The 144,179-nt window shown below is 37.2% G+C and overlaps 7 protein-coding genes and 1 long non-coding RNA gene across 10 annotated transcripts in view; 5 read left to right on the top strand and 3 right to left on the bottom strand.

The window, feature by feature from the left end:
* Positions 1-24,627, bottom strand: part of ninl (ninein-like) — a 27,704-nt gene extending 3,077 nt beyond the window's left edge. The window contains exons 1-22 of one of the 3 annotated variants that reach the window (XM_026224400.1): positions 24,247-24,627; positions 22,624-22,817; positions 22,448-22,544; positions 20,678-20,865; positions 11,863-11,929; positions 11,439-11,629; positions 11,125-11,280; positions 9,067-9,234; positions 8,770-8,906; positions 7,762-7,902; positions 7,501-7,675; positions 6,964-7,074; positions 6,782-6,871; positions 5,597-5,744; positions 5,397-5,465; positions 5,189-5,310; positions 4,571-4,929; positions 2,067-3,689; positions 1,488-1,592; positions 1,332-1,401; positions 172-456; positions 1-91 (exon numbers count right to left, since the gene is read on the bottom strand). The exon at positions 1-91 is cut by the window's left edge and continues 23 nt beyond it. In XM_026224400.1, the coding sequence (XP_026080185.1) occupies positions 1-91; positions 172-456; positions 1,332-1,401; positions 1,488-1,592; positions 2,067-3,689; positions 4,571-4,929; positions 5,189-5,310; positions 5,397-5,465; positions 5,597-5,744; positions 6,782-6,871; positions 6,964-7,074; positions 7,501-7,675; positions 7,762-7,902; positions 8,770-8,906; positions 9,067-9,234; positions 11,125-11,280; positions 11,439-11,629; positions 11,863-11,929; positions 20,678-20,865; positions 22,448-22,544; positions 22,624-22,806 (4,576 nt within the window). In that variant the 5' untranslated portion in view covers positions 22,807-22,817; positions 24,247-24,627. Of the gene's footprint in view, positions 92-171; positions 457-1,331; positions 1,402-1,487; positions 1,593-2,066; positions 3,690-4,570; positions 4,930-5,188; positions 5,311-5,396; positions 5,466-5,596; positions 5,745-6,781; positions 6,872-6,963; positions 7,075-7,500; positions 7,676-7,761; positions 7,903-8,769; positions 8,907-9,066; positions 9,235-11,124; positions 11,281-11,438; positions 11,630-11,862; positions 11,930-20,677; positions 20,866-22,447; positions 22,545-22,623; positions 22,836-24,246 lie in introns of all 3 variants that reach the window. The other 2 variants (XM_026224401.1, XM_026224403.1) reach the window with 2 other exon arrangements.
* Positions 9,927-34,828, top strand: aifm2 (AIF family member 2). Its single transcript, XM_026224404.1, has 10 exons — positions 9,927-10,038; positions 26,531-26,789; positions 30,104-30,290; positions 30,374-30,489; positions 30,575-30,694; positions 30,817-30,909; positions 30,992-31,100; positions 31,770-31,922; positions 32,606-32,806; positions 32,936-34,828. Exons 3-10 carry the CDS (start codon positions 30,116-30,118, stop codon positions 33,088-33,090), a joined length of 1,122 nt encoding a protein of 373 aa, XP_026080189.1. The 5' UTR covers positions 9,927-10,038; positions 26,531-26,789; positions 30,104-30,115; the 3' UTR covers positions 33,091-34,828.
* Positions 34,829-42,318: 7,490 nt separating this feature from the next.
* Positions 42,319-64,818, top strand: LOC113057207 (protein AHNAK2). Its single transcript, XM_026224399.1, has 7 exons — positions 42,319-43,022; positions 52,353-52,402; positions 52,517-52,615; positions 52,742-52,852; positions 52,948-53,098; positions 53,218-53,384; positions 53,477-64,818. The coding sequence occupies exons 1-7, from the start codon at positions 42,971-42,973 to the stop codon at positions 64,148-64,150; spliced, it is 11,304 nt and encodes a 3,767-aa protein (XP_026080184.1). The 5' UTR covers positions 42,319-42,970; the 3' UTR covers positions 64,151-64,818.
* Positions 64,819-66,246: 1,428 nt separating this feature from the next.
* Positions 66,247-71,238, top strand: LOC113057206 (protein LBH). The gene is made up of 4 exons (XM_026224398.1): positions 66,247-66,460; positions 70,042-70,102; positions 70,547-70,718; positions 70,882-71,238. Exons 2-4 carry the CDS (start codon positions 70,043-70,045, stop codon positions 70,932-70,934), a joined length of 285 nt encoding a protein of 94 aa, XP_026080183.1. The 5' UTR covers positions 66,247-66,460; position 70,042; the 3' UTR covers positions 70,935-71,238.
* A 23,353-nt stretch (positions 71,239-94,591) lies between these two features.
* On the bottom strand, positions 94,592-100,822 carry LOC113057205 (exocyst complex component 3-like protein 4). The gene is made up of 14 exons (XM_026224397.1): positions 100,189-100,822; positions 99,587-99,639; positions 99,004-99,174; positions 98,314-98,902; positions 98,137-98,218; positions 97,902-98,027; positions 97,601-97,701; positions 97,406-97,519; positions 96,433-96,556; positions 95,976-96,098; positions 95,741-95,893; positions 95,519-95,640; positions 95,265-95,406; positions 94,592-95,023 (listed from the first exon to the last, which is right to left on the bottom strand). Exons 2-14 carry the CDS (start codon positions 99,609-99,611, stop codon positions 95,021-95,023), a joined length of 1,875 nt encoding a protein of 624 aa, XP_026080182.1. The 5' UTR covers positions 99,612-99,639; positions 100,189-100,822; the 3' UTR covers positions 94,592-95,020.
* A 378-nt stretch (positions 100,823-101,200) lies between these two features.
* On the top strand, positions 101,201-124,304 carry exoc3l4 (exocyst complex component 3-like 4). The gene is made up of 13 exons (XM_026224396.1): positions 101,201-101,500; positions 103,557-103,841; positions 106,366-106,578; positions 108,635-109,253; positions 110,310-110,427; positions 110,532-110,657; positions 113,642-113,742; positions 119,025-119,123; positions 122,098-122,221; positions 123,045-123,167; positions 123,279-123,431; positions 123,516-123,634; positions 123,734-124,304. Exons 2-13 carry the CDS (start codon positions 103,571-103,573, stop codon positions 123,948-123,950), a joined length of 2,283 nt encoding a protein of 760 aa, XP_026080181.1. The 5' UTR covers positions 101,201-101,500; positions 103,557-103,570; the 3' UTR covers positions 123,951-124,304.
* LOC113057204 (uncharacterized) lies at positions 103,502-137,362 on the bottom strand. Its single transcript, XR_003277784.1, has 3 exons — positions 137,035-137,362; positions 103,686-103,760; positions 103,502-103,592 (listed from the first exon to the last, which is right to left on the bottom strand). It is a non-coding gene; the product is annotated as an uncharacterized LOC113057204 (long non-coding RNA).
* A 5,361-nt stretch (positions 137,363-142,723) lies between these two features.
* The window catches only part of tnfaip2b (tumor necrosis factor, alpha-induced protein 2b), a 4,682-nt gene continuing 3,226 nt past the window's right edge, over positions 142,724-144,179 (top strand). The window contains exons 1-2 of the mRNA XM_026224393.1: positions 142,724-142,898; positions 143,285-143,945. Coding sequence (XP_026080178.1) covers positions 142,838-142,898; positions 143,285-143,945 — 722 coding nt within the window. The 5' untranslated portion in view covers positions 142,724-142,837. The remainder of the gene's footprint in view (positions 142,899-143,284; positions 143,946-144,179) is intronic.

Below are 144,179 nucleotides of genomic sequence, written 5' to 3'. Positions count from 1 at the left end.
CCTTCAGCAAACGCTCCTTGTCTTGCTCTAGTGCTTGGTTTTTCAGAGTCTGACTACTCAATGCAGACTCGACTGCCGTCAAATGCTGGAGCTGAAGAAAAACAGCAATTTCAGCATTTCCTGCCAACTTTGAAATAATTTGTTAAAATATCCTACACAACAAATCCATACCGTCTCCTTGGTGGTTTTAAGCTCCCTCTCTAGAAGCTCCTTCTCTTTCCGCCACTGCTCCCGCAGCTTTAGTGCATCGCTCTTCTGCTGTTGAAGGGTTTCCTGCAGCTGTTTGTAGGCCGCAGCTGCCTCATCGTTCTCCTGACACACCTGTGCGAGCCTGTCAGTCAGCGTCTGCACTGCTCTCTGATCAGTAGACAGCCGGGAACTCAGTTCAGCGTTCTCATTGCTAAGTTGCAGGTTTCTCGCACTGAAGTCAAGCACCTCCTCGCGAAATTTGGAATTCTATGTTGAAGAAATAAAACAACTGTTAGGAGCAGGAACTAGTGCTTTGCAACCATTTCATTTTCATAAAACGACATTTAACGGACAATTTGACGACAACAAATTAATGAATTGGAATGCAAACAGTGGTTTCTTTATGACGAGTGGCTGGAGTGATTGAAAAAGGAATTCGATACTTTTTATAAATAAAAAGGGGGTTCGATTCCTCGGGAACACATGATATGTAAAAATTGATAGCCTGAATGCACTGAAAGTCGCTTTGGATAAAAGCATCTGCTAAATGCATCCATTTAAAAAGAAGGGGGCTTGGTGAGGTCATTGTTAATGAAAACTTGTTTTGGAGGCAGATCAAGTTAAATGGAAAAATAATGACTTTTTTTCCATGTTATTCTTTGATGCACGTTCAGAATAGTACCAGGACGCATGCTTCACCTAGTTTACAAGCAGAGGAATGGAAGAAGTTTATGAATAAGGTCATTATTTAGTTTTCTTTGCGTCAAACCGTATGCTTGTAGTTTCATAAAATTATGGTTGAACCACTTATGTCACATGGACTATTTTAACAATGTCGTAACTAACTTTCTGGTTCTTGAATGTTTCAATACCCTTGCTGTCTATGGAGGGTCAGAAAACTCTCGGATTTCATCAAAATATCTTCATTTGTCTTCCGAAGATGAATGAAGGTCTTACAGGTTTGGGACAACACCAGGGCGAATGTTTCGTTGAACTATCCCCACTTTAAGTATTTTGACGAAATTCCAAGAACACAAACTTTTCTTTGCTATAATGTGGACTGCTGAATATTTATGAATAAGACCAGAAATTAATATAAAGAAATTAAGGTCCATGCTATCAATATTTTTCAAGCACTTTACCTCTTTCCTTAGCCTCTCCTCCTCATCCCGATTCTTCATATATTCTCTCTCCATCTCTTCAAGTTTCCTCCTAAATGTAATGAAGCAAAATTAGTTTTTGCTAAATAAAATGGCAAAATAAAGCATGGGTAGTTGACAAGTCAATGATTTCTTTACCTCTTTTTGTTGAGCTCCTCCTCCAGTGACTTGACATCCTGCTGCAAGACAGCAAGCCTGTCTTTAAGTGCACTGTTTTCAGAGGTGACCTCATCAGATTGAGCCCTAGAATTGGAAACCAAAATATAGAGATCAGCTCTTCATAACAATCTTTACCACCTCTGCACTTTTAGGCAGCTTAGTACTGAAAACAATACAATTTTAAGAACATGTGCTATTATTTTAGAGCTAGATTTTCAAAAACGTACAAAAAGTTAGGGCGGCAAAACAAAAATGTAATACTATTAATACAATTAAAAGGATGCATGGACACACTTTCAAATCAGAATACATACAGTAGCTATTATTAATAGTGAGATTGCATGCATGTCAGTGTCATCAACGTCATTCAGTTAGTGAGATGCAGAATGAGGCTCAATCAAAGCGCATGTCTACGGTTAATGAAATCTCATTGTGCGAAACATTCTTGGACAAACATGAAAGTAGTGAATGGTCAACTCTTGGCATCCATATGAGAGAAACGGCGATTGGATCAATGCATCAATTCGACGGTCATCTACCAGCCGGAGAACCACAAACCTGTGGGGATTGGCCATCTCTTGTTCAAAAGCCATGACAAGTCCCTCCATCTCCAGAAGCTGCTCTTTCATATGGCTCTTCTCGCTTTCAAAGGCCTCCTCCATCTGCTGAAGCTCCGTTTGGGAGTCCATCAGCGATTGCTGTAATTGGTTGGCAGTATTATCGGCGTCCTCCCTCAGAGAGCACAGCTCTTGCTCTTTGTCCTCCAACTGATTGGTCAAAAGTTGAACCTGACCAGAGAGATGGGTGACGTTCTTAAACAGGTTTATCTTCAGCTGAACCTCGTTCCAGAGCAAATCCATCTCTTCGGCTTTGGCTTCAAGCTGAAGATTGAGTTCCAGCATTTGATTGTCTTTGTTTCGCATTTCCAGTGCAAGTTTATCGGCATTCTCTTTGAGTTTGGTAGACTCTGCCTCCATTTCGACAATCTGAGATGAAAGCTGGTCTACAAGTTGCCGGTAGCTAGAGTTCTCTTGTTCAAGACATCTCGTCTCTTCTTGCTCCGCGTTCAGACGGGCTTGGAGCTCTTTCACCTTACCCTGCTCCACACAAAGAGAGCCTTGAAGTTGTTGCTCCATCATGTGCATTTGATCCCAGTCCTCAGAGAGACTGTTGACCTGCGTTTGTAGCCGTTTGAGAACCTCGCATTGACCACTGAGCTCCTCAATGAGTCGATCCCGCTCCATCTCCACAGCATTTAGCTCAGAAGCTTGTCTTGTAAGATCGTCATCTCTGCTTTTCAGAGCCTCGTGTGTTTTGGCCAAGTTTTCTTGAAGCTCCACGAGTTCTTTTTCTTGTTCTCTCAGCTGCACTAGCTGCTCGCCAAATGCAGTAGACAGATGACTACTGCTTCCCTGTATCATTTTGATCTCCTTCTGCCAGGTCTCAGATTTGGTCCTCCAGTTTTCCAGCTCTTTAGTCAACTCAGAAACTCTGTCAAGAAGCTCCTGTTCCCTCTCTTTTTCTTTTACGAGTTTCTCCTTTAGATCTTGAATACTTCCGTCTGATTCTTTTTGTAGTAGCTCCTTCTGCTTCAGAAGCTCTTGCTTCTTTTCTCGCTCAGCTTTAAGCTTATGCTCTAGCTGAGAGAGCTTATTGCAAAGCTTCTGTTCTTTCTCATTTCTGATTTCCATTTCTTTCTCTTTGGCATGGAGCTCAGTAGTCAAATGCTGGATGAGGGCATCTTGAGCTTTCATGGAAACAGTGTTGTCTTCCAGCTGAACACACATCTCTTCCAGCTTATCTTCTAGCTGTTTTTGTATAACGAGCAGCTCCTCCTCAGCCCTGGACGAGATCTCTACCTGAGCTTCCATGAACTGGATGTGTTCCCCAAGCTTCCGGACTTCCTCCTGGTGTTCCTCCTCCAGTTTTTTCCTCTCCTGTGCCACCCTGCTGCAGATCTGAGCTTGCTCTTCACTCCAGCGCTCGGTGCTGAGGAGACGCTCCCGGCGCGCCTCCTGTTCCAGCTCCTGAACTCTTGACTCCCATGCACCAACTTCTCTGCGATGCTGCTCGGATTGCTCCTGCAGACGGCTGCGCTCGAGGTGCAGCTGGTGAAGGAGACTGCTCTGAGCCTCGCTGTGTTGTGCCTTCATATGCAATAACTGCTGTTCTGCCTTCTCCCTGGGACACAGCAACATGCTAATATGTCTAAATTCATGGAAATGTCATGGATACCAAGGGAACAATCTACTTTCTCTTTAGAGGCATGTTGGTTAAGAGGTTGAACTTATAGTTAAACACAACTGGGATGCCTTTTGTACACTTAGACATATTGTCCATATGAAGCATGCATATGATTAATTGAAAATGTATCTAAAATAAATTGTACCATATTTTCTGGAATACAAATAATTTACATTATTTCTGAATGTAGTATTAAAGTGTGACTAATACACCGATGTATCATTTGTGGCTTTTTTCTCTCTCAACAATACAATTTTGACCCGGTGTGATTTACAGTCAGTTTCAACTTACTTTCTGAAAAATATTGTAAAAGGGTGAATCTCACCAAGCCTATCAAAAACTTTAATATAATTTTAGGACCACTGCAACTTTTGGCATCATGCGTTTACAACATAAAAATAATACTATTAAATAAATACATTTTTACAACAATTAAGCACATTTCTCCTGAATTCTCATTACTATAATAATGCATTCTGATGTTTTTTAATATGAGAGTTATTTAAATTCTCATTGTTTTCAATGCTGATTCTCAAAATTCATCATACTGTATTACATGTGTTTTATTATTTTTGTTTTTGGATTAAATATTCACTTAAACCTATTACAAATAAATACGACCTACTATAATTTACGAACACCAATCAAAATAAAATATTTTAATTCTATTACTAAAGAGTCCTCAAGATAGTGTCAGCATTAACAAACCATCCGCCTTCTCTCATGGTAACTCTTTTCTTTTTCTATTAAACCAGACCAAAGTCTACAATGGATGAGCTGCTCCTAATCCTTTACCAGATCATTTGAGCGACACTTACCTAACAAGCAGCACTTCCTGGTCCATCTTGAGCTTGAGTTCTGCCTCTAGCTGATCTTTCTCTGAGGTAAGACGCAGCACGATGTTACTGATCTCACGAGCGTAGTTCTGCTCTAGTTCGGCCTGTTCCCGTTGAATTCTCCGTTCTTGCTCTGGACCCCAGGCTCCTCCCGAAGTCTTCCCCCTCAGCTCTGCTTCCAGCCGCTCAACGGCCTGACGCATTTTCTCTGCTCGCTCCTCTGCCTGAGCCTTCAGGTCCTCCAACTCACTGATCTCCATCTTAAAGCTCTGCGAGATGTCCTTCCGCTCAACCTCCATATTCTGCCGCATCAGCTCCATACTGCGCTCGTAGAAATTCACCTGTTGAAGCAAAGTTAGGAGCATAAATCACTTTCTCTCTTCAATAAGGTTAAGTTTCCACGATTTGTGTTGCAATATAATCCTATTATTCACTAATGTATCCTTCAAGGTTTTATTTGGCACCTGGTAAAATTGTACGTCTAGGAGCATTTGCACACCTTAGCTTGTCCCCTTAGCTCCTACTGTTTGAATTTAATTAAATTTGCAAAGGTTGTTACTTATACTAAACCCATTTCAGGTTTCTGTACTACGTCTGTACCTTCGTCTCCAGTTGGATCTTCAAGTCCTGGACCTCTCGCTCGTATTTCTCTTTCATCTGCTCCATGGCCAGTTCGGTCTCGATGCTCACAGGGGGAGCCAAACTCACCAGGGAACCTAAAACTGAAGAGAAACACCAGACCAAACCATGACACATGTGTTCGGATGTCCCATGGGAAAAGGATCGCTTCGTTTCTATAATTCCTTACCATTCTTGTCAGTGACTTGCAGCTTTTTTCTGACCTGAGGGGATGTACCTTTCTTCATTTCTGGATCATCTGCAGAACAAAACCGATAGGATGAGCTACTCATTCAACAGTTTCCTATAAAGGTTAAGTCATATAAATTAGGTATAGCTTGAAAGAGATATGTGAGATCTAGAAAGGTAATAATTTCTAATTCAATTCACCAGAATCTGATTCAGCGGTTAAAGATCTTCGGCTTGACCAGTCATGACCAGACAGGTTGCTCCCGGATCGTCTGGCTCTCCTTCCTGAGCCCTGAGATTTCAACAACTCCAGCTCCGAGTGTAACTCGTCATTCCTGTCCTGCAACTCCTGTGTTTAGTGGGGCGGAGACACAGAGTCATTTACACAAGTACAACTATTTCTTTTTTCTGCATTTCCTGAAACAAAGATTTTGTAATGCAGAGGTGAAACGTGCACGCTCTTTGCCACGAACATCAAATGGAACGGCAAAAATGACAAATATTTTAAGTATTTAAAAACATCTGCTTTAAGAGTTAAAAATTTGTAGTAGTTTTTATTTACATATACATATTTATAAGGCAAAACACCCCCAGTGAATGGTAAAAAAAAAAAAATAAATTATTCACCATCCTTTCCATAGTTGATTGATTATATTATGAATCAAACATTTTTTATAGTTCAACTTTGCTGAAATACCATGTTATGTATTATATACGCATTCTGTAATTAAATATTACTAATTTGCATACATTTACAGAACAGAAACCTGAACAGTGGATAATGTCAGGTTGAAAATTCTTGTTTCAGTCCGTTTACATATTTATCAGAATATAAACTGGAATAAAACTGTCAAACTTAGACATTTCTGACTACATGCATGAAAAAAAAATAATTTTAAGTCTTTGCCTTGAAGAATTTAATGTAATTGAAATCTACATATGCAAATAGATGAATTGCAATAAAACAAAACACTTTAGGGTATTTTAAAATGTTTTCTTCCCCCCAATTGAAATGCCAAATATCCCAGAATTCTCCAAATTGACCAGTGCATGTAAAAACAACAGCTTAGCCTGTGGTGTCTAAACTTAAATAAGGAGCATCATTGGCAAAGTCCCTTCCTTGTTGCTAAAGTGTTCTGCATAGCATTACTTAGCATAGGTGGTTACTTACTGTACTTACTGGCTCAAGTCAAAACAGCAAAGCTAATGGCACAACTGTGCAACTCCTCAAGAAGTTGCACAATTAAAGCTGTCATTTAAAGCACCGTGAATTACAGGATAGCTAGCATAATGGTCAAACAAGGGCACTTAAATACAATGCCAGGGTTGACTTCACCCTTCACTCCACACAAAATATCCACCAAACACACACAGGTGCGCTCATACCCTGCACTGCTGCTCATACTGCTTAAAGATCTCCGAGAAGTGCTCTTCTTGATTCAGCAGTCCTGTGCCATTTGGATCAAGGCCACCATACTGTTCAGTAAAACAAACATAGATAAATCATAGATCGATTAGAATTATTGGTCCTAGAGAGTAAACGTCATAAAGGATATGATATGTCTCACCTTGTCCTGCAGCAGATGATCTAGATCCTTCTGTAGTTTAGAGATGGTGCTCTGGGCTTCGGACAGCTTCTCCTTCAGGACGCTGACCTCCTCCTCCAAACGACTGTTCTCCTGTAACACACAGCTAGAGTTATTTAACCTGACACCACACGGACATGCTCGAAGGAAACATACACCTCTATCCACGACAGATCACCTAAGAGCAGGATCATCGTGAAACTTAAGTCAGTGTGATTGCAAGGGAATTAAAGGAGGCATGGTAAGGACACATTGTAATACAATACGAACATTCTATGGATACAGTTATGGTTTAATTGAAACTATTCCCGACTTAAATATTCAATGGCAAAATACAAAATTGTGGGATGTATTCATTATATCAACTTATTATCAATGTTGAAAACAGTTGCAGCTTAAAATGGACATTGGTGTTATTTTTTCAGAAACTGACCTCAATCTTTTAAACATTAGTGTATATTAAGTGCAAAGAGCAAACAGGAGAATACTGATATTAATAATAATAACGTCAGTGGTTACCTTAGCAGCAGTGCAAATGTCCTCCTGAAGGCTAACGTCTTGAGCCCTGAGCAGTTCTAGCTCCTCCTGGAGTCTCTTGCGCTCCTTCTCTTCCTGCTCTAGAAGCACCTCGCTTTCATACTCTGATTCGCTCCTCAGTGCTGTAAGTTTATCCCGAAACTCCTGCTCCAGACCCCTGCATCAAAGAAACAACAACACTGCAGTGCACTCGCATGTGTCTTGATCATGTGCGATTATATGACTAGAGGAGAGCAGCCGTACTTGATTTTCGACTCATTGAGAGACTCCATGGTGGCATGGCGATCATCCACCTCTCTGACCAGCTGTAGGTTGCGGCGGTCAGCCAGTTCCAGGTCCGCCTTGGCTTTGTCCCTCTCCTGACAAGCCTGGTCTGCCACAACTCTACAGAGTTGGAACACGAAACCACCACCGCATGAGAACCTCATTCATTCTAATGCACGTTTTGTTACCAGTGACTACTATTAACCATGCAAAGACATTTATCCAACAAAGTAAAGCCAGCGTGCAGCTGTTTAATGATAAGAACTATCCCACATAAAGAACACTGCTGGACACAGTAACATTACATGTCCTCCAGGTGGAGACAAAAACCAAACAGAACAGAAATGCAGGCAAAGTGGAATTTTGCCCCACGATTTTAAAGATATAATTGATGATTTTAAGATATTAAATGTTAAAATAGCAATACATCATGTAGTCAAAAATAATTAATAATATATATATATATATATATATATATATATATATATATATATATATATATATATATATATATATATATATATATATATATATATATATATATATATACGGTGCTACAATCTACAGTCTTACAATATTTAAAAGTTTGGGATAAGTAAGAAAAATTATTCAATTAATACTTTATTCAGCATGGACACATTAAATTGATCAAAAGTGACTAATAATAACATTTAAAATGCTAAAAAAAAGAGAGTTCGGTTTCAAATAAATGGTCAAAAACAATTAAAAGACAAAAATGTAAAAAAAAAAAAAAAAAAAAAAAAAAAAAAAAAAATATCTTACTAAACCACAAAACAAAATAAATGTCCACACATTGATATAAATGCTCCATAAAATAAAAAATCTAACATATTAGAATGATTTCTGAAGGGTCATGTGACACTGAATATTGTAGCAATGATCACATGAACAACACACATTTTTAAATACTGTATATTTCGTGACAGGTTCTGTGACTGATACAGGTCTGATGTGAAAGAGACTCACTGTAAGTAGTTTATCTCATTCTTGTAGGAGACCAGAGCAGCCTGATGGATGCCATTCCCACTGACCAGCAACTCATTGTCCAGAGCCAGAGTGAGTTCAGCCAGACACAGACGCTCCTCCAGAGAGAAGTCCAGAGTCTGTTTCCAGGTTCAGAATAAAGAAAAAACTATTCATGCAATAGTTCACAGAAACAAAAATGTCAATACTTCTGATCCACTTTATGCAAAAATTATTTAAACAATTAAATACAGCATATTATGGTTTTTCAGTGTTAAATCAATGCAAATAATATCGCACCTGAAGAATATCCCTGCTGTTGTGGATGCCCTCCTCTGTCCAGAGGGTGATGACTTTATCTGGGCTTGTGCATCCCGATCCATCATCCAGACGGGTCAGCAGCCTCTGACCCACCGTAGCCGAAAGTAAAGAAGGGGAGGTGGAGTGCACCACTCGCTCCTCAAGGGCCTGAGAGAGCAGAAGGAACGACATGAGAAAAAACTAAAACGATCCGACAAAGTTCAATATCCAACCAACTGTGAGGAAAACCGCTGAAAAACTGAGCTCTCACAGTCCCACAACACAATGCACAATGCTGTCCTTGACATGCCAGAGCTAGAGCCTCAACCATGAGCAAAATGATTGCACTGACCACCAATAAACGTCCTTCTGGTGTCGTAACCCTTAAGCTGGCTTAGCCTCAATTTAGCTCCAGCGACCGCCAAATATTCATGCAACTCGGCATTTGTTATCAAACACTGAAGCTGTTTTTCTCTATAAATGAGGCCTGAGCTTTTAAAGCCTACATTTTATTAAGCAGCAAATCAGAAAATGTGCCCAGCTTGAGTTCAGGTGCTGTTTGAATTATTATGGCTGGTTGTGCTTTCAGTAAAATCACCTCAGAAAAGTCACTAAAGGAGCCCAAACAGTCTTTGCCTTCCCATGTAAAAACATCACATGCAGGTATGAGGCCTGTTGTGCAGTACATCTCCTCAGCATTGATTTCAAGATTGCCCACTGCACGGGAATACATTAGTTGTGCTTTCCTAGGAACAAGGGAGCCAAAAGGAAGCTCCACCTTCCCAATTAAGTTAATTGATCCCAGCCACTGCAGCCCTCAGTAACTTGGCTTGATGCTGGAGTTCTGAAATGAATCCTGTTTGACAGTCAGGCAATAATTTGTCTGTCTCTTGTGTCTGTCTGCTGTCAGATGTCATGAAAACATTGAGAGAGGCTTTGGTTGTTCATTCTTTCAGCAATTATAATCAGCAGGTAAGAGGAAAAGTGTCAGACAAAGATTGCTCTATTATATCTGTTTTTATGCATGAACCCGCCAGTCTGGCATGCATAAAAAAAATATGCAAATACTGATTAATGTGGCAAAAACATTTTTTCAGCTGCACACCAGAAAGCTATCTACATAAATGATTGTTTTTTATTCCTCATATTTTCTACATATGTACACACTACTGGTTTGGAATAATGGAGTTTTTTGTTTCAAAAGTTGCATTTATTTAATAAAAAAATACAGTAGTATTAATATAACTTAAAATAAACTTTTTCTATTTGAATGTATTTTAAAATGTAATTTATTCCTGTGATGCAAAGCTGAATTTTCAGCATCATCACTCCAGTCTTCAGTTTCCCATGATCCTCAAATGGCAAGCTTTAGTACTCAAGACAAATGTCTTATTATTAATGATGAAAACAATTGTGCTGCTTAATAATTTAGTGCACTGATAATAAGATTATTAATAATTGAGCATCAAATCAACATTATACTAATGTCTGAAGGATCATGGGACAGTCTGGAGTAACGATGCTGAAATACAGCAATACATTACATTGATTGTTTTATAAGATATCTTATACTACAATATAAACAAACAGTAGAGTTATTTTAAATTGTAATAATATTTAACAATATTTGTGTTTTCCTGTATTTTTTATCAAATAAATGCAGCCTTAGTGAACATAAGAGACTTTTTTTTAAACATAAAAAAAACATTTTTTCAAACTTTTGACGGGTATGTTTATATTTGTATTTAATGCTTTGGCAATATTTTATGTAAACAACCATGCCAATGCATTTCAAATTTAATCAGAATGGTCAAAATATTAAATAAGTACATTATATTATTTAAATTCTACCAAGTGCAACATAAAACTTCGACCAAACAATGACATATAACGGCTTCTTTCAAACATTCACTTCATTTGCATGAAAGAAAACCATGCAGTCACTCTCCTGCACACTGGTGTCAGCTTTTTCTGCAGATTGTTTGGCAGAGCTCTGTTTATTTTTGGCTACAATCGGCTTTAACTGCAACCCCACCGTGACCTTGATCTGCTCCTGACCTTTGAGATGGAGCGCTGTGGTTTGGGCCGGGCAGGGGTGGAGGTAGAGATGGGAGCAGCGGGATCGTGTTGTGTGAACAGCCCGCTCTGGAACTCACTCAGACTGACTCTCCCATCCTGATCCTTGTCTAGTTTCCTGAAGAGAGCATCTAACTCCTTTGCATAAACAAAAAAAAAAACATGGATAACAGTGTGGTGAAGGAATGTCACTGTTTAAAGAGTAATTTAATAGCAAACGACAAGCAGCACAGAATGTCCTAAGTTGGTAAATATGATTCCTAATCCCACTCCTACAGAGCGTTGCATGACCGTACCTCGGACTGTAAGTCCTTGAGACCGATGTGGTCACAGACGAGGGACAGCTCCTCACGGTTTAGTGATCCTCCGGCTCCGACCCCCAGCTCCTGCCATACTGCCCTCACCTGTCCGTCTGTCACTTCCTGCTGAGGGTCAGATGAACGCTGAGGACTTCCTGTGCCATCTTGATTCCAGAGCTTCAACTGGCCTTGAATATATGTAAATCAGAAACAATTATAGCTGTGTGCTGCTTTTACATAGAAAACATGTTTGATTTAAGGGCTAGTTGACAGAAAAATGAAAATTGCCATTAATTACAATGAAAAAAGGTCTTACATGGACCTACATGAGGGTGAGTAATTAATGACAAAGTTTTCATTTTTGGATGAACTAATTCTTTAATTTAAAAGGTTCATGACAACATAGTAATATCTAACATACCTTGAGCCACAAAGTAGTGGTGTGTGGACTCCTTGTTGCTCCCTGTGTCCTCATCTGATTTGAGACTCTGTAAACAGTGCATTGACAGTGCTTTACTACTGACTAAATATATACTGCCCACTATTGTTTTAAAGATCTTAAAAAGCTTCAAATATTGATGTCTGGTTTCAAACAGTCATATTCTGCATTGTTGTCCACTGACCCCACTGCCTTTGTCATGTGATCTCATCACAGTGTTTGTTTATTTCAGAGTGTGAAATCTAATTATATCATAAATGTGACCCTGGAGCACAAAAGCACTCTTAAGTCGCTGGGGTATGTTTTTAGCAAAAGCCAAAAAAAACATTGTAGGGGTCAAAATGATTAATTTTTCTTTTAAGCCAAAAATCATTAGGATATTAAGTAAAGAGCATGTTCCATGAAGATATTTTGCAAATTACCTACCGTAAATATATAAAAAACTTCATTTTTGATTAGTAATATGCATTGCTAAGAATTTATTTGGACAACTTCAAAGACGATTTTCTCAGTATTTACATTTATTTGAATCCTCAGATTCCAAATTTTCAAAAATAGTTGCATCTCAGCCAAATATTTTCCATTCATCGGTTGAAAGCTTATTTATTCAGCTTCCAGATGATGTTTAAATCTCAGTTTAGAAAAATTGACACTCAAGATCACGTGATCACAAGGAACACAATACAATCATCATAAGGCATTCCATCCCAGCAGTCATTACTTCAGCGACGCTGGACAGGAACAACCGGCAGATACAAGCTCAAGAGTAATGCTGTTCATCACATCAGTATGGAAACACTGCACCATGCTAAACAGCTTAAACCTTGCTCATATAAAGCCAGCTAAATCTCCCTGTAATGATGTAAAAGAGCTTACATAAGAAATGGTTTGGAGTGGGACCAGGTTATCCAACAGTTACAACACTGACACCATTAAGAAAAATGCAGTAAAAGTAATTGTAAAGGTGTTTTCTATCTGGATACTGTGCAATATACAATGAATACTGCCTAATATTGTGTTTTTTTTTTTGTTTTTTGAGTGAAACTGGATTGTATTGTGTAACAAAATTTTCATTAGTTTGCTACATGGTAAGTTGACTTCATTACAACAATTTCAGCATGTGGCTTTTTTAGTTTTTTTCTAATCAAATTTGTGTAAAATATCTAGGTAGTCAGAAACTTGTAGTTTGAATCATAAACGAGTTGCAATATTAGTAAGGGCTTGTTGATTTGAAACCATGCACAACCACTGATCAACAGTTTATTAAATCTATATTTTATACATATATTTGTATCATTATATATATATATATATATATATATATATATATATACACACACACACACACACACACACAAATAGTGGTAAATTATGATAAATTACACAGAGATGAGATGGGTACATGTACATGAATTGATTTGTGCTAGTGCCATCTAGAGGTAGATTAGAGTTTGACTCAGACACTCATTGACCTGTAAGATATCTGTGGTTTGATCGATGTAGGCTGATCAAATGTGAAATACGACAGGATACAACGATAGAAAACGGTTCACTGTTCAGCCTCCAGCAACAAAAGAGTAAACCCAGCTGAATATAGGACAAGCCACAATCAATTACCATCAGCATTAAATTTTAAACAACATTACATAACTGTTCACAAACAGCTTTTCAGTCAGAAAGCGAGAGCAGAATGTCTTGTATGATCTCTCTCTGAGTCAAATAGTGCAGATTTAGTCTTTAGTTTAAGAATAAAGCCACTTCATTGATCTCTGCTGGGAAATTAAGTGAGGAACATTGCACATCTTTGAACCTAAGGCATTGTTCAGGAAAGCATGGATATATGGAGGTCTTTTGGGATAGACAACTCTCTAACTGGGGTTTACAAAAACTCCCAAGCAATCAAAAGACCTGAGATAGTTTTACAAGACTTGATTAATGATTACAATTCATCAAGAATATTCCTCAGTATTCCTGATCAAATGTGTTTTACTTTAGTCTATGGCGTACTCAGAACTAAATAATTTATGTTGCATGACAAGTTTTGTGTGCAATATTTATCACAGTGGGTTGAATTATTTACATTAGCAAGTAGTGTTTTTGCTCACATAAATGTTGTAAAAGACTATATGGACTGAATCTGTGCTGAGGTTTGTGAATCTGCACAGATTCGGTCCATTCAGTCCTTCAGGCTTGCTTGCTTTCGTCTGACATACAATCATGTTGAAGCAACACTGTGTTGATACTGATACAGCATTTATGATACAGCAGTTTGTAACCTATTTTACTGCCGTAATCGGATGTATTTCTGGATAAATCAGTTTTATTTTTTATGAAAATATTGTGTATATATTTTCGAAAAGGAAAGTTATTTCAAAGGTGAAACAAGACAATACATTTAAATAAAAAAAAAAACATGATGAAACCATATTTGGAATAATATATATGCAATATATCATACCCAATAATACAAGGAACATGCATTAAAAAAGTAAATGGTTAATTATGATTGCATATTCTTTTGTTTTATTATACTAAGGACAACCATAATATATTTTATATTTATATTACATATTTTATACACTTTTGACACTTTTATCCAAAGCAACTTACACTGCAAATATTTTTATAATTTCTTTTATTATTCATGCATTTGCTGGGAATCAAACTAATTTATACAAATTATCTTTTGTATTTTTTTTTAACTTTATTACTTCAATTTAAATTTATTCATTTCAATTAACTGCTATGACAACATTTCATTTTTTTTTTTTTTTCATGCTAGATTTATATTTACAGTTTGAATGGCTGTTTTACATGTAGTTTTATTTAACAATGAAAACACTGATCAACAGTAAGAAGTACTGTCCAAAAATACAGGGTATCTGCTTATTAGGGAATGTATTTCTTTAATGCTAATTACTACTACAACAACTACTATTTTAAGGTCAATTTAGGACCTTCATTAAACATAAAATTGGAATAAAACTTTTCAGCTTCAGCAACGTTAAATGTTACAGTCAGTGTGATCAGTTTGAATGATGAGTGATGATTAGGAATGGTCAAAAAAATTATAAAATCATGATAATCTTTAGCTTTTTGAAAGTATTCAACAACAAGAGATAGCTTAAAAAACTAACACAAAATAGATAAAGAGTACTGTATTACCGTACATATCTAAGATTTTTTTTACAGTCCATAATTTTGTGCATTTAAGATGTTTCAAATTTCACGGACACCCTTGTGAAACCTTAAACCTTTTACATAATACTTGTACTGTGCATGTTCATCAGATTACTGTACGAGACAAGATGAGTTGGATCTTCATCATGCTACAGAGTAACACAGAATTGCTAGGGACACTGGCTGCAAAGAGTCAATTTAGAGCGAGTAATCTCATCAAAATAGCGTGTACTGGGTTACATAAAAGCTCTAAATATTTCAAACACTGTTGTGAAAAGTGAGTGAGGAGACAGGGAGAAGAAAAGCAGAACAGAACGGGAGAGACGTGTAGAGAGAGAAAGAGAACGAGGGAGGGCTCTGGTATGCAAGTATGCGTTACTAAAATAAGAGGCACAGTTAGAGGAAGCGCCATGCCAAATTATAGCCAAACCCTTTCCTTGTTGTACTTCACATTATCAGGCCTTGTGACCACAGCCGATGCTCTGCACCCTGAGCTCCACCCAGACCAAGACCTCTAATCCTGGTTGAACACATTCGACACATAAAACACAGGACGATGAACACACAGGCACTAAAACACCCCCGGACCAAACGGAGCCTGGCGCGCTGCTTCATAAACACCAAATACTGGTCGCTGCCAACATAAACTGCTCTGATGGACCAGCCTGCTTTCATTCTTGGCTAAAGCACTTGATCGTTTGAGTCCTCCATAGACTGTGACCTCTAATCTCTCAAGAAGTCTCAACCCAAACAGCACCATCAGACTTAGATTTTTACACCACTTTGGAAAATGTCAATTTTACAACCACGATTTATATGAGTTGTTTTAGCACATTGCTAGTCTCTTCTAACCTTGTGGAAAAGAAGTAACACTTCAGCATAATTTTAAAAAGAGCACTTTTTACTTACCGTATTTTCTGGACTATAAGTCACACTTTTTTTCATAGTTTGGCTGGTCCTGCGACTTATAGTCAGTGCGACTTACAGTATTTATCAAAATTAATTTGACATGAAACAAGAGAAATTAACCAACAGAAATTAACCAACAGAAAACATTACCGTTTACAGCCGCGAGAGGGCGCTCTTATGCTGCTCAGTTCTCCTGTAGTCTACACTGAAGACATATAGCGCCCTCTCGCGGCTGTAGACGGTAATGTTTTCTCTTGGTTCTTGGTTCTAAATAAATGCGACTTATAGACCAGTGCGACTCATATATATATTTTTCCTCATCATGACGTATTTTTGGACTGATGCGACTTATACTCAGGTGCGACTTATAGTCCGAAAATACGGTAATACAATACACTTTTTAGAATATACTGAAGTGTGAACTGAATGTAATGTTTTCGGAAACACTTAATTGCACGTTACTTACAATTAAATTAAAACGCATTATAGTTTAAATTTAATTAGCTAAACTTTAGACTGCATTTTGATCCACTTAAGCAGGACTTAAGTACATTTTTATACATAATTTCATATTTTTTATTACTGTCTTTGAAATATTAAATATACTTCAAAATTATATTGAAACTTGTACAGTATGTTATGTATTTGTAATTAGTGTTCCTGTAGCTCAATTGGTAGCGCTATCAAGCGTAAGGTTGTGGGTTCGATTCCCCGGGAACACATGATAGGTAAAAATTGATAGCCTGAATGCACTGTAAGTCGCTTTGGATAAAAGCGTCTGCTAAATGCATACATTTTATTTAATTAAAATTTAATTTGAATTACACATTTGGAATGATGTTGCAATTTATTACATTTAAAATACTTTAAATATTCATTCTAATACTATATTTACTTTTACTTTCAATATAATATCAAATAACACACCACAAGTAAAATTAAGCACTTCACACCTTTAGTATGTTAGTTGTTTATCTGACATTATTACAAAGTGAACTTTTTAAAAGTGGTCTCAGCCTCAGACGTCACGCCCACAGACCGTTGGCTAAATTAATTGATTGGTTGGGTGAGACGTGTGCCGCGTTCTTTAACATTCCGTCTGGAAACAAAGATACCATGGCACCAAACCCCTTCACGAAAGAAGAAAGCCTAGTGTTTACAACTGTGATAATGAGCGCTTTTAATGACCAACTAAACGTCGGAATTATGACGAATATTTAAAATTCTCAGCACATAAACAGAATCTGTGAGTTTAACACACAGGTCTGTTATCGTGGTGACATTTCCACACCGTGAAACGTGACGTTGAAACGAATCGAACTGTGATTGGTTGTTTGACATGTCCGTCAAATGGCCTTAAGGGCGGGCTTTGGCCAATGAAAGCTGAAATACATTCCAGACCTACAGCCATCAGTCTGAAGGTCTGGCTATGAGACACTAAGAAAAAAGTAATGTAATTGTCTCTTTTTAAGTAATCTTATGTGATGCACTACAAGTGCACATTCAATATAATTAAGCGCACTTCTTTTTCATAAGGATAGACAGCTGCTTATTTAATCAGCCCTTCAACTCATCAAACAACTGCAACAGTAACATGAGCAAGAAAAAACATCATCATCCTCTATTGTTTCTATAACCAAACCAAGATGGATCCGAAACAATTCTTTAAAAATAAAACTCATGAAATGAGGGATCCAGCAGCACAGGTTTGCATTCGCACAGGCTCTTTGGTCTGGCACTGCTACACACAAGTAAAATGACTCCAGAAGAAAAAGTACAGACACAGCAGAAACAACAAATCCCCTTTTATGAGAGCTCCTACTCTTTAAGGGGATAAAGAGAGAACGTGAAATGAGCCATTTTTTGATCCTGAGCCAAAGGTAACACTAAAGTCTGGTGAAGGTGGGGCTGCACTATGGGCCAGCACTTGCACATTCCACACCGCCTCACTTCCTGTCTGAGAAAAGCAGGTCGGCGCAGATCCATTCACTAGAATCACACTGATTCAGCTCTTCAACTGACTAACAATACGACACCTCAAGTACACTGCACTAATATTTGCATGCCTATTTGAATACAGTCCCAAGATGACACCCCTTTTTTCAACTTCAATCTCCTTTGAGTGTAATGTTATGTTAAATACATGCACTTTCAATAATTAATAGTAATGAAAATAGAGTGAATATACACTAAATACTTTTTAACTCTTTTGAAGTCTGATATGGCCACCAAGGCTGCATTACTTTGATCAAAAATCCAATAATAAATCCTGAAATATTATTGTAATTTAAAATATGTGTTCTCTATGTGAATATATTTTAAAATCTAATTTATTCCTGTGATGCAAAGCTGAATTTTCAGCATCATTACTCCAGTCTCCAGTGTCACATGATCCTTAAGAAATCATTTTAATATGCTGATTTGCAGCTCAAGAAACATTTCTTATTATTATCAGTGTTAAAAACGATTCTGATTCATATTTTTGTGGAACTGTGGCACTTTTATTTCAGGATTTTTTTGATGAATAGTTAAAAAGAACATAATTTCTAAATATATATATATATATATATATATTAGGGGTGTAACGATACGCGTATTCGTATTGAACCGTTCGGTACGAGGCTTTCGGTTCGGTACGCGGTACGCATTATGTACCGAACGGTTCGTTGGACTAATTAATTAAATTTGGAAAATAAAAAAGGTGTGTGAAATATAATGTTATGCGTTCAACAAGGTAGCCCAATAACCCAAACGACGTAACAGGCAATGCCCCTGACACCCCCGAAGAAAAAAAAACACCAACTTATATGTTTATGTTAGGGTACTACTCAGTCAGGCGCTCGCTCACTCAGTACGCGCTGAAGGCTCGGTACGGAGCCCCGCACGTCACCTGTAGGAGAGAAAAAACATCAATCCGTGGCGACGGTTTTGCAATCCGTCCCCTCAGTTTATAAACCGTGCTCATGAATTAATAAACTGTTCACTCGGTTTAACAAATCGTACCCAGGATTAACAAACCGTGCCCACGAATTCCCAGTCCGTGCGTTTAGATTGTGTAAACCGTACCCTCGGTTTTTGAATCCGTACCCACGAATTCATAATCCGTGCGCACGCTTTCGCAATCCGTTCCCTCGGATTTGAAAACTGACACGCATTTTACACTTAACAGTGAAACATGCATCTAACTCCGGCAGGTGGGGTGAGGTGGGTGGAGCTTAGTATAATAAAATCACAAAAATAAGTCTTCATGTTAAGAAAGAATTGTACACAAGCATTTCCAAAACTGTCCAAAGGTTATTTAAAAATAAAGCAATTCACAAATTATTTTATGACAAATATTTTTACTGTCTTGTACTCATTTATTTAGCCTACAAATTAAAATTATAAAAAATAACTTTATTTTTATTTGTATCATTATTATATATTATTAAACAGGTTATGCATAAGAATCTTTTATCCAAAATAACTTACAAAAGAGGAAAAAATTACTCCAGAGTCAGTCACAATGCCAGGTTTATTGCACAATAATAATCAAGTGCTATTATAGATTATCAGCAATTGAACAAGATTTTAATGCGCATCTTTCTTATTAAATCTTTGTATTCCACCTCGTACTACACTTGATAGAGAATCACTTAAGACACTTTGCTGTAAACCTATTCCACATAATAATATTCAATAAAACTGTATGTTAACACGTAGGAGTTTGCTGCATGAATCCGTGAGTACGGTTTACAAATCCGAGGGAACGGATTGCGAAAGCGTGCGCACGGATTATGAATTCGTGGGTACGGATTCAAAAACCGAGGGTACGGTTTACAAAATCTAAGTGCACGGATTGGAAATTCGTGGGCACGGTTTGTTAATCCGTGGGCACGATTTGTTAAATCGAGTGAACAGTTTATGAATTCGTGAGTACGGTTTATAAACTGAGGGGACGGATTGCAAAACCGTCGCCACGGATTGCTTTTTTTTCTCCTACAGGTGACGTCCCGGGCTCCGTATACGGACATCACCGCAGCGAATGGTGCATTTACGTTATAGCCGCGGATATGAGACCTTACTCTGTAGTGGAAAACGCAGGTTTTAAGAACATGCTTAATGTAATTGAGCCCCATTACAATATTCCTTCACGAGCCCATTTCAGACAGACCGTAATTCCTGCTTTGTTCCAAAAAACATAAGCCCAAATAGAGAACCAATTGAGTAAAAACACACTAAATATAAAGAGTTATAGAGTTCCATATAAAAAGAGTTACATCTTTGTATTTGTTCATAACCACTACAACAATATTACATTTAATTTTTAAAAAAAAATTTATAAGGAGCTATTTTTGTTTTATACAGTATGCTGCTAAGAAAACACCATAGAAGATGGGTAAAGAATAGCTCCATCATTGTTCAATGTAAAAAAAAACACATACTTTGTTAGTTTTAATAAATAAAACATTTTTAAAAAAATCAAGGAAATTTATCTGCCAATTTTTTCTTTTTGCTGTATCTAAAACGTACCGAACCGTACCGAACCGAACCGTGACATCAGTGTATTGAACCGAACCGAACCGTGAATTTTGTGAACCGTTACACCCCTAATGTATATATATATATATATATATATATATATATATATATATATATATAATTTTTTTAAAGGTTTTTAAAGGACCCCAAACTTTTTTAAAGGTTGTGTAGGCATCATATATTTTACCTCAACACTCTCCAGTGAGGTGGAGCGTCTGAGCTTGGCTCTCCTCACACCGTTTGTTTCTACTTTGTCAGTCCCAAACTTTGGTGAATCTTCCACTGTAAGCTCTAAGTCAGTCTTGTCTGGCCGTGATCGCCGCCCGTACCGCTTGGTTCCTTTCACATATTTAGGCTTCACCTCCTCTGGGACAGCTAGAAGCATAGGAAATAGTGCTTTAGAGCGACAGATAACTCAAGTGTCAGAAGCAGTCGAAATTAATAAATAACAATGGTAATAGCAATAGTAGGTGATCTCACATCATTTGTTTTATGTCATAACCTTTTTCATAAAATGAGAAATAAGTTTGAAAGGAAATGAAAACCTAAATGGAAGATCTCCAAACCAAGGTTCAATGTGTGACCATCTGTTTTTTATCATAGCTTTCAGGTTTTCCATTTTTAAAGATAATTTTAAGCATTGAGCACTGAGATTTCACAACATAGACTAATGTTGCAGTCTCCCTAAAGCATCTATGAAAAAAGACAGATGTTATTCTGGTTTTGGTTTAAAACCGAACTGCACATAACATTTAAGCATCTGTATTACTTAATAGGGCTCGATGAACGGAGCCATAACAACTTAAGCCTTTAAGTTATTATGATCTAATTCTATGAATAAACAGGAATGCCTGCGTTTTGTCTTCTTGAACATGTTGATAATAATGTTATCTTAAACAACATCTTAAATCCTAATAAACTCTAAGATATTTATTAACGACATAAAAATGACACCAAACATTGCCTAAATTTAAAATAACGATTGTTTTCTCTTTCTGTATTCTCATATTTTTGTTTAATTTTCCAGTGACTCCAGCAAATGCAAATGATGCTAGACCTTTTCTCACATCAAACATCAATTTTTTTTTAAACATTATTGCTTTTATCCAGTGGTTCTAATATAATTTTAATGGAAGTATGAAGTGTGTTTTAAATGTCAAAATACTTTCTAGGGCCATAAATTAACTATTTTTAGATTAAAAATTGCATGATTTTTAACTGTGTACATAAACCACAATGCTCTAAAAGCATACTACTGTTCAAAAGTTTGGGGTTCAAAATATATTTAAAAAGAAATTAATACTTTTATTCGGTAATAATGCATTAAATTGGTCAAAAGTTGCAGTAAAAATTTATTCTTACAAAATTTTTATTGTTTTTTACTTTTTATTCATTAAAGCATCCTCAAAAATGTACCACGGTTTCCAAAAACAACTGTTTTCAACATGACAATAATAATAAATCCTGCTTGAGCAGCAAATCAGCATAGTATAATGATTTCCGAAGGATCATGTGACACTGAAGATAAGTAAATTCAGCAGAAAATTAATTACATTTTAATATGTATTAAATTAAATAGCCTAAATTGTTCTGATATTTTACTGTATTGTTGTTTTAGTGTATTTTTGCTCAAATAAATGCAAGCCTAGAAAAAAAAAAAAAAAACAATAAAAATTATAACAGACCTCAAACTTTTGAACAGTAGTGTTACTAACCATAAATATACCAGGCTGTTCCTTAACAAATGCAAATAATAATTTAGGCAATAACACCCGGATGTGTTCAGTTCAGTTCTTCAGAGTACTCAAGTTCGATCAACTAAACACCATCAACAAACCTTGAGTCCACAAGGTCCAGACTGACAAGCAAAAAAAAAAAAAAAACCATGACGATAAACACAGGCCTGGAAACACTGATAAGCCTGGAGGTATAGAAAGGTCATTTTCTAGTCGAATACCTGGTTCAAGATAGCTGCTCTCCTCCTCTGAAGTACTAAAGTCCAAAGACCTTGACAGCACAGCCACAAAGCCCTCTTTGAACTCCTCAAAATTAACCTGCAAAAAGACTTAATCTTAAGATCTATGATACAGCATTAGGATAAGAGACACTGGGATGTTCATGGGGAAAGCTTACCCTGGCATAATGTCGTGGTCCAAGCAGAGTGTCCAGCAGTAAGGGGAGATGGGCATCTAAGCTCAGCTTGTGGCATAAAGCAGTGAGCTCCTGTTTGTCGAGGTAACCGGTCCCGGTGCTGTCACAGCTGTCAAACTCTGCTTTCAACTGGGCCACATAGCGGTTCTGCTCCTCCTCATCCATCCCACCACATACTGCACAGCCAGAAAAGTCTGGGACATGAAGGTAGAATTACAAGTGATAAACTAGGCTTGGGGTCAATCCGGCATTGACGTATGAGCACCAGACACTTTAGCCTACATAGAGAGTAATTGATTGAACTAATACACATCATTGATCTGACAATGTAGTCACAACATAGTTTTACATGTTTATGCAAAAGTGCAAAATAAGTTTATGATGCATTTTCCATTTAGGCACAGAGATCTGTATTTGAAAGTTTGGAGACAGTGAGTTTTTTTTTTTTTTTTTTTATAAATATTCAGCAAGGATGCATTCAATTTAACAAATGTGACATTGTAATGTTACAAAATCTTTCTATTTCAAATAAATGTTGTTCTTTTTTTAATATTTAAGTATCAGAGTTTTCGCAAAAATACAACTCAACTGTTTTTCTAAATTGATTATGATAAGAAATGTTTCTTCAGAAATCATCATAATGATTTTGTAAAGATCATGTGACTGAAGACTGGAGTCATGATGCTGAAAATTCAGCTTTGCCATCACTGGAATCAATAAAATTATATATATATATATACAGTTTACTGTGCTTTAGATCAAATAAATGCATTCTTGGTAAAAGTAACAAACTTATTTCAAAAACATTTTGCAACAAACAAAGTAGTGTAAATATTTAAACACTATACAGTAATATACAGTAATCAAATGCATAAATTTGTGGCACTTTTTTGTAGGCTATGCAATTACTACAACTTTACTACATATACTTTTTGTCTTTTTATACTCTAGTTAAGCCGTTTTATTGTTTCTTCTGTTATCCTGCTGACTTTATTGTTCGGAGGAGCCTTTGTTTTTGTAAAGAATACTATTGTATTGATACAGCGATGTTTCAGTGTTTAGAGCCAATAGGAGCCTGAGCTTATCTATCAGTCGTCTCAAATGACTTCTGATAACGGTGGAGGACGAAGCAGACTTAAAATATCTCAGTGTTTAAAGAAAGTTACTTAAACAACCAATGCACTAAGGAACTGGCTGAATGGTCACGACTTCAGAGTCATAAACAAACACCTCTGATAGTTAAATCAAAATGGGTCTTTCGATGTTTTCAGCAAGTCACATTTTAACACACAGATTTCTGCGTTATTAAATCTTACATCAGTTATTTAACAATAACAGAAAAAAAGAGAAATGCATTTGTAAAAATCGATTTTATAAAGCCTGCAGATATCCCATGATGCAGCACGCGGGTTTGGTGGTATACATTCACCATGGGAACGCGGACAAGACTTAAGTAAAACAAAAGAAAAAAATCCTTCGACCCTGGTACTTTCCATTGTAAACATTGACTTTATAAACCCCCGTGACTCGTTATAGATGCGCAGGCGATCCACCGAAGGAGAAACGCGTTAACGTGACTTCAGTGAAATGTAACGTTAATCTTACCGTTATAAACTCACACCAACTCCGTTCCCGTAAAAGTCACTTCATGTGTCCAGCATCAGTGGAGTCTCCAAAAACATATGGTCATAGAGTGAACGACCAAAGACGAAAAGATGCTTTGCCCTTTAAAGCGGACATAAGTGAGAGACCCTAGAGAAGCGTCCAGTTTCGGGGTCAGACCCGCGAGCTCGTCCGCTTGAGGTGCAGTGTCCGCCGGGGAGGGGAGGTACCGAGCGTCGCTGCTCCTTCAGCCCCTGCTGGTCAGGCGGGGGACTCTTACTGAACCCCCAGAGACATACTCTGGCACTACTTATATTATGCCTACTGTAAGAGGATATAAACACAACAACGGTGTAGGTGGATCACTATATTTTTATGCCTTGCTTTTAAAAGTTGCTTTACGAGAGCAAATTAAAGAATCAGATGCACTTTTGCATAAGAAGAAGAAACATTTGTTTACACAGTCTCTCTTATCTTCACAGCTCATTTATGTCTCAGACTGGGCTTTTATTATAGCGCCACCCATCGGTAGACACGTGAAATGACGGCTTCATTTGAATCCACAGTCTCAGCTTTCATTTTCATTTTCATTTATACATAAACTGCTTAAATTAAAGCAAAGCGCACGCTGTTCCAAACGTGTTTTTTCTTTCTTTCTGTGCAACACAAAATGGGTGTTAAGTCTAATGACAGAATCAGTCACCATTCACTTTTATTCTATAGCCAAAGGTGCTGTAAATTGGATGGTGACTGAAAGGTTGTCAGCTGTAACAGCTGCTTTTGTATTTTCCATATAGTCTAGATGGAAATAGGGGTCCACGCGCACCCCCCGGCTTTTTTTATGCCACCTGATTTTTTGAAATCCTTAAAGTGTCTATTTTCATAATCTGCCAGGTGCCAAGCTGAAATAATGTCCTGAAGGGTTCTTTTTTAACCCTTTGCTGCACCCGACCGGAACCCGAAAAATCTAAAAGTGATATAGAAAGTGGCATAACATAGTAAACAAGTAAACAACATACAGAGACAAATGAACACATTTTACCATACAATTCTGACCCCAGGAATTTAATGGAATGGTTATTTTTGACATTTGACAACATATTGACCTTATGTCCGGACAAAAATTGCAAAAAATGGCCAAAGATGTGTAGAGGGTCAACTATTTTTTCGTTTTCTCAAGCGCATAGGGTGTTTTTTTTCCCACAACATATTATTTCTTTATCATTCAAGTGTTTATTTTAAGATTAAATTGGGTACCAAGCTGAAATAATGTCCAAAATGCTTTATTTTTAATCCTTTGCACCAAACCTGAAAAATCTAAATATGATTTAAAGTGGCATAACTTTTGATGTAAACAACTCACAGAGACAAATGGACACATTTTTCAATACAATTCTGACCCCAGAAATTTTTATTTGTCATGTTTTATAACATCTTGACCATCTGTGGTCAAAAAGAGCAAAAAAAGTTCATTTGACAGCATTTTTATTATACTTAACAGCCTGAAATAGGGTTTATTTGAACCTTTTACTTCACCTATCCTGAACCTGAAGATATTTAAAATAGTTTTACTTTTTTGGAACTACATGAGTCAATAAATAATGAAAATGTTTTTTTGAAGGACCTAATCATTTAATGCAGTCTATTGTGGAAGTGCGCCAAAATATCCTTTAAAATAGTTTACTATTCTAGTTTTCTACCGAAAACCGGCAATACTTTTTTTTGTAAAATGTACTTTCATTTATTATCAATATTATGTCTAAATAATATTTTTCTAACAAACCTTTTTAATAATTATTTGGAATTCATTTTGGAGCAAAAAACGTGATTCAAAAATGAGAATTAGCCATTCATTAATTATATAATAATCATTGCCCTTTGTAATAGTGATATCCAGATTCAGGCTAAAGGGCATGGCGTTGGCTCTTTTTTAGTGAGCAGGTGCTTTCTGGAAACTCTGGCCCGTGATAACATTTTATTTATTTTATTTGCATTGAAAGACAATATCAATCTGATTTTACACAACAATAATAATAATAATGTATTAAAAATTAATTCGTAGTAAAAAGATGAGATAGATCAGTTAAAGAAAATCTGTCCGTGTTTGTCATCGTGACTCAGCTCGACTTCTGACCTTTCACTGTGAATCATCGGTGACAATGATAATTGCAGTTTGACGGCATTTGGGTAGAAATATGATCTGCATTATTTATTTGTTTGTGTAAATATGATCTGCATTATTTGTTTGTGTTTCAGTTATTTATTTCTTAATATGACCTGTTATCAGATTTCGAAAGCAGCAGTGATCTAAGAGGAAAAGGAAGTAGTGATTGATTTCACCACTCACGCAACAAAACAGACACGCCCACTCGAGCGCTAACCATTGGCTATGATGCAGCGCAGTCATAAAAGCCCCGCCCACCACCATACTGTGCGTGCTACCATTGGATATAATACACCTCCATAAAGAAAGAGCTGAACACATATCCGCCTGGAAGAACAGTGTACAGAGCCTTACATAAGCACAGGCCTCCACACATTATTTGGTAAGTACACAAATAACTTTTACGCTGCATGCAAAAGACTAAGAGCTTATGTATGAACTTTCTATTGTAATATAGCGCTATGTCGCAGACAAATATATGCATATTGCATTATAAGACCACATCGATGCAGTCCACTTTGTTTATGTTGAAGACATTTCTCGTTAATGTTTCCTTATTGTAAAAATGGGCCAAATAAGGTTGTAGCGTGATATCTCTTAAAATATGTATAGTCAGTCACAATAACTCATCTTGCATTGGTGCTTCAAGACTTGTGGACATGCAACAATCATTTATATTGGTCTGAGTTTCTTAAGGCAGGCAGGGCAGAGTGTCACATTAAACTTGTCAGAGATATTGTAAGGTAAGTGAGCCTGACCTAGTAAATTTCATTCATTACCAATAAGGATACTAAAGCAATTATACATATTCTTACGACAAAGTAAATGTTTATGAACACTGTTTTGACATGCTATTTAAAATAAAACCATTTAATTTAAGAAATAAACTAGTTTTTGTAAAAAAATTCATTTTAGGTAGAAATGGCTGGTTAATCTAAAATGGGCCATAATTTTCAGCTAAAATAGGCTGCATACACACATTTTTACATAGAAATTGAGGGAGAAAATAGCTTTATAGGCCGAGATATGTATACATACAAAATCTAGTCTTAAAAAATAAATAAATACAAGCACGCAAATTACCAGTCAAAAGTTTTTGAACAGTGAGATTTTACTTTTTTTTTTTTACGTTGAAATATTTTTGCCATTTAAAAAAACTGTTTCCTATTTGAATATATTTTAAAATGTAATTTATTCCTGTGATCAAAGCTGAATTTTCAGCATCATACCTCTAGACATGATTCTTCAGAAATCATTCTAATATTCTGATTTGCTCTTCAATAAACTTTTTTTTATTTAGTTGAGTAATTGTTTTCAGGATTCTTTGATGATCCAAAGATCAGCATTTATATGAAATAAAAAGCTTTCGTAACATTATACACAATACCCTTCAAAAGCTTGGAGCCAATATTAAATAGTAAAAATATAAAAATATTTACTAAAAATATAAATTTTTTTACTGTTTTGCTATGGCACACTAAAGACGATAGTGTCAATTTACTGTTAAAAATAAAATTATTTCAGCCGAAATTATAATTGTTGTTCTCTTTTTAATTTGGCCCATTTTACCTGAATGTTGTGCCATAGCTCAAGAAGATAACAACTGATACTCTATCATAATTTTTAAACAGTTATACTTTTGACATTTAAAAAATATATACAAATTTATATACAGACCCATGCTAATTTATACAAATATCATTAGATCTCATGCATAGCTTATTTGATGGTTTTATAAGTAATTTACCAAAACGTGTCCCATTTTAGCTGACTTCACCCTACACTCGTCTTTTTGGACAAACATTGGTAAAAAACATTGAAGTATTTAAATGGGCATTTCTTCATGCATATGTATCCATATCAGGGCTGTAGTGATTCACTCGTTTTATCCATGTGTCGATTACAAACCCTGACGATACATATGATCTTGACACATGATTTTTGATTCGTCAATCACCGATCTCGGACAGTAATCGATTTAAAACGATAAGAATCAAATGAATCGTGATTTCTATAGTGATTAAATGCTTTCAAAATATATACACTTTACATTACTTCAAGCATGAATTATTGGAGACCTTGAACAGTTTTCGTGCCCTCGCATCTCTCCTTCACGCGCTCCACTATACCGCCTGTGACTGTCACAAGATTGTGCTCGTGCTCAGTTTGTCTCACAGACACATTTTTTGAGCAGCTGATGTGTGAACTCGTGGCTAATGCTAAAGTGAAGTAGTTGTACTTTTCTGGAGTTTTCAATGGCTGTCGGCATCTTACCAACAACGTTAGGCCAACTTGCCAAAAAGTGATTTGAGACAGAAAGAACAGTAAGTTATTCAATAAGTAGAGTCTGTAATCACTTTTTTGGGGAGTGTAAAACGGCATTTTATGGGTATTTCTCATAGACTGTATTTCTACACAGGTAAAAAGGACTGCGTGAGTTAAAGGACTTGATTGCATTAAATGGTTTTATTTGACAGATTAAACCTCATACAGTCTGTTTTACTTAGAAAATGCCTTTTAAATGGTCAGTAAAACCCATAAAATGTAGTTTTACACTTGACAAAAAGTGATTACAGACGGCAATCAGTTTTCGGCAGACGATCATTTTTCGGCACGAAACCAGACACCCCTGGTCTAAACCATACACACAATTCCATCAAATGATAAATGTGTTTTAACAGTGTTGTTGAACCGATTTGATAATCAGATGCATGAAAGTAGCGGTCGTTGCTTTAGACATGCAAAAACACATAAGGGGGCGTTTTCTCTTAGAATCATAATTCGATGATGGAGAGGAAAAGTTAAATACTATAGCATTTTTACTTTATGAAAAAGAGATATAGAAGTTTTCGCACTGAAAGAGAAGTGATCCCGCTCTCATAGGCGACGTGCCAGGTTTATCTGCAGCTAAGCTGAATAAAAAGCAGAATAAACTGATGAAACATTAAGACAAAAACACAACCAATTTATCAATCTTGCAGTGCTAACTGACATATCATTTATTGCAGTGGAAAAACTATAAAGTGTATTTTCTACTTTATTCTGTGCAGAAATTTAGATTTAGAAATTATAGATTACAAATGATTGATTATTGTCCAGCAGTAGATTTGACATTTATGCTCCTGGTGTGACAAAATGCTTTACATAAATTTGCTATCCAAAGATTCACAACCATAATGCATATGTGTGGGAATATACCTGTATATGTGTAAGTTTAAACATTTTACTGACAGAATAAAAAAAAAGACGCTTTTCACGGATGCATTCAATTGATTTAAAGTTACAGTAGCAACATTTATAATGTTTCTATTTCAAATAAATCTTGTTCTTTCTAACTTTCATCCTGAAAAAACATTTTGGTTGCCATGAAAGTATTAGGCAGCTCAGCTGTTTTGATATCTAAAGGATTATTGTAATAGGTGTTAAAAGAATGTAGCCTTGCCATTACAGGAATAAAATACTTTTTCAAAATTCATTCATAAAAGTGGTAGTTTTAAATAGTAATATTACTTCCTCATTATAACTGTTTTACTTTATTTATTTTTTTAATAATTAGCACAATACATTAGCTTTTGATAGATTGATATATGTATGTGTGTGTGTGTGTGTGTTTGTATATGCTTATTTTAGTAGAATCAAACAGATTTTTGAATTTAGTTTAAGACATTGGAATAGTTTTTTTCTCTCTCTCCGCAGTAGTGAAGCATTATGGGTGGTCAGGTGTCCATTGATGAGAATGTCCATGTGGTGATTGTCGGCGGTGGTTTTGGTGGCATTGCAGCTGCCCAACACCTTAAACATCACGGAGTGCCCTTCATGCTTATTGACATCCTGGATGCGTTTCATCACAACATTGCAGCACTGCGTGCCTCAGTTCAAGCGGGTATGCTAATATTAAGATGCCTAGTGTAATGAAATAAACAGTTAGAATAATACAACAATGCAGTTTTTTGTATATTCATCTAGGTTTTGCGAAGCAGACATTCATACCATACAAAGAGACATTTGGACTGAATTTCCTCCAAGGCCGTGTCATACAGATAGACTCAGAAACGCAGACAGTTGTGCTCGACAATGGAAAGGTAAGACATATTCTAATGTTACAGCAGAAGAAAACAAAATATGATGCATACGTGATCTTTAATAAGTGCTAATATTAATCTACAGCAAGTACGTTATTCACACCTCATTCTGTGCACTGGAACAAGCGGACATTTCCCAGGCAAACACAATTCTGTGGACACCTACCAAGCAGCCATTCAGAAGTATGAGGACTTTGTCAAAGTGGTGAGTTGTGTTATTATTATTTATGAGCTGTAACATAACCACAGTGTGATATGATCTTAACTGACAACACAGACTTGACTGTTAAAAGCTAGAACTATTTAAAGATTCATCCAACGTTTCAGATCCAGGAAGCAAACACGGTTGTAGTTATTGGTGGTGGAACCACCGGTGTTGAAATGGCTGCTGAGATCAGGACTGAATTTACTGACAAGAAGGTGAAGCTCTGCATTCACTCAAAAATAGACGTTGCACTCTTATTCTAAATCGTGAGCTTGAATGTTTTTTTTTTTCATCTAGGTGATTCTGATCCACCCGCGTGAGGAGGTGGCTGATCCTGATCTTTTGCCTTCTGTCAAAGAACAAGCCAAACAGGTTCTGCTGGATAAGGGGGTGGAGCTTTTGCTAGGTAATGATTGTGCGTGTTGGGGTTGCTTAGCATCTGCATTATATTCCTAATGCCTGATGTGGGTCACATATCTAGGAAATTACAGTAAACAATATGAATTAATATGATTTGACTTCTAAAATTTGAACTCAAAGGAAAACATATCGTGTCAAACTGGCAACCGCTGCATTTTTAAACACAAGCAACAAAACCATTAGCTGAAATTCGATGATTATTATTTGGAGTTGCTAATTGCACTCCAATATAAAAAATACTATTAGCAGTTTTTTTTTTTTCAAATGCAACTCCTAGGGTAACAGCTGTCGAAAACTTCAGTGTTAATATTAATGAAATATCAATGTAATTATTATTATTATTTTACATTTTAATTGATATTTTTCTTAATGAATGCTTTAATATAATATACAGCTAACAGCTGAAATCAGTATTTCATGTCCACATATTGATTTATTTAATTAAGTAGTTATGTAATATGTCTGGGTGTGTGAGGTTTATTGCAGTGACTGACTTATTGTACAATATTCCTTACATTTAATATAGGGAAATGAAAAATGTTACAATCTGGATTAGACTATGCAAAATATAACAACATGCACTATGCTTAAGACCGCATGTAACTTCTAATTAATTGTGCTTGATTTCTTACTTTCCCTATGTTCCTGAATGCAGGGCGGAAAGTGACAAACCTTGATGAGCTGGAATTGAATGTGTGTCGGAAAGACATGGAGATCAAGACCAATAAAAATGAGCAGATCACTGCTGATCTAGTCATCTGCTGCACAGGAAATAAAATCAACTCTGAAGCATACAGGTCCAGTCTGAGTAAGTGATTTTTATATGCTTGACTTTTGTAATGAGATGATATCTAATCCTTGAAATAATTGGCTACATCTCCAATTGAATTAACTGAATTACATCTCAAAGAAATGAACAGTCACACACAAAAAAAACTTATATAATAATCATTATTATATTTATCCCCTTAATGTTTTTTTTATTTCAACTGTTATATATTTAGACAAATGTCTTTACAAAATTCTTAATAAAGAATTTATAGGAGAAAAAAAAAGTTCATTCTTCATAGTCCGTAAAATTGGTATTTTATTAAACAAAATATATGCAAATGAAATTCATAAACTGATTATTGGTATATGTGCATGTTTTCTGGACTACACCGTATTTTGTGTGCATGATAACATATGGCTAATGCATACAGAATGATCATGTGTTATTAAAAACTACACTTCCGTTTAATTGTACTTTATTATTATAAAATATCAGAATGAAGAATCAGAATCATTCTCAAAACTTTTCTTAATAGCACAGAACCCTGGTACTTATGCAGTTGCAAAGCTTAGAGAATGTTATATGTATGATGTTTGATATCACACACTTACAGTAGTGCCCTTATATATCCACATTGATTCTTCACCCACTCTCTCTTTCTCACTCTCTGTGCATGTACATATATATATATATATATATAATATATTCTCATATTTCAGCTGCATGTATGACAGAGAGTGGTGCTCTGAAGGTGAACAAGCACCTACAAGTAGAAGGCTTTGACAATGTGTATGCTGTGGGTGACTGCACCAATGTCAGTGAACCCAAGTTGGCGTATCATGCTGGACTCCACGCTGCGGTTGCTGCCACTAATATCATAAACAGTCTGAAAGGAAAATGTTTAACCTCATATCGCACAGGTAACAACCAATAACCCAGCTCTTTTGAGCTCTTTTTAAAATTTTAATTATACAATACAATTCAGACCGCTTTCTTGATGAGTTTTGTACCACTTTATTTCCATTGATCAGTGTTGTTTTTCCAATCAGGAAATGTGACTATGGTGATTGCTATGGGCAAGGATGCTGGAGTAGGCCAGTTTAATGGCTATAAACTACCTCAATTTCTGGTCACCAAGGGAAAGAGCCAAGGCTTGCTGCTGTGGAAGAGCTGGAGGGAAATGGGCCAAAAAGCCCCAAATTAACACAAGTTTAACAAAAAAATGATTACATTATACTTTAAACTTCTTTACTTGGTCACTATTTATCGAAATAGTATTTACATGAATCGCTGTATTTTAAATTAAATTAAAACATACCAGCAGAAGGATGATTTATATTGTACAAATAACCATTTTTATATATTTATAATTTTTTTTTGCTATTGTTACTCTTCATTGATAGTAGTTTGCGTTCATGTCTTCCTGCATTGTCCACGTGATGAATTGTTGGTGTTTTTCCACTAGAGGGCGATCATACAATATAAATGAAATCCCTGTTGCCTGATTAAAAAAAAAAAAAAAAAGATGCTGCTGAGTCACCCAATAGATATTTTTTTTTTTTTTTTAAACGCTCCATAACTTAACCAACTTTGTGAGTTTGTTTAAAATTATTTATAAACAGTGTATGCCTTTACTCGTGTGTTTTCTGAATCTGACCGAGTGATTCACACAGTGGAGTGACTCAAATTAGCCTAAATCATTTTGAAGATCCATTAATGTGGCCTAATCAGGTTTGCAAATGTGTAATGTGTAATCTATGGAAATGTAAGCTGTTTGATTCAGCAGCACACTTCATTGTTGTCACGTGATTTCATCATGCATCAGATATGAATAGTGTGGTGATATCATTTTAAGGCATTTTAAAGCATTTTAAAATCAATTTAGTGTAAAACTTATGGGCAGTTCATTAAAATAATAAATATTAATTTGCAGTTTATTCATGTTACCGAAAAGACCAAGATAAGTGCACTGCACTAGAGATGCATTAAGTTAAATGTCCTGGTGCACTGGGTTACTGCACTGCCAAGAAAGAGCTGAAAGAGCTGCGAATCACAATCAAAATGCCTCATAATGAAGCAGTCGTGTCTGGAGCTGGTGGGAAGGTTGTTGGCATTTAGTGTTCAAGAAACTCTTGATATATTGTCCTGAAATCAAGGTATTGTGCTTTTTATATCAGGTTACACATCTTTGCTCGTTGGCCTTGGATACAAGTGGTCTTTAAATGGCAATACTGCCATAAATTCCAGCTTTGAGAAGCTCACAATCACAACCCACTGTTTGATTTGAGTCTGGGTCTCACAGGCACTGATTCAGTTCAGAGGTTGCTTTAGTTTGGCTGCAGCTTTGCCATCTTCAGCCAGTATCCGGTGGGATGTTGCCTTACTCCAGTATGAATGTCAGCTAGCATTGTTCATGTTTGTTCATGAGTTTGTTCATGTTTGTCATTTGTTATCCTTATTGTTAAAGGGATAGTTCAACCAAAAATTCTGTCATTTACTCACCATCATGTCGTTCCAGACCTGTAGGAGTTGCTTTCTTATGTTAAACATAAAAAAAAAAAGATATTTTGAAGATTGATGGTAATCAAACAGTGGATCCCATTGACATTCATAGTAGGAAAAAAATACTATGGAAGTCAATGGCAACCACCGTTTGATTACCAGTAATATTCAAAATATCTTATTTTATATTACACATAAGAAAACAACTCATACAGGTTTGGAACAACATGAGGGTGAGTAAATGATTACAGAATTTTCATTTTTGGGAGAACTTTTCCTTTAAGGATAATCATTGCCATGCAAATTTTTATTTTTTCAACATGCTTTTTTAAAGGGATAGTCCATCCAAAACTTGTGTTATGTTTACTGACCCTCATGTCAATCCAAACCCACAAGACTTTTGTTCGTCTTCCAAACACAAATAAAAATATGTTCAAAGACAGGATTTCTGTCCTCCACTGAAAGTCCATTCCATCTAAACATTATAAAGTAAAAGTAATCTAAATGAACTGCACAGTATATCACGAGTCTTCAAAAGAGACATAACATAACATAAAAACATTGATCAACACACATACACAAAGCACATCAAATATGGTCAATAGCACAAGAACAAACCTCTTCAGTTCTTGTGCATCATTGTTCCTTTTGTAGTGAGACTAAAACCATTTTGCATAGAAAATAACACTGTGCTTATCCTTTACTAGAAGTGCTGGTGGTCATTTGTTTTGATGAGAGTTATGACATTTTCTTTTTTTTTTTTATTAGTGAGTTATGACACCATTCAATTTACAGTATAGAGCCATAAATTTAATGCACTGTACTGTATTAACTGCTATACTGTAAAATGAATCATTTCTGAGTTTAAGTCTTACTTATTAAATAGAGGCTGCAGAATGTTTCATTCCTAATAAATATGCATACAAATGCAGGCCTGGCACCAAAATTATTTTTGGTTGATATGCAATTCTGCACTGATGTGACTCAGCAAAACATGAGAAATATAGGATTAAAATGCATAAAATGTACAAATAAGATGCAAGAGAGCTTAAAAAAACATTCAAAATATCATCAGCGAACAGCATAATATCTTGTCTCTTCTTCATCCTTGCGTGTATCCCTCACCATGTCTCCACCATGTCTCGTCTCTGCTCAGTCTAAAAGCAATGAATGATATAAGCATGCAGACAATTACATTTTTTCACTGTGAAGGGAGACAGGTAAAGGCATCAATCGATGCTCTTGAATGACTAATGAGTGTTCCTTGTGGCTTTGTTTTTATTTCCAATAGGAATAGTTCAGCCAAAAATAAAAATTACCTGGAAAGTTTATCCGAAATGTAGATAAGTTTGTTTTTTCCATGGGAACAGATTTTCAGAAATTTTCCATTGCATCACTTGCTCACCAATGGATCCTCTACAGTGAATGGGTGCCGTCAGAATAAGAGTCCAAACAGCTGATAAAAACATCACAATGATCCACAAGTAATCCACACAACTCCAGTCCATCAATGAACATCTAGGGAAGCAAAAAAAGACGCGTTTATAATAAACAAATCCATCATTAAGATGTTTTTAATGTCAAATCCTTGATTCTCTATCCTTAACATTGCTTTATCCAATTAAAAAGTGATCTTGTCTGCATCAGGAGAGAAATATACACAGATCAAGCACGGTTTACAAGTGAAAATATGTCGGATTTTGATATAAGAGGACAATGGGATAGGCTTATGAACTAATATTTTGGAACCGGTTTAAAGTTAAAATGCCGGTTAAGTAGATTAGAAGCTTTTTACTTCACAAGACATTAACTGATGGACTGGACTGGAGTGGTGTGGATTATTGTGATGTTTTTATCAGCTGTTTGAACTCTTCATTCTGACAGCATTCTGATGTAATGCTAAATTTATTCAAATCTGTTCTAATGAAACTCTACATCTTGAATGGCCCTGAGGATGAGTAAACGTTTATTTTTGTTTTGTCTTGTTGTTTTTGGGTGAAATATTTCTTTAAGGCAAAGCGAGTCTTTGAATTGTAGAGGGGAAGTAAAGGACGTAAACATTCAACTGCAGGTCATTCTCGACCAGAAATAATTTGTCAGACTCTGCTGTTTATCAATAATTGAATTGTCATTAAAAAAAAAGAGTTCCTCTGTGAAAATAATTAATATAAATATGCTGTTTAATATCAACACCTGTGAGAAAGTTAAATGTAACCAGATCACATGACTTGAAGAATTCAGACATCATTGTGAATTCTCTTCAAAACACATGGGCTCATCTTCTGGTTACAGTGAATACCACATCACATAACCTCCTGGGTTTCCCCCAAGCAAACATCTATCTGTTTTCCCTCAGCAATTCACTTAGCTCTCAAATGAATTATAATTAGCTAATTTACAACACTGTAGTAATCATTAGCCTAACATTTATCATGCATTTTCTACTACACTTTTTCCTCAGTATAGTGTTCGGTTGTCCTCTGGCTCACTGCGAACTTTTTTTTAAAAATGAAACATTTCCCATGGTATGTCTGGGAGACAGTAATGAATGGACTTATTGTGCTCAGTTAAATATATTTTTTCGTACACAGTATACATCACTGTATTCTGGTGCACATTTGGAATTACCTTAAGAAAACCCTCATTAATATGATTCAATTGTTTTTTGATTTAACAATTGCCCTCTCTCTGGCTCTCATTTCCAAAACAAACCAAATATTTCAAGAATCCCAACCTTGTCCTCAAAGTTCAAGCAAAAAGAGTCAACAGTGGATTGATTCATACATTTTTTTTTAACTATCAGTGCAGGCACAGGACAGTAAGGGTATGTTTTTGTCAGTTATTAGGCCAGAACATTTTTTGTTTGTTTGTTTTACCTCACACATATTTCTGATGGAATTTAGGTGTAGAAGTATTAAACTGCCACACTAAAGTCACATGAGGACTAAATTAGATCAGTGGAGTATGACGTAGGCTTAAACAGGCCTATGACTTTTAATAAAGCCTACTGTATCATATTTCAAATGCAAATTTCTAAGGCCTTTAAATTATCAACATGACCAAAACCTGTTGTACACAATCTACATCATGCAATTAGACTGATACTTAATACTGTTTTAGCAAATAAAAGGCCTATACCTTTTATTATAACTTAAAATTTGTAACACTTTAGATTAGGGAACAGTATTCACTTATAACTACTTGCTTATTAGCATGCATATTACTAGAATATTGGCTGTTTATTAGTACTTATAATAAAGCATATGCCTTATTCTGCATGATCATGGATCCCTTAACCTTACCCCATATCTAAACTTAACAACTACAACTAACTTAATTACTAACAATTAGAAGTTGGAAATCATGTAAAAATGTGAGAATAAAGATGATACATCAGGCTTTTGTTGAATCCTTATTTCATCCTACAATCGTCATTGTATTGTGCTGCATTACATTACATATATTGACCTCCAGAGCTTGGGCCATAAACTAAGCGTTTAAATATCATCTTTCCAAAAAATATTATTGGGAAATATAGAGTGACAACAGATATTTACATGCATTTTATGTAAGTATTCTGCTACACTGTTATAAAAGATCTAATTGATTTACAAACATATCATCTTACTTTTTGACCCTATAAATATTAGCAACTTCACCAAATTGCATATTTTTGCCCAGTCTGGGTCTCTGGATAAATCTCCTCAAGTAGCTCCATTCTCCTATATCATACTATATGAGCCTGATGTATCAAATACGATTCTCAACTGAAAACACATATTTTACAAAACAAAACACATATTTTAGACTCAGTGCAACTACAGTGCAATGCACGATTGTTCTCAAAGTATCTCACAGATCACATGGTCTCTTGTGATATGGGATGCTGCATGCAGCCCATCAGAGCTCATCCTCTCAGTGCTTCCTTCAGGAGTTGCAGATTCGGCAAAAACATGCCGGGTCATACAAATGCAGTAACAGGGTATCAGTTTCATACAGAAACGGCAGCATGTACTGCTGGAAGATGCTGAAAGCACCTATACTTTTTTCAACTCTTCCTCTCCAAATACTCATCTTCATTATACAATATAACACTTGCTCTTCACAGTCCAATCAGTTCCTGATGTACCGTACTTAGAATTAATTCACAATTTCCCTTCATATGTTAGAAATACTGAATGTGTGGATTTGGAGTAAGATTAAATCATCACTATATAGATGATTATCATTACTGCATGTGGTCAAAATCTATATTTTACACTGAATTAACTTGTGATGTTATGGTACTCTTGATTTAACACTCGGAACATTTATGTGATGAAAGTTGAGTCGATGCCGACTAGTTGGCGATGACGCTAATATTGAAAAAATAAGCCTTGAGCAAAGATTTAAACACCTTGTGTGCAACTATGGAATATGAATATGAATATGACACTGCATGGATATTGCTCCTATAACAGCTAATTTTTATCAGTCCTTTGGGTCATTATATAATTTGCGTGCCACGCTACTGAATGATTCTGTGTGTGTGATGTACGAGCCACTGTTTGTAGCCTATGTGTGTTACAGTGCAGCAGCGCATTAGATTAGCTTACCCGATTAACTTACCTGAACAATAAACTGTTTAAAACATGCATTCTCACGTAGAATTTCAAGCATCCTAACAGTATAATCAAAGGTCTTGTGGAGCGCTTTAGAAATAAGCATTTATTTGTCATATTAACTGTCTGGAAACAGAGCGTACGTGTGGACTTCAAAGATTTCTTAACCTGTTGCGCCCTCTTTAGGACAGGCGAGTAGTTGACTTCAGGATTAGAGCGTCATGGCAGAACATTAAAGTTGACTAATTGACTAGTCGATGTTTCTCACCTGTGAATGAGACGTAATCTGACAGCGTTGTAGTGTCGCTCCACCAATGGCGTTTCTCATCATGTTCCTGGTTATCTTCTGGTCTGCCTGTGCGTGTTCATGTATTTTGGGGGAGGTGTGGATTTGGAGAGTGATTTGCAGGCAGGGTGGGATCTTATGCTTTCAAAGCTAGCTTCAAATTGCTAGCACCTGAGTAATTGTAATTAATAATATTAAAAATTAAAAATATACTTACGTTCTACTCAACAGAGCTCTACAGTTCAACTAATTTAATTTTATTTTAAAATGAAACTATAATACATTTTAATTGAATTAACATTCAGTTCATTACATTCAGTTCACACTTAATAATATTCTTCAAAAGTATATATTTTTAAATAACAAGTACTCTTTTAAAGTATGCTAAGTGTTCTTTCACAAAAAAAAACCCTCTCTCCTTCCCTCCACTTTCATGTCATTCATGTACTATAATTTACAACATCAAAACATGTCTTTAAATTACTCTGACCATCCTATTCTCACAGTTCACACAGTAAAAATCTGAAAACAATTATTTAAGCCTTAAATTTATGTTCAGTGTCAGATTGAGATGAGTAGTTTGGGGCACATCAAGTTTTAAAAAGTGTTTTACAAAATGTATTTTTGAGGTCACTTTGAGAAAAGAGAGCATTTTTTCTTGGAGGGATAAAACTTCTCAAACCACTCTTACTGTACATGCACTGAATACTCTCCATGATAAACTACAGCTTCTTAATACAGGAGACTGTCTACAGATAGACATTTCGAATGCAAATTTTGAAAACTCATTCCTCAAACAGGATGACCCAGAACTGGAGACTTTGTTAGATCAATTTACTGTCCTGTTGGAGAGGTGGCGCCAAGAGTTTTAGACTAACTGGAAAAAAGATACCAATCCACTTCCTGGTACAGGCAGCCAAACGTATAGCACTACTTTTAATCACAGGGTAGTTACCATTTAGCCCTGTTTTCATTCATGTTGGATAAAAAATGGTGTCTGTCATTATTAGGGTTACAAGCATACAGTAGAGTCAATTGAGCCAAAGCAACAGGTTGCTCCAGGAGCTCAATCTCTGTCAATAAACAAGTGTTATTTGCATTTAATTAAAAGTGTCTGCTTTTTGACAGAAACTCTGTTTTCGATTCCTCCAATACTCAAACTTTCCATTCTTTGAGCAGAAGTTTAGTTCATAGCACTGAAAATGTGGCAGCAAATGCATATTCATATCTATATAAATCACATGAAGGTTTAATTACCTTTTGAATGTTGACAGAATTTGTGGTGCATAATGGCAGAAGAGGGTAGGTCTTTGCAGAAGCTTGGAAGCAGAAGCGTAGGCAAAGGTGGTGGCAGGGCACACTCTGTTTTTCTCAAGTGCCTAAATTGATTTTGGTGTGGAGTTTCTTGGGCAGCAGCCAGGGGCTAATGCAGTATCATCCTGGCACTCCATGTCTCAGATGCAGACACAAAAAGAGATGGACATCTGCACTGAATATGAAACAGAGATCCTTCTGTTTACAAAGCCTTAGGTATAAGAATGAACATCAAGAGGATACATACATGCATAGGGAACATACTGTATGTCAATACATAAATACTCAAACTTAATTTGTCATACACAATATTTTACTGATAAATTAGTAATGTATCACATATAATCAGCAATGTGAACATGCCTGAAGCTTTATGCTTTTGTTGTTGCTACAGTAATACCTTTACTAAAATGTATAGAAAGCCTCTTTAAATGGGAATCAAACGGTTTTGAGTATGAATAATACCAAAGATTATTGGATTATTATTATAAAATAATCCTGTTGAATTATTAAATAGTAATTTCATTCATTAAGAATAAGGCAGGATGCTGGTAAGTAAATAAATCTGACATTGAGACAAAAATTCATGACAGATGTTAATCGACCTGATTTGAATATGTTACATACAAACTTGCTACAAACACTCACTTCAGATATGACTGAGCTTTTTCATTGTTATATATCAGTTACATTAAAAGGATAGTTCACCCAAAAATGAAAATCCTGTCATCAATTACTCTTCCTCATCTCATTCCAAACTCGTAAGACCTTCTTTCATCTTTGGAGCACAAATTAAGATATTTTTGATGAAATGCGAGAGCTTTCTGACCCTGCTTAGACAGCAGCGCAACTGACATGATCAAGGCCCAGAAATGTAGTAAGGGCATCATTAAAATAGTTTTGCCAACGTAGAACCTGAATGCACCGCACATGGTTTCCAATCAGAAGTAGATCCACGCTGTACATGAAACATTTAGACAGAGAAGATGACCTGCAATTTTTTGAACAAGAATATACAGACGATGAACTAAAAGAGATGGACGTTTCTTCTGAAATTTCATTAAACAAAAAACAAAGAAAGAAAGATTTGCATGCATTCATCAAAATGAATCCTGTCCGTTTTCTGATTCTGAAACTTCTGTTTATATGAACCTTAAACACAGCAATCTGATTGTCTTATTCATTTACAAGTGTATTACATGTATTATGTACAAAACATAAGCATGTGTCCCAATCAGCACGGTCCAAACCACAGAAAGCCACTGCAATTCTGTTATCCGTGCTACTGTGAGTATAATTATCTTGTCTGCCTTGATGCCAACAAAAAAGCTGACATGCAAGTCAGAAGAGCATTATGGGACATAGTATAATCACATTTTCCACTTACCTGTTTGAGACAGGAGCATAAATAAATACACGTTTGCAAATTAGATGTACATGTACTACATAACATATGTATCACTGCACTGCACATGTGCAGTGTGCAACAAAAAAACAGGTAAATTAACTTTAAACCGGTTTGATTTAGATCCACAAAAGCCATAAATACGACTGCTGTAGTCTGAGGGGTGGTGCACTGAACTTGTCTCAGGTTGACGTCACAGTCTGGTACCATTCTGAGGTCATTTTTTATTCTTAGACATGAAATCATAAATCATTTAGCCATGGTCTTAGTGGCCATCCTCAGAAGAACAGAGTCTTGCAGAAACCAGACATTCCCCCAAACATGTCACATAACACTATCAGCCAAAACTACATATCAGAAGTTAGTCAGTGTCAGCCAGCTCAGGTGGTACACAGCTGTTCTTAAACACATTAGTCTAGTCACCTGACAAACCGCATCTTCAGTTCCCCTTCTGTCACCCAGCAGACATGAAAACATGTACTGTGTGGTGTCAAATCCAATTATGCATCTCTGCCTCATGCCTATAAAGCTGGAATGTTTTTCTTGCGTTGTGAACCAATCAGCAGTCGGACGGTCCAGAGCGCCTCTGCAGCGATTGGTCAAACGTGATCAGAAGGGTGGAGTTAGATGCTTAGAAGGAGGGATTTGCATTATTTAGGCCAGCCCCCGTCCCAAGTCAGCCATATCCCCTTTAATTGTTTTAGCGTGCTAGAGAGACAGAGTTTATTCTGGCAGGGAAGAGTGTGCAGCCTCACTCCTGTGAAGTACGAACTAGTGTGGATGGAACACTACATCTCTCTCTGTCCCTCCCTCGCATGTCACCGTTCACCGGCTCCGACTTTATTTTGTCCTCTGCACCTGGAGTGACTGACTGAGAGGAAAAGGAAGCAGCAGGTTCTTCAGCCTTGGAGGAAGAGAGCGAGGCTTCTGAAACTAGTACTGACAGCCTGGACAAGATCCCCAGTAGACAGCCACCATGTGTGACTGTTTTCACCTGGCGTTTCCCAACTGGCAAGCATCAGCTGCGGGTGCGCATCACTCTTTATTTTGCTCTTTCTCTCTCTCTTTAGCTTTCCTTCTCTCTCTGTGTCGGTCTTACTCTGCATGCTCCATGCTATTTTTATCTCCCCACTCAGCACCTCCGGTGGCAGGACAATATAATCATGCAGTTGGGCTGTGCATGTGTGTGTTAGTGGGACACTGGTGCTGAGCTTGTTGACAAGCATCACTGCATTTCTCTGCTGGGATGACGCTGCACTGTGGGTGATCTGGGTGTGTCTGCAGTAAAGGGGGCGTGGCTATCTAGCTGTAGGTGTGTCAACAGAGTTATGCAGTATTTTATCAACAGTATCTGCAGTGTGTTTGTTTACAGTGTTGAGAGTGCGGTTTTGGAGCGTTTAGGCATTGTCGAATTTGGATAGTATTGTTTACAAGGATTTATGAAAGTTGATAGAATCTTTATAAATGTTTTCCTTAATATGTTTATTTTAATTATTTCTATGTTTAATAAAAAACAGAATATATATATATATATATATATATATATATATATATATATATATATATATAAACATTTAATAAACACATATACTGTATGTGTAATATATATCTCCACAACAAAATGATATATTAGTAAACCAACAATCAGATAATACAAAAATTATATACAAATATTTGGAAATACACTTATATGTATTCATCTTATGTGCCTTCTAATGTTTTATAGCTGTCTTTGGTTGTTTCATTCAGTAATTTGTTGGTGCTCTTTTTGTCTTCATTATCAAAGGAATTTGAAACAGCTCAAGTCATTTGGTCACCTTGTCTCATCTAATTCAACTAGCAGCTTTATCTATAGTTTTCTTTTTCTTTGACCTTCAGATGAACTTCAACCTCTTTAGTTCTACAAACAAACACTTGGAGTGACCTAAATGAGTCAAGAGTTATATTCTAGACATCTTACAAGCTGCAATGAGCAACCAATACATCTCACAATACAACGGCTTCATGACAGCTTAATTACTAGATAAATAACCAAGAACGGCAGGATTGAATTAAACAAAATGTGTTTTTGTGCTCTGGTTTTATACAGACATGAACTTGCTATGCAGTGTTTCCATGATGCTAAATATTAAAATTATGTAATTATGATCACACTGAGATGAATACTTTACAAGACTATCGTGCCAGGAGAATATACTTAAAAACGACATTATTTTAAACTGCTGTACATAAGCAAAGCACAGTAATCGTATATTTTGTCAAAATTGAATTTTTAGGCAAAATCAAGTCTGTCCTATGACAAATGGGTTTGGCTTTGCTATGCTCACATTCTCAGAGTGTGATAATTCAATCAAAACTTTTCTCTTTAGTTGGTGTCTTTGTGGTTTGGCTCTGTAGGGCAGTATAAATGCTGGTGGGCACGGCTCAAGGTCATTGTGAAGGATGTAGACTTATGAGACTTGGATAATGGCCAGAGTACACCAACTGAGCATGATGAGCAAGACGTGGATGAGAATGAATACTCTGAATTATTAGTGCATAGGCCAGCTGATACATGCACAATGGAAAAAGAAGAGAAATAAAAACCTGTAAAAACTGTGCATTACCTTATACAGAAAAAAATTATGACTCTATATTGAACAAGACATTACAATACAGGTAAGTTTATAGTAAAAAAAGTTTAAAAATCACATTTATAGAGAAGCTCTAGAATATTAGTGCATCAGCAGGCCATAAAATACTTATTGATTTTACCCACTTAGTCCGCTCTTAAAAATAGTTATAGCTATTAGCATCTAACTAATGCCCCCCTGCTAATGAATAAATTATGAATTTGAGAGAATTTGCATCTTTCATGGTTTGGTTTCACGGAATTGACTGAAGTTGAACATTACTGAAAAAAATTAAGAACAGCTTTTGTGTATTGTGTACATGTCATATTGTATTTTTTTTAACTGTGAGAATATTAAGAGTTATTTAAAGGCATTGTAAACAAACAAATAAATGCTAACACTTTAATTAAAGCCTTTATGTATAGCACATTCTAAAAAATATTCATAATGTACATTATAATGCATTGTATCTTTTTTTATAAATAATTGAAAACAATGTTAAATGTGTTATAACATTTGAAGTTTAGTTTTTCATGTTTTATTATTCATCATTATATGCATTATTATACAGGTGTAACAGTGAATAGATTAGTATTATAATGTATTACAACTATGGTTATAATTATTCTTAAGATCATACAATGTATTTTAAGGTGCATTACAATGCATAATAAATGCATTAAAACTGCTCTAATAATGCATTACACATTAAGGCTTTAATGAAACTGTTATCAAATAAATAAAATAAATAGCTAAAAAAAACTTGTTATTTATGAAACATACAGTTTAGGAATGACATGAGTTTAGTAAATGGTATTATAATTTTTTATTTTTGTCTTTTTTTTTTTTTACTCTTCATTTTAAAGCCATCATCTCTTTGGCACACACAGAAAACACATCGATTATTGCTGCTGATTGATTGGAAACATGAGGGGACTTGGTCCCATGTTCTTAATATGGAAGAAAATCCAATTCTGTTTTCAGTTTATTTTCCCTCTCCGGCTCTGAAATTCAATTATATTTTGAATACAAACAAGTCTTTCCCGCTTGACTCTGAAAGAGGCTTGTGTATGATGTTATGAGTGCAGGCCAGAATTGATGTTCCTGCTCCCTGTATCTTGCTGAGCAGCTAATTAACCGTATTAGTGTGCTGAAGGAGCAGAGCTCTGGGCCTCGTATGGCCACAGGAGCAGAAAACAACCTCTAATGCCTGTAATCTTGGTCACGGGAGATGTGCTTACATACAGGAGATCAGCAGTTGGGAAATTCCAGGATTTTTACAACTTATGTTGTAACATAATGAAATATGATATAACATACTACAGCATTTGCAATAATTTAGAGTATAGTTAGAGTTAGTTAGAGAACTGTGTTAAAGGTTTGGATTTATTTAATTTAGCATTTTTAAAAAGATGAATCATTCATAGAATAAATGTAACTAACTGTTGTTAGTTTTCCTGTAAAACATTTGAGGAAACTTCATGCAGATCTTTTCTACACTTCAACATAATGGGAAACTTATGTACTATAAAATGTGATTTCAGCAATTTTGATGACATATTTTAGTGGAATATTTGCATACACAAGCATAAAATCTACACAAACATCATCACTAAAATCTAGTTCAGTTTGCCGATGATGTTATGTACTCGTGAGTGTCCACGCCTCTGAACAATATTCTAAAGGCTCAATGTTCAAATCTGATGATGCATTTGTTTAATCAACAAGTCCACATCCACAAGAATAGGAATAAACTGAAATGGACAACATATGCACAACCTTCATGTTAATTTTTTGCTTTACAGAAAGCTTGAAAAATTAAATATGATAAACTTTAATATTATAAACAAAGCTAAAATTTCAATGTTATAATATGTTTGACTGTCCACAATGAGACGCGTATTTAACTCAATATACACTAGTTAGGGCCCGAGCACCGAGGTGCGAGGACCCTCTTGTATCTGCTTTGTTTTTTATTATTATTATTCTTCTTCTTCTTCTTCTTCTTCTTCTCCCGAATGAATCGCATTTTTGAGGGCTTTAACATGCTCAAAAAGTCATGAAACTTTGCACACTCGTCAAACCTGGTGAAAATTTTCGTCTGATATAGGATTCAGAAGAGGGTGTGGCAAAATGGCTCGACAGCGCCACCTATACCAAGAAAATCAACAGCCTTCCAGCTATGTTTCACGTACATGCACGAAAATTGGCACACATATGTAACACACCAATACCTACAAAAAAGACTCTTGGAGCGAAATTCTAAACCCAACAGGAAATCGGTTATTTTTAATATTATGAGCATATTTTGTGTAATTTTGGTCATTTCCATGTGTTGTATTTTAACGAACTCCTCCTAGAGAGTTCTTCAAATCAACACCAAATTTGGTATGCCTAATCTAAAGGCCTTTGCGATGTAAAATTGCGAAGATCCTGACTTTTCGTTGAAGGGCGTGTCCGTGGCGGCCTGGCGAATTTCGATGATTCGCCATGAAAAATGAAGTTGCTATAACTCACACATACAATGACCAATCTGCCCCAAACTTCACATGTTTGATGAGACTCCGAACCTGAACAGATTGACATGCCCATATTCAGTTATAGTCATAGCGCCACCTATTGGCAACAGGAAGTGACATATTTTATGCTGCGACGAAATACTCCTAGAAATTTTATGACATCAATGTCTTTTTTGTGGTCAGTCTAATCTAAAGGCCTGTGCGATGTTCAGTTGTGAAGATCTTGAGTTTTCGTTAAAAGGCTTGTTCATGGCGCCGCGACGAAGTTCGATGTCTCGCCATGCGAATAAAAGATGTTATAACTCAGGCATAAGATGTCCGATCTTCCCCAAACTTCACATGTGTGATAAGAGTCCTGGCCTGAACAGATCTGCAGGCCAATATTCCACCGGGTGTGGCAGAATGGCTCTATAGCGCCACCTATACACTTTCAACGGAGTGCGCCTCGAGCTATGTTTCACGTACATGTACAAAAATTGGTACACACATGTAACACTCCAATACCTACAAAAAAGTCTCTTGGTACAAAATCCGGATCCCAACAGGAAGTCGGTTATTTTGAATTTTCCCTTCAAAATTGGTGTTGTTTTTGCCATTTTCAGGGGTTGTACTTTAACGAACTCCTCCTAGAGATTTATTCAGATCAACATCAAACTTGGTCAGTGTAATCTAAAGCCCTTTGCGATAATAAATTGTGAAGGACTTGAGGTTTCGTTAAAGGGCGGGTCCATGGCGGCCTGAAAAATTTCGATGTTTCGCCATGAAAAAGGAAGTTGCTGTAACTCAGACATACAATGTCCAATCTGCCCCAAACTTCACATGTTGGATAAGACTCTTGACCCGAACAGATCTACATGCCAATATTCAGTTATAGTAATAGCGCCACCTATTGGCAACAGGAAGTTACATATTTTACACTGCGACAAACTACTCCTAGAAATTTTATGACATCAATGTCTTTTTTGTGGTCAGTCTAATCTAAAGACCTGTGTGATGTTTAGTTGTGAATATCTTGAGTTTTTGTTAAAAGGTGTGTCCATGGCGCCGTGATGAAGTTCAATGTCTCGCCATGGGAATAAAAGATGTTATAACTCAGGCATAAAATGTCCGATCTTGCCCAAACTTCACTTGTGTGATAAGGGTCCTGGCCTGAACAGATCTGAAGGCCAATATTCCATCGAGTGTGGCAAAATGGCTCAATAGCGCCACCTATACACTTTCAACGGAGTGTGTATACACTTTAAACGGAGTGCGCCTTGAGCTATGTTTCACGTACATGTACAAGAATCGGTACACACATGTAACACACCAATATCTACGAAAAAGTCTCTTGGTACGAAGTCCGAATCCCAACAGGAAGTCAGTTATTTGGAATTTTCTCTGCAAAATTAGTGTTGTTTTGGCCATTTTCAGGGGTTGTACTTTAACGAACTCCTCCTAGATATTTATTCAGATCAACACCAAACTTGGTCAGTGTAATCTAAAGCCTTTTGCGATCTTAAATTGCGAAGATCTTGAGGTTTCGTTAAAGGGCGTGTCCATGGCGGCCTGACAAATTTCATTGTTTCGCCATGAAATAGGATGTTGTTGTAACTCAGGCATAAAGTGTCCAATCCTCCCCAAACCTCACATGTTCGATAAAAGTCCTGCCCTGAACACATCTGAAGGCCAATATTCCATTATAATGATAGCGCCACCTGCTGGCAACAGGAAGATTGGCACATATATGGAATAAACATTGATATATTCTACTTATATTTATGAGTTTAAACGCATATTTCTCACCTTTCACCTATTAACTAAAGCCACTCGCTGCCGGTGAGCCCGGGTGCGAGGGCCCGTTCATCGCTGCTTGCAGCTTTAATTAGTATATTTAGTCATGATGATAACAACATGCATTAAATATAACAACCTTGAATAAATTCAATTTTGTGTTGTCCTTCATAACATAGGATCATAAAATTATAAAGAGAATCTGTGTTCATGTACTTTCTGTACTTTATAAGTAGAGGAACTTAAATACTTTTTTTACAGTATATGTTCTATTGCTTGCTAAATCAGTTGCATGATAATTTTATAACAACAATTAAGCTAAATTATAATTATGTGGGTTTAAAAGGAATTTTGGGACTGGTATTGAAACACACAGTCAACCACATACTGCACAAACATCATGTGATTGACAGCTTTGTATTTAATCAACTGATCTATTCATTAAAGCCGTCTTTATTTATTTATTTTGGTGAAAACCACAATGAATAAACTGCATGAGATCTTGTCTTCATTCTGCATTTTTTTCCCACTGTATACTAATGTCATAACTATTTCCTTCAACTTAAAACTAAACTAAACAAATGCAGACAACATCCACCGGAGAACAGAGGGAAATAAATCACCTTACAACAAAATCTTTGCCCTGATTCCTTTGCTTCAAAATATCAAGACATCTCATTTATATTCATTTGTGAATGTGTGCAAGCAGTGTTACACATTCAGATGTTTGTTATTCAGCACAATAACATTAGCAGGAGTTTGAACCACATCCCTGAAACTAGGTTGTCTCATACCTACAAATAAAAAGAGCTGGGCCCTTCATCTTTTCCACTAAAACTAACAATACCCACAAACTGTTCTGTCAATGCACGCCATGCACTAGGTGAATTACTATCTGGAAAACAGTAATGCAAAACATGCATTTCTGCAAGTAACCGCAGATCAGGTGCAAACCTGTAATTGTTAACCTTTATTTACCTGGAGAGGAATTTTGCATCATTGTAATTACAATGCAGCAACATGATGTTTTTAGATACAAAATTGCACAACACTGTTTTATAGTTTTAAATTAAATTTTGTCATAATTCTGTGATCTAGGCTATTTTCATATCTTTTTTGTGTTTGTACTTCCAGATATTTCAGAAACATACTGAAATAAACAGCATGTTTTAAAAACAATAAGTACTGTATATAAGCAATAGCAATAAGCATTATCAGTAATTATTGCATATGCCACATAACAAACATCCTCATTATACCAGGGATGTGGACCCTGAAAGCATTAAAAAATATATATATATATATAAAATAAAAAATTTTTTTGAAGAAAGTAAGGCCTGTTGTTTGGGCCTGTTATATTCACGGTGAAAAAAAAAAAAAAACATCTTAAGGCTGTTTAGCTTCAATAGCAGCCAGAAAAGACACTTGCTTGTTCTTTATATACTGTATGTTAAAACCAAAACCCTCAGTTAGAAACTGACTGTTACAATCACCCCTGAGCTCTCCTATGAACACCAGGTTACTTAAAACTGTCAGGGTTTGGCGAGGAGGAACTCAGGTGCAGACAGGAAGTAACTAAACACAGGATTTATTTAACAAAAAGGGAAAACAAAAACCCACGAGGGGGAAAACAACAGCTAGGCCAGAAACTAAACAACTTAACAGGACAGGATTGACATGATAAACTCTTAAACACTACTACAAACAAACACTCAAGGTTATATAAGGACTTCAGGGATACAGACACATCTAGAGACACTCACGATCTGGTAAATAATCACAAATGAGGAACAATGAACCGATGAAAGACAGCGCACACTAGGAGATCTAAATAGGGGTACTAATCAAGACACGACAGGTGGCACAGATAGGACAATCACGACAAGACTAGGATAACAAGGGGGGCGGGGCAAGGGAACGAGACAACACAAGCACATGGCCCAAAGACAAGGCCATGTGCTTGTACACAAAACACGGGTCTGTCATGATCCTGCCTCAAGACTAGGAAAAATCAAGGACACGAGGGCAGAATCATGACAAAAACATTTGTTTTGCCAATATCATTGAGAAAAGAAACACAGTATATGACCTGTTTAATTAACAGTTTCTATTACGTTATTATTAAAAATAGAATGGCTTCATAACCCAAGGTTCTGGTTACTTTGCACCAAGAAAAAGTGGTGCTAAACACCTTTCAGTCATTGCTTTACCTGTGTTTGAAATCAGGGTTTAAAGAACGTAATTTTTTTTATTTTATTTTTTTATATTGAGGGTGTGTCATCTAACATGTCAATGCTGGTATCTGCATGATGACAGAATGATAGATGAATGGCATATTCATTTTTACCAAAATACCATTGAGTCAGATTGTTCTCTAAGTCTTTGACACCAACAAAACACATTTGGGAAGAGTTTTCTCCTCTCTTTAATAAGTCTGTTTACTTGACTTATTTCCGCTCTGGATAATTAACATATAGCTCTGCTTTTGCCCAGCTGTCTATACATTGGTGCATTCACATGTTTAGTGTCTGATCATTAGAAATTGTAAAAAAAAAAAAAAAAAAAAAAAAAAACACCTACATGCACCATGCATACTGTACATAGATCTCCAGTGTGCTTCAATGCCATTTAGACATGATGCCTGGATAAGTGCTTGAAGGAAAGTGCAGGTTAATGTCCTGGGTAGAGTAAGGCTTATGGAAAATGTTTTTGTACCTAAATGATCCCTTAAGTGCATTTTGTTATGGGAAGCTGGAAATGTATGCCTTTCTCAGAAGAAAGGAGGTCATGAAAGCATTGTTGCTGCTGGTATCACATAAGTATTTCGGTCTATTGCATAATATTATTAAAATTCTATTAAAAAATGATGTTAGGAAATAATTTCTTTATACCGTAAATGAGTATATTTTAAATATTTTTAGAATAATACCACATCTGCAGACATTTATAACAATATTATTTACACTGTCTTTTTTGGACCAATATCGTTTCCATGTTGGTCTTAATGCTGGCAGTGTAAACCGACCCCTTAAGATCAATAGAGTGCCTCAATTTACAGGAAGCAACAGAAGCAGGTAGACTTTCTGGATCCTGTGGGAATATCTGTGAGGAAATATTGCAAACAGAAATTTTGCCTTAGACTTTTTTGTCAATAAAAAAGTTTTGGTTTGGCAAAATACAGCAGATCACTCACTGACTCTCCAATAAGTACAAGCTATAAAACAGCAAATAAAGAAAATATATATTGCATAAATGACTAACAGGCTCTACATTTAGGATGGATTTAAAAATTTTGGTCATACAGTACATACAGAAAACAAAATGTACCTACATCAAATTCAAATATAGTGTGAGCTTTTCACTTAGCAGCCAGATGTAAAACCTATGCATTCACAAACCTTGACCCTTAAGTGCGTATTCTGCTTTATTTTATTTTTTTTCTTTATCCCAATAGGAGAAGGGCGCAGGCTGAAGGGACCAGAACAAGACACAGATGAAGATTTAGTGAGTATCACTCAAGTAAAGCACATTCAGCAAATATACAACATACACACTTTTCTCTCTGTTTTAAATTAGTTAAATGTTTAATTAATCTTTCACTTGTGTTTGATATAATAGGTATGTGAGGAGCCTGAAGATTTAGAGAGGGAAAGACCTCGTCCTCAGGGTTCCTCTCCTGTTGAGGAATTCCCAACCACAGAGAAATACGCAAAACAAGTGAGCGCTACTTTAGATTCTTATATTATTTATGTACAGTATAATAACCCTTATTCAGAATTGTATAATGCTGTATTTGATCATCAAACTATTATCTATTTAATATATCACATGCTGTTTTGTCAGGCTGAAGGTGACTTCTATGACTCACCCGCCAAGAGTTCCAAAAAAAGCAAAAGGACTGGTCTCGGCTCACTGTTTGACAAGCGTTCCTCTGCAAAGATGTATCCAACAGAGGTCAGGCACACCTAAAGTTCTATATAGTGTAATACAGGAACGTAAATATTGAGAAAACATGGATCAGTTTCTAAATTACTTGCATTCTGTTTCAGGATATGCAAAGTGATCAGTCAGAAATCATAGTGAAAACTGTGAAAGAAGTTTGTGCTGAGGGTTTGATTGTAAGTGGAGGACGGGACGGCATCTTCATCAAGGAAGTAAAACCAGAGTCACCTGCCTCAAAGCATTTAACTGTGAAAGAAGGTGAGAATTTTATTATAGCACATTCCAGAATATTTCTGAAACAAGAATACAGCTAAATTTCTTTTTCCTCCATTTTTTCACTTGCAACCTCATTTATGTTCTTCCATCTGGACTTTCAGGAGATCAAATACTTAGTGCTACAGTATATTTTGATAATGTGTCATATGAAGAAGCCCTCCAGATTCTTGAGCATACTCAACCATATAAAGTGGCATTCTGTCTAAAACGGAAACCACCTCCAAGAACCAAAGAAGATGCTGAGACAATGAGGCCAGATACAACCATTGTAATTAAAATACTGTTCATTATATTCTTAAATACAGCCAAGCTTTTTCAGAGGTTTCATTGACATTATATCTGATTCATCAATGTTTGTAGGGTGAGGAGGCTGAGCAAGAAGAAGAAGGAAGAGGACCAGAGATGAGAGGTCGAAAAAAGACAAAAAAGCAACATGATCGCATCTCTTGGCCCAAATTTCCTACCTTCAGCAAAGGTCGGAATTTTAAAAGATCTCACAGCACATCAGAAGCAGAGGAACAGAGAAAATTAGAGATAAGTCCACCAACAAGTGACACAGATTCTCCACTTAAGTCTCCACTTAAGTCTCCACTAAAATCCCCAGATGGAAAAGACAAGAAAAAGACGCACAAAATGAAACTTAAGAAGCAGATGGTAGGCCGCAGGAGCAAATCTGTTGAAGAAACCCAAGAAAACGAAGAGGCGCTTGCAGCAGATGATATGGAGGGCTTGGATAATCAAATAATTATGAAAATAGTGGAAGAGAAAGTGCCAGTGACTAATGCGATAGAGAGTCCTAAAATACAGATTGAAGCTGACTCAGCTAAAACAATAAATGAAAATACATTCACGACTTTACCAGCAACTGAATCACTGCATAAGTTTGAGCTCATCAGTGTGGATACCACATTAAAGACTACTGATATTACAGTCTCTCTGGGAGATGATGGAAAAGAAAGGGTTAGCATTCCAGGAAAGGATACATATGAAATAAAAACAGAGAGCCAATTAAAATCCTCCACAAGTGGAATGAAAACTTTGGACCCATCAACATTCGACAATATTTTGGACAGTCCAAATGTAATACCAAAAACTGAACCAGCAGGACATCAAGTTGATTCTGATAGCAAACCAAGCGATAAAGAGATTTCACAAAAAACTCAAGAGTCAGGAAAAGCAGTTGTGACCATACCTAAAGTTGATGTTTCTCTTGACATGCCAGAGGTAGGACTGATAAGCAAATCACCAAGAATTGGTAGCGAAAAGGAAAAGAAAGAAAGAAACATTCTAGAAACAGAAAGTTATGGAATTCGAACTAGAGGACCACTGGCAGACATAGCCACATCAAAGAGCCATTTTTCAAATGCAGTAAACAGAATAGACTTTACATCAGACACTTTCACCTTTGAGATTCAAAAAAGTGAGGGTGTGTCCTCAAGAGACACAAAGAAACCAATCACACCAACACCTGTTATATCCCAGCCAAAATCACATGCTCTGGATGTGGAAAGAAGCAGGAGTACTGGAGGTAGCACTGACATTGAATCAACTTTTAAACTGCCTAAACTAGATGCCCCTGAATTCGACCATCAAGAATCAATAACTGCAAAACAGAGAAAACCAACCAAAGTACCTCTCCTGAAACGAGAGGAAATTGAGATTCCTGGCATGGAGGACAAAGGATCAAAAGCCAAGGTTAAATCTCCTAGAATTAAAGAACAAAAAGTTGAGAAGATAATAAATATTTCAAAAGCTGAAAAAAAGAAATCTCGGGGGGAAGCAGAAGAGTTTAATGTTGAGGATGTAAAAGAAGCAGTATCAAAATTCCCTGCCTTCAAATTACCTGAGAGAGACATCACTGGAGTCCTTGTACAGAGAGAGATCACATTTATGGAAATGAAGACGGATAAGACTGGGATGACACCTAAAGGATCCCCTTGCAAAATTTCAAGCATGAGCACAGAAATAAACATTAAGTTCCCTGACACAATGGATAAAGAAAGGCAAAGACTTTCTCCTGCTGCTACGAAAGATCAAGCTTTTGTATTACCAAATATTGAACAATTTCATCTTGATGAAATGGTTATAACTGAGAGCAAAACAGACCAATCAAAAATTAAACTTGAGGACCACCAACCCAAACTTGGCAAAAAGTCAGTGAGGGGTGATAAGATAAGTACACCTCCAGATGTAAAATTCAAACTTCCAAAGCGTGAAGACATTGAAATACCAGGAATGGAAGCCATTGAACAATCAGTTCTACCACAAAAAATCATAATAACTAAAGATACAGACACTCAAGATAAGGCTGTGAAAGACTATACTGATACTGATATCAAAGCTGACAAAAATGTGCATGAAAAGAAATCAAGGAAATCAAAGGTATCAATGCCAAGTTTTGGAATAATGACACCTGACATTCGCTTCCCAGGTATTGCGATTGAATTACCAATAAAGGCCACATCATCTAAAAGTGATGGAAAAATAACTCTTGAAGAAGACATCAAAAGATCTTCTGAAGAAGCAACATTTGATGAAACTAAAAAAGCACATGATATAGAGGGTAAGAAAATGCTCCATCATGACGTTTGCTCTGCATTTGTTAAGGAAACCTCAGAACAAAATGTTGAAGTGGAACTGAAGGCAGAAATCAAAAGCAAAGACACAGATTCCTCACCACAAAAAAAGAAACTGCCTAAATTTAAAATGCCCAAAATTGGAATGAAATCTATGAAAGGAACAGCTGAAGTCACTACAAAAGATGATGTTACAGTGCAAGAAAGTGACATAACAGAAGTTGTATTAGATTCGGAGAAGAAAACATCTGAGACTGATCCAGAAACAGACAAAAATTGGAGTAAATTAAAAATGCCAAGCATAGGTGTTTCTGTTCCAAAAATAAAAATCCCTAAGGCAGATGGAAAATCAAAGCAGGAGGAAACAGTGCTCTCAAAGCCTCAGGCTGTTGAAGCTGTTGAGGATGATCAAGAGGAAAGTGGATTGAGACTGATAAAGTTTGGTATTTCAATGACAAAAGAGAAGAAAGAAGAAGGTAGTACGTTACCAGATGATTTTGAAAAAACCAGCAAGGTTAGCAGAAAAAGTGAAGTGGAGCTACCTGAACTCCCACAAGCTGAAATAAAAGAAGCAGAGTCTAAAATGAAGAAACGGAAAATATCCTTTCCCAAATTTGGATTCTCTAAATCAGATACTAAAGTAGCTGATGCTGACATAACTCTACCAGCCACACAGGGCTCTTTACATGATACTGGTGGGACAGAAATAGAAGTTGAAAGTAAGACCACAGATATAGAGGCTGAGTTCAAGGATTCAACTGATTCTCCCACAAAATTTAAACTTCCCACAATTAATCTTCCCAAATTTGGAGTCTCATTTCCCAAGCCAACTGATGTTGAGGTCGATATTCAAATGCCTGATGTCAGAACAGAGGAGACTACCATGGATGTTAAATTGCCAGAAGCTAAACTATCTGTAGAATCAGCAGCACTCTCTGACAAGAAAGGCCCGGAAATGACTCTCAGTGTATCCAAACCTGAAGTTGACTTGTCTCTGCCTGAGGCTAAGATAGAAATGAAAGGTTTTCAGAAAAAAGAAATAAAATCATCTGAAGAAATTCAATTTTCCAAACCAGATATTGATGCAAGTCTGACTGACCATGACGCTGGAGAGATTACAGCCAGTGCGTTTTCAAAACAAGACATCAAAGCTGCATCTGTTGATGTCAGTCTTCCACAGGTTGATTTATCAATTCTGGAAGGTTCTGTAGAAACAAGAGAGCCTGGTGTGAATTTCACAATTTCAAAGGATGAGGCTGACCAGGAAGATCAAACAAGTAGTGGTACACCAGTAAAGTTTAAACTTCCCTCTCTCAGCCTACCAAAGTTTGGTGGAAAATCATCTAAGGTAGTAAAAGACATGCCAGTTGTAGATATAGATATTGAAGAACCTGATCTAAGCCTTCCAGAAAAACAAATAAGCCTGAAACTCAAAGATGATGCAACATCAGGTGATGTCAAGGATTTATTTGAAACTAAAGAAGGTCAGTTTGTTAGTGTAGATGTTAAGGTAAAAGAACCAAAGGTCAAAGAACAAGAGGTTACCGTTACACTGCCTAAATTTGACATTAACCTTCCAAAGGTTGAAGCCCACAAGTCGGCTGATAGTATGAACAAAGAAGAATCAATTATAGACCCCAAAGAATCAAATGCGGAGTCTGTCCAGGTTGAGAAAGATCCAAGATCTCCAACCAAATTTAAACTTCCTACAATTAAATTCCCCAAATTTGGGGTCTCATTTCCAAAATCAGTAGATGCAATCTCTGACAGTCAAATGCCTGGAGTCACCAAAGATGAGCCTACAATGGAAATTAATGTCCCAGAAACTGAATTATCTGCAGAACTGCCAACATTACCTGAAATGAAAACCCAACATATTGTTCTCAGTGTTTACAAACCTGAAGTTGATGTATCTACCCAAGAGGTAGACAAGGCCGTTGATGCACACACTGAAAAAGTATTGTCTCCAGTTCATGCATTTTCTAAACCAGAGGTTAAGATAAGCCTTGTAGGCCATGGTCTTGATCAAGAGACAGCTATAGAAGATTTGAAAGTGCAAGCCAAGACACCTGAGGTGGAAGTCAAACTTCCTTCAGGTTCACTAGATGAAGTCATCCTGGAGACTAAAGAAATTGAGAGTGAATTCAAACTTAAGAAACGTAAAATGTATTTTCCAAAATTTGGCTTTTCCAAATCTGACACTAAGATACCTGATGCTGACACCAGTCTTCAAAAAGAAGGAATATCTGTGCTTGACACTGAGATCAAAGAGACTGAAGTGACACTTCCTGCTCCAGAGGTTGAAGTCCAGTTAAAAAACAAAAGTACTTCTGGTTCTCCATCTAAATTCAAGCTTCCAGCTATTTCTCTCCCTAAATTTGATACTTCCATTTCAAAGACTGGGGAAGAATCTACTACAAAAGCTGAGGATGATGCACAGTCTGAAATAAAGGCAGCATCAGTAGTTGTATCACAAGATAAAGATTCAGGAATGCAAGATAAAGAACCATCTAAATCAGCTTTCGAAACCTTACCAGTGGATGCTGAAATAAAACCCAAAGACACTGATCCTGGTAGTCAAGGGGGTAGATTTATGATGCCTAAATTTGAATTTTCATTTCCAAAGCTAAAGGGACCAGAATTTAAAAAGGGTGCATCAAAAACAGATGTGGAAAAACCAAAGGTTTCACTAAAATATGACAAGGAGAGCGCTGAGGGAACAGCAAACAAACCAGGGGCATCTGTGGAAATGGAGGTAATGACGAAAATGCCAAGCTCAGAATATGAATTTTCTGAACAAGACATTAAAGCACCAGAGATTAAGGTTGAGAGGGGAGATTTATCTATGGAAGTTGGTGAAATGGATTTGAATCTTAAGTCTGACTTGAAAATTCAAACAGAGATGTTAAAAGATGATTCAACCACAAGAGGGTCACAGTTCAAGTTCAAACTTCCTACTTTCAAACTACCCAAATTTGGAAGTTCATCTGCCAAAGTAAAAGCTGAAATAATGGATTTAAGGGGTGAGGGAATTACTTTGGAGACTGAAGATGAATCCACATCAGTAGAACCATCAGACATAAAAAATGACTATAGTGTCCCTGGTCAAGAGTTGAAGAAACCCTCAATCAGTGTTGATCAGCCAAAGGTAGATAGTGGAGATCATTACACCCTGTCACTTACAGAGGCCAAAACATCAAAGGCAGAAGGCTATATTTCCTTACCAGAGGTAAAACATGGGGAACCAGCAGCTAAAACAGAAGTATCACAAGCCGAACTAGAAAGTAAATTTGATCAAGAGGTTGATTTAAAAGACCCAAGTCTGAAAATAAGTAGACCAGGATTTTCACTTCCAAAATTTGGATTATCTAAACCAGATATTAAGGCCCCAGAGATTGATGTCAGACTTGCACAAGTTGATACCTGTAAATCAGAAGGTGATGTGAATATAAAAGAACAAATCATGAATATCTCCGCATCAAATGTTGAGGATGATCAAAAAGAAACAACAACACTTGGTGCCACAACAAAATTTCAACTCCCCTCAATCAATATCCCAATGATTGGAGGACAAGCTTCAATGGAAGAGAAATCTATGCCAGTTTTAGATATAGCTACTAAAGGAACTGAAGTGAGTGGTCCAGATACACAAATTAAAATATCAGGTGAAGCCCCATCAGTAGATATAAAGGGACCTCATCTAGCCACAGAGGGTCAAACTGTAAGTGTGGACTTGAATGTTGAGGATACTGAACTTGGAGTACAGGGGGGAAAGTTTAAGATGCCAAAGTTCGGTATTGGCCTTCCTAGAGTAAAAGGGATTGATTTAAGTACATCAAATTTAGATTATACAACTGAAGTACAACAAATTGATGTAATAAAACCTGAGATAACAACTGATGGGATGGTTCGCCTAACAGAACAAGATTCTAAAGGTCTAGATATGCAGATGAAGACTACAACTGAATTTGAAGTTTTAAAACCAAATTTAAAAGCCCCTGAAGTTGATGTAAGTTTTCAAGAAACTGATATCTCCATACCCGAAGGCACTATGGACCTAGAAGAAGCAAATGTGGATATTAAAGTGTCAAAGATGGAGTCTGACCAAAAAGGTTCAACAATTTTTGGATCCCCAACAAAGTTTAAACTCCCGTCTTTAAGCTTCCCGAAATTTGGTGTTAAATCATCAAAAGTAGCATTAGATATTAATGTGACAAATACAGAATTAGAAGGAACAACCATAAAAACTGACATTTCTAAACCTGATATGAAATTAGAAATACAGCTTCCCAAAGCTGAAACTGAAGTTGAAGGGAGTGCAGACATGCCTGAAGTTGACTCCAAAGGACTCCAAGTAAAAGTGAAAAGACGAAGCTTTTCATTTCCCAAGTTTGGGTTTTCTAAACCAGACACTTCAACTCCAGAGGTTAATGTCAGTGCACCAAAGGCTGAATTGTCCATACAAGAGGTCAATGTACCTGTAAAAGTACAAACAGCAGAAGTTACACTTTCTGGAGGAGAGGCTGAACAAAAAGATCTAACAATTGTTAGTTCCCCAACCAAATTTAAACTACCAGAAATGCACTTACCAAAATTTGGAGTCAAAACTTCAAAATGTACAGTAGGTTTACCATCAGCAGATAAGGACATTAAAGGAATTGGAATCACTGCTCATGAACCAGACATCAAGGTGTCAGGTCAAATACCAAAAATTGACTTAGATGTCAAAGAAGTAGAGACAGAAATACATGCCAGAATTACAGAAACTGATGTTCATCTAGCAGAAGGAAAAATAATACTACCCCAACCTGTTGACATTCAAGACATATCCATTGAAGGCAAAGCAGATATGGGTGAAGTTGACTTGAAAGAGCTTGATGTGAAATTGAAGAAGCCAAGCTTTACACTTCCAAAATTTGGTTTTTCAAAGCCAGATATTAAAGAGCAAGATGTGGATGTCAGTCAGCCAAAGGTAGATATGTCTATGCAACAGGGCAACATACCTATTAAAGACCTAGATGCAGAAATTGCCATAACAGATGAAGTGAAACCTGAAATTAGTCTCCCAGAAAAAGTTGAGTTACAAACCACTGACACAGAAACAAACAGAGACATTAAAGGGGCATTGGTTGATGTCGACATTAAGGTTAAAGAAATTGATGTTGATGGGATGGGAAGTAAGTTCAAGCTGCCAAAATTTGGAATTGGCATGCCAAAAGTAAAGGGGGTAGAGATCGAAGGAAAAGAAATACACTTAGAGACTGACCTTGTATGCAAAGAAAAGGTAAATGTACAACAGCCCAGTGTTGAAATTCAAAATGTGTCCATTGAGGGGAAAACAGATCAAGTTGAAGTTGACTCCAAGGGGCTGAAAGTGAAACTCCCCAAATCAAGATTTTCAAAACCAGATCTTAAAGCTCCTGAAATCGATGTGAGTCTACCCAAAGCTGACATGGGCACATCAGTGGTAAATGTTGATGTTTCAGAGCAATCTACAGACATTAAATTATCAGAAAAAGAACCTGATTTGAAGGAGGAAACTTTTGGCTCTCCAACAAGATTTAAATTTCCAACAATCAATTTCCCAAAATTTGGAACCAAAGCATCAAAGGACAGAGTTGATATACCTACAGCAAACATTGACATCAATGTTCCTGAAGTAAGCCTTCCTGATCAGAAGTTTGACACTTCAGGAGAAGTATTAAGTGTTGAAATGAAAGGACCAACAGTTGAAAGTCCGTCCATTGACATAAACATTAAGGGAGATAATAAAGATCCACAAGAGGGAAAATTTAAGCTTCCAAAATTTGGAATTGCTCTTCCAACAATTAAAGGTTCCGATGGTGACCAAGGATTTAAGAAAGCTCTGACCGAAACAGAAGTGAAAATGTCAGGGGATATACTATCTATAGATAAGAAAGAGCTAAAGTTACCCAAAGGATCAGTGGAAGTGGATGTGGAGACTAAAGGTGCTGAACTTGAAGTAGAAGAAAGTAAAATTAAACTACCACAGATTGGAATTTCTCTACCAGCATCGAAATGTCCAGAAATTGACATAAGTGTTTCAAAAGCAGAGGTTTCTCAAATTGATGTTAAAGAATCTGTTACAGTAAAAGATGTTGTGGTTGAGGAACCTGCAGATTTAACAGATATAAGTTCTAGGGGACTTAGTATAAAAATGAAGAAAACAAGCTTTGGATTTCCAAAAATTGGATTTTCAAAATCAGATGGCAAGGCCCAAGATATTCAAGCCAGTGAAATGGCAGCAGATACATCCTTGCCAGAGGGCACTAGAGAAATAGGAGAAAGTGAGACAGAGGGCAAAACTGAAATAACAAGTCCACAATTTGGCTCTCCAACAAAATACAAACTCCCAACAATAAAGTTACCCAAATTTGGAGTTTCCACTCCAAAGGTCCCTAGTGATGCAGCAAAGGGTGATTCTAAAACCAAGGAAATTAATGTTAGTTCTGTAGATTATGAGATAGAGACATCAAAGGTTGATGTATCGTGTGACATCAAAGGCAAAACTGCAGAGATTGAAACCCCGTCTATTGATATTAATATAAAAGAAAAAGAACTTAATCAAGAAGGACAGGAAATTCAATTTAAACTTCCCAAATTTGGGATTTCGTTACCCAAAGTAAAAGGTCCTGAGGTGACTTTGACTGCAAAAGATGTAAAGACAGAAACACCTGAAATTGGGATCCCTGCACCAGAAATAAAGGTCGCAGCAGAAGATGCAAGTCTCCCAAAAGCAGATATGGCTTTAGAGGGAAGTTCCAGCCTTGGAAAAAAAGAGGTAGAGATAGAGTTGAAAGATGATGCAGTTGTTTCAGGTTCTCCGAGTAAATTCAAATTGCCTACTTTTAAAATGCCAAAATTTGGAACTTCGGCTCAAAAAACATCTGATGCAAAAGTGAAAGTTTCAGAAGTAGATGTACCAGACACTGACCTAAATACTGAAGACAAGCCTGTACAAGTGTCTAAAGAAACAAAAAGAGAGGGTGAAATTAAAGAAACCACTGAACAGCCTACAGAGGCTACTACTAAAAAACTGGATGGGGACAAAAGTTCCCCAAGTAAATTCAAGCTTCCTACTATAAAAATGCCAAAGATCAGCATTTCAAGAACAAAATCTCAGGAAGGAGAAGATGACACTACCACCAAAGTGAGTGCTCCAGATGCTAAAATAGAACCCAAAGATGATACTCAAGGGGCTGGAAAATCACCTAAATTTACAATGCCTACACTTGAGGATGTTCTCAGGGGCTTTGAAGTTGAATTTAATGTTCCAACAATAGAGGAAACGGAAGCACAAAAAGACAAACCATCTGTTAAGCAGGATCAGGAGTATGGGGCAAAAGTTGAGGAAGCAGCAAAACATAAGGACAAAGGAACTCCGGAGAAATCAAAGTATAAATTTAAATTTCCAAAATTAGGATTCAGCCAGTCTTCAGATGAAAGTGATAAGCTGGTTGACGCTAAGATTGAAGAAAGTGAAGTTAATCTGGAGGCTTCAGCAGAGCAGAAAGCAACTGTCAGCAAAGAACAAGCAAAAACTGAGAAAGGGAGCTGGTTCAAGTTCTCATTTTCTTCTCCAACAAAAACGTCAAAAACAGTTGAGAAAGAAATAATCCAACCGCCTGAAGAGGTTGAGAAGCTTGAGGATGTTGTGAAAGAATCAAGCAAAGAACACGAGGAACCTGAGAAGAACTCGCTCAGTGAGGCTGTGGAGGACAACCTCAGCCCGACACTGTCACTGAAGTCATCTGAAGCTTTTGCAGATATCAGTTCTGCAGTAACCACTGAGCAGATTGGTCTGTCACAGTCCTCACCTACAAAAGTTAAAGTGAAATATGCTGAACCCACTGCCACCATTGGGCTCAATGATTTACAAAGCGATGTTGTTACTTCCACAGCCAGATGTGAACTGATATCAATGGAGCCTCACCAGCCAGAGAAAGTCAACATCCCTTTCTCATCGGATATGTCCTCAGCCTCATTGGACACTCTGAAACAGATGTCAGGGGAAATTCACGTCATCACATCGAACATACAAGCTATACCAGAAACACAGCAAGCCTCAATCTTTACTAATTTAGACGTGCATGAAATTTACACCTCGCCTTTACAAGTAACACTAGGCTCAGACTCAGTGTTGACAGTGGAAGAAACCAGAGTGCAAAGTGGGACGCACACATTGGTGGAAAGGCATGTGGTGAAAGAAACTTTACATGATGACAAAGAGAAAATACTTGTGACACAGAGAACACGTGTATTTGAAGGAGATTCTGCAGAACCCATTTCTGATGAGACGGCTTCCTCAATTCGTAGACTAAAAGATACGGTACACATTGAGAAAATGAGGTTTTTTGACAGTGAAGAAGTCATGGTAGTGAGCTCTGAAACATCTCTAAGACATATGGATTCCTCTACTGATGAGAATGGGAAATGAACATGAGATCTTGGTGGTTAGATTTTATGCTTTTGAATGTATGTTTCAGTGCTCTCTTAAATAATCATATAAGCCAGCTGCATTGTAATGCTGTTAAGCAAAAGAGCGCTGATACTTATCACAAAGTATTGTTTAGCTAACAGAGATTTTAAGCTTAAAAGACTTTTAAAATATCTATACCCACTGGAAAAAAAATATGTATGTAAACGGAATAATAGTTGTGTGGGTTGTCAGTGTGCTTTATTGTAAAAATGATATCTTGGGAATATTGTTTATAGTACAAACTTGGTAATCAAGCAAACACCATTAAACAGATATATTCACAAATAAAATTAATTATAAAATTGATGTGGCTATTAAAGACTGTTGACTGTATCACATTTTGAGGCACGTTTCTTTAAGGTTATTTATTTTGTGGAAAATATATAATCGCCTATAAAATCTGTTCCTGCAGCCTTGAGAAAAAAATAGAAAATATTATGTAAATATGTTTTAATCACCCAAAAGCATTTGCACCTATGGTATGATGGAATCAATGGATTGCAAGACACACAATGCATATTTTAAAATACAAATAATTTTCTTCTTTTCTTTTAACATATATAGTCAAAGTAATCAAATTAATGTTAAGAGAAACACTTTATCTGGTTGCTGCACAATAAATAAAAAGTGGAATAATGCTCCATGTCTCTGATTTATTGTGTGAATGTGAACAGAAATAATAAAGCATTTTGAGCAGTCTGAGAGACAGACCCCATGGTCTTTACAAATTCTTGTAGGAAATGCAATTTCCTTGCATTAGTAATCAGGCTACTGTAATAGGCTACTATACATAATAATACTTAAAACAGATCACTAGAGAGCCAAGAAATAGTTACACGTTACAAGAGGGTACACTTTTTTTTGCTGAATGTGGCATGGCTCTGTAACTTTATTTCTGTTTATGGTAAGCCTGTGCCTGTTAGGGAACCCATTGCATGCACTTGCCTAGAAATACATAATTTTCACCACAAGCTCATTTATTGAGTCTGTGAATATTTCTATAGTAGTTGTTTTTATAAGTACTGGGGAAGGGGGACTATGCAAAAAGAAAAAAAAAAAAGGAAACACTGTGTCCATTGCCACTGAGTGATATACAGTGTGTTCTCCTGGAGAGGCAATGCCCTTTAATCTGTGTGCATTCTTGTGGTTGCTCAGATATTGGATTTACACAATGATGTATTCTGTGCTACAGTAGTTATGTAATAGTCAGATTCTTACTAATAATTAAAAGTTCTGTTTATTACACTCATTTGTAAGGGGACATTTCTGACATTTCTCATTTCTGAGTCAGGGGACAAAAGCACAAAATCACATTTATCTTATGGAACAAACAACATTATTATACTCGTTTTTTTCTCTTCTTTTTCGGCATTTATGATGGAAACAATCTAATGTGACTGATAATACACTGTTAAAAACAAGTTTAATAATTGTGGGCGTATTTTCATAATACACAGATTTTCATTAAAAAAAAGTAGACAGCACTAAATAGAGCACAAAAAACTATAATATTTTGTAATATTGTGCATTTTCAGCAATTTCTATTTAAAGTAATTTCAAACAAATCTTAACAAAGGCACAATTTACTTCTTGGAATATTAGCAAAAACTCGTTAAAGATCAAAGAAAACGTATATATTTAAACAAACAAACACCATGGTGTGGAGGGGGGGGGTAATAATGGTCAATAATTACTTCCAGCAGCAGGGGGCATTAGCGATCTATAACCAACAACGTGAGATTTCTAGTGTTCACCTTTCTTTAACCAGCCTTGCTCTAATATGCATTAAAGCACGCTATAGCTTTACTATAACATCATCAACCAGTTACATGAAGTATAGGCTAAGCATCTCTCTGAGGAAGTTTTAAGCCTTTTCTGTGTACTCTGTCGCTTCTAATAATCAGCTTCAGTGGTACATGTCTCTGAACTCACCCAAACACTTGCGTAATAATCATCATCTGGAATCTGAGATGCCAAAAATTACATGAACAAGCAAGCTGTGATGACGACGTGGATGCGTGCTTCTCATAACCAATCGTTGGGCGATTGATGTTGCATGTGTGCAGCTCTCAACATGTAAATGAATGACGTTGGCAGGATGAGCACAAGCACTATGACAGCATTCAACAGTAAGTTTCCGCTGCAGGTCAGATGCGCGCTCGAACTGGACGGACTGATGAAAACGGAAGCTGTGCGAGTTTAACTGGAGGATATACTCAATATAATAACATTTCTCGGGCTTCAAGAACAGAAGCGGACAGAATAAAGGTATGTCATATATAAAATTTGTGGTCCGTTATAGTTTTAGTATGAAGGGTGAAAACAAAATAGCTTAGAGTATTATTAAAATCATATTATATAATGTCAATTGTTTCAACATTTAAGATTCGACAACAAATTTACAGAAGAACTGAATCATTAATTAGTGTCTACATCCTTTTAATGGCTTATATGGCTGTTGTATTGATTAATATATCTGCGACTATTCAATTTGGCAGCTTTTTTTTTTTTTTTTTTTTTGATTTTGTTTATGCATTTGCCTTGATGGAGTTACATATTAGTCACACTTAAAATAGGCTATATGAAACCTTAAAATCATTTTATTATATGGGAGTATTATATAGAGAATTACTCTACTGTAACAGAGAAAACATGAGTTAACTTTTAAATATGTGTTGTAATAGACATGTTCACCTGTTGTTTTTCTTCAAGTAAATTCCTTTTGGTCTGTCCCAGCCCTTAACTTCTCACTTCTCTTTATTGTATTATCAAATGAATATTAAAAGAAAAGCTAATGTTTTCTAATAATATATTTGTTAGATTTGATTCAAATTTTCCCCCAGTTTATGCATCAACACTGTTGCATTCTAACTAAACTCTAATAATTATCACAATGATGTCCAATTTTATCAAAATAAATTAATAGCTCTGACATAATGACAGTCATCCAAGGGTTTGAATCTTTAAGGATGAGGATTGTCAGTAGGGGGCGATTTTAAATATTCAGTCCTGTTACTATGGTTTTGTATTGTAAACAACCTATTCATAAAAGTGCCATGGCACTTAATGTATAATTATGGCTAAATTGGTAAAAAAAAAAAAAGTCAAGTCTATTTGCTTGTTTAGAAATATATATGGAAATATAAAAAATATGTAAACATAATAGCAAAAAAAATAAAAAGGCACTGTATTTTGAATAAAGTCATGGACTGACCATAAAATATAAATATGGCATCATATTTCCCACAACAATCTCCACACCTCTTGGTTGTTGTATGTTAGGTCTAGTCTAATTTACCTTGATGCATGAGGTCTAGAGTGTATGTGTGTGTACACACGTGTGTTCATTATGCTATGTTGTGGGGACCAAATGTCCCCACAAGTATAGTAAAACCTGATGTATTTTTTTTTAAATATTAAATTGTGTTTATATGAAAGTTTAACAATGCAAACAGGTTTTCTGTAAGGGGTAGGTTTAGAGTTAGGAGATAGAAAATATAGTTTGGTCAGTAATAGAAGCCTATGGAAAGTCCCCACAGTTCACAGAAACAAATGTGTGTGCGCTTGTATCAATGCCCATAAGCAAGGGCGGAATTTACAAGAATTACTTTGAAATAATTGTAATACAGTGCCAAAGGCCTCTGGTTGCCAGATGATTTTTTGCAAAGCACAGACGTCACCATACATGCCAAATCATGTCTAGGCCTTTTGTGAGTTCACTTAGAGTGACTGTTTTATTTTTATTATTCATGAAAGATTACAGTCATGAAGGAAAAGAGAGGCTTTCAGGATTTAAAACATTTACAACTGGTGAAGTGATCAAGGAACATTTAATATGCTTTATGGCATGTTTGTCTGTTTTAAAGGCAGTGAGTTGAGCTGCCTTAATATGCACCCTAACAAAGCCATAATTAAAGGACAGCATTAAGAGGATCTATCAGTGTTGTTCTAATGACACCATAATATAGACATAAAACACACTGCATTCAACAGCCTCACCATTCTTTGCAAAATACCACTCAAACAATTAGACTCAGCATGCTCCTAATAGCGCTTCCCTGGTAACATCTTTCCTAACACTCCACAGAAATCTGTTAAATATTCTCTTTCACACTTTCTCTTTACTTCCATTCTCATCTAAAAACTTTAAAATGCTGTTATATAGCCAGAAACAAACTTTAGCAAGAACATCTTCACAGTTCACTCAGAGCTTGCCCATCAGTGCAAAAGGTTCCTCTTTTTCTCTACAGTTAATGACTTCTCTAATTTATATCTGCTTTTCATAGTGTTGTTTTAACATTGTTTAATTTGTAATACTATTGTAGTACTTTGATTCATATTTATGTAGTCATCTTAATTTTAGTTTGTTTTAAAAAAATGTGCTTTTGTAATTTTTTACTATTTTGTTGTGTGAGCAAACATTTCTATATACTGTAGCTTTAGTTACTATTTCAGTTTTACTCATTTTATTACTTCACCTTAAACTTATTTTATTTCAGTTAGTCACAAAATTTTTTAGCTCTGAGTTAAAGCTCTGAACCATTAAGTTTTTCATCTAATATTAAGGTTTTGTTTATTTCAAATTTATTTCAAGTAATAAAAACTATTTTCAGTTAATGATAACCACACTGGGCACTCCAATTTGATCAATTTGGGTCTCATTGTCAAAATAACACGAATAGTTTTAATAGGCCTTTGTACTATCTAGTCTTTAACTGTTGAATAATTGAACGGGATTTGTGAGTGTGCGTGAGCGTGGGTGTGCTAGTGTGTCGGCTTATGTGTTCACAGTTTTATTATCCTTCAGCATTCGACTATGACTTCTGTGTGTTCAACAGACTGCAAACAGGGTCGAGTCCTTCAGACCACCATCAGCTGAATGAGTATGATGGAGGCCCGTTTCATTATTTTACAAAGCTTCATATTTGCATTCCCACCTGCACACACCAGTGTTGTCACTGTCACACCGCAGCCTGGAGCAAAGTTTAGGTGGCGTGTTTGGTTGTGTGCATGCTGTTAAAACCATGACAGTCTGAACAAGAGTCAGGAAGGGATTTTTTTCAGGGATCACGGACTTAAACAAACATGCAAATGCTGCAACTGACTTGTTGGAGCACGAATTTAGATCAGTGTGTCTTTTTTGTTAAAGGAATAGTTTAGGCACAATTAAAATAATCTCATTATTTACTCACCTGGTTCCACCGTGTGTTCTTCTCTTTCTATGAAACACAAAATTAATGATCACGATGAGCAAAACATGGAAAGATTTCCTTTTGTGTTTCATGGAAGAAAAATAGACTGGAATGAAATGTTATTTTGTTAGTATTGAGGTGACCTGTTCCTTCAGTGTTGCTGATGTTTATTGCTGTACACGTGTTATAAACCATTGAGGGTTTAGCGGGGTCTGTAAGATTTTAGTTTATTCTGCAAGGTCATATTAAATTGATCAAAAGGATCATATTTCTGAAGGACTAAAATGCTAAAAATCTGACTTTGCATCATAGTAATAAATTACATTTTAACATATATTCAAATAGAAGTAAGCTGCTTTTAAATTATAATAATATTTTACAATATTAATATCTTTATATATATATATTATTATTAAATAAATGCAGTGTTAGTAAGCAAAAGAGGCTTTAAACACATTATTTTAATGATGCCAACTTTTAAACTGTAGTTTAAGCTCTATAATTTCTGTCTATATACATTTTGGTCGCCAAAAATACTTCAGTCTTCTTATTTGAATCATCTGTAGGTCTTTATTTGTATATTTCAGTGAAAACTAAGTATAAATAATGAAGTGAAAATTGCATTTTAGGTTGATTTGTGTTTTGTTTCCCCATTAGAATGACAGATATAATGAACAACCCAGAACACAGTCTAGAAGACCAAGGCGTTTCCTTTCAGGTTGGTATCTAATCTTTTCACTGGTCATTTCACCTTCAGCTTCAAATATATATAGTATAGTATAGTATATATATATATACAGTGTGTGTGTGTGTGTGTATGTGTATGTCTATTTTATTTTCTGCTATATTCCAAGTCTTCTGAAGTCATACAATAGCTTTGTGTGACAAATACAATAATAGTTTTTGGTGTTATTTCGTCACTTTGTTGCTTGACAGCCCTGGTTCACTTTCAGTTTCATTTAATGAAAACACCCTAGTTATTCTTCATTCCATTTTGTGTTGCATTGAAAAAAAGAGAAAGTCATGCAGGCTTAGACCCAAATGTGGGTGAATGTGATAATATATTTAAAGTATTGGGCTGTACTGTTCCTTTAAGTCAATAAACTTACTGTAAATGGAACATTCAACATGACAATCAAAATCTACCCTCATTTATTTTCAGATTTTCCCAGATACACAGGAACGCCACCCCAAGGTGTTCAAGCGAGTGCCCTCCATCGTAGTGGAGCCCACAGAGGGAGAGGTGGAGAGCGGAGAGTTACGTTGGCCCCCAGATGACCTGAGAAGCACAGACCCTTCCAGCCAAACCCAGATATCACACAGCCAGAGTACAGGTGTGTGAGAGAATAATTCATTTTAATAATTTTTCACAACACTGCAGTGTGCAATAATCTCAAGAGTACCATCTGAATATATGCTGCCTGAATTCTGCTTATATGTGATTCAGTTTACAGAAGTTATTTTTATAAATGACTTGCATGCATTCCCCTCCCTCAGATGAAGTCAAGTGCAGCAGCCTGGAAACATCAGGGGCAGCTGAGCGTGACTGAAATTCAACAAATACGTTGTCACAAGTCTGCCATTATCACAAGTCTTGGTTCTCACAAAATTTTCACACTTAGAAAGACACAAATACTGACGAGCAACACAATGCGATATCTGAACACCCTTTATAACACATTCATGGCTTTAAAAAGACTTTTGAAAGTCTTCTGTACTTTTTAAGATCAGACTCATGACACATTTTATCTTTGGAAAGGGGCTTTAGCAATCTTACATTGCCTTCAGACTTGAAGGCCTAGTTTTTCTTTCATGATGCAGAAAGTATCCTCTATGTCTGAGAATATACTGAAAATGAGTAGAATTTGAATGGCACAACAAAAATGGATCCTATGAGCGCAATTCATCTGAGAATATGAATGTACAGAATATCATTCAATATAAATGTATAAAAAAAAACACAGTTCCTGGATCTCAAGTAAGTAAGGTACAGTCAGCTAACCAGTATTGCTCTAATATTTAGCTTTATTGACAGCTGATTATGTTACTTCACTTAATACTCAGATACTTATCAAATAAATGGATGTAAAATATAAAATTAATGTAATGTGTGAGATGTAAATATCACAAAGTGATACAGATTTAAACAAGCACAGCAATGTGGGAAACTGATTGCCAGGTCCACATAAATATTTGAGCTCAGAAAGTTAAATCGCAGCTTTCTGTGGTCAAATATTTATGTATATTTACTGTTTATGTTTATTGGCCGTGTAATGAGAACCGTGTAATGAGCACAACATACTCAGTGGTTTTGGATGCTTTGATGATCCATTTCAAATCTAGAGAGAGATGTATTGATTTGTTATCATGCCCTCCACTTTGATGTAGCCCAGAAGCCTGTGAATGCAAATTCTAAAAAGATTGCAGTGACCACTGTGAATCTCTCATTCATGTGAAAATTATTCATTACACGCTCTGCGGCTGAAAACTCTCTCTTCTCACCATCTGGCTGAGGCTTGTGAGGAATGACTGCTACTGAACTTCAAACATGTCTGCCTGTCAATCAGCCTGGGGACAAGGACTTCCTAATATCTCCAAGCCCTGTCTGACTTTCTGCAGACTTTAAATTATTAGAGGCGTTTGTGCACATACACAATATTTTCAAAGCACAACTGCTGGAGCTAGAGTCCCGCACTGGACTACAGATGGAGACTGCCTATTATAAAGTGTAACTTCTGGCTATAATTAGTTGTGTCTACTAAAACAAGCATTGCGTGCTATTACTATTTTCTTTCTTAGGGCTAGGAATTTAAACAGACACTTATCCTTGAGTATTATAGAACTTATTCTAAACCGTTTGTACATCAGGCATGATTGATACACCATATCATGCTGGAAAATACTGGGAAGGCAAACTCTGATATTGTGTCTGCGAGTATTGCACATATAGGCAAACGTCACTTACCTTTTCATGTACATTTTTACATGATGATATCTACTTTAACAGTAATAGTTTAGACGTTGTAGTAATATTAACGTGATTCTTGAACCACTTCACAATATACATTACCCTAATGATATTTTCACAATTTCTAAATTCTTATAGTGAAAATGCCTTGGTGTTGTTTATAGTCTATTTTTTGAAGTATCTTATGAGTTTGCCATAAAACACTTCCCAACACTATCATATGAGGTGTCTCCATCAGGATTTCTGATCTTTTTGTATTGGCATGCAGTGACAGTTGTGACTTTAAGTACTTTTTAAAGAATAACTGGAAATTACATGATTAACCAGCATCTTCTGGAAAACCCCGATCAGAATTTTTTATTTTATTTTATTTTAATTTTAGATTTCTATTAAAGATTTGCACTCAATTGCCTTCATTTCATCGTCAAACTTTATCAAAATTAATTGATATTTTAATATTACGCTTGCTCTTTATATGTACACATTTTTGTTTGTTCATTTGTTTGGTTTAAATAAAGATTGATATTAGATAACTGCTGAGTGTGTGTTCTTCATCCATTAAATCTCCTTTGTTTTATCTATTCATATTTACACCATTTAGCTCAGAGAAATGTTTTCTTAGAAACTATAATTGCAGTGTTTTGTGTAGTTTATAATCCCATTGTTCCCAAAATGGCAGGGAATAATGGGGATTTTGTTTGGGACGAGCATTTTCATGTGATCCTGTCCATCACAACACAAGGACACAAAATAACACCTTCCACCACCCCAACTTCACCTGAATCGTTATGTTAATTATCTACATTACATAATTATGTAGTCTGGTGGGAACTCAGAACTCAAATCAGGTTGTAGTTGTAAATTAAACAAAGATTATTGGAGTATGTTTATGTTCATGTTTCATTCAATGTGTTGCTATTTCCTTGTAATCATTTGTGACATTTACTAGCAATTTCTGAGTCTAGTGTAAAAACACAACACACAGACAAGGCACTTTATAAGGCACTGGTACTATATTTTAAGTGAAATCACAATCATTCCAGAAATAAAATGATTATGAATGAGTGATTTCAGTATGAGACTGACCACAGAGTCCTTGTGTATAAGAGCACTAAGTCCTAAAGATAAAGGGGGCATGAAGAGATTAAGCTCCCATGGAGCTCGATGACCTCTCTGTGATTAACATGACCCTGATGACTCAAGTTCAGTCTAATGCATGTAATGGCCATTGTCTCCTCACTGATCCAAAAATCCCATGACAGCATGGCATGCACTCTACTTTCACTGATCACATCTGGCACTTCAGTAATAAACGAGTAGTTACACACAAAAAAACATACAAATTTGTTGAAAATCTACGTACCCTCAGGCCATATAGGATGTAAATGAGCTTATTTGTTCATCAGAAAAGATTTGGAGAAATTTAGCATTACGTCACTTGCTCACCAGTAGATTCTCTGCTGTGAATGGGTGCCGACAGAATGAGATTACAAACATCTGATAAACACCTCACAGTAATCCACAGGTAATCCACACGACCCTCATCCATCATTAACAACATATGAAGTGAAAAACTGTGATTGTAGTAAATGAAACCATTATCAAGGCTTTAAACCATCAATTCTGAACAAAATACAAGTCCATAAACAATAATAATGTTTCTTCCATTCCAAAAGTCCATTCTTTGTAGTCATCGCACATCAAAATCCACCAACATATTTGTTTAGCTGCTTTGGACTGTTTTTGCTCATAGACGGTGCTTGATCTGTGCATATTTTTTTCCTCTCCTGATTCAGGCAAGATTACTTTTTCACTGGAGAAATCAATATTATGTATTGAAGACTGTTTTAATATTTTAGACAGACACAACGGTTCAACTAAATGACTGATGGACTGGATTGATGTGGATTACTTGTGGATTATTGTCATGTTTTTTATCAGCTGTTTGGACTTTCATTTTGACAGCACCCATTCACTGCAGAGGATCCATTGCTGAGCAAGTGATGTAATGCTGAATTTCTCCAAATCTATTCCAATGAACAAACAAGCTTAATTCTTAATTTCTAAGCAAATTTAAAGTTTGGGTGAACCATTCCTTTAATGTCACTGTCACATCACCATGCTAAGTATGTGTGTAAGAAAGTAAGTGTAAGTATGTGTGAAGGTCAACCTGTTTATTTTATGAATTCAAGCACTGAATAAAAGGAACGTACTGAAACACCAGTACACTATTTCCGGATTTGCATTGCCTGTCCTCAGTTCATGTCATTGTTTTCCTTTTTATCTCTTTTCCACTTCAGTCAAAACCCCTCTGTGCTTGGGCTGTGTAACTATGGAGATGGTTCAACGTAGGGGTTTGGTTACATCAGACATGGATAGTGGCACTTGACCTAGTTCAGCTGGAGCCTGATTAGCAACACAGCTATCAGCTGCATTCTCCTCATCATTGTTATCATCAGAGCTGCAGTCCCAATCTTATATTTTTTTTTTGTTCATGCCATTTGTTGAGATAGTTTATTTTACTCTTTCATATTATAAATGTATAAAATTTCTGCTCAGAGGCGTCCCACTCATTCAACAGTCTGCCGTACTCGACGATGCTCTAGTAAAGTTTATCTCTGTAGTTAAAGGAAGAGATTTGCTTTTATCTTCCCCTCACTTTGTCTTTGCTGTCTTCAAACAGCTGATTTCAAATACAGGTAGGTAAGATTGTAATGAGGAAACACTTCTATCTACACACATGCACAAACATGCCTGCAAACATACTGAAAATCCTCCTACATTCTGCAATCAGCAGAAATAAAGGAGCAAGTCACTCAAAATAAAAATTGTGTAATTTTCTTATCCTCGGGTAACAGGTTGTGCAAAACTGTGTTCATTGTATCATCCAATTCAGTAAAAAGACTTGACTCATTTGGTATCAAATCAGACATTGCTACATCTCTCATGAAACTGAGAAAGAGAGCTGAGCAGACAGTATTTTCATTTGTGAACAATGAAAAATTGGTGATCTGTTCCTTTAAATACACTTTTTATAGGTCAGTATGTTGCAATAATATTACTGGAAATAACATCTAATCATAAGCATTCTTATGATGTTGGATTAGTTCCCTTTCAAGGGAACTTCGAACTGCGTCCTAAACTTCGAACTGCGCCCTCTAGGGGTTGCTATGGGGAACACCTCGTTGTGACCAGTGTCTGAATTATACATTGAAAAAACAACAACTTGTTGGCCGGCTACAGCCTCTGATGTTACTACCTGTGCGACTATAAACAAGCACCGGGAGAACACGTCATTCTCTTCTTCGTCTTCACTGACTGTTCTGTTTGAAGCATGCATCTGAAAGAACTGGTAAGAGCGATCTTTCTCTGTATATCATGGTGAATACTAGCAAGCGTTTAGACAATGTGAGCATTCGAGCGTTCTTTGACACCCGATGACACATGCAAACTTTGCGTCATTTGTTTGGATGAAGAGCACGCACGCAATATCTTTGAGGAGGCAATCTGCATGCATTGTGAGCATTTTTTCAAGGAAAAAAGCTCCACTCTCGTTCGTCTCTCCTCTGCTTCCCGCGGTTCAGGACCTGCAGCTGCTGAGGCATGGGGGAGAATGAGCTCGTGAGAATACAGGTGGATCTGTTTGAATGTTTTAAACATGGATTTTCCCTTTCGCGCTCGTAATGGTGGCGGACGAGAGAGAGCCTCGGGAGGATGATGTTATATCTTTAACACTATCTGGTACTGAGGTTAGTGCTCTGCTGGGCTTTTACCCAGGAAAAGCATGAAATATTTGAGGATGGCGAAGAAGCTGAGGCTGAGCCTTCTCAATTCTCCTGCCCTGCGTATGTAAAGCTGTTAGAGGTTATGGATCGCGCCAGGGCAAAGTTGGACTTGCCATGAAAATGCGCTCACAAGGTGACACTGTAAAGCCAAAAAAATTTCTCCATACAGACATCAAAAAGAAATGAAAGAGGCCGTTTTCTTCTCGCATCCATTGGTTTCGGCATTAGAGTAAATCTGCGGACATCGAAGCGGCTATGAGAGAATTCCCCCTGTAGAAAGAGCTAAAAAAATTATTCTTTCTGTGGGGGAGACATCCTCTCGTAAGCTCCCTCCTTGCCATCTAAGCCCCTTCAGATATTCATCTGGCTTAAATGGCAAGGAATACACTGCAGCAGGTCAGGCTGTGGCTTTGTTACACCAGATGGTTATGCTTCAAGCATATCAGGCTAATCTGCTCAGAGACCTGGATGGAGGCAAGGGCCTTTCTCCTGATCAGGTAGCCGTGACGCACCACGGACCTCTCTCCATGCTACCAAGCAGGCCGACCATGGGCGGGACTATGGCGGCCATGGTGGCAGCGGAGAGATATCTGTGGATGAACCTGGCAGACACTGGGAAGAAAGAAAAGGCTTTCTTCTCGATACTCAGGTTTCGCCTTCTGAACTTATCGGTATTTCTGTTTAGATGGTGATTGAGAAGTTCAGGGAGACTAAGGCGCGCTCTGCTGCTTTTAGATCCTCTGTTCCACAAAGGTCCAGGTCTGAGCCCGAACAACATAGGGGTCCTGGACTGTCTCATTCTGAGGATCAAAGACGGGCACAGAAGGTTAGTGTCATGACTCGCGCTCCTCCCCCACCTGCGGGTAAGGGTAATTGAATCATGGGTCATGAAGAAAATAAGCAGAACCTAAGGGATGTGATCCAGATGAGGCAGCATTCTCGTCCGAATCAGAGGGATACCGAGAAATCTACTCATTCCCTTCAGGGAATTTTAACTTCTGCTTTTATCCTCCCCTTCCTAATTCTCCTGTAACCACCAGCTGTTCACCTGATCGAGGAAAGGTGGAAATCCTTTCGCATAACAGTCTCCTATCCTGGACCTATAATGTTCTTGGCTGGATTTATGTTCATGACAACCTCCTTACTGATGGTCCGTACTAAAAAGAGGTGCCCCTTGAGCGGGGCTCCAGCACAGAAGGGTGGGTGAGAATGTAACCCTCTCTGTATATACTTATGTGTATTAAATTGCTGGTGGTTATGTGTCTACTAATAAACTCTGTGAGTTTCCTTTGCAGTGCTCAATTACAGTGTTTACTAAACACTCGCCAGCACCAGCCATCCGGCTTCATGTTCTGGTATTAAGTGGCTGAGATCACAGGCTTCTGCGGGAGCCTCCTTGATCATCAGGCATGGCATAGCACTACAGGGAATTTCATGGATATCTGGCCAGGTCACCCTGAGGGGTCTCTTAGTGGTGCTGTCGCATCTAGCGGGAAGTGGAGGTGGCAGTTACAGAAGTCTTCTTGTATATGCTGCCTCAGGTGATGCTCCCCTCGTCTGAGGTTTGTAAAATTGAGCTTGCCTCTCCCGTGCGATGTTTATGAACCTTTAGGTACACATGCTAAGCTTTATGCACTTTCTCAAAACCACATGGTGGTCAATGTGCACTTGAACACTTTGCACACTTTCTAAAATCCACGTAAGTGGTAAGTGTGAATGCAAGACTCTGCGCACTTTCTGAAATCCTGTACAGTAAGGGTTACGGGCTCCGCCTCATTCCCTTTCATCAGATGATTAGACCTTGGTTCCTTGGGCTCCATTCAGCCACTGTGTATTTGTTTATACACTTCAAGCATCGCTTCCCTCAACATGAGGGGCTATTTGGGTGATTCTCGTGGTAGTTTAGCAGCGCTCCCCTTTTTCCAAAAAGGGTCGCCTATGAGCACGCTACTCTGAGCTCAAAGTTCTCCTCTCATTTGAGACTGAGTTCTCTGTTTTTCCCAGAGCGCTCCAGTATTGTTTCCACAGATCGAGTTGATGACTCTCAATCATACTGTTTTTCTATCTATGAGCTGCTATATCAGAGTGCCACGAGAGCCCCTCCTTAGAACAGTATGTGAAAATCCATGCTATGGTAAGTGTGCACGTGAAGTCTTTGCACACTTTTTTGAAATCCACACTGTGGTAAGTTCGCACGCTACTATTCTGCGCTCTTTCTAAAATCCTATACGGTGAGAGCTTCACGTTGTTGCTTCGTGCCCTTTCTTGAGTTGGTAAAAGCCCCGTTCATCTTGGGCGCCACTCCACCTATGTATCCTCGGATACCCATCTAAACAGGGTGTTTCTACTAGAGAACTGTTACACAGCTCTTTCAGCAAGCTTATGCATTAGCTAGCGGTAGCCCCTGTGTGACAGGCAAGACTTGGTAGAAAATGCTAGGTTCTTAGCTGTATCCCTTTTAAGGAATCTTTCCTGATTTAAAGCCTTAAGCTCTTTTCTGGGCCGAGGCCCTAACAATTTAGTTGGGTATGTAGCTTAGGCCTTTGGCCATAAGGGGTACTGTCACAGACAGCCATTTAAACGTCCCAGGGGCAACTCCCATAGAAATGGTAGAGTTGGTACTTAGTGCTCGCCACGAAGTTCCCTTGGAACGGAACGTCTCAGGTTACAAATGTAAGAAGGAAGAAGTGAATGACGTGTTATCCCGGTGCTTGTTTATAGTCGTGGCGGTAGTGAAGTCAGAGGCTGTAGCCGGACAACAAGTTGGTGTTTTTTCAATGTGTGCTTCAGACATGGGTCACGACAAGGTGTTCCCCATAGCGACCCCTAGAGGACGCAGTGTCTTGTTCCCTACTCAGGGAACCATGGTTACATTCTTAACCTGAGACGTTTTTATTTAACACCCTCTCATGAGTGTTGACTACTGTGTCCATGTAATCTTTGTGTTTTAGACCACAGAAAATTATTTTATATTCTCCCTCTCACTTTTGTTTGTCCATCTCTGTCTTCCTATATACTAAAGTTGTATTTTTTCCTCCATTAACCTCTTGGCAGACATGCTAAATGTCATTTCAATCAAATACCTATGCCATCCATTAATTGTTGACATGTTGTGGGGGTGTGTGTGTGTGTGTGTGTGTGTCTGTTTGCGTGTGTGTGTGCATATTTCCTTTCAGTACTTGGGTGAACAGTGGTTTTCAGACAAGTATGCACATGTGCAGTATGTTTTAAAAACTCTGAACCTACTTTAGTTGAGATATACAGATAGCACAGAAAAGGTTTATTCAAGATTTGAGAAAGAAAAGTTTTTCCTGTTGTTCATCTTTAAAAAAAGTAATATTTATGAAGAAGTATTTTCATTCAGTTGAGAGATGAATGAACACAAAACAAGAGAAACTAAAATAAGAATGCACTTACACAATCCTGTTACAGGTAGCTCTTCATTTGCAAGCATGTATCTGCATGCAAGTATGTGTGTTTGTATGTGTGCATCTCAGGGAATACTGTCTAAAGTTATTTGGACAGGAAGTGAAGCTAGATATGATTAAAAAACACACTGTTCAGATTATGTTCTGTTTTGATTTAGTTTGAGTGTTCCTTTTTCCTGTTTTGACCTAGTTTTCTGATTCCAATACACATGCATTATACAGCGTCCACGTGACCTAAAAGTATAACATCTAGAATCCTAGTTTCTTAATTTAGTTTCTTAGTTTCTTAATAAGCAGTTTCTTAATAATATAATAATTCTAAAAGCTTTGAATTTATGAAGCTAATAAAAATCCTTTAAATTACCTCATGTATTTTCTAATAATTACAAACATGTCTTTATTTTTAAATGATCACTCCATTTGAGCATGTTCGTATTGGTGTTTTTAGCATTTTAAGATTTGTATTAGCGGCAGCTTCTGGTAGAATGAAGGAAGCACTCGCAAGGATGCTGGAAATATGGCAATGAGACACAGCCTCTCATTCCCTCAGGGAACCATGGTTACATGTGTAACCTAGAGACGTTCCCCTTCAGGAACTTGAGCTGTGTCGAAACGTCAGGCCAACTTCTGGAGGAATGAGCCTTGACCTCCAAAGGATAGGGGAGATCAGAAGACTCAAGGCTATGTAATAGCATCCCAATCCACCAATTAGCATAAGTTCCACCTGGCTGGAGGCCTCAGCCTCAGCGCACCACAGAGGAAGTACGTAACTAGTGGGTCTCTCCTGAAAGACTGATAACTGAGAGGGGTGTGGTAAGCGGCTAGACCTGCCACAGAAACCTTCAAGGTGGAGTGGGATAACCCTGCGGAGAACTGTGCCTGCAAGAACTCCAGCACTGGATCAACTGGCAAGCTAACTGGGTTGAGCTGTGGGTTCCCATATAAAGAAGTGAAAGTTCACTTCAAGCTATTCAATTCTGGACATATCCACAGCTCCAAAATTCCAGGTGGGAGAAAGGCCTTGCCTGAGTGTGGAGATCTCTCTTGAGCCACTTGAGACTGGCCTTTTTGAACTTTTTGAACTCCCTACAAATCTCCTCCAGGTCTTGAGCAACTGGGGTCGAATATCAGTGGATTGCGGAGGTTCAAAGGGGGGCCTTTGAGCACCCTCAGAACATGGAGGAGGAATGGCTGCCCTGGGGATTTATGTAGGATACCACCATCATGTTGTCAGATTGGACTAAGGCATGGCATCCTTCTACATGTGCTAGGAAGGACTGTAAGGCCTGCCATACTGCCAGCATTTTCAGGCAGTTGATGTGCAGCTTTGTCTCTTCACTCAATAACGTACCAAAGGCTGGTCTGCCTTCGCACAGCGCTCCCCAGCCCGTGTTTGATGCATCGGTGAAGATGACCTTACTTTTGTGCATCATCCCCAGGGGTACACCCTGTTTGAACCGCAAAGGGTCTTTCCAAGGGGCAAGAGCTGCGACGCAGGCTTGATCCACCTTGATATAAAGGCGTCCGTGATGCCAAGCTCGGGATAGAACCAGGGGTTTCAGGCAGTATTGAAGAAGCCACATGTGAAGGAGGCCTAACTGCAGAACTGGCACCTCAGAGGCCATAAGGCCCAGCATCCTCTGAAAGACTCTGAAAGGAAGGGACACACCAATCGTGAAGGTGGTTGTCAGCCACTGTATAGCCAGGAGACGTTCCGGTGAGGCTTCCGGTGAGCTTTGCAGAGCTGTCATTTGGATTGAGTTGAAATTAAAGTTGTTGGCTGAGAATTATTAAGCTTCTGGCATAATTGACCCTGAGCCCCAAGCACTCTAAGTGGTTGAGGAGGGAGGATCTGTGGGCTATCAGGTCAGCCTCTGACTGGGCTAAGACAAGCCAGTCGCCAAGGTCATTCAGAATGCAGATTCCGATCTGTTTCCAATGTTCTGTGCAGTCATCTTTGTGGCACGCAGGGCCAAATCGGTGGCATGGCACAGCTCTCTGAATGAGTGTTCTGGCCCAAACTCATCCATGGCATGAAGCAGCTTTGCCTGGTACACTTGGAGCACAGCTATAGAGTGTAATGCAGATGCAGACTGGCCAGCTGAGGTATAAGCATGACCAGCGAGGTCTGAAGTAATTTGGCAGAGCTTCGAGAGAGCAGCCTTTGCCTTCCATCTGATGGCAGCGGGGGGTGGGGGTGGGGCATAGATGTGCATCCACCGCTTCGTCCAGGCAGCTTATCATAGCCCCTCTGTGCAGTGCTGTTGACTAGAATTGGGGGGGGAGAAACGGAGGAGTATGTGGTGCATCACGACTTCAACAGCTTGTTGTGAACCTCCGGGAAGAAGTGTGCAGTTTGCTGAGGAGGGATATGGCGGCATCCCGGCAGAAACCACTTGTCTAGGGGACTGCGAGTGGGCTCTTCAGGTGAAGACCACTCCAATCCAAGCTCCTCAATGGCTTTTGATAGGATACGGTTGAGCTTGGTGTCCATACCAGCCCTGGCATCGATCGGTTCCACACATGGCACAGCGGTGGGGTCAGCATTGGAGCCTGACAAATCCTCAGTGTCCGAGGCTGCTAGGGACATACTGTCATCGAGTGGTTCGTCATCCAATCCTTCAAACAAGACCAGGTCACTCGCGATTGCAAAGGAACTCTGGTTTGGATGGGAGTACGAGATTGGGGAAACCTCTCTTTGTGAAAAGAGTGAGGTATGTGGGCCTTGAGCCATTATAAGCTCACTCATATCCAAGCGCTATGATCCTCTATCCCACTGTTTTTCCCTCACTGGTTCCTGGGAGGAAGGAAATTGGGGGAGGGGGGTGCAAGGGGTGGGAGCGCCTTCTGAAAAGAAAGCGAGCTGCAAGCGGCGAGCAGTGAATGGTGGTGGCGAGATGATCTTGTTGCTGCAGAACGACGGATGGATCAGCTTGCAGGTGAAGGCTTAAAATCTCTTAGAATCAGCGAAGAGCAAAGATGTCTTCACTGAAGGAGAGAGAATCAGTGATCCTATGCCGAGCGCCTGCTTATATAGCCAGATGCCCTGCCAAATTTAGTGGGCTCTGGTGCGCTACTTCGCAATAGGCTCACGCAGCTCTGTTTTGGATCATTTCAATGGCATTTCAGATGCAAAAAAAGTCTTCATTAATCTGAGAAAAGGAGTTTCCCGCAGCGTCTAGTGACGCAGTACGAGTGAAGTATCAACAGGGGATTTGCAATATTCTGTAAGTTACTGTAAATTAGCTTATTTTTTATTTACTATATGAAACATAATAGTAATATAGAAAGATATTAATATATATCACAAAGACAAGGATGGCACTGCCCCACACTGATGACTAATGACAGTCTACACTATTAAAGGTACTAGAATATATTAATGCTTTGGAAATAGTTTGACAATCTATCTCTCATTAGTAAAATAGTAAAATCTGATTTATTTTAGTGAATTGGTTTTGTTCAGACATTACTTGTAAAGGAAGAGATTTCTAACACGTTTAGATTTTTGGATCACTATGTCTCAGTTCAAGCTGTTTTATTTATTTGAGTATAAATGTATCTTTTCTGCTGATACACAAATAGGCATACATATATCCCATAGCAAATCTAGATAGGTGGAGCTGGGGGAGGTGGGGGGTTTAGATGTACTCTGATTGCATGATTTAAAACCAGCGTACCATCAACACAGGACCACACTATATAAATAATGAGCAGGCAATCTCATTGCCTGAAGAATAAACAGATTCAGTTTGTGTCATGTAGTATACAATTTGATTGCTAGCAGTTTGTATGTAAATGACCTATCAGTGTGCACATCTAGGGCCCTATTTTAACTATCTAAACGCAAAGTGTAAAACGCACGGCGCAGGTGCACTCAGGGTGTGTCCAAATCCACTTTTGCCATTTTAATGATGGAAAAATGGTTTGCGCGGCCAGGCGCATGGTCTAAACGGGTTGTCCCTATTCTCTTAATGAGTAATGGGAGTTTTTGTGGGCATAACCCTCAATAAACCAATCAGAGTCTCATCTTCCATTCCCTTTAAGAGCCAGTTGAGCTTGTGCCATGACGGATGTGCTATTTACATGGTGGAATTTGGCAAGCGCAAAGACAGAACGTGTCTCCTAGATGAAACGGAGCTGCTCGTATGCGAGCAAATAGATAGCCTAATTCTGATACATGCGATGACTATCCATTATGATATGTAGGCATTTATAATATATATATATATATATATTGTCACGGGGTGAAGAATCACTCGACAAGAGGTGCGTGAATTAAATGCCCTGGAGGGTGGGTTTATTGATAAGTGAAGGGTGCCTGGTGAAGTGTCCTGATCCGCTTTCTGCTGGTTGGTGCTTCCCGTGTGCTCTCCGGTGCCAATCAAGGTGAAAGTGGGTGTCCTGACGTGCTCCAAAGTGTGTGGGCTGTCGGTCTCTCGCTGCTTTCTGTGAAGGAAGGAGAGAGGGATTAGACCAGTGTTGCATTCGGTTCGAGAACCTCTTCTGAGTGCAGTATGTGCTCCTTTTGAGTGTGCTGGCTGATGGGGAGCAGCTGTGACTGATCAGCCGGTGACGAGGACGTGCAGGTGGTCTGCTTTGGTTTCCAGGGCGAAGCTGATTCCTCTGGGAGGGCTCGTCACATCCCCCCCCCAAGCGTCATTCTGGTCCTGTGAAGACACGTAGACAGTAGGGGTGAAATTAGGGGAGGGTGGGGAATGACCCCTGACAGACCTGCATAAGCTGTCCAGATCCGGGAGATCCATCGGCGTTCACGTTGGCGGCCCCAGCTCGATGGCGGACTTCAAAGTGGAAGTCCTGGAGCGCTAGAAACCAGCGAGTCACCCTGGCGTTGGTGTCCTTGGCACGGGCCATCCACTGTAGGGGCACATGGTCGGTTACCAGGGTGAACTTGCGGCCCTGAAGGTAGTACCGGAGCTGCTTTTACCTGGGAGAAGGCTTCTTCCGCCGACGGCTGCCCCTTCCTGGTCAGGTCTGTCAGGGGGGCGGCTAAAGAGGAGAAGTTGGGGATAAAACAACGGTAATAACCCGCCAACCCCAAGAACGCTCGTACCTGGGTCGTTGTCTCGGGTCTTGGTGCGGCGTGGATGGCCTCAACTTTCTTGTCTTGCGGCCGGATGAGTCCTCGGCCGACTTGATAGCCCAGGTACTTGGCCTCAGAGAGGGCTAGGTGGCATTTAGGAGAGCACCCTCCGCAGACGATCCAGATGTTCGTCCCACGCCTCAGAGTGGACCACGACGTCATCCAGGTAGGCGGTCACGTAAGCTTGGTGAGGCCACAGGAGGATGTCCATCATCCGCTGGAACGTCGCGGGGGCCCCATGTAGGCCGAAGGGAAGGGTCCGGTACTGCCAGTGGCCACTGGGGGTGGAGAAGGCGGTTTTCGGCTTGGCGGCCTCGGAGAGCGGTACCTGCCAATAGCCTTTGGTGAGGTCTAGGGTGCTGATATACTGGACCCTTCCTAGCCGGTCCAGCAGTTCGTCCACCCGAGGCATGGGGTACCCGTCGAATTCGGAGACTTCGTTCAGGCGGCGGAAGTCGTTACAAAAGCGGAGGGTGCCATCCGGCTTTGGGACCATCACAATGGGGCTGGACCACGGACTCCGGGATGGTTCTATTACCCCCAACTTTAGCATCTGTTGGACCTCTTCCTCAATAGCCTGCCTCCGGGACACGGTAGGGCCGTTGCCTAACGACGACTCCTGGGGGCGTCCGGATATGGTGTTGAAGCACGTTGGCCTGCCCGGGCTGAGAGGAGAACACATCCTGGAACTGACTGACCAGGTGCTGCAGCTCCGTCTTCTGGGTAGCCGAAAGGTGGGGGTTGACATCCACAACCACGGGCTCGGTGAGGCTTAGGGCAGCTACTTGGTCCCGGGTCCCCACCCATTTCTTTAAGAGGTTGATGTGGTAGAGTTGCTCCGCCTGCCGTCGTCCCGGCTGTCTCAGGCGGTAAGTGACCGGTCCAATCCTCTCCACGACCGAGTCAGTGTTAATTTCGTTGACTAAATATTTTCGTCATTATTTTCGTCACGAAAATATTTTTGCGGACGAAAACAAAACGAAAACTAAAAAAGAAGGCACTGATGGAGACTAAAACTATGACTAAATTGATTGACATTATCGTCAACGAATAAAGGACGAGACAAAAATAGACTGTGACGAAAATCAAATCAGCAGATGGGAGAGATGCAAGGAATGAACAAAAGAACCGGCAAAACGGAACAGGCACGACTGCATGAGAGAAGAGAACCAATCCGAGCCTGACTTATTGAGACGTGAAGTGAAGGTTTTCAGTTTTTAAATGAGCTCCCGGGAAGTCGGCATTCGAAGAGGTGAGGTCTAAAAGAGCGATAAAATGTCCACAGCTCACTTCACGTTTGACGACAAACAAAACAAAACAAAGTGTAAAGCACGCGGAGCGCTCATTCGTGGCAAGAACACAACCAATTTGAAAAGACATTTACAGACGAGCCACCTGGACATTTTCTCAAATGTAATTTCACAACGATGTTCTTTTGTTTATTGAGCTAAGCAAAATTGGAAGACTGCAGTGCGTAGATGTTGTAGCATTAAATTTTACGAACTGAAAAGTACTGTAAAATAGCCCCTTCAAGTTAGATGAGAGCACAATACTAATACGTAATATTATGATACATAAATTTGATTAATACTAATGTTTAGTATATTTTATAATGTTCTACTTGTTGACAATATCACAAATATTTCTATATTAGTCATGTGAAACATGAATGCTCACATCCTATCATTATACATACTAATCTAGCAATATTGTAGTATTTAAAACATACAATATTGCTAGACAAATGAATACCTTATAAAATCTTGTTACTTTTTTATCCACCCAACTTATTAAATATTTACTTTAAATGTATGCACTTATTGTTTAGCTCAGCTGTAAGCTTTAAGATCCTGGACCTAACTTTATTTTTCTTTTATTGATGGTCAATTGGCAGCTAGTTATTGTTTACATTGTCATGACAGTGTTTGTTGCTGCATAAAAGCTTTTGAATCGAAATAAAGACACAGTTGTGTTGAAATAAAGTTGAATTTGTGTTTTATATATTTTGGTTAAGTTTGTTTCCTATACCAGCTGTAAAAAATTGTCTAGTAAATCTGTTGTTGATTTTAGTCTTATTTTAGTTGACTAAAATACCAAGCAATTAGTCGACTAAAATTGATTAAAATAAGACTAAAATTAAAACAAATCAGATGACTAAAACTTGACTAAAACTAAAAAGAATTATAGTCAAAAGACTAAGGCTAAAACTAAATTAAAATTTTGTGTCAAAATTAACACTGGACCGAGTAGGGTCCCTTCCAGGAGGCCAGAAATTTGCAGGCGGAGCTGGGGACCAGGACCATGTTGGTCTCCCGGTTGGAACTCCCGTGGTTGGGCTACCGGGTCGTACTGACGTTGCTGCGCCTGTTGGGCCCTGGTGAGGTGTTCCCGGACTAACGGCATCACTCGGTCGAACCATTCCCTCATTTGCCGGACATGTTCGATGACGTTACGATGCGGGGCCGGCTGCTGCTCCCACGCTTCCCGGGCCACGTCCAAGAGGCCCCGGGGTTGATGGCCAAACAGGAGCTCGAAGGGGGTGAAGCCAGTTGAGGCCTGGGGAACTGCGTGGATCCCAAAGAGTACGTAGGGGATCATGAGGTCCCAATCCCGCTTGTCCTCCACCGCCACACGTCTGAGCATTTGCTTGAGGGTCTGGTTAAATCTCTCTACAATGCCATCAGTTTGGGGGTGATAAACAGTGGTCCTCAACTGCTTCACCCGCAGCAGCCAGCAGAGGTCAGCCATTAGCCGGGACATGAAGGGGGTTCACTGGTCAGTCAGGATCTCCGAGGGAAGCCGACTTGGCTGGCCAGCAGAAACAGCTCCTGGGCGATGGACTTTGCGGTGGCCTTCCGCAGGGGGACTGCTTCTGGGTACCAGGTGGCATAGTCGACGATGACCAGGATGTGCTCATGCCCGTAGGCAGACTTCGGCATGGCCCCACTATGTCCATTCCAATCCTGCCGCAAGGTGTCCTGCCATGGGGTGGGAATGGGCCAGCTCTAGAATGGTCTCGGTCTTGGCTCGAGGCACAACTAGTAACTTTTTCTCCTCCCCCCCTGGCCAACACAATACAGCAGGCCATTCTCTACAACAAAATGTGGGAAAGGGTGGGGCCGGGGGAGGACGTCCTCTCCATCCACGACTCGCACCTGGCTCCAACAGTGCTTGAGTCGGTCGTCCTCCTGCTGTTCCTTGGCGAAAGAGCCCCCTCCAGCGGCCTGTTGGTAGACATCATAAAACAGATTAGTTTCCCTTGGGGCTGGCAGGCTGAGTGGCGGCGGACAGCAGCTTCTCGAAGCCGGGCCAATCCCTTCCGAGCAGTACGGCCACCGGCAGGTCCTTCACCAGGCCTACCTCCACCAGCCAGGTGCCCTGGGGGGAAGAAATGACCATCTCACGGGCCGGTACTTGGCGAGTGTCTCCGTGCACACAGGTTATCGGTAGGAAGTTTTTCTGTCCGCTTCGAGGGGCCGGTGACGAAGACGTGCAGGTGTTCTGCTTTGGTTTCCAGGGCGACGCCGATTCCTCTGGGAGTGCTCGTCACAATATATATATATTTATATATATGTGTGTGTGTGTGTTTGTGTATTCTCTCTATTACTTTAACCAAACTGTTTTGGGTTCTGTATCTTTTGGAAAAATTAGGGTTGATATGTAGATCAGTGACTTGACACTGACACTGACACTGAATAGACAGTTTCCTAAACATCATCATGATCTTGTGCCCTTGGTGCACACTTATTAGTTTCACACCTCTCTGTTTTCTCTCACTATGTGACTGGTAGTGTATGCCTGCGCGTTTGCTTATTTGTGTAGTCTGTTCCACCTACTCAGGCAGGTTTGGCTCAGGTGACAGATGGATCATGAAGAGCTTGTCACTTGTCTGTCAGTGCTTGTTTGTGGAGACAGCATTCATGAGAACTCTATTATAAGCCTTTCGGTGTACTGAGGGTGAGGCTTAGGTCAGCTTACACAATGACATAAAGATCAGGAGGGTAAGTCCATTTGTTGCCACGTAAAATATGAAACCTATTCTTGTTAATTTAATTTAATTTAGGGAGCATAGAGGCATATTCAACCGCCAAACAATATTTATACTTTTACATCAAAGGGATCCAGTCAGACAGCATATAAAAACAGATACTGCCTCTGGGTGTTTGAATGGAAACTAAGTCATGAAGTGTGAATCTACCTTCTTTGGATAAATCTAGGTCAATTCATCTTCTCATGTTATCATTGATTTTTAAAACTACACCATCAAGATAAAACTGAATCAAATGAGATGCATTGGGACTTGAGGGCTACGCTTCTGTCTTTGTTACCAATTCTGTTTGTTCTTACCCAAAATGCAGTTCAGCTCTTAATGGTGACTCTCAGTCACAATCTTTCTCTCTGACAGCAAAAGGAACGACAGTAGCTCGGTTTTGATTTCATCCCCAGACACAAGTGCATTTGAGGAAGAGAGAACATCTCTGATGGAGGGAGAAAGAAGAGAAAAAGGTTGTTTCAGGGTCAGCAAATGCCAGATTACATGCAAGAAAACAATTTAATTTATTCTGGTTCATGTCAGCCATGGTTGTTTGCAAAGTTGTGCTCATTTCACTTCAGTCCTTTGTTTTGCGTCTGGCTGTAGACCTATTATGTATGCAAAGCTGTACATTTGCATCAACAAAATTAGCTTCTCACAAGCAAAAGGTTCCCCTGTGTGTCATGCTTGCAACAGATGTTTGACGCTTAAGTTAGTCATGTCATTCTCATCTGCATGGCAGAGGAAGAAGCAAAATACAGTCTCCAGAGATAGAATGCAGCTGATGGTTAATGCATGACAGGTCTTTACAGGACCAATAATTAACACACATAACTAGACACAGGCTATAGATACAAAACTTCACAGGGAACAATAAATACAGACATACTCAATTAGTGTCTATGTAGTATTGTGGAATAGACAAACAGGTTAAAACAGGAAGTTATCTGCTTTAGTTCAGAAGTGTAATCAGGCAATAACTTCTTTTTTTTCTTTTTTTTTATAATAATAAGCTTTTTAGAACTGCTCCTAGGCTGTTGCTTGATTTTCATGAAAATCCAGATCATCTTTAGACAAAAAGTTCAATTTAAGTTGATTAGTCAAACCGTTCTCAAATAACAAAACAATTTGCCAGCCATTTTGTCGGCCATTTTGAACTTTGTCATGCATTGGCGTATTCTTACGAAATTTGGTATGTGTATTCACCACTGGTCTGAAGGGGCTCAAAAAGCTTGTGGTCAATACTTTTTAAAAAATAAAAAAAATGCTGATAACATTTGATTTGTTTTTCCTATTGTTAAGAGACTGGTCTTGATAGTTTAATTGGATCATGCCGAGATTATCAATAGTGGGTACTACACCATCAGCTGTATTAGTGTCAAAAAAAAGACTGGCAGCATTGGTTTTACTGTAAGTGTGAATGCTACGAATGAAAACACAAAACACATCTAAAACGAGAGAGAGCTTTGCGTTTGACTGTACAAATAGATTTGACAAGAAATCTGAGGTATATTTTTACAGACTGCCGAAAACTTCAGAAAAGAGAAGCAAATGAATCGCTGAAATTCACAGAAACAAATGGACCCCAGGCAGTGAAACACGGATTTTGCAGTTATCGTTTTATGTCAATATGCTGATTTTGCTGTAAAATCATACTTTATATATTGTATTGTTATATCATGTATTGACAACTCATCAGTTAAATATTTACCATCTTATGTTTTCGCAGTTTCACTATGATATACATTCTGGTCTTTTGCCACTCAGTCCGACTGAGGGGACGTGTTCTGCCGGGAAAATGTTGTCAATGCACACCCTCTATACCAGGGGCATGTTCAAGTTCAAAACGGTGCGCAACGTTTTGCTAAGGTTTCCGGGTTGAGCGCCATGTTTCCTGGAAAATGCCATAGACAGTAAAAGAAATGGACACAGCGACCCCATTGGAACTCAATTGAGACAAATGAAGCCCAGTTTTAGCGTTTTTTAGCACTTCCGTTTCTGACGCGCAGACTCAAACGAAGCTTGACGACATCAGCAACCTGTCTGCCAGATGTAAATCTTCTAAGTGGCTGTGCGTGCAAACTGCCATCGTTAATCTTGCAGAGACGGCGAGCTTGAGCGGGGAGTTCTTTGGCGTGAGTGAGCAGGAGTAAGTATTCTGATTCATTATTTTGTATAGTATTTTAAAATGTAACGCCAGGACGCCATATTAAGTTAATTGCCTGCGAGCTTCTCCACCTGTCTGTACGGTAATGCGACAGAGAGACGAGTGGTTATGACGCAATCGTTAGCCTATTTTTTACAAAAACTGTTTATACGGGGCCATAATGTAACATAGAAGGTAATGGAGCCCTTTATACATTGTCGTGTATCTTTAGAAATAAATAATGGACAAACAGAGTCTTTAAACGCCTCAGATGTAAAGTTATTCGCTGTCAAAGTGATGCCAAAATGAATGGGAGTCAATGGGAATGCCAACGCAAGTGAAGTTCTGCTAAAAGATGGCAGCTCCTACCTGACTTCAACTTCCGGTCGAGTTCCTTGCCCCTTGGAAAATGCATGCACCGGTGTGCAACGGGGTTTGAGATGCGTTTTCTCTTGTTTGGTGGGTGTGTCAGAACTGCAGTCCTATCAGCAGCAACATGTATATAAAGCACGCGGTATTAAAGTGAACTCGCACAATGGCTTCAAGGAAAATAATGTACAAATGTGTTCATTGCAGCTCGGTATATGCAACAACTGAGGATATTAGAAGACATGTTTGTCGTAAGTTTTATTGTAAAAATATAGGATATCAACATAATGATGTAGTTGTTTATATTTTTAGCTTGCAAGTGTATGACACTGCAAGTGTATGATATTTGGTATAGAAATAAACAATGGTAATTAAGTGCTTTTCCTAAAAAATGAGAAAGAAAATACAGGGTATTAAAACCGTATGAACTACAGATAAAGTCAGTATGTGAGGCTAAATAGATGGCTTCGAAAATTCTTCACAAAGAACACAAAGAACGGCCTTCTCAGCTGCCATAGTTGCAACTCTTGCGTCATCAGAACAGTGTGTTCAACGCATCACCGTTTCTGTTTAAAAAACTTTGTGCAATGTTTTGTCGGGGCTAAACGCAGCCCTGTTACACCACAATCAGCTGAACTTCTTGTCCACCATTTTGATTTATGCTAAAAACTTACCTTTTCTAACTCCAAGTAGACCGTTGGTCCAATTTTCACCAAATTCAAATCAGTTCATCTTCAGACCATACTGGCCAAAATTTATGGATTTCATGTCAAAGCAGTTTTTGTTTACCGCATTGACAAACTGCTCCTGAGGATGTATCTCTGTTTTGGCATATTGACACCAAACTTGTGTGTCATTGTCACCCCACTAAACACTACCTCAGTTTTAGTAATACCTACTGGTTAAAAGAGATAAATAATAAAATCGTGATACTAGATAACATTTGTATTAAAATCTTCTTAAAATGTATTTAATGGCCTAATTTTGCCTCTGTTGTACTTGGCCTCTTAATTGCTGCTTGCAGCTATATTTTTGTACTATATTCACAGGATACAAAGAGCACCACAGTTACAGGAGTTTCTGAAACTAAGAACTAACAAACAGATGAATACAGTGTTAAAGCTGAAAACAGGTTTCTTTTGAAGTGTTATGTTGCTGTTTCTAGAAACGAGAGTAGAAAACTAGGGCAGCCTTCTCTTATTTATAGTGAAGCAATAATCAGCATTTAAAACCAGTGCACAGCCCTCGTTAGCCATTAAACCAAGCTTAAAAAAATATAAGATTTCAAAGCAAAACTCATTTGTATGTGTTCGAAAAAAAATGGTGTTTGCCTTTGTAAAAGTGGTTGCTGGTGTGTTCTGGATGGCTGTTAGGGTGAATATTATGCATGGTGCAAGTTCTGCAGCTAAGTTTAGGGATGGTTGAAAAAAACACAGATGCTGTGCAATAATAATAGTAATCAAAGCTCTTTGACTGATAAGAAACAGAACCTCCATATGGAGCACAAATATTTTAGAAATGTGTATAAAACGTGACTGAGAAAAGGAAATATCTTTGTCCAAATATATCTCTGGCTTTAAGTTTGCATGCATCTTTTTCAACTTGTGTTTTTTTTTTCCATCAGCACAATGTCAGTGTTAAAGCCTGCAACTGATGTTAGCCTCATTAGCCCTCTGGTGAAGAAGTGTTATAAACTGGGTCTAGTAACCCTCATGAGGCTTTCAATAAACCTGATATAATTTGTCACGACTGATGTGTTGATTACATGCATGCGTGTGCTGTATCTCAGGGTGACTCCTGCTTCGCATGATAAGGTAAGGCAGGGTGAGAAACAGAGAGAGCACTGGAATGCATCTGACATCAGGAATGCTATGATGAGCTAAATATAATACTTACTGAGCACCAGAGACAGTGGCAATGACATGCATTTTCATACACACACAAACACACGCTTGAGTCTCACACGTCATCTTCACAATCACATGACACCCAGGAAGTCATCGGCTGCCTCCCTGTCACTGTATACAAATCAGCTAGAAGATATTTGAATAAGCTGCATCCTCTTGAGAGACAGGAGAGGAGGAAATATTCAGACCTGTGATTGTGTTAAGTAGGGCAAGTTGAAAAAAAAAATGGGATTATGGATTTGTAGGAAGCAAAAGCGATAGAGATGCTTATGTGGAGGTGAGAAGAAGTGAGCAAAGTGTCATTTTTAACTAAAGAGGACTTGTGGGCGAGCCAGAGACCTATGGCATTCAATCTCCGAACTACAAATATCTTTAAAAAACCCTCCTGCCCATTTCATGACATCTAATTCTAGAAACTATGGATATTATATTGTAATCCTCAGGATATCTGGACACAAGCTAGCCGGTCCTGAAATAACACATTCTCTCACACAGACAAACAAATACACTTTATTTGCATGTAGAAAGGTATAAAAAAAAAATTAATTGTCATTCACGAATATTTATGGTAATCCCTTAAAGCTGCGGTAGGTAACTTTTGATGCTCTAGCGGTTAATAAACAGAACTGCTTGCGTCTTGCGGAAGAACATCGTAGCCGGAACTACATCTCTCTGTTTATGTCTATGAAGAATCACAAAGGTACTGGGTTTACTCCGCCACGGTCCCCCCGAAGCAAATTAAAACTAGTCCGAATATAAACACTTATTATAGGTGCACCCTAGTGATTCAGGACAAGCTAAAAACACGGTATGGAAAATGGATTCATGGTGTAATCGCTTATTATATACATTTTTCTACATTTTGAACACAAACAAAGTTACGGACCGCAGCTCTGATTGGTTGTTTTTTACCGGGAGCGCATGACTTTCTGCAAATGGCAATAGGACCACTGGGAGGAGCCAGAGGAGCTTGATTTTTTCACAGATTATCTGTCTCATATTCTACTGTCAGGACATAATGACAGGTTTAACAAATATGTAAAAAAATATATTTTTACAAAAGTTACCTACTGCAGCTTCAATAGATTACAGATAGTAGGTTGAGACAAAATCAAACATCAATATGTAAATAAATGTGGCATTTCACATCCGAGTCACTAGAAATATTCCAAAAACTGGACGTACAAATGCCATGTGAAAGGAAATAATCTGTTCAATAACACACTGTAGTTACAGTGAAACTTATTTTTAGCTTCGAGTTTTTTTTTCTGTCACTGATAAAATCAGAAAGTATATTAGGTTTAGGCTAAAAAAAAGGTTTATAATTTGCATCAAAAAAAAAATAAAATAAAATAAAATAAAATAAATAAATAAAAAAAGAGAAGAAGAAGGAAGGACAGGATAATAACCAAACCGTTTTGCTGCAAGAGCTTGGTCCATCTGGAGTTCATGTTGCACAGCACACACTCGGTTTTATCCAACATTTTATTTAAAATATCATATTAACATGATTGATATCACAGTAGATAAACAGACTGAATCCATCTAGTCTCTTTTTGCATGAGTATAGGCAATTTGGAAGAAATGCAAATATTGCGTCTATAGTTTAATGTCTCCCTCTATTGGCAGGTTGCAGACAAGCTGTATTCCTCTTACATTTGAGGACACAAGATCACTAAACTCCAAACACAGCTGACATGTTTGTATGCTTTTTCAGATCATTTTTACCAGTACATATAAAGCACATGTAAGTAATTATGCACCAAAGACACTAATAATGCTTGTATATTCTAACAAGAAAATGTACAGTACACATTTTTTAATAAATTATTCAGTAATTTTCCCCCACGATAGTTCCTGATTGTTCCCGAAGCATCAGAATGACCAGAAGAAAACTCACTGTAAAGACAAAGGTGTGATTACTCAGTGAGGATACATATCAACCTATGTACTTAAAAACACTTACGTTTATAAAGTATGCATAAGTAAGGTAGGAGTGGTAAGATCAGAATCAGAGTCATGTCACTTGTTTATTTAAATGTATTTCAATTAATTAGTTTATTTTATAAATGTATTTAAATTAAACATGGTATTTTGACTCATTATGTTAAAATGTAGTGCAATGCATTGTGTAAAGTACCTCTATGTCAGTGAAGAAGGAGTGCTCATGATTTGTGTTCCCAGCATCCCGTTTAAGCGCAGTAAAGTGATTAATAACATTGTGCTTCTCCAAGCTAAAACCATTGTCTCTGAAGGACAGAACAGCTGACAACTGCTTCTTGCTAGAAATGAAAAGTGAAATCCATGATAGCTATACTACATGTATTAGTAAAGTGAACAAGACAATGTATTGTTTTATAATAATAATATATTCAAAGTTATTATAACACTTACCTGATGTCTGGGTAATTACTAACCAGTGGATTTAACAGATCTTTTATATTTTTCTCAGTTTCCATTCCAATAATGTCACTAAGGTAATTTCCCAATGGATAAAGCCATTTTAAAGATGATCCCTAACAACAGAAGAATATTTTCAGTGCATCTACTGTACCTTGAAAAAAAAAAAAAAAGATTTGTATATTTCACACTGTTTGACACTGGACTGTATCTTACCATTTCCACAAATAGTTTCCTGAGTTCATTCCATTGTTCTTTCAATTTTATGGCAGCATCTTCGTTTTTGGTTTTTTTGCATGAATATTTTTTCTTCATCAGCTGGGAGACATATTCTTTGGCTACATAATAGTATAAATCATTCGCGAAAATCTGTAAACATAGACACTGTGTTAAAAGTGGCTCTATGCAGCTGTTATTAAAAGCATCTCTGAGAAGATGAGACGAGACTCACTTGGGCTGATGGAGCTCTCATGGATTTACAGAGACCAGAAAAATTCTCTACTCTAGAAATCACTTCTTTAAAATCTTCATCAGTTTTCAGCCATTTTTTTGTCATCATGCCATCCATGTAAGGCTTTAGGAAAGAAATGACACTATCATTGGTTATAATTGTAAAATTATAATGCTCTTGACTAGTTATTTCAGAATTTCAGATTAGGAAAAAACTTTAAAGAAGAGTTTATCTAAAAAAAAAAAAAAAGTGAGTAAAAAGAGAGTGAAAAAAGAGGTGAGCAAATGATGTATTGCTGAATTTCTCCTAATCTGTTCTGATGAAGAAACAAACTCTTCTACATTTTGCATAGCCAGAGTCTAAGTACATTGTCAGCAAGTTTTAATTTGAAGAGAATTAAGCCTTTAAGACAATAAGTTAAATAAGTACATGTTATATATCTGCAATTTAGGCCCACCTTGACCTCAGATTTTAAATGATCCATCAGGGTCTGTTTGAGTCTCAGAGTCAGTCCATCCACTTCTTTTTCCAGCTTCTCCACCTGAGCTGAACAGCTCTCTTTATAGCACTGCAAATTCTCTCTGTAACAACAGCAATGACATGTCATGACATGACATGACACACAAAGGGACTCCGAAGACTAAACATACAGCACATTTCAAAACAGCAGAAGTGATCATGAAATTAAACTTAAATATGAACTTTGTAATGTAACTAATGTAGCTGCATTTCATATTCATTTAAACTATGATACATTTTTATTTAAATGTAAATAACATGCATTTAAGAGTCGGAAAATATTACAAGGTTCAGGGGTAGTACCTAGTTATTATCTAGTTATTGTAATTACTATAACAAATACATACATGTGTACATGAGGAACAGTACTGTAAAATAAAGTGCTACCGAAATGAACTTCTCTAATTACATGTAGAATTACACTGTTGACCAATCCCTTACACCTCACACCTTTAAAGGTTGGTCCCTTAAACCTACCCATACCTCCAAACCTGTCCCTAACCTTACCCATATCCCACCTCAATAGCAGCAAAAGAGCTTTACATTACAATATAGACACAATAAATACACTGTACTTACTTTTGATGTAAGTTAATTTTAGTTAAGGCCACCTAACATAAAGTAAGGCCAGAATATACCGTATGTACTTAAGTGTGAACTGAACATACCACATGTACTGTAAAATAAAGTGCAACATTCATTACAGATGTTGATGAAGATTTTTTTTAAAGTACAATGTAAAAACATGTAATGCATTGTATCAAATGATTAAATTACATTTAAGTACGTAGTTAAGACCACCTAATATAAAGCAGGACCTATGTTATTTTAAAATATATTATTTCCAAACTAAGTATGCCAAAGTGTACTCCTTTTTCTCAAGGGTAGAATTCTTCTCGTAGTGGACTTACTTGAGTGAACTCAAACTGTTGATGTAGGTGATGTGATATTCAACCCAAAGACAGCAGTCCAACAGGTCAGAGGTCAACAGAGAGACAGTGTGCTGTGAAAACTCTTTTTCAAATCTAAAACAGAAGGAAACTGTCAGAGAAGGAAAGATGCAGAAGTGATCTCGTGTTAATCTATAATAATATTGTGACACAAACCTTGGATAAAACTGATTTAGCTCATCTAAACAGAAGCTTACAACTGATTTCCCCAGATTTTCATCGATCTTCTCAAGATTCCCAGCATAACCTGCTATCAACTAACAAAAGAAATCAATAGAAGCAATTATAAAGACTTTTTCAAGTGATTTCAGAATTTTTAAATGGGTAAACATCATACATGAACTCAACAAGGAATTCATAATGCTTGAAAATTAAATAAATAATAAAAAATGCATTTTAATTATAAAATATAAAATAATTAATATAGTTTTTTAAACTGATAAGATTAAGTCCTGACCTCACAAATGTCCATGTGCATTTTTGACGTAAGAAATCCATCTTCTGTTCTCTCAGGAGATTTCTTCTTTTTCCATACTTCTGTTTCAAGTGTGCTGAAATTCTCCAGTTTAAGTTTAAATTCCTCCTGATATTAAATATCGAATCACAGTAAAAACAAACCGATGTAAACAAGTTCTAAAAAGTTTTGTATCAATACAGAATCCGCTAAACTCGCTTTCCTTGCAATAGCTCACCTTATGGCAATGACAGTAAGAGGTTTTTATTTTGTTCAGATCCTCTTCCATTATAAGATCTTTCTTATGGGCTTGCAGATCACTGAGTAACACAAAAGAGATACAAATGAATTGAAACTTGATGTAAACAATGATGGATCATTCAGATACTTATGCGTTTTGTTCTTAAAACCTCACCTGGGGTAGGAATGCATAATGAAATCTAGAAGAGCGTAGTAATCATTCAGCTCTGTCACCTTTTCCAGAAGTCTCTTTAGATGCTCTCCTACAGCCTCATGGTGGCAGGACACGTAGGTTTCAAACACATTAAAGTCTGCTGGATATGAGCTCAGAAGCTCAGTCTTCACTCTCTCCAAGTCCTCCCCAACAGCTTTACCCAGAAGCCCCAGATGCACTGCCAACCAGGAAGCGTTCTGCTCGCTGCTGTCCAGAGGAACTTTCTTCAGTGTATCTCGAACCCCGTTTAGTACCGCATCCCTCCATGCTTCCCTCCATCCCTGCATCGCTCCTGGCTCTCCCTCTCTCTCTCTCTTCTCTTCTTCCAGGATAATGGTGGCCACATACACCAGCTGCTCTTTATTGTGTGAGGTAACATCACTGGAGTTTTGTACAATGGCAAACATTTTGTGCCTTAGTGCATCATACAACAGATTGATTTCTTTCTCTTTATTAACCAGAGCACTCTTTTCTAACTTCTCCAGCGAAAGCAGATTCAAATATGCCTCCTTCAGCATGTCTGTTTCTATATATGTTTTGATCTGCAAAACTATTGAGAGAGCAAAGCAGGAATGAGAGAGAGTGTTTTTTGTTAATATGAGAGATCAGTAGCCTATGCATTAAATGTGCTATCTTTAACTAAAGATTTACCTGAGCATGGCTTTAGAGGAATCTCTTTGGCCTTAAATTCAAATTTCTGTGGGGTAACTTCCTTGTCTTTATCCTCGAATGATAATTTTTTTATTGACCGTCTAGATGGTGTCTTTTTAATGTGCCCATCGCTTTTTCTAAATATAGAAAATCTGCGAAAGATGTTTTTCACTGTGGAAAACAGAAAATATTAAAACAAATTATAAATTTTTAAATCATGTAATTTTTCTTCTCCAAACAACATTAACACTTCACGGTCCCAAAAGTCTTTTATAAAGACTATAATGATGCACCCAAATGTTACTGCAGCACATCTATCAAACTGAGCATTGTGTTTTATACAGCTTTGTATTGTACCATAGTTTACATTATTTTGCATGTTATATTGTACTGTATTGTGTAAATAAACTGTACTGTAAGTAAAGTAAAGTAAAGTAAAGTAAAGTAAGTAAATTGTACTGTACACTTGCATAGCTCTTATACACATATTACAATAATAACTTATCCGGTTGGAAACATATTTTACTCTATTCTGTTTATGCAAAACTAGTCATTTAAATTTCTTTGACAATGATATATTTACCATTAGAAGTGGGAGATTTTTCCATTGTTAATCCAAACTGCTACTGAATGATTCTGTACATTACATGAGATAGGAAAACAGAACATATTACTGTATAAAAGTAAACATCAGCCAAAATCATATTTTAATACAGTGCTTTATTTAATGACACTTATCACTGACTCTCCTTCATTGATTCGTATCAGGCAAATTGTGATTTTATACTGGTTAGTTAATTATTTACTAAAAAAAAAACAAGAAGACCTTTCAGCCTACAGTAACCTTTAGCACAGCCGATGCTACGACACTAAAAACAAACATCGGCTCTTCCTTGTTTCTAACTCATCGGCAAAACACTAAACCTTAAAATAAATGACAGCTATAATAGCACAGTACAGTTACAAGAAATAATTATGATAATAATATACAGTAAATATTAAAACCATAAGTGAAACTTAATCTAAAGGGTTGTCCTTCATTTTACATTGACTCTCTGTCTTTCTGACAAATTAAATGACTTTAGTGTCACCTCTAAAACATGATTCGCTTTTCTATATTTTCTGCACCTGGAATTAATGGATTAAAAGAACACAGCATGTTACGTGATAAAGTGTAGCTCTTACCTGAAACCTTTTCAGGGAATGTCCCGTCTTCGCAGAGCAGCTGTATTTATAAGCTAGGAACATTACTTTCACTTTCATCTACAGTATACTTGTAAAGGCAGGTATGTGGCTTTTGTGCAAACCATTGTGAGGCTTTTATCAATGGAAGAATATGTTATTTGATTAGTGGACAATAATAAAAGTCTCTAACAACAAGAATAACTGCATTTTCTTTACTTCAGAGGCCCCTGACCAAACAAAAACAAGCAGCCAAAAGACATTGATTATTCTGTCTCAAACTGCCCTTCCCAGAATCCACACACACACACACACACACACACACACACAGTTTTCGTCAGGCCCGTCTACAGACGATTGATATCAATTCCAAGTAATCTCCTTGTCTCCATGTCTTCTCCCAATGATCCTCAATCTCTCTCTCTCTCTCTCTCTCTCTCTCTCTCTCTCTCTCTGTGTGTGTGTGAGCTCTACTCTGCACCTGCAATGGATGAGACTCATATTATTATTCTCTTTGTTACATCCACAATTTGTCATCCAAGTCATTACTCACCTGGCTTGTGTTAATCTTGCCATTGGTTCAATAAACGTACCGTTGCTGCAGTATTCCTGTTCCCTCTAACATCAATGTTTACACATCCTTTTTGTTACAAATTGACAGAAAGTAGTAGCTACCATTAACATAGTCCCCATGCACTGTTAATCTAATAAAATAATAATAATAAAAAAAACTAGATGTCTCTAAAGTAGTTTACATAATAAAATAGTTTTTCAATAATAATAAATCAAATCCTTTAGGTTTTTATAAAAGCCTACTAACCATTTGTAAAAACCGATACAGGACTTTTTGTGAATATGCTGTGCTCATAAAGAAATCATATAATGCTTTGCATAACCACTTTTTTTTCGTTTCTCAGTGGTAGACACAATTGTATTTTTGGGAAACTGAAAGTGAAGTGTAATCATATTATAAAAAACACTAACTCTTCAAGTACACGTCAGTGAATAGCCTACAGTGATTCTTCTGTTTAGAACTGACCTGTACAGAATCTGAAACTAAAATCTGAAGCTAGTTCCTGTTCCAGCAAGCCCCAATGCACCTATCCATGACGTTTCAAGGTGAATACCAGAAGCTCTGCTGTGAAAAGCAGGGGTTTTTTTCGCAGCTTTGTATTTACTGGGAATGGATTTGTTTATTCGTGCGGTGGAACCTGTCGGTGCAGCGCGTTTGCCAACTGTTTGTTTTGCAATATCTTTTATGTGAAAAGTGAAGGATAACCGCCAGCGCCTGCCTTTGACAAAACTCGGATCTCAGGTGAGTGAGAGGCGAGCTTCGTTTTACCTTGCGATGTTTACAACGTGTATAAAATGTACTAACAGCTACGTTACGTCTAAACGTCTAATGGGCAACCTTTAATCGCGGATTGGCTGTGCGAATAACACAGATGTCACCTTCACAGAGTTAAAGTTAGTGGTTTTTAAGCTTAAAACCAATGTTAAATTAATGTAATGTCTCGTCGTTTTAACCGAATTTCTTTGAGGTCGTGTTTAGTCAGTTCCTTACAAACATTTATCAAGGCGTTGATGCTGCTTTCATTTCAGTGTTACAAAGGAGATAGATTTCCTCTTAGCTCAAATTTCTTCCAACTTGTCATATTTTGGTGTAAGAAACCAGAGGTACAGCATTTAGCCATTTTATTTTATTTATTTTATTTGGAAAATGTTACAGTCATTTGAAGTGGGACAGCATATAATCATTTAATTATACAGCGATGCATGTCTTTAAATACTGTAGTGTGTACAATAGCTACAGTCATGTGCGTTCTTCGTCATTTCTGACTGGGGAATTTTACATTTGTGATTTTTAGAAATCATAGCTTCACCAGAATGGTACTAAACCCATTTCAAATGATTTGAAAAAGCTAAATGGTCGTAAAAAAAATAGTCACTCATGGTCTTCGTTTAAAAATGACAGATCATGGGAAATCGAAAAATGAAACCCAGAAACATCTAGAGTGCATAATCAAAAAATATATATACAGCAAGTAATGGGTTACAGTCTAAAACATCAAGCCTGTAAAATGGATACATCTACTCAAACACACATACAGAATTATACATACTCAAATGAAATGGTATGGCTATAACTATATAGCCGAAATGAGTCAGAAGAGTAATATAAGAGGTCAGATCATAATTAAGCTCTGAGAAAGCATTCCTGTAAATTTTTGTTACATTTTTATAGAATTGTAATGTTTTGTGTAACAAAGTGCTTTCTGTGTTCAGGTTTGAATGTAGTAATAATAATGCAAAAAAATACAAAAATAAATAAAATAAAAAACACTTCAAATCAACATTTAAACAACAAAAAATATGAACCTTGACAAAACTTAGTCTTTGATGAGGCCTTAATATACTTTTAAATCCACAACCTAATTAAAGTAAACAATTATGTAACCTATAAAAACAACTATGGAATTCACAAGCCTCTCACCAGGAGGTGATATTCTGCCTTTAAAATTTGGATTTTAAAGGTATACTCTCTATTTTAATCTGAAATACTGAATTACAGTAATTGAAAAATAATTTAAATTTTTTATTACTATTTTCAGTGGGGAAAATGTTATCACAATTATTGCATAAATATTAATTAATACCATGAAATTCTCTCAAAATACAAAATAAAAAAGATTATTGAAAAATATATAAATATATATCAGACTGATTTTACTGAAGAAAAAAAAAAAGTTACAGTTCAGGTGTCCGGTCACTTGGCTCTCAAATGAGGAGTGCACAAGGGTTACCAGTAACTAATGTGTAGTCCTGTGTAATAACTTGTAGGTCCCTACAGAACCAAATGGCAATTTGGAGTTATGAAAATTACCTGTATTGTGAAATGAGTTTACTTTAAATTTTAAATAGAAACAATTTAAACTATGCAATAATTTTCATATCCTTATTTCTTTTCTTTTCTTATTGTTATCATCACTTCTGTTTGTGTAGATTTCACATTATAATTCACATAGTATTTATGGTATGCAAGGCGTGTGCAGCTTAATTGTTTAGAGATCTGCTGTAGAACGAAGTAGTGCATTACTCATTAAGTTTTGTTTGTTTGTTTGTTTGTTTTGGCTGTTTAGTGTATTAATATGAGTTCACATCTTTGTTGTTATGACAATGTATGTCTTCTACACCCTTGTGAAAAAAATGCCATGCTGTCAGTAAACAAAAACTCCAGAAGATCATTGGTGTACCTGTTGATAGATTCAACAGTTGCATTCTTACACTCGAGTCAACACAGTCAAACCTTCTCTTGTGGTTTTGTTACAATTATTCAACTTTTCTTAAAGTTTTTGATGCATTTTCTGCAGGATTGATCCGACTGATGGATGGTCAAATGGCAGACACTACAAAAGAAGAAGTAGATGGTGTAAATGAGGTTGATGACACATCAGAATTCGATGTGGACGCAACCAAGGGTTTGAAAAATGGTGGCGAACCGATGGAAAGTCTAGTCAAAGAGAAGAGTCTTGGAGTCTTCAAGACATTCAGAAGGAGTTTGATATTGCTCGGCCCTAAGACACAGAAAGACAAAAGGTCAGAAAATACTGATGACCAAAGCTCAAATTCTCCATTACAACCACCACACTCTCAAAGTAAGTGTATAACCACTAGACATAAAAAAGTGCTGTTATTGTTGTTGTTTTTTCACTGACAATGGCATCCCACAGTCAGCAGTTTAAGGTATTAATAAAGGAGTGTATACAGTGCTGGATTAACTTGATTAAACATTATTGTACCCGCAAACCCTTATTGTAAATAATCAACTATTTGCAAATATTCAAAAAATAATAATTTATTTTTATATTCTCCATTGAAAGACTTTCAAAATGATGTATGATTTCTTGGAATCTGACAAAAAATAACTGAGCAACAACCGTTTGAAGCAGATAGAGTCAGCAAAGTCAGTTCTGAGAAAACTTGAGTTAAAGATTTTTGATGGGTTCCAAGGCAAAATTAACTAGCAATATTGCATTGTTTACTTCATTTCCTTTCTTATGAATTAATATATTAATAATCACAATATAGCCATTTTTATTTATTTAATATGTCATTTAAAATAAGAACAGATGCAAAAACCACCACCATCAACAACAGTACACCATGTAAGAAACAAATAGTGCATTACTTTTTTTTTTTCATTTTTCAAACTAAACAAAAGCATTCAAGTGAGAAAAACTAATAATTATATGTAAAAAAAAAAAAACTTTAGTGTGTTCATTACAAATAATTATATTATTAAAAGCAGTTCAAGAGCAGCAATCTTTTATTGTTAGAACATCAATGAGAAAGACTGTCACATGTACTGTATGATCTGATTTGGTTTAGTTTTTTGTCTCCGTTATCCTGCCTAGTTAGTTTCTATGGTTTTTGATTAATTAGCTCCACACCTGTTTCTGTTCTCCCTAATTGCTTTCCATTGTTTATAATACCTGTCTGTTCCTTAGCTTCCTGTCTGCTATTATTTGTATTTGGATGTTTTGGTTATGCTGTGTGTTTGAATTTCTCTCTCTCTCTCTCTCTCTCTCTCTCTCTATATATATATATATATATATATATATATATATATATATATATATTATGTTGCACACTGCTATATTTTATCAACTTAACCACACCACTTAAAGAAGAAGGTTAATTCACTTTAGAGACTTCACTCGTACTGCATCGCTAGACACTTATGGAGAAAACCACTTTTTCTTTGTTCACTGTAGCCTTCTTTTTTCAATCATGCAGTGTAACTGCAATGCCTTTGGTTTGAGCTGTGAAATAACAATGAACAAATGGTGATGAAGCCCGCCAGAGCCTTCCGGAATGGGTGGGCCATCTGGCTATGTAAGCAAGCCTTTCGCTATATGATCCTTTAATTATATCTCCTTCAGCGATGATGATCATTTCTTCGCTGATCGACGAGTCTTGAAGCCTCTTTCCCTTAACACACACTCACTGCAGATAGAAGCTGATTTGCGACCTGCACCACTCCTGCCGTTTTCTACCCCGCTTATCAAACCATCTCAGTGTTGCATGCAGATCCCAGCTTGTCCCCTGCCACCATCTGGTGAGCCTAAAAAAGCTAATTTCTCTAAAGAGCAAATTCAGGGTGTTGAATTTGCTGAAGGACTGCCATCTTTAAATGTGCACATCTCAACTTGCATTCACTGAGGGCAACACATTAGGTTATAGCCAGGTTATCGACCCAGGGAGCAGACATGCTGTCTCAGAGCAGTGTCCCTTCAAAGGAGTAGATGTTCTATTCACAAACGGTTCTGAAAATCTGGGAGATCTTTGGGAAAGCAGAGGCCTCAAAAAACAACTCTCTCTGTCCTAACCTCCTCCTTTTCCCAAGACATTTTTAAGTATTGTGAATATAAAACTCATGTAGATAGAACTCCTTTTCTTTCTATGATAAAAAGCTTCTGACTGTGAGGTTGGAATGCATGATTGCAAGCTATAGGGGAGAGCAGGTCTGATGGAGTTTAAAGATCTTTCTGAGCTGATACCAAATCTTCAGAGAATTTACAACAATAGTTTAGATTTCTTAATTGTGAAAGTCAGGTGACTGGTGTTTGCATGTCACTAGATTCACCTCTAGCTAAGTGAAATACTGTTTGGGCTATAATGACAGGAAGTGTTGATAGTAAATGTTGCAATGCCAAAAGGTTTGTTGATGAAATGTTTTAAACTTTTTGAGAGTTTAAGTTCTATTTCATACAGTAATTCATAACTGCATTTTGATTGAACCTTTTGCATATTTTTATTTTACAGTATGTAAAAACAAAACAAAACAACAAAGCTTACAATATATGGTTATTTCCTGAATTAATTAAACAGATTAACAAAGAATGTGTCCTCATTACCTTTATATCATGTTTTATTGCATCATTAAGGTATAATATATAAAGTATTAGGAAATGCGTAAGTTTATACACCACTGCGGTAGTGTACATTTATTATTATAAATATTCATTCATAAAAGGGTAAAATTTAGAGTGAAATTACTGGTAACTAAAAAGAGATTTAATATTACATGGTTGTGTTGGTTTATTTTTTTAAAGACCATTTGCTCTGTTATACAAAATGACACAAATTGTCTCAAGTAACTGTTTGTGTTATTCTCAGATTCTGCAGATGAAACAACAGGTACACTGGCAAGAAAAACGTTATCGTTTCGGCAGAGCTTGCGTCTGGGACCTAAAAAATACAAACAAGAACCACTTGAACCTGTCACAGAGGCCATGACTTTATCTGAAGAGCAGACCGAGGTTACAAACACCGTGTTGGAGCTCAGAGACACATATACTCTGCCAGAGATACCATCTATGCCTTTGTCAGGTGAGTGTGAGAGTCCATGGCCCATCTCTAGGTAGTTGACACATTTTTTTTTTTACACCATTTCATTTTATATTTAGTTATGCTGAACATCAACATCAAAAAGTTTGATCTTAGTCCTATGACGAGGGTTACACAGTATATGGGGGCTGGGGCCTATCCTTATCATTTTGTCTGTGTTCCCATAAGATTCAAGCGATTTATCTTATTTTAACTGACATAAAAAGGCATGCAATAAAAAGTAAAAATGCAGTTGAAAAAAGTTTCCACAAGAAAATTGCAGCACAACAAGTTTTCAACACTGATAATGATAAGAAATGTTTCTTGAGCAGGAAATATTAGAATGATTTCTGAAATATCATGTGACACTGAAGACTGGAGTAAATATGCATGAATAAATTACATTTTAAAATATATTGAAACAGAAATCATTTTCAAATTTTATAATATTTCACAATAATATTTGATAATATAACAAGATATTGTTTTCACTGTAGTTTTGATTAAAATAAACGCATAAGAGATTTCTTTCAAAGACATAAAAAAATATCAATGTACATTTGCTTTGTCATTTTGCTGAAGAAAAGAAGAAGAAAAAACACTATACACAAAACTAGGGATTCATATCCCTAGTAGATTCATACCAGATTCAAGCCAGATTATCGAATTTTTAATAGTGGGGAGTGGGAAAGTGGAGTGTCATACCAATCTCTTTTTAGGGAGCCTATAAAATTAGAAATTAAATCAAAAAGCATTTTCAGGTGTAAAACAAACAAATATTACCAATATTAACATATATAAAAGTTTAACATTGGTGCTATCAATCAATTAAAAAGAAAACTAATTAATCATAACATTTTCTGTAATGAATTGCGATTAATTGCATATGAATAGATTTGTTATCATAATTTCACATTGAATCTCCAAATTAATGTAGAAACAATATAAAGATGGTATATTTAAAATATGGTTTAATGGCATATTTTTACTAAGTAGCCTACTATTAATGAAGGGCTGTATCATTGATACTAATAATGTTACTAATATCTCTATTAAATGCATTTCCCCTCAATTTTCGCCATAAATGATAGCCATTCAACTGTACAGTATAATTGAAAGCCATTCTTTTTAACACTTAACAGGCTACAAAAAATGTCAACTTTTAATTTAAGTGAACTTAGAACAATCTTCACATAAATCATAAATTGTATTTGTTTAAATATAAATTAATCATTATTCAAACTACAAAAGTTTATCAGCGATTAGAGCAGTGGAGTGATTTCTCCTTTTTTTGTGTGTTTTGATTTTCCATCACTTATGAGACTTCACTTTAAAAGCAGTGCTGTCTCTTTAAAACTTGATGCAAATGACATGGATCTGACACACATTAAGTTTTCTCCAAACTCTTTAAACTCTCCTTTAGGACTTAATAACTTGTTTAAGACCGTGTTTATGAGGTAACTTGCCATAACCATTTTGACATAACTGTGTTAGTTTTTGGCCACTAAAGCACCTTACAATGTATGCAGTGAGTCAAACACATACTTTTCAAATGATAGCCTACTCCATCTTTGTCCAGTCTTTGCACTATTTCACGCCCCGGAAGATATGATCAATAACACTGCCATTACACTCGTTTAAACTAGAGTTGTAGATATCTCATAATCCCCTCACATGAGCACTTTTCAATGCTGCCTTCTATTGATGTTGCAGTCTCCAGAAGATTGTGGTTGTTGGAGGTCTTCCTTTTCTTTTTGGCTGTGAAACAAAGGCCTGCGCCAGTGTTGCTACCTTGTGGATAAATTAATTAGTGCAAAAACAGTTTGAGGCGTGTGCGACCTCCACATACTTTTCCCCTTTTATCAGGGATAGACATAGAATATTGTACAATGTTTTTGGAAAACATAAACTGATGAGGCAGAGATCTAGACAGAGGCATCAGACATTCCTGAATGAAATATGATCGTTGTAAATATGTTGAGAAATGCAAGAATGTTATAGTTCCAGTATCATGACACAACTCATGCAGTCGTCTGTATACTAATATTATTTTCTGCAGTAATGGAGATTAACAGAATGATAGAGAAGGAACATTTAGAGGAGGCCTATGTGAATCTACTGTCACTACGTCTGGAGCTTCAGCGGGAACATAAAGCTCTGGATCAAGAAGACTATCCCATCGAACTTGTCAATAAAGAGAAAGACCTCATTCTGCTCTATGGCACACTAAGGAACAAAATTTTTGCCATTGTACACAACTCTAGTGATGTTAACACACTCAATAAAGAGCAGCTGGTGTATGTGGCCACCATTATCCTGGAGGAAGAGAAGAGACAGGGAGAGCCAGGAGCGATGCAGGGATGGAGGGAAGCATGGAGGGATGCGGTACTAAACGTGGTTCGAGATACACTGAAGAAAGTTCCTCTGGACAGCAGCGAGCAGAACGCTTCCTGGTTGGCAGTGCATCTGGGGCTTCTGGGTAAAGCTGTGGTGGAGGACTTGGGAAAAGTGAAGACTGAGCTTCTGAGCTCATATCCACCGGAGTTTAATGTGTTTGAAACCTATGTGTCCTGCCACCATGAGGCTGTAGGAGAGCATCTAAAGAGACTTCTGGAAAAGGTGACAGAGCTGAAAGATTACTACGCTCTTCTAGATTTTATTATTCATCACTACCCCAGGTGAGGTTTCTTTTGATATTGAAGAAGCACGCATACTGGAACAAACCTTTATAAAGTATATTTTTATGACACACATAAGCTGATTTTTTTAAAGGAATATCCGGGCTGTTTATTCCATATTATAAAACGTGAATGGGAAACTCAGGCTGAAGTTTGGAAACAGTAGAAAACACCATTAAAGTATCATAAAAAAATACATATTTCATTATTTAACTGACAGTACCAAACAGAAGTTTGGGGTTAGTAAGACTGTTAAGAGCCTTTTATGTTTTTTATGTTCATAAAGCCTCCATGTTTGGATAAAAAATACAGTAGTATTGTAAAATATTGTTAAAATTTCTAATTGTTTTTTATTTTAATATAAAAAAATGTAATTTATTCCTGTCTTTCAGTGTGACATTATTCGTCAGAAATCATTTTAATATGCTGATTTGCTGCTGTAGAAGCATTGCTTATTTTTATCAGTGCTGAAAACAATTTAGATTTTTTTCCCAGAATTATTTGATGTATAAAGAGTTCAAAACAAAAGGATAGAAATTAGAGTATTATTTCCTTTTTGGGAAAAAAACTAATCCCATGCCAAATCTTTGAATGGACATATTTATATAAGATCTTCTGAAACCATATAATAGCTTTGAAAATGTTTCCATCATTGTTCACTTTAAACAACATGTCAGGTTTGACCTCAATGACATATGATCTGAGAACCAATGGCGTTTTATGTTGTATACATCAAACCAGGAGTATTGTTTGATTTACATAACTCATTAATAGAGTGACCTACTGCAACAGTCTGAGGCTCCAAACACCACTAGACAAAGGTCGAGTGGTCTTACAAATGTGTTTTTAAAAGACCCGTATACAGCTTTGCCTCAGTGTTATAAATAGCTAAACTTGATTTATTCCAGCCTTCTTCAGACCTTTTATGGATACTCATTTGTGAACCAGTTGATGAGATTCATTGTGACTGTGCTACTACTTTAAAAGGTTATGATTATGGCTTTATATTAAAAATTTACTTATTTATGTAACTAAATTTAATTTACCTTTCCATAGTGAGAAGATAATGGGAAACAGCTCTCTGCTGCCTGAGTTAAAGGAAGATCAGAGAGCACTCCCCCTGGACAAAGATTTCCTTAATCAGATAAAAGACAAATATTGTGCGCGCTTACAGGTAGATAACAAACATATTTGCCACTGTCAGTGCTTGAAGCACTAATAGTGTGGTGTCAGATAACTGAGGGTTTCTGAATTTAGTTTAATCTGGGCTCTTGATAGGCTGACATGAAAACATCACTCAACAGAATCATTGACTTGGAGAATGAGGAAATGTGGAGAGAAAAAAGAAAACCAGTGATTGATGAGGGAATCTGCAGCTCACACATTGACATGGACATCTGGACGGTAAGACAGCAGACTTTCATAATTAGCTCATCTTCCCTTGGTTTTAAATGGAATTCAAATAAGCAAAGAAAAGTCCTTTGATTTCCTATTTATGGCCACAAACTCATGAGGGCATTGGTTTACCAATAGAGGGCAGTATGACATTTATATTAACTTATAGGGGTCCAAAAACCTATTAGGAAAGTGATGATGCCTTCATATGCTATCTGAAATGTCCTGGTTCCCATTTATGAAGTTGTAATTATGAGTTTGTCATGTTTAAGTGCTTTGTTGTCAGAATGAATAGGACTCATAGAGGAAAACAGGCTAATTTTTGCCTATTTCTTGGGGAAATCTTATTAAAGTATGATTACAGTAAGATGTGCACAAATATCGAATGGATTTTGAATGAAATGTAGTGTCTTATTGACATACTATTGTATACATTCACCATGCTATCTAAAGACATCTTGCTGTCGATTCTTAAGTTTCAGTAAAATAAATGCTGGGTAAAATACACACAATATGCATCAAATGATTATTCATGTACAAATACATGACTCTGTAATAGTGATGGGAAGTTCTTTCGGACGGTTCGATTCAATAAACCGGTTGAAAAAACTGGTTCACCGGTTCTTTTACGCTCGGCGTAATGACGTCATTGGCGATGACGTAATGGCGTCACGTCTATCAAACATTGAAATATATAAAGTCAGTAATCATAACTTTAGTCAGTTAAAAACCTTATAATCATGAAAAGTTTACAATTAAGTTTTGCAACAACGCACCCAAATACAGTAACAGCAATAATGTGCATACGAGGATTGAAGATATAAAGTAGCCTAAATAAATTAGGTGTCATCAGTGCAAAAACCATGATCCACTTACTATACACAATCCATTGTGATGTATTTGTTATTAAATGAACTTACGTTTCGCCAGACTGCCCTTCATTTAAGCCATCGGTTTACCCGCTCATAACATTAGCACAGAATCAGTTCAGAATCAATCATCAAAAGAATCAGTTCAGTTCACACGCGCTGTGAGTCAGTCGGCTTCACGCTGAATCACACATGCGCAGTATCATCAGCTCCTCGGTTCTCAAATCGGACGCGTCCAAAAGAAACGGTTTTCGGTTCAGTGTACTGGTTATCGGAAAACTGATGCAACCGGTTCTTGACTCGAGAATGAGAATCAGCTCATCGGTTCTCAAATCGGACATGTCCGACAGAAACGATTCTTGGTTCAGTGTACTGGTGATACGAAAACCGATGCAACCGGTTCTTGACTCGAGAACGAGAACTGCTCCAACAGTGGGCGTGTTCGTTCATCATCTGGCTCGGCTCGGTGTTCATCTTCAGTTCGGTCCTCACAGCAGTTCTGTCAGTGTACTGTTTTAGTAAATGAATTACTCTGGGATATTGGTTTATTCTGACTCGGAGGGAGTGTCAGTCACGTTAAAAAAGTTAACAGTTTAAGTAATTTGTGGATTAATGCTCATTCGTTCGCGAATCGGACATCACTACTCTGTAATTACAAGAAAAAGCTATGGAAAAATTAATAGTAATTAACAGTTACCACACTAATAGTTTCCTTCTCCTTAAAGGGGTCATATGACATTGCTAAAAATAACATTATTTGGTGTATTTGGTGTAATGCAATGTGTTTATGAAGTTTATGGTTTAAAAAACACATTATTTTCCACATACTGTACATTATTGTTGCTCTTCTATGCCTCGCCTCTCTGAAACGCAACGATTTTTACAAAGCTCATCACTCAGTAAAGTGAGGAGTATGCTGATTGGCCAGTGTTCTAGTGCTTTGTGATTGGGTGCATACCTCAAGCATGTGATGGAAATGTTATGGCCCTTACCATACTGTGATGCTGTGTCCCGGTGTTCTGAAATATTTGGTGTCAGAGATATTTGCTGTCGTTGGACGGAGCTTACATGAAAGAATGTATCGATTGAGTTGTGGCTTGAGATTGACGTAATGGTTTACTTGAAGTAGGATAGGCTACGCACTAGGGTTGTGGCGATAGACGATAGTATTTGACAATAGTTTTGTCCGACTATATATGAACTATTTTTTTTAAATACAGTATTTTTATATTTAACGTTAGTTTATCAGTATGTTGGCACCTGCAGGGTTTAAAACACATAGTTATTCTATGACAAGAACAAAGAGTCTCTCTCTTCCTCCACCCATGCACGATAATATTGTGTATCGCCAATCTCACGGGCTGACGATATGACGATTTGAAAAATTACCATATCGCCCAGCACTACTACGCACCAAGTAAATGAGCCTACATCTGTTAATCATTTTTATAATAATATTATTTTACCTCTAGAGACCTTAAAATGTCTCATTTAATAACTTTGCCAAAATGTATCTTTTGTGCCATAATAAAGTTTCTTATAATTATTATTCTGTGGCACTCCTAATCATTTGCTCAATCATTCAAAAATGTTATTACTCAAAAAGGGGAAATCAAATGTCTTTACACACAGGAACTGGAATATAAAATTCTCAAACCTTTTTTTTTTTTTGCCCAAAAAGATACATTTAGTGGACACAATGCATTACAGAAGCAAAGATAAAAAATTTTATAGATAAAAACCATGACCTCTAATGTGGCTTTTGATCACCAAAATGCAGATACTGCACTCTGCCTTTGGATTACCTTGCACAACTAAAACACTATTGCAAAAGCAAAGCGCAATATCTACAAATTAATCTGATACAAAACAAGTTCATCCAGCATTCTTGTGTTTCTTACTATGTGTTGATTTGGTTTTTAATAACTCTAATAGTTTTATTGATGTTGGCATGTTGTGAATGTTACATTTACTCAGTAGAAAGCCTAACAATATAACTAAAGTCTAATTCAATGACATTTGACATTTCTAAGTGGTTTAAGTGCCCAAATCTTTTCGAGGACACTGTAATTAATAAAAACAGCACAACGTTACAAAAACATGATATGATGTTTTCTTTCCCAGCATATTAAAGGGCATGTACAAGGAGCCAGAAGAATCGATGTGAACCTTGAGCAGAAGGTTGTGTGTTCCTGTTTAGAGGAACTGGAGACCTTTCCAAAACGGTTTGTGATAAAGAACTACTATGCTTATTGAAAGTCAGTTTTGTAATCCTATAACTCTAAAAACTTCTGTAGGTTACTTTTTTTTAACAGAGGACAGCTATTCAAGTTTATTTTAACTTAATGGATGTTATATTTTTATGTGCTAATTTGACAATTATTTTAAGTACGGTAACTGGCAATTTGTTGCGACGTTTGCAAAGCAAATGTTAATACTGACAAGTTCAAGAGGCAGTATAAAATGCAGTGCATGCGACAAATACATCAGAATCTTCTACTTCTACTTCCTGATGGATTCATAATGGCTACAGTCTGCGAGATCTGTGTGGGACCAGTAGAGCTGTCAGATAAACACGACCACTGCATTGCCTGCCTGGGCCTGGGTCAAGCTGAGATGCCTTTGGACGAGACCTACTGTGGGCATTGCGTGGACCTACCACCCTGTATTCTTTGGACCCGACACGATGTGGCTCACGACCTGTTCGGGGTGAGGAGAAGGGGGATGACTCGATGTCCATCTTGGCATTGGAAAGGGAGGATTGGGTGAAATTGGAGTCAAATCAACTGGACAAGTATGGGGCCCCAGACCTCCATGAGGAGCTCATGAAGGTTCTGTAAAAGGCTGTCCAGGAGCTAGAGCGCTTACCTGGTGTCCTCCAGAGGACAATGCTAGGAGTAAGCTCAACTCCTAGTATTTCAGGTCAAACCACAAAGCATACTTGAGGGCATCGGTCCCCTTCTTCTCAGACGTACAAGAGTAGTTGGTGAAAATGTGGTCTGCACCCTAATCGGTGTGTGTCCACTCTGCCACATGGGCCATCTTTTCCCACATGGATGGCTGGAGGCCTGCGGGTCAAGCACTCTCTCCCCATTGAGGAGACCGTCGCTATGCAGCTGTGTCCTGCAGCAGCCAAGGCTCGGACATCAGCCTCCCCTTGGAGCCGTGCAGCACCACTGCCCACCTCGATAATAAAGCATATGCATCTGATGGCGAGGCAGCTTCCGCACTGCACGCCATGGTGGTGCTGCAGGTTTTTCAGGCAAAGCTTCTGCAGGTGGTGAAGGGCGGAGCCCTTACTGCGGAGTAGGGCTTTGCAATTAATCGCATTAGATTGTCATGAGCATCTCATCAGTAAAGCCGATAGCATGATTAGTAGTAAATCACCATCACCAGCTTTCAGATTGAGCGGCATTCACTACACAGAGCTGTAGTTCGTTGACAATTAGGCAATATTGCGATCATAATCGCAGATGAATTGAATTCAATTTTGAATGTGATTTTGTCTAGTTCGTCTGATTAATTGCACACCCCCACTGCGGAGGCCTTTAAAGATTTGCGCATGGCAACGGACTTCATTCTGATGGTGACGAAGCGAGCGGCCCAGGCTGTGGGTAAGGCCATGGGTTTTATGGTGATCCTTCAGAGGCACCTATGCTTAAACCTAGCTGATCTCAAGGAGGCTAACCGAAAAGTGCTGCTGAATGCTCCTGTGACTCCCTCCGTTCTCTTTAGTGACGCTGTAGAGTCCATCATTGAATGTTTCATGGAGGCTCAAAAGTGCACTAAAGCCATGATTCACATGATGCAGAGGCTCACTATCCAGCAGCAGACAGCGAATCCAGGTACTTGTTGGCACCTGGCTTTTCCCATGGAGAGATAACCCCAGGCCAGTGACCATACCGGTGAGAGCGGGTTGTACAGCAGCTATTTTGTGTTACCCAAAAGAGATGGGGTACTTTGTCCTGTTCTAGATTTCATGACCATCAACAGAGCTCTTTGCAAGCGTCCTTTCAGGGTGATAACTCTGAAACAGATCCTGGTGCAAGTTTACCCCGGGGACTGTTTTTTTCTTTTGACTTATGTCAGCCATATAGACATGCTGCTTCATCACTTGTCAACATGTCAACATGCAGAAGAGTATTCTCACCCCGAGTCAGTCAATAACATATCGTTCGCTTCGAGACGCGAGCCATTTTGTTTTCCCGGCAGCATTTCAGACTGGGCAGCTCTGCTCACTTGAAAGAATTTCAGAGGCTGCTGGGACTCATGGCATCTGCTTCATCAGTATGTCATCTGGGCTTACTACAAATCGGCCACAGCTGGAACAGCGGCATGTACTGATTTACGCTGTCAACATGTCTGTGGTCTCATACATAAATAACCAATGGAGGAGTACACTCCAGGGCTCTGTACAATCAGGCAGCAAATCTCCTGCTATGGGCAGATAGTCACCTTCTCTCCATTAGAGCAGCGCACATACCCTTTTGAGGAAAGGGGTTCCTCAAGGAGAGTGGAGGTTGAACCCAGAGTCGCTATGAGAGAGCGGAGGTGGATCTGTTTACCACAAACGAGAACTGCGCACAGCCTGCTGTTCTTCTTCTTGTCTCACTCCCCACTGAACGTGGACGTGTATGCATTTCTTCTGATCAAGATATTGCCCTTGGTGTTATGCGAGATCAGGGAGGAGGAGGCTTTGGTGATACTCATCACCCCGAACTGGTCAAACCAGCCTTGGTTCTCGGACCTGGCGGAAATGCTGGTGGTGCCATGGACTATTTCGCTTTTCGTGTACTACAGTGGTCATGCGAAGGGCCGGGCCGTGTCAAAAAAGAGTCTTTCCTACTGGATTGTGGATGCTATCCGATTAATTAACCGATTGTTTTTAAAATGGATACTGAACAAAATAAAATAGTACTGAACCATACTAGTAGTTGTAATAATACTAATAATAATAAAAGTAATAATAATGATAATAAAGAAGTCTACATGAAGAGGATAGAAGAACATCTCTCAGGAAATTACTCGAGGTGTATGTGGCAGGGCATACAGACCATCATAAATTTCAGGGGCTGTGCTTCCACTGCAGGTACTAATTACTATCTGGCAGAGGAACTGAACTGGTAACGAGCTGGTAACACCCCTGCACTCACCTTACAGGAGCACGAGTTGAGAAGGGTGCTAAGGTCAGTGAACCTGAGAAAAGCAACTGGCCCAGATGGAGTACCTGGGATGGTACTCAGGGCACGTGCTGACCAACTGACACTGGTTTGCACCAATATCTTCAATCAATCCCTGTTACAAGCCATTATACCACACTGCCTGAAGTCAGCTACCATCATTCCAATCTCCAAAACATCTTTGACGAGGAGCCTCAATGACTAACACCCAGTGGCGCTTACACAGAAAATCATGAAATGCTTAGAGAGGCTGTTCTTGTATCATATTAAGCCAGTCTCCCCTCCACCTCTGATGAGCATCAGTTCACCTACAGAACAAATAGGTCTACTGATGATGCTATAGCTTTAGCTCTACACACAGTACTAAGTCACCTGGAAAAACATGAAAATGATGTTAGGATGCTGTTAATTGATTATAGTTCAGCATTTAATACCATTATCCCAGACATCCTGGTCAGTAGACTGACATATCTAGGTTTTCCCATATTCACCTGTCACTCGATTAAGGACTTCTGACGAACCGTTCTCAGATGGTGAAAATAAAATCCTTATTTGGTGAAATTGTTTAAATTAATGGTGCAAATTGGTGAAATTAATGGTGAAATTAAAGTCCTTATGTCTCCTCCACTCGCTTACTCAGCATTGGCTCTCCACAGGGGTGTTTGCTGAGCCCACTACTGTATTCACTTTACACATATGATCCCAGTTCATCAGAGTAACACCATCATCAAATTTGCAGATGATACAACAGTGATTGGCCTTATCACTGGGGAGATGCCATGGACTATAGAAAGTAGGTCCAGGTACTAACATCATCGAGTTCAGTTAACAACCTGACCTTAAACATCTCTAGGACAAAAAAAGCTTGTTAAAGACTTCCGAAAGCATAAAACAGATCCAATCCCTCTATACATCAATGAGGTCTGTGTTGAGAGGGTCCAAAGATTAACATTTCTGAGTACCTTCATGACTGCTGACCTAACCTGGAAGGCACACATCTCAGTGGCTATCAAGAATGCACAGCAGCACCTACATTTCTTAAGGATTCTTGGGAAAAACTTACAATCTAAATGTAAAGTTGCTGGTAAACTTTTACAGCTGTTCTGGTGAGATTATGCTGACATATTGCATTACAGTATGGCATGCTACTGTAGCTGTTCTGAGGCAGACAAAAAAGGACTTCAAAAGATCATTAAGACTTCTGAGAAGATCGCTGGCAGTCCCCTACCATTAATGAAGGACCTACTGTATATAACTCCAGAGCACTCAATAAGGTCTAAAATATACTAAAGGACCCAGGTTTTCACTTGTTTCAGCTCTTGCAATCAGGCTGGTGCTACCGATGTTTTAAAACAGTTTCTTTCCTTAAACATTATGAGATTCAATATGCACTGACCGCATACATTCTTCACTTTGCTGAAAGTTAAATCTCGTAACATGGTTAAAGTTGTGACTCGTGTGTATGTTAAATGTGCTCTATGTGATAATTACTAAATAATGTAAATTATGCTGGGGGAAGCTATCCTAATGTCATTGTACATGAGTATAATGACAATAAAAGGCATTCATTCATATGCAAATTTAGTATACCTGGGTTTTAGAGGCTCATTGGTTAATCTACAAACTTTCAACTGCGAGCCTGCCTTCAAGCATCGCTATTGATTATGGCAATTGTGTGTTCTATCTTTGCTGAGTATGTAACTTGCTCATAGATGTTCTCACGGTGGGATTGAATATAGTTCCTATAGCAGAGAAATGTCTCTGTGATGTCTTGAAATCTCGAGAGGGAATGTCTTCGGTTACTATTGTAACCTTGGTTCCCTGGGAGCAGGGATAAGACGTCACAGAGGTAGCCGTGTTTCCTGCTCGACCAGCTAAGCGGTGTTCAGTTTCAGATTCTGATGTAATTGTTGTGTGCAGTGCATTTTATACTGCCTCTTGAGCTCGTCAGTATTTGCATGCGATTTGCATATGTCGCGACAATTGGCTGGTCATTTGGTCACTGGTCACTGGCGTGAGCCAGATTGGAAGGGAAGGAGTTCCCATAACGGAAAAATGTCTCTGTGATGTCTCGTTCCCACTCTCAGGGAACAGAGGTTACGATAGCAATCGAAAACTTTTCTTTTTGCCTGTCTATTCATATGACACTTCTTTCCCATAGACTTTAACAAAACTACAGTGCATCCCATGGAACACATTTCCATGTTTATTTCCCCTCAATAATTTATGTGTTTTTAGATTTATTGCATAGAATTTTTGCAGTATTTAATTGTTTTTGTTTGCTCATTTCAATTCTCTGTATGACAGTTGTCGGTTATTTGTTGTAGGTTTGAGTCAGCATTTGTTGAGTGGAGCAGTTCTCTCTCTAACTCCTTGCTCTGGGCAGAGTATCACATCAGCTATATCAACAGCTTTAGTGCCCTGAAGTAAGTCATTTACACAACACAATGCCAAAAAGTCACTTTCATTAAAAATTTTTGGCAGGAGCAGAAATAATATATAGCTAGCTGCATTGGTTCTAGTTCCATCATTTAACGAGGACCCATTTAGAAAGATTTTGTGTTTCCAAAGCTAGGAGGTCTTTAATAGAAGGAGAAAAGCTATTTGGTAACATTTACATTTATTTTGATGGAAGAATTTTTATTTGATATTCTAATCTTTTCATGATCATAATCACTCGGTTTAGGTGCCAGCTGGTTTTGAACGAGTCAATTTAGCCTCTTTTTAACTCCTTTTAATTGTCACCTGCCCCTCTCTGGGACACCTAAGTTTACTTCACTGTATTACAATTAAATCCTAATCTAATCATTTCAAACTGTAAATCATTGGAAAGCTCTCAGCTGTAGATAAACATATATAATGGAAGAAACTAAGCTCTGTTTCTCATTCATTTTTGTTTGTCTGTACGGATTTAATTTAGATTTAGAATATACATAGTCTTTTGTCTCCAAAATGTCTGTACTTATTGGCAAGAAACCTGATTCACTGTCAAGGCAAACAGTATTGAGAATGCCCAATAGCAACCTCATCGCCAGCCCTTGGTGACGTACAAAAGTCACTGCTAGTGTGAATTGGGCTTAAGACTCCTAAATAGATATTTTACCAAGGTTTTTTTTTTTTTTTTTTTTTTACAAATGATGTAGGAAAAGTAATATATCAATTTATCACAAGAGTACACCACAAAAATCTACACCAAAACAGGAGTTCTGACCTTTGTCAAAAAAAAGTCTTCTTCGTTGCCTTTTTCTGTATCGCACTTTAGAAATCATTAGAAATTACCTAAATTGCAAACTTAAATTAAGATCTCAAAATGCATCCTTTGAAAATCATTTTAAAATCAGATATTGCATTACCATGAGAATGGTACATCAAAATCACGTAACAAAATGTTTTAATTCATGAATTATAAAAATATCATGCACTTTCAAGTTTATGTTCAAAAATGTGAGTGGCAGTCAAGGGGTTAAATACCATGAATAAACAAACATAAAAATCAGTCATGTGATTTCTAGGAATGTGTGCTACACACAGCAGAGGCAGTTGGCAGGGAAAGTCCCTGACAGCGGGGAATGCCTGAAGGATGGAAACCATTGGATGTGTTTCTCCAAAACTTGAACCAAAGACCTTGGGTAGTTCTAACTAAACATGAAAAAATCATAAAATTAAGAGATTTTAGATGTGAATGCATTATTGATTATTTCAATATTACAAAGCAAAAAACACTTTATTAAAGCACATTTTTATTGTAACTAATTCATCCTATATACTGTATATATACAAAGGTATATACAGGAATCATGGAGTTAAATTTAATACCTTTTAAGACTCGTCCCATACATTTTAAGACCTCATCACCACTCCAAGTTTTAACCGGATACTGTACATCAGCGACACTTTAACTTACATTTATAATATATTGATTGTATAAGATAGCACAACTAAGTGAAATTCATGACATTTGCCAAGTATGGTAAACCATACTTGGATTTGCTGCTCTGAATTTAACCCATCAAAGTGCAACCACACAGCAGTGAGAAGTAAGACACAAAAGTGCGATAGAAATGGGCAGCTATATCCAGCACCCAGGGAGCAACTGGGGCTTTGGTGGGCGAAGCACAAGATAATTAAATGAGTGACTTACCAATGCAACCCAAGAAACAAGAATTAGAACAATAAACAAAACAACTGACAAAATGTATTGAGTATGGAAAATAAAGTCAGTACTTCACCTGATCAAGTCTGAATGATCAGTGGTCATGCAAGATAAAATAATGATCACAATAATTATTATTTTTAAGTTGTGCATCCCAAGCCCATGCTTGATTGAAGTACAATGCAAAATATTTCATTGCAAGCATTTCAACCAAATGTAATTTATGCAATATTTCAAATATTTAACCCACTGGGAAAAATCAGATTTGACTGATCAGCTATCAAAAGTAAGGAGAGATAACCGACAAAATGTTGGAGGATTTGCTTAACAGAGACAAATATCTTTTATCATAACATGTGCTCCCTTCACACAGTGCGCGCGAAATCATGAAATTGAGTACTTATTCAATGATATTTAAATACCCCACATATTGATAGCTGTGCCCTGATGCACAAAAATTATATACAATATTAGAATGTTTGTGTTAAGCGGACACAAAAATTGCAGGAGCAGATGGGAGCATGGTCAGAAATTCAGTTCGAGGGGGATCAACAAGACCCACACTATCATGCAGCAGCAGCAGAGTCAGTCAGTGAGTGCCGTAACAGATGACGTCAATCTTGTTGGATTACATAAACTACCTCACTATTTGGACAGATGTACATAATGAAAAGATGATGCAAAATTGAATACCTTGGGAAATGGCATTTAAGACTTTTTAATACTTTTTATTGGCCTTCATTTTCTCTAAATTGATTTATCAACTTTTTATACTTTTTTAATGACCCTGCATTCACCCTTATTAATATTCAACAATATCACTGTTTTGACTTTACTGTAAATTTGATCGAATAAATGCAGCTTTGGCGAGCATAGGACTTTTTTTTTTCAAAACGCATAATAAAATCTCACAATATGCATTTTATGATAGTGAATTAAATAATTTTACTAGACTATTACAATACTGTTGTGATTTCTGGGAGCATAAATCAATGCAAAATTACTTACAGAAAACATGTCAGTATATAGTCCTTTCTAGAATTCATCTTTGTATGTAAAGATTAAGCAAAAAATATACGCAAAGAAATATTGTTATTCTACTATTTATTTTACAACCATACTGTACATAAAGTTGACATAAAGAGCACAATACACACCACAAACAGTGGTTTTTTTATTTTTATAAACATTTTAGTTAAAAATGACACAGTACTACAAAGTATAATGTCAATGTTTTTTTCCTCTAGAGAGCACATGGAGAGCTATAAAGACACCTGCCCGATTCAGTTGGAGCTGGTTCAAGAAGAAATAGATAGACTGACCACCAGTTTGATTCAAGCTGTGATGGAGAACTTTAAAACAGACGTCAAGGTGTGAGCTTCTGAAATGCATACTTTCTCATTATTTAATAATGGCAGACTCTGTTTCATGCAGATTATTACAGGCACACAACTTTTATGAAGTGTTTATTTTAATACAAAGCAATACTACATATCTGCAGGCAGTGTTGGGGTTAATGCATTACAAGTAACACGAGTTACATAATCAGATAACTTTTTTCAAGTAACTAAGGTAACACATTACTTTTAAATTTACAAGAAAATATCTGATTACTTTTTCACAAAAAGTAATGCCAGTTTGAGTCTCCCGTCTCCTGTCCCCATATTGAGAGAAATCGAAGAACAGAGGCGTTGTGTGCACTGTGTGAACATGATGTTACTGTAGTTCTAGCCTAAATGTTATGGTGGATTAATTAATCCCACTCGCAAAAAAAAAAAAAAAAATGTAGTTTTTTTTTACTTCCGTCAGCCTGAGGTTTATTCATTACACTTTTTGGTGTGAAAGGGCTTTTACATTTGCTATAAATAGAACATATTGTATTAAAAACAATCACGCCCTGCTCATATTGAAAAAATGTAATGCAAAAGTAATTTAACGCATTACTTTCCCGAAAAAGTAACTAATGTTATTAGTTACTTTTTTAGGGAGCAACGTAATATTGTTATGCATTTCATTTCACTTTCAAAATGTACTTTCCCCAAAACTGTCTGCAGGATTCAAGAAGTAATTAAATGACTGAATCAGTGATAAATAATGTCTGCGAATATGCGACTGGAATTTAATAATTAACTGAATGTATATGTTTGATAGTGGAGTGAGTGAATATTAAGTATTAAAGAACTTCTGTTTGTAGCCTTTCCTCAGGAGACAGATGACACGGAAATGGTTTTCATTTGATGAAGACTTTTCAAAGCTGATCAGCAGAATTAAGACCCTTTCTGAACAGAGCAAGTACATGACCCCAAAACATAAACAGGTGAGAGTGCAAACAGTTTGTTGCATTAATATATTATAATGTAACCATTCTGCTACATCTTGAGAGTGCCATATTTTTTTTTCTCTATTTCCACTGTTTATGTCTCTTTAGGCTTTTGTGAATGAAGCTCACTTTTTTGTGGTGAAAGAATATGTATCTCAGCTGATGAAGAATAACTACTCATGCAAAAACAGTAAGAATGAGACAGCTTCCACTAAGATGAAAAATCAGTGGGAGGAACTGAAGGAAATCTTCCAAGATATGGTACGGTCTCCATAATGCCATTCTGTACAGCTGTGCTTTTCATCAAAACATCCTAACATGTTCCTTACATATCATTTTTCGTAGAACTCTTCCTTAGATTGGCTCCATCCAGTTGGAAACCAGTTGAGCAATATCATTGGGTGCAAAAAAAGTGATGTAATATGTAACCTACAGCCATTAGTTGATAACTATCCAGATATCGGGTGAGAGTCATATTACTTACTGTAGATTTACCATGTCTGTTAATGTAACATTGCTGTTATTTTTTTACTTTAAGTCAACCAATGTTTTACTCATTTCAGGAAGGGTCATCTTTCAGCTGTGCTGTACTTCCGAGGAATTATAAGAGGCAGGGAAAAGCAAACTATACTACAGCGGCTGGCAGAGCTGAAACAGAGAACAGGGAATACTGGGAATAGAGAGCAGGCTCTCTTTAGTGAAATTCAAGCTACGGTTAACACAGACTGCCTGGCTGGTACACCCTTCTCCTGTCTGTCCTTCACTGTACCGGACAGCTAATGCACTTCATTTTATTTAAAGCGGAAATAATCTTTGCACTGTTTGAAAACTATCATATGTCTAATTTATGAGTAATAAGGAATGTTTTTATTACTCTATGAATCCTTCATAGTTAGGTCAAAACGTTGCCTTTTAGGGGATAAATAGATGGAGTAAAGAGTAAAGTAAATATTTTTAGTGTGTTGTCATCATATTAACAGGTGCATCTAAAAAAATAATTATTTTTTGTAATTTAATTTAAAAAAAGCTAATTTTCTTACATTCTAGATTTATTGCACACAAACCGAAATATGTCAAGAGTTTTTTTGTTTTAATTCTGATGGTTATGGCTTACAGCTTAGGAAAATTAAAAAATATATAGTTTTAATATTAAAGTTTTAATATTTTCTAAAAGATCAATCAAAAATGATTTACATAACAGAAATGTTCAAGATCTCCAAAGCAGGTTTAATTATGCATTAAACACTTGGTCGTGGCTCCTTTTGCATGAATTACTGCTTCAGTGTGGCGTGGCATGGAGGCGATCAGCCTGTGACACTGCTGAGGTGTTATTGAAGCACAGGTTGCTTTGATGGCAGTCTCCTCTGTTTCAGCTCCTCTGTATTGTTTGTTAGAAGTTACTTATCTACTTCTTCACAATACCCCATATATTCGCTATGAGGTTCAGGTCAGGTTCAGGCTGGCCAATCAAGCACAGTAATATCATAGTCAGCAAACCACTTGGAAGTGGTTTTGGCACTGGGGGCAGGTGCTAAAGTCCTACTGGAAAAGGAAATCTGCATCTCCATAAAGCTTGTCAGCAGATGGAAGCATAAAGTGCTCCAAAATCTCCTGATAGATGGCTGCATTTGGACTTTGGACTTGATAAAACACGATGGAACAACACCAGCAGTTAACAGCACTCTGTGAACAGCCAGACCTTTCAGCAGTGAACTTCTGTGGCTTACCCTCTTTGTGGACGGTGTTGATGATTGTCTTCTGGTCAACTGTCAAGTCAATAGTCTTTCCCATAATTGTGGTTGCATAAATCATCAGAATTCAAACATACATATATATATATATATATATATATATATATATATATATATATATATATATATATATATATATATATATATATATATATATATATATATATATATATATATATATATATATATATATATATATATATATATATATTAGATGCACCTGTATGTCATTTGTTAATGTTAACTGATAATAATAATAAAATACCACTAGGCCTTGAAATGTGGTATTTCAGGATGCCACATCCTAGTCCAGAAGCATTCACAAAAATACATGCCAGTTTCAGAAATCCTCTACAAACTACTATAAGCTCACATTCAATGTTGAATTGGATGTCTTTCAGATTGTCTTCACTCAGAAATTGCTTATTACTGCTGTAAGTAGTAATTAAGTCAAATAAGTTTTAAATGTTGTGAACCCTGTCAATATTTATTATCCTTCTGCACCACCAGAGGTCTCTATAAACAACAAACAGCAGTGGACTTTCCAATGTCTACATGCATTATTATTCTAAATTACTTCTGGATTTCAAACTTCCCTCTAGCGGTTGAAGTGTAAAACTTCATGCTACATGCTTCATGCTACAGTATATAATAAAACATTAAATAATGTACCATATATACAGAAATAGAAGTATAGGGAAAATTTTTTATTGTTTAAATAAATGTACAAGTATGTTATTAGTGTGCAGATATGTTGTTTACAAAGTGTGCAATTTAATATAAATAGGTCAGATAACCATGTTAGTTGTGATGGACGATGTATAATAATGAAGATTAATTTTTCAGGTTGAATAAAGCCTGCGGGGAAAAAAATGTTTTTGTGCCTGGCTGTTCTGGTGGTCAGTGCTCTGTAGCGCCGACCAGAAGGCAACAGTTCGAAGAGAGGGTAGGCTGGGTGTGAGGGGTCCAAAGTGATTTTTTTTTAGCCATTTTCCTCACTCTGTAGATGATCTTGGAGGCTGTGCAGAGGGGCATCAATAATCAAAAGTTGTAGTCTCTAGATGTCTGATTTGGTAGCTGCACCAAACCAGACAGTTATGGATGAACACAGGACAGACTCAATGATGGCATAGTAGAACTGTTTCAGCAGCTCCTGTGGCAGGTTGTATTTCCTCAGCTGGTGAAGGAAGTACAACCTCTGCTGGGCCTTTTTTGCGATGGAGTCTATATGAGTGTCCCACTCCAGGTCCTGAGAGATGGTGGTGCCCAGGAACCTGAATGACTCCACAACAGTGCTATCCATGATGGTGAGTGGAGACAGAGAGTGCAGGGGGGTTCCTGAAGTCCACTATCATCTCCACAGTTTTGAAAGTGTTTAGCTCCAGCTTGTTAAGACTGCACCAGACAGCCAGCTCTTTAACCTCCAGTCTGTAAGCAGACTCGTCTCCGTCCTTAATGAGGCCAATGACTGTAGTGTCATCTGTGAACTTCAGGAGCTTGACAGAGGTGTCCATTGAAGTGCAGTCATTCGTGTAGAGGGAGAACAGCAGTGGGGAGAGAACACATCCCTGGGGGGCGTCAGTGTTGATGGTACAGTAATAGTCCTGGATGTGAGTTTGCCCAGCCTAACTATAGCTGCTGCCTGTCTATCAGGAAGCTGGTGATCCACTGACAGATGGAGACCGAGGGCACGGAGAGCTGTATGAGTTATCAGTGGATCGTCGATGACAACATTAAAACTTAGCCCCACTCTAGTAAATAAATAAATATATCTATTTTTGAAAGAAATATCAATGTTTGAAACATATCTTGAGCAAGAAAGCAACGTATATACCTTTTGTTGAGAAAAGTTGAAAAAGCAATGCTGATGACAACAATTGCTATTCATATCAGAAACGGTAAAACGACGAACACTATTAAGTTGCTAGTAGGCTATTTTAATAATAAAAAAATATTGATTTGTAAAGCAATTTTGTGTTTTATTATGAGTACTGTCATTTTCCCTGGCCTTTTGCTTTCAAATTCTTTCAGGGGTATATTTGTTGCAGCTTCACGCTAGTAACAGCTTAGTAGCTTGACCTTCTGTCCTTTATTAGCAGGTCACTGATTCTTGAGACATGGGACAAAACATGTCTAGCAACTGTACCTGCTATTAGGTTTAAAAAAAAAAAAATAATAATAAAAAATAAAATATATATATATATATATATATTGTAATTGTAAATGTTATGGGAGATTATTAATAGAAATTATTTCACATAATTAAATACAATTCCAGGTCCAATCATTTATATGCTATAAAATGGATAAATAAAAATAAGGAAATTAAGATGAAAAATACCTTCTTTTATCAAAAGCAACAGTTAATAATATCTCATATCTGTTTTTCAGTGACACATGCATATGTCATAAGGTTTTTGTTAACACCGTCAGACATTTATTAAAATGTAATAAAATCAGGGGCAGCTGTCACTCTAAATGACCCCCTTGCCACAATCCACCTCTGCAGAGCACAAAAGCTTTTCAAACAATAACATACTCACTGTTTGTTTGTTAATTATTGTTTATTTTAATACAGTAATTGATTGATTCAATGTATTTGATAGTTAAAATTACTGCAGATTCAGATTTTTGTACAATCTCAGTTGAATATTTTGATAATATTTCATTATGATATTTTATATTTGTTTTGGAATTGTTGATCACATGTGAAAGTGCAATCTGTCTGTTAACATGAGAATTTGTTTTAAAATGTTAAAAACGTCTTGATTGCTGTTAAAGATTAAGTTTAAATTATATTACACAGTCCAAGGTAAAAAAAGGCACATTTTAATAAAAAAAAGACCAAATGTGGGAGGTTGTATCAAGGCATTATAATAGCTTAGAAGGCTTCATATGAGTAGAATAATGTCTATATGGAATATGGAATAAACATTTAAACTGTTTACAATTTAACATACTCTCCTAATTTCCCCAAAGCTTAATGGGTTGTAGGAAGGTGCACAGGTTTATCACAGTTCCAAAACCTTTGCCATGGTTCCACAGAAGTTAATGTGAATCATTTTACTTCCCATTGTGTCAAGAGTTATCTCTGAGAGTTACTTCCTCCTCTCTTATTATTTTCGCTAGTTAAGCATAAATTCATTCTTGGCATGATGTCCGTTCAGGGTTGGCAAACTGAAGGTTGTTTATCAGATCCTCACAAGTTGAAGGCCATGAGCTAAAGCAATCTTGCTTTTGAATCACCATCAAACCTTCAAGACTTCCTCCAGTTTAGAATTAATGATTTTTGATAATAAAGCATCATGTAGCTTTTGGTTTATATGTTTGTTTTGCTATAAAACAACTCCACACCCCATCTGTGGTTGATTGAAATCTGGCAGGGGATTATAATAAAAACAGACTCAGTAAAAAGAGAGAAAAACCCATAAATAATTTAAAGAAGAAAAAAACTGATGCTAATATTTTGATCTGGATCGCCAAAGTGCTTAAAGCCTTAAAGTGAGCTAAGAACATAACCTAGCATAAAATAATACATGACAGCATTCTGCTATGCTGAAACCACAGAAATAACCAGATTATGTAATACCTAAAAACACCAAGTGGTCATTGTGTGGCTGGTTAGCATGGTCCCTACTGGCAGATGTGGTAACTACACACTATGAATATACAAAACATCTGCCTTACAAAAGCAGCCATGTGTTATGATGATTTCCCCCCCTGAAGTAAAAGGAACAGTGATATTTTAATGTGTTCTGGTATATTTTTACTTGTGTCTAATTGTTCCCATCTGTTGCTTTGATTCCACAGTTCAGGATAGTCCAGCAAAGGGATTTTCCTGTGGCTTACTCACATTGCATTGAGATGACTGGCTCACATAAACCTAATTGAACAAAAGCACTGAAGGAATCTTTTGCAGGGCATTTGACCTCCAACACCTTGAATGCACTTTAATATCTTCTTTGCTGGTTAAATAATGACATGGTGCTTCAAGTGATGTTGGGTTAAGCTGCTTCTTTTAATGTGCAGCAGGGCTCTTGTCCTGTTTATCCATTTACAGTCTACACCAGATTACTGCCATGGTACTTGTCAAAAGTATAAAGAAACTGACTAGAGTCAAATACATGTCGCTGAAGGACAGGTGCATGTGATATCTTAGGAGATGTATTTTATTTTTTTATTTATTTTTATCCAAAGTGACTAGTATTTTCAAGCATCTGCCTGAAGTGGAACAAAGTAAAGTAGAAATAAAATGTAGAATCTATAAACAATTTTATCCTTAACTGTGAGGGACCATTCGGTGAATTTTATTAAATGATGGGTATTTTTATTTATATATTTAAGGTAAATTACAATAATTGGTAATATCAGTCTGTAAAAACTATTGTGGGTATTTTCCCATATTGCAGGACTCACGCATGCCTTGGAGAAAATCATGAACTATTATTCTTTATTTCCTTATTTCACTTTCTCTGAAATTTCCTTGAAATTATAATTTTTTTTAAATACAACACTATTGTCAGACTCTGTTCCGTGTTTTGTGTGTTTTGCTCCTCATGTGCCTTTCTTGCCCTTATTTGATCCTCTGTTCCTGTCCTCATTGTTTCATTATTAGATTTTAATAAGTTCCACCTGTGTGTTATTAATTATCTTGTTTATTCCTTCTATTTAAGCCCTATGTCTCTCTTTCTTTAGCGTCTACTGTTAAATGTTATTTTCCTTTAAACTCTTTCCTTGTTGTGATTCCTATGAATGGTATAAAAAAAGCCTCTCAGAGTGTCAGTGTCTCCCAGAAGTCAAGATGGGCAGAGGATCACCAATTCCCAAAATGCTATGGCGAAAAATAGTAAAGCAATATCAGAAAACAGTTTCTCAGAGAACAATTGCAAAAAGTTATCATCATCTACAGTGCATAATATCATCCAAAGATTCAGAAAATCCGGAACAGTCTCTGTGTGTAAGGGTCAAGGTCAGAAACCATACTGGATGCCCATGATCTTCAGGCCCTTAGACAGCACTGCATCACATACAGGAATGCTACTGTAATGGAAATCGCAACATGGGCTCAGGAATACTTTGTCAGTGAACGCAATTCACCATGACATTCGCTGTTGCCGGCTAAAACGCCATAGTTCAAAAAAGAACCCATATCTAAACATGATCCAGAAGCACATGTGTTTTCTCTGGGCCAAGGCTCATTTAAAATGGACTGTGACAAAGTGGAAAACTGTTCTGTGGTCAGACGAATCAAAATTTGAAGTTCTTGTTGAAGTTGTTATCAGCGCTCAGTTACTAGAAGCCTGCATGGTATGGGGTTACATGACTGCGTGTGGCATGGGCCATTTGCACATCTGAAAAGGCATCATCAATGCTGAAAGGTATATCCAAGTTCTAGAACAACATTTGCTCCCACCCAGATGTCGTCTCTTTCAGGGAAGACCTTGCATTTTCAAACATGACAATGCCAGACCACATACTGCATCAATTACAACATCATATCTGCGAAGAAGGAGGATCCGGGTACTGAAATGGCCAGCCTGCAGTCCAGATCTTTCACCCATAGAAAACATTTGCCGCATCATAAAGAGGAAGATGCGACAAAAAGCTAACAAAGCAACTAGAAGCCTGTATTAGACAAGAATGGGACAACATTCCTATTACTAAACTTGAGCAACTTGTGTCCTCAGTCCCCAGACGTTTGCAGACTGTTATAAAAGAAGAGGGGATGCCATACAGTAGTAAACATGGCCTTTTCCCCAACTTTTGTGAGATAGGTTGATGGCATGAAATTTAAAATCAACATATTTTTCCTTTAAAAAGATACATTTTCTCAGTTTAAACATTTGATATGTCATCTATGTTGTATTCTGAATAAAATATAGAAATTTGAAGTTTCCACATCATTGAATTCTGTTGTTATTCACAATGTTTTATTACAGTGTTTTAATGTTTTTGGAATCTGTTTTGTAAGTTTATACATTAATTACAATTTTATCTTGGCCTAAACAATGTTTTCATTTTTTTTTTTACATATTCAGCCTTCTTCCTACATTTTTCCAGCTTATATTTGCTTTATATATATATATATATTTTTTTTTTTTATGAAGTTCTGTTTAACGGCAGATTCCTATTGTGACAACATGCCCCAAGTCTTTCCATGGCTTACATGAAAGAAAGAAAAAAGGGTATTTTACCTGGCTTAGGTGAAATTGTTGTGATGGTTGATAAAGTTGATAAAGGCTTCACAGTGTTTGAAGACACGCACTGAGTATATTTCAGGTAAGAGCTTCACTGCCCTGCTTTCAGTTTTATTTATTTAATTAAATTAAATGCATAATAATAGAGACATTTTTAGTGGAAAACCCTAAATTAGGCCTTTAATGGATCATGATCTTCATTTCGGCCATTACAGGTGAGATGATTTTGTGATACTCTTTTAAGGACTTTTATTACACTATTTATTTTTCATTTGTAAAATATGTGTATGATTTATTTTAACAAACATGTTGTATAGATATAGATAAAGAAAGTTTGCATGTCTTGCATCATCCCTATAAATTTCTAAACGTTCATGGAAAGAACTTCTGCTTTCAAAATGACATTTTTGAGTTATTGATTTCACAATATTTTCTTGTGGTTTTAAGTTTCAAAATGCGCACTGAACAAAATCAGGCATTATAATGTGCGCCTACATTAAAAAAAAATACTGTTCAAACATTTTTTCAGTCCTTCGCAAGTCTTATGTGATAAGTGCTGCAGTTTTGTTTAGTAAGAGAATGTAAACAGTATTATTGTTATACAAATGAAATAATTTTTTTTTAAATACTATTGTAATGCATGATATAATGAATCATTCTGTATTGTATGTTAACATAACAGATGATGATGTAACCACATTTGAGTTGGCAACAGCTGAAGATAACAAAGCACAACAATTATTTTATAGCATAATTTATAGCAGTTCATGTTATGATTACTCTAAAATTATTTAAAGTAAGAAAATAACAGGAAATCTCTCCAGAAATTAAGACTGGAGATCAAAGAGCTTTTCCTCTGGAGGAAGATTTCCTAGATACTGTAGTCACTTACAGGCAGAAGAACAGAGATCAGAGTTTACCCACAACCAGGAGACTCAATACAGACGCAACACATTCAACCAAACACCGCAGGGACCTGATCTTCCCTCCTGTCTTTACAACCTGCTGCCTTTTTCAGGATGGCTGACTCATTAATCCAAAGCCAGTTTTTCCTGTAATCCACTAATGTTTTCCTGGAGTACTGATGCTTTTGATGCTGAAAGTCTGGATCCATGCTTATTATCCAATGCTACTGTATCTCACAACGATCGCATTTTATTTTTTAAATGGACTGTCTAATCTTTTTAGGGATTTTTTTTTTTTTTTTTGTAATTTGTTTGGAAATGCATTTAAAACCTTTTCCATATTCATTGTCATCATTAATCATCCTTCTATGGGGGTTCAAATGATAGAAGTAGCAAGGTTTTATCGCATTCGCTGAAGTGCTATACTGTATCATGACACTAAAAGGTTAACGCTTTATCGTGTTACGTACCCCCTACATTAAACCCTATCCAAACCTAATGGATAGTGTTATCAAATGCAAACGTTTTAAAAAGCATTTGCTAAAGCATCCATGCCATTACTTGCTTCTATGAGGAGAGCTCTTTTAATGAGTGTTATGACTCGTTTTACCAGGTGAGCTGCCTAGCAAGTTTACAAGGCTGTATCAGAAGAGCCATACATATGTAGTTGGTTATATGATGCGAATTCCAAAATGTATTTTCAAATAATAAGAAAGAATGTGAAATAAGTAACAAAAACAGTAACAAAATGACTAGAAATCATTGTGTCTGAAGCAGGACGTCGGAAAGGGAGAGGGACTGATGCTTATCACATGAGATTTCTGTTTAGGGTTTCTGAATTACTGCAGAAAGCAGATATCAAACTGATGAAACATTTTGTGGGAGATCTGAAAAATGAGGATATGTGGAAAGAAAGGAGAAAATCAGAGAGTGAGGGACTCTACAGCTTTCACATAATGTAACTGCTAGACTGAGATAAGAAATGAACCCGTTGTTTAAATAGACAAGGAAAATCCCTTTATTTTAATTCTTATTTGGCTTTGGCCTCTAATGGTTTGTGTCAACTAAATAAGTCCATAAATGTTGTCCGGTTCAGTGTGGTTCTATTTTCACTTAAATCAGTCTCTTTTTTTGTTCCTAAAATTCGGTCAAGATGTTTCGTAGACATTTAAAAGTAAAATAACTATTTAGAAAGCTCATTTAAACTCCAGTTACCTTTGCTAAAATCTGACAGTATGGTAAATGAATCAAGTGGCCTTAATAATGAGAAGACTAACCAAGACACTAAACCAAAACCAGCAGAGGTTATTGAGGAATCGTTCATTTTTAACTTCCTCTTCTTTACAGTTTTTGACTAAATGCTCTGTAGCTTATCACACAAATTAATATAAAACACCAATCATGGAGTCACACCGTATTTTCATTTCAATTTTCATTACACTTGAGTTTGGAGCAAGTCAAATAATTCAGTCATCTCACATGCAAACAGAAAAATAAACAGCTCACAGATTACTGTATTTACAGTAATAAGATCTGATAATAGCTTGTTAGTTGTGAGCAAAACAGTAAACATTACTTATATGGACTAAATGCTGTTATGCATTTTAAGATTAGTTAACTTAAAGTTTAATTGGGCAATGTCTATATAGACACTAAAACATAAAAAGCATGTGATTTAGAGGAATAACATACTGTAAAGACTACAGGGAAGGCCTCCAACCGACAGGGAAAGCCCATCAAGGTCGTAAGAGAGGAATCTAAATGTCAACTCATCACTAAAACCTAAACACAGCCAGCAGTGCAGCGCAACAGTTCTTCATATGATTTAAATGTGTTGGTCTTCAAAGAAAGCTACTTTATCTCAGGCAACTTTAATTACATGTACATGAATTAAAATAGTTTAAAATAGAACTAACAAATACAAACCTAAAAAGATCAAGAAAATGTTTCTTTACAAACATGGACAAAACTACTACATACTTTTCTTTCCACAGTGTTAGAAATTCAATTTTAAGGAATCTTGCCAAAATACTAGATTTCACCCTCCATCTGTTTTTCATTCAGTAAGATGTGTGATGTGACGTAGTTCAGGCCTTTTTAATAACACAGACCCAGAGCGTACGTGCATTTCTTCTTGTGGGAGTATACAACAAAAACAAAAATAAATAAAAAGAAAAAGAAACTGTTATTCACTGTAGAAGAGTGCATGCTGTGCCACAGATCTAAGGTATTGACAAAAAACAATAATAAATTTGCATTTAAAAGTGCGCAGTTTCTACAACACTAGCATAACTACAGCAAAGTTTCAAAAGTTTCACCATGCTAGTACCTAGCAGCAATACCTTGTTTAAATATATGTCCTGTGGATACATAGGTGGAGTACTGAGCCCGGAAGTACTGAGCCAAACAAAGAGGCAAGCTCAAATACAACCCTCTGTGGCGAGGGGAGCACTGCCTGAGACAGCATTACCCAAGAAAGTTCTCGCAAAAGCCATCTATACTTCCCGCTCGCTGCCTCAGCAAGAGGGGATATCCTGGTGATCAGGAAGCCCTTAAGGGGCGACCTAGCCAGACATCCTGGAAATTTTGCAGTGCTGGCTTTCCCGCAGAAGCCTATGACCTGGCCGCATTATCCAGGACGCATGAAGCTGGAACCAGAGCTATCATACCGGCTGGACACAATATCAACGAGTGAAGTAACACTGCAAGTCGAGCACCTGATTTCTGAATCCAGCCAAGGGGGTGCATACAGGACCTACCTAGAAAGGACAGAAACCCACAGGTCCCAGAAAAACCACTGCAAATAAATCTCACAGAAGAATTATACAACCAGCACATTAATACATTATATATCTCTATCTATCTATCTATCTATATATCTCTCTCTCTCTCTATATATATATATATATTGTGGCACCGCTCCCACACTGATCACACAATCACAAGACATGTGTGTTATGAGTGGTGCACCTGGAGCTCATTCCCACCGGCTACAAAAGCCAGAAGAAGAGGCTTTCAAAGCGAGTTGCACCAAAGCTAACAGACTCCAACAGATGTCTTTGTTAATCTGCTCACTTACAGACTCAGATGGCACCCCAGGAGAGCGACAGTCACCAGAGCACTGCACCCCACGAGCACAAAGTGGAAACCTGCACCAATCACCTGAGCACGTGTGACCAGTTGTGTGTCAATAAACCACCCTCCGGGGCACTTGTTCCGAGTCTGTGTTCTCATTCACCCCGCGACAATATATAAATATATATACTAACACGTAAAGGCAGAAGACCGTAACTTTGATTTTTGTCGAAAATAAGTTATTGATATTTTTGGGACATTCAGTACACATCTTTTATCATGTGTACTGTATGAGTATACATTTTGAGTCAATTTTGCTGTTTTTCCAAAAAAATAATGGTTGGTCTCAAACATAAATTTTAAAAGCCCTGGAGAAGCCAAGGCAGAACACAGTATAACACCAGATATCACTCTTTCACTTGGTTTGGAATGCTCAAACTGAGTTATGGCATTCTGACTTTGTGTTTAGCCACTTGTCAATATGTATTATGAGTGCCGGTTATACGGTGTTCTGCCTTTGTTTTACTGTCCATTAAAGTTTGCCGCATTTTAATTACGGTGTAGACAAATGAATTTTGAGATAGATCACGATCTACCCTAACAGCTCCATATAACAAAGCACTGTAAAGACTAGATACTGTACCTTGGCAACAATATGTAATCATGAATAACCTTTATAAAGATATTTTTTCTTTTTGTAATGCAGATTATTTACCAGGCTGCCACTTCCAGTTGGAAGCTAATGCCGTAGCTAGCATGATCAGTCATAAATCATTCAGTCATGATCAGTAGCCTACTAACAGTTTGCAATTAAATCCATATCCTACCTTGTCTTGTAACACGATAAAATCAATCCATGGCAATGAACGCCATCTGAGATGTTTAGTCCACAAGCATTCTGAGCATTATTCCCACTTGTTGGCCAATCAATATAATATAAGTAGTCAATATAAGTCAATATAAAAGCAATTATGCTATTTCTAGCATTCTTTTATGTTACTGAGGATAGCAAATAAATTGGTATCCATGGTATCCACTCATGTTTAACTTTTACTCTGCTTGTTACAGTCAAAAAAAAACTTAATACAGTCACATTACTACATGCAATAGCATATATGAGACAGCCCATGATCACTAGATTTTATAAAGGTGTTACTATAATGATTTTGTAAATGGTGATCAGCATCTTGATTATTATCAGCATCAACATATTGATAATGTGGAAGTTACTACCTTTTGGCTTGGTGTGACTTCTCACGTTTTGCAGACAGGCAGATTACATTAACTTCAAAATCAAAAATTAAATTCAAAATCAAGTTTGAGCTCACAATTTTTTATGTAGATCATTTTTATTACTAAAACATCTAATTGTTAATTCCCAGTGTCCTGACATTCCCTCAGGGCTTGCCTACCTTCCTTTGACCTGCGATTCCTCCTTCACCTAATTGCAGGTCGGGAAGGAGCGCGAGTTGTGACACTAGCCTAAGGTGCCCATCTCTGATCCTCCGACCGAGACAGACCAGGACAGCTGTGATGTTCGGCTCAAACCTGGACCTTCGTGGAATGAAGGATTTGATGGCTGCTGAGGACACCTTTATCTCCCTGAACTTCTAGACTACCATCTCGACAGAAGTACCGGGAATGGGTAGCATCAAGAAGAAAGCCCTTTTCTTTCTTCCAGATATCTGCCAGGTTCACCCACAAATGTCTCTCCATTACTACCATAGCTACCATAGACCTGACCATGGTGGAAGCAGCCTGCTTAGTAGCATGCAGAGTGAGAGCTGTGGTGCGGAGAAAGTCATAGCCATTTTCACGCATCGCCTCAATATTGGCATAACTTGTAACGCTGGAATCGATGAATGCATGAGGAAAACAACCTCTCCCATTACTTTTCGATCTTTGAATGGAGATCAGGAAGAAATGGAAGGCTTACCTGAGCTGAAGGGCTATGGCCAAAAAGATAATGCTCAGAGAGATAACCTTGCAATGTCACTTTCTTAGCCCACTTCCACGGCAAGTCCAGCCTCACCTGGCGCAATCCATAACCTTCAACAGCTCGTCATATGCAGGGCAAGAGGATTGGAAAGGCTCAGCCTCAGCTTCTTCACCATCCTCAGACATCTCCTGCTCTTCCTCGGCTGAATCCCATAGAGCACTGGCCCCCGAATGAGACAATGTTAAGGAAATAACATCATCCTCCAGCGGCTCTCTTTTGTCCATAGCCGACGAAAGTGAGAGAGAAAGCACCTCTTTAAACTCATCGGCCAGATCCGCCTGTGATCTCCTCCATGCTTCAGCAGCGTCAGGTCGTGAACCACGGGAAGCAGAAGGCCACCCCTCTTTCCTCAAAAAGAGAGACAAACGAGAGCAGAGCTTTTTCATCTGAAAATGCTCACAATGCATGTAAATTGCCCCCTCAAGGACACTGCGGGTGCATGCTCTTCACCCAAACAAAAAACACAGAGATTGTGTGTCATCAGGTGTCAAATAACGATCATGACATGGATGCACACATCCTCTAAACCAGGCATCCTTAAATCTGGACCTCAAGATCCACTTTCCTGCAGAGTTAAGCTCTAACCCTAATCAAACACACCTGAGCATGCTAATGAGTGCTAATCATTGTCTTTGGGATCATTAGAAAATCACAGGCAGGTGACTTTGATCAGGGTTGGAGCTAAACTCCGCAGCGCATTGGAGAACAGTAAGTGGATGAAGTGTTCTCCCAGCACCTTTTTATACTAGTCACATGGGAAGTGACGTCATGGGCTGTCGCCGGCCAACGTGTTATTGGTGTTTTTCAATGGCTGCATCCGAAAACTTAGGCAGATGACTTGCTGCCTTGCTGCCTTGCTGTCTAATCAGGCAAAGACTTTGTAAGCAGCGTTTTTGCCCGAAGGCACATCATTAAATGCATTTTGCACAGGCTTCTGAGGCGGAGTAATGGTTTAATGATCTACGGCAAAATATAGAGAGCTATGGTGATAACTAAATGGATATTTCATTACTGCAATATAAATTTCTCGCTAGAAATTACATAAAAAGTGGAAAACGTTGTTCAGAAACATACAAATACACACAAACTGACCACCGACCGCAAACTGCAGATGCCATCTTTATTTTTTGGCTTAAATGTCACAGAATGGAATGCACAGGATTGTGGGATATCAAAGGCAGCGAAGGATACATCTATGCTTCCTTCAAAAACCGTCCAGATGAAGGCATCTCAGGAGACAGGAAATGAAGCTGGCATTGATTTTGGACGTGCCTTGATGCCTTCCTAAAATATTTTTTTTCAGTGTTACATTCATGAGTCCGTCACTAGCATTCTGTGTATTGCCATTAAAGTGCCCCATTATGGGTAATGAAAGGTTCATATTTTGGTTTTGGGAGTACCCAACAACAGATTGACATGCATGCGTGCTCAAAAAACACTTTCATTGTCTTAAAATATGCATTTATTTTGTCCTTTTTTGCTCAGTCACTCCCAAACGATTTGCTTAACTATACATTTTTCCAAACCCCTCCTTTGTGTGATGCTAAACTGCACTGATTGGTCTGATGACCCAGTCTGTCGTGATTGGTCTACTGTTGTTCATGTTTATGTCTCCCTTTCTTCATTCACAAATAATTTATCAGTCGCAACTTATATAACGAAACGATCAGTCATTTTCTTAAAAGAAATAAATAAAAATTATACACTTTTTGCTCGTCTTGTCCAGTGTAGGGGTAGTTACTCAAAAAAATGTAATTAGTTACTAGTTACTTCTGTACATTTTAATGAGATTACTTTACTAGTTACTGCATTTGAACAGTAACTTCACTACTTATTACTTTACTTTACTTTTTAGGGCCCTATGAAATCCGTTTAATTTTTTCCCAAATTCCATGTTTCCGTTTTAATTTTCTGGATTCCATTTTTTTTTGTTATTTTTTTTTTCTCAACTCCTTTTTAATGGTTAAGTTTAATTGTATTAATCAAAAATAACACTTTTTCACAACAATTTATTAAAAGTTTAACAAAAATTACATGTTTAAGGCCCTATGAAATGTTTTATTTTTTCTTCGCCATATGTTTTATTGTTACCAATTTCTGTGTTTTCGCATGTCTAATTATTTAAATGCATAAAACAACTTAATTTATATTTTTCATTTTCTTAAAATCTCTTTCAATTAAAGGGGCACTTTAATTTATACAGTTTGGGAATAAGTTGTATAAGTCCACTTCAAGACCACTCTGATATAACTATAATTTATAAGCACTGGTATGTTATATCACAATACTTGAGACTTACAGTTTAAAAAAAACTGACTTTATGCTTAAAATGTCTTGTGAAAGTTATTTTTTCCAGGCAGTTGCACAACCATCAGGTTTTAAATTATAATGATACGGTATTTTTTTCCACCCCCATGGAAAAAAAAGTGTTTTGGACTGTTCTTCAAGCTTCCTTAAATTAAATAGCAGAATATTCATAGATTCTCTTTTCTATAGAGTTAAAGTGAATGGTGCCAACAGCTGGTGCACAAACTCCACATCCACTTTCACTGTTCAATTCACATAGCCTTGAAATGACATGAGGGTGAATAAATAATAAAACAACTGAATGACCAAATGTTATACTTCTTAATACTTCTTTTGAATATTACAAATCATTGTTGCTGGTGTGTCAGATTTGTGGACATAGCAACAGTAGGTAACACTAATGTGAGATGTGTCAAATGACAGCTCTCACAAGACTGCTTCACATGCCTGAATTAAAAATGTTGTGGCTTTACAAAATTTTTAGAAATCATGTTCCTTGTTTTGCTTCCCTTTTTCTTCATGAAAAAGGGAAGCAAATATGCATTGTATGAAAAAAAAAAAAAAACAATGCATTATATATTTCTAAATTGTATACATTTACATTTACATTTATTCATTTAGCAGACGCTTTTATCCAAAGCGACATATAAGTGCTATAACAAGTCTCAGTTAGCTTAACACAGTACAAGTAGCATGGGCTTTTAAGTAATATAATAAATAAAAACAAAACAGATAGAATAAAAAAAGAATAGAGAGCAAGCTAGTGTTAGAGGTCTTTACACACACACACACACACACACACATACACTAACTATTAACTGAGGTCTTAATAATATTTCATAAAAACTTTTGTATTATCCAAGTCATAATTAAAGATTTTGGTATGCTAATCAATATCTGGTTAAAAAAATTGACAGAAGTTGATGGCAAAAAATGTATGTGACATTGTAAATTCCCTCGTGGCCTCATTAAGTGTAGTGTAGTTTGTTCAGAGTCATTAAGTGTAGTCTGATTCAACAAACACTAGTACAAAAAAACAAACATAAAGCTAAAATTAAATCTACATATCATAATTTAGAACTAATTCTAAATTAGAAACTGATTAAAAAACTAAACTAAAAAACTAAGACAAGCGTATGTCAGGAAGCTAAAAAGAGGTAAAAGGGAATCTGAGCTCTGACCGCTGACTTTGCATAACACATACTGATGCTATAACACCTGTAAGTATGACATGTGTTTGCATATTTTTAACTCAATCTTCATCACTGCGGTTAGCACAGCTTGTTACTCTGTCGCTTATAAGCTGGGGCCTTTTTTCTCTCTTTACTGAGTAACAAGGCATTTTTTCTGCATTATATCAGCAATTTCCATTATCCATTTTTGTTGTCTGAAGATCTGCATCTTGGACAGAAGTATTTTCTTGAGGTCCAGTCCTAAAGAAACCTCATTGCAATTCTAAAAGTTTTGAAGAACATAATTTTTTCATTTGCAATTAATATGTACTTTTATACCCAAGCTTAATAACTCCTTTAAGAATAAACCCTTTTTAAGTTCTCTGAAACACATTCAGGATAATCTGTTGTAATCTGAAAAGTTCATGCAATTCACAAAAGCTGTTTCCCTATCATACACCCATTGTCTGATGCATTTGAGAATGAAACTTTTAGAAACCCTCATAATATTAGCACAAAAGCATCAGTAATAAACAGACATTTGGACTTTTGTCAAAAAATAGCACAATCCCCTGGTGAGTATCACAGTCACTCACCCCAATCCTCCCTGACACTGTTTCCCAATACTGGATAATGGACTGTTATTGTTTTTTTTAGCTGACCCAGGTCAAAGTTATGCATTAAGTGATAAAGCTAGGTCAAGAATTTAATTAAAGATTTTTCCAGTCCAAAATTACTCATTCTTTTGACTAAGGCAAGCAAATGGTGTCAAAAAGGAGTGTACTTTCCCTTCACTGGGAATTTCCAATAAAGCAGTTTTCCAGTACCACGCAGGATATTCCCAATATTTTGAGGGAATGGTAGGATCAGGAAATCCTGTGGATTTCACCGATATAGAAAGGGAAATGTGTGAATATGTTCATGTTATGTTATATATTTAGGCATACAGGACAATGTTTTGGAGCTACATAAAACACAGCTAGCAGGAAGCATATCTGCCATTTAATCTCATTGCATTTACAGTATAAAGAGCAGAATAGTTGTTAATTTGCATTTAGCAGGCACTTTTTTCCTTACAAACGAGGAACATCACAAGCATTTAATCATAATCATCTGTACTTTCAGCACTGCAATCCTGTTTCAGAAGTAAACTGGAATAAAAGTAAAAGAGAACATATAGAAGTTTTATAATATAATAAATGTAAAGGAAATGTGGTTGTTGGTTCCAATAGAATCTCTGAGTGAGACATCACATGCAATATTTTATATGAACAATCTTTGTTACTTCTATGAAAATACATTTTATGTTATGTTTATTGTCTATTTTTATTGAGGGACCACAATGAACACTGATTAATCATGTATATCTTTCATGTGGCTGTAAAAAAAAATGAAGGTGTAAATAAAGCAGATTAATGGAGTATGTTTTACAAGGAAATACTATTTCAGTTTCCTTCTTCAAAAGATTTAAAATTTATTTATTATTTATGTTACTTGCTGTCTCTTTGTAATTAACTGTGAAATTAACTTGCAATTTCTGACTGAAAATCGTTTCTACACCAAATGTTTGGTTATTATCCTAAATGCTAAGGTTAAAACTGATTTTGTTAGTTCGCATAGATTAGTGTTGACATTATGCTTACTGTATTTAACTTATTTATTTAATCAAACTTATTTAACATTATTTATCTGATTAAATATAAGGTTATAACGGGCACCAGTGTGCCACACCATATAGGCTACCTGAGACAATCTCACAATGTCATTTAATTATTTATTTATTCATTTATTTTATTTAAATTTTTACATTTATTTTTTATTATTTTATTTGTTTGTTTGTTGGTTTTCCTTTCTTTTCTTTTTTTTGGTCGTGAATGTAACAGGGTATTGGCTATATATAGTCCTAAGATCATTTCCATGTTACTTTGTAAGCCGCTGTTATATCAAATAAATTACTCAAAACAAGACCTTCATGTTTATTTCTTGTCTCGTGTCTGTTTACGTTTCTTACTGCTATATAAATAAACGTGTTTTGCCCTCTACAAATTTCTGAAGTATTCGAAGACAGATGGAGAAGGCTGTTGCCAGATATGCTCCGCCCAACTACACGCTCACGCTCTTGAAGCATATAAAACCAGGTCCGTTATTTCCTCACATCGTTTCATTCACAGTGTTCCAAAGAAGATCGAACTGAAATTATTTTTTTTTTCATCTTGCACATCCGATATCACGATCAGATTTTTTCCCCGTCCTCAGAAGAAATGACAAAAAAGATCAAAGAGATATTTTTTAAACGGCCTCCCAAAAAGAACAATATTCCAGGTAGGAAGAGTTAATGCTTATTAGATCTCCTTGTGATATTTTAGAATATGAAACATTAACTATTAAATAGTTACTTATTAGCATGCATATTCTACTAGCATATTGGCTGTTTATTAGCAATTATAAAGCACATATTAATGTATGACCATATTTTAACCCAATTACTAAAAATATCTACTACAACAACTACTTTACTTGACAATGTTTTTACAGTCATATCATAACTAGGCTATACATGTAAACTCAATGAATATCATACATTTTTCGATATACATTGCATATTTTTTTATATATCTTTATATATGAATGTTTTTTTTTAATGGTAAAATCAGACCTTGCTGGTGCACAGTAAGAAAAGCATATTTTTTGTTTCCTTTTCTCTACAGCGGTCCTTACTTTAAAGCAGAATCTAGAAGCATGCCACTTTGTGGACGCAGGGAAACAACTGATCACCCGAGAAGACCGTCTGTTTGAGTTGAAGCAGGATGGGATTGGATCCAAAATGAAGCTGATGGAGGAAGAGGAAGATTCAGAGGCTAGGCTAGCAAAAGACTACGAGGACTGGATGAAGTTGGTGATGCAGACGCTGGAAAACTCCCTCGACCTCCAGAGTCCTGAGAAACAGGAGTTACTGAAAGAAGCAGTCCAAGCCATACTCCAGGAGGAGGAGCAGGACATGCGCTGGGAACGGTTTCAAGAAAAGGAACGGCCACCATGGAGACCAAGGAGGTGTAAACAAAACCACGAGGCTCTGCTGGAGCGACTCGTTCGGAGGAGGATGGAAGAAGCCCAGTTAGATTCAAGTGTTGAGATAAAATCTTCCTTGCAGCAATCGATCATTTGCCATGCAAAACGACTGAAAGAAGACTTGCTGAAAGTTGTGACATGGGTGAGCAGCTGCTACCCAGAACAGATGAATGTGTGCCAGTTTTATGCCACACTGTACCATAAGACCTTCAGTGCAAGACTGAGAGAAGTCGCAGAGTACACATTGTGCGATGAAGACTGCATACTTTTATTGCAGTGGGTGAACCAGGAATACCCCAAGTAAGAGAAGCAAATGATACTATACTGTTTTATCTCATAGCATGTACATGTAATGACCCTGCATGCCTCATGTTCCTCTGAGTGTTATTTTACTCTATGCAAAACAACATGCTTATTTAATTCTCTGAGAAAATGTCCAAAAGCTAATAAGTCTTTTTGCAGTTACATTTAATTAGATTTCTCTTTGAACTACTTTGTTAAAAATTTGAATGGAAACAAATATTGATAATTTGG

Source organism: Carassius auratus, chromosome 38 (assembly GCF_003368295.1).
Source record: "Carassius auratus strain Wakin chromosome 38, ASM336829v1, whole genome shotgun sequence".
Classification (NCBI taxonomy): Eukaryota; Metazoa; Chordata; class Actinopteri; order Cypriniformes; family Cyprinidae; genus Carassius; species Carassius auratus.
Note: the sequence above shows the minus strand (reverse complement) of the source record. Positions and strands in the feature narration are given on the sequence as shown.

Bases quoted from the DNA above. Each gene is read 5' to 3' on its own strand.
- aifm2 (XM_026224404.1), top strand. From the start codon at position 30,116: ATGGGTGGTCAGGTGTCCATTGATGAGAATGTCCATGTGGTGATTGTC. The intron at 31,101-31,769 runs GTAATGATTGTG...TCCTGAATGCAG, and splicing joins GGGGGTGGAGCTTTTGCTAG to GGCGGAAAGTGACAAACCTT. The intron at 31,923-32,605 runs GTAAGTGATTTT...CTCATATTTCAG, and splicing joins AGCATACAGGTCCAGTCTGA to CTGCATGTATGACAGAGAGT.
- LOC113057205 (XM_026224397.1), bottom strand. From the start codon at position 99,611: ATGGAAAAATCTCCCACTTCTAATG. The intron at 97,520-97,600 runs GTTTGTGTCACA...CTTCTGTTTTAG, and splicing joins CTAAATCAGTTTTATCCAAG to ATTTGAAAAAGAGTTTTCAC. The intron at 95,407-95,518 runs GTAAGTGTTATA...TTTCATTTCTAG, and splicing joins AGTAATTACCCAGACATCAG to CAAGAAGCAGTTGTCAGCTG.
- LOC113057206 (XM_026224398.1), top strand. From the start codon at position 70,043: ATGACAGATATAATGAACAACCCAGAACACAGTCTAGAAGACCAAGGC. The intron at 70,103-70,546 runs GTTGGTATCTAA...ATTTATTTTCAG, and splicing joins ACCAAGGCGTTTCCTTTCAG to ATTTTCCCAGATACACAGGA. The intron at 70,719-70,881 runs GTGTGTGAGAGA...CCCCTCCCTCAG, and splicing joins ATCACACAGCCAGAGTACAG to ATGAAGTCAAGTGCAGCAGC.
- exoc3l4 (XM_026224396.1), top strand. From the start codon at position 103,571: ATGGATGGTCAAATGGCAGACACTACAAAAGAAGAAGTAGATGGTGTA. The intron at 110,428-110,531 runs GTAGATAACAAA...GGCTCTTGATAG, and splicing joins AATATTGTGCGCGCTTACAG to GCTGACATGAAAACATCACT. The intron at 110,658-113,641 runs GTAAGACAGCAG...TTTCTTTCCCAG, and splicing joins TTGACATGGACATCTGGACG to CATATTAAAGGGCATGTACA.
- LOC113057207 (XM_026224399.1), top strand. From the start codon at position 42,971: ATGTGTGACTGTTTTCACCTGGCGTTTCCCAACTGGCAAGCATCAGCT. The intron at 52,853-52,947 runs GTCAGGCACACC...ATTCTGTTTCAG, and splicing joins CAAAGATGTATCCAACAGAG to GATATGCAAAGTGATCAGTC. The intron at 53,385-53,476 runs GTAATTAAAATA...CAATGTTTGTAG, and splicing joins TGAGGCCAGATACAACCATT to GGTGAGGAGGCTGAGCAAGA.